Source organism: Balaenoptera acutorostrata, chromosome X (genome assembly GCF_949987535.1).
Source record: "Balaenoptera acutorostrata chromosome X, mBalAcu1.1, whole genome shotgun sequence".
Classification (NCBI taxonomy): domain Eukaryota; kingdom Metazoa; phylum Chordata; class Mammalia; order Artiodactyla; family Balaenopteridae; genus Balaenoptera; species Balaenoptera acutorostrata.
This window is the reverse complement of record NC_080085.1, coordinates 55,382,168-55,526,346: the sequence shown is the minus strand read 5'-3', so window position 1 is coordinate 55,526,346 and position 144,179 is coordinate 55,382,168. Positions and strand designations below refer to the sequence as shown.

General features: G+C 42.1%; 2 protein-coding genes across 9 annotated transcripts; one reads left to right on the top strand and one right to left on the bottom strand.

The window, feature by feature from the left end:
* The first annotated feature begins 69,177 nt into the window (after positions 1-69,177).
* Positions 69,178-88,740, top strand: LAS1L (LAS1 like ribosome biogenesis factor). Of its 8 annotated transcripts, none has more exons than XM_057538513.1 (15): positions 69,178-69,517; positions 70,293-70,418; positions 71,421-71,490; positions 72,320-72,401; positions 72,852-73,190; positions 73,474-73,520; positions 74,382-74,491; positions 76,230-76,315; positions 76,678-76,728; positions 77,058-77,264; positions 77,621-77,768; positions 82,874-83,412; positions 86,312-86,459; positions 86,942-87,144; positions 88,372-88,508. In XM_057538513.1, the coding sequence occupies exons 1-14, from the start codon at positions 69,327-69,329 to the stop codon at positions 87,129-87,131; spliced, it is 2,334 nt and encodes a 777-aa protein (XP_057394496.1). In that variant the 5' UTR covers positions 69,178-69,326; the 3' UTR covers positions 87,132-87,144; positions 88,372-88,508. The 8 variants fall into 8 exon arrangements, with proteins under 8 accessions (XP_057394496.1, XP_057394501.1, XP_057394495.1 ...); XM_057538512.1 differs by having other exon boundaries at positions 69,180-69,517; positions 86,309-86,459; XM_057538518.1 differs by lacking the exon at positions 70,293-70,418 and having other exon boundaries at positions 69,179-69,517; positions 86,309-86,459.
* Positions 88,741-97,479: 8,739 nt separating this feature from the next.
* ZC3H12B (zinc finger CCCH-type containing 12B) lies at positions 97,480-125,820 on the bottom strand. The gene is made up of 5 exons (XM_007186180.2): positions 125,101-125,820; positions 103,008-103,147; positions 101,336-101,570; positions 100,566-100,672; positions 97,480-99,380 (listed from the first exon to the last, which is right to left on the bottom strand). Exons 1-5 carry the CDS (start codon positions 125,706-125,708, stop codon positions 97,960-97,962), a joined length of 2,511 nt encoding a protein of 836 aa, XP_007186242.1. The 5' UTR covers positions 125,709-125,820; the 3' UTR covers positions 97,480-97,959.
* Positions 125,821-144,179: the final 18,359 nt, after the last annotated feature.

Genomic DNA, 144,179 nt, shown 5'->3' with positions numbered 1-144,179 from the left:
GATGAACAACACAATAAATGAAATTAAAAATTCTCCAGAGGGATCAATAGCAGAATACCTGGGGCAGAAGAACGGATAAGTGACCTGGAAGATAAAATAGTGGAAATAACTACTGCAGAGTAGAATAAAGAAAAAAGAATGAAAAGAATTGAGGAAAGTCTCAGAGACCTCTGGGACAACAATAAACGAACCAACATTCGGATTATAGGGGTCCCAGAAGAAGAAGAGAAAAAGAAAGGGACTGAGAAAATATTTGAAGAGATTACAGTTGAAAATTTCCCTAATATAGGAAAGGAAATAGCTAATCAAGTCCAGGAAGCACAGAGAGACCCATACAGGATAAATGCAAGGAGAAACATGCCAAGACACATATTAATCAAACTAACAAAAATTAAATACAAGGAAAACATATTAAAAGCAGCAAGGGAAAAACAACAAATAACACACAAGGGAATCCCCAGAAGGTTAACAGCTGATCTTTCTGCAGAAACTCTGCAACCCAGAAGGGAGGAACAGGACATATTTAAAGTGATGAAGGAGAAAAACCTACAACCAAGATTATTCTACCCAGCAAGGATCTCATTAAGATTTGACAGAGAAATTAAAAGCATTAAAGACTAGCAAAACCTAAGAGAATTCAGCACCACCAAACCAGCTTTACAACAAATGCTAAAGGAACTTCTCTGGGCAGGAAACACAAGAGAAGGAAAATACCTACAGTAACAAACCCAGAACAATTAAGAAAATGGGAATAGGAACATACATATAGATAATAATCTTAAATGTAAAGGGATTAAATGCTCCAATTAGAAGACATAGACTGGATGAATGGATACAACAACCGTACCCATATATATGCTGCTTACAAGGGACCCACTTCAGACCTAGGGACACATACAGACTGAAAGTGAGGGGTTGGAATAAGATATTCCATGCAAATGGAAATCAAAAGAAAGCTGGAGTAGCAATTCTCATATCAGAGAATATAGACTTGAAAACAAAGAGTATTACAAGAGACAAAGAAGGACACTACATAATGATCAAGGGGTCAATCCAAGAAGAAGATATAACAATTATAAATATATATGCACACAACATAGGAGGAACTCTATACATAAGGCAAATATTTACAGCCATAAAATGGGAAATGGACAGTAACACAATCATAGTAGGGGACTTTAACACCCCACTTTCACTAATAGAGCATCCAAAATGAAAATAAATAAGGAAACAAAAGCTTTAAATGATACATTAAACAAGATGAACTTAATTGATATTTATAGGACATTCCATCCAAAAAAACAGAATACACATTCTTCCCAAGTGCTCATAAAACATTGTCCAGTATACATCATATCTTGGATCACAAATCAAGCCTTGGAAAATTTAGGAAAATTGAAATACTATCAAGCATCTTTTCCGAAAACAATGCTATGAGACTAGATATCAATTACAGAAAAAAATTTGTAAAAAATACAAACACATGGAGGCTAAACAATACACTACTTAATAACCAAGAGATCACTGAAGAAATCAAAGAAGAAATCAAAAAATATCTAGAAACAAATGACAATGAAAACACGACGAGCCAAAACCTATGGGATGCAGCAAAAGCAGTTCTAAGAGGGAAGCATACAGCAATACAATCCTACCTCAAGAAACAAGAAACATCTCAAACTACCACACCTTACACCTAAAGCAATTAGGGGAAAAAGAAGAAAAAAAACCCCAAAGTTAGCAGAAGGAAATAAACCATAAAGATCAGATCAGAAATAAATGAAAAAGAAATGAAGGAAATGATAGCAAAGATCAATAAATCTAAAAGCTGGTTCTTTGAGAAGATAAACAAAATTGATAAACCATTAGCCAGACTCATCAAGAAAAAAAGGGAGAAGGCTGAAATTAATAGAATTTGAAATGAAAAAGGAGAAGTAACAACTGACACTGCAGAAATACTAAGTATCATGAAAGATTACTACAAGCAACTGTATGCCAATAAAATGGACAACCTGGAAGAAATGGGCAAATTCTGAGAAATGCACAACGTTCCGAGACTGAACCAGGAAGAAATAGAAAATATGAACAGACCAATCACAAGCGCTGAAATTGAAACTGTGATTAAAAATCTTCCAACAAGCAAAACCCCAGGACCAGATGGCTTCACAGGCAAATTCTATCAAACATTTAGAGAAGAGCTAACACCTATCCTTCTCAGACTCTTCCAAAATATAGCAGAGAGAGGAACACTCCCAAACTCATTCTATGAGGCCACCATCACCCTGATACCAAAACCAGACAAAGATGTCACAAAGAAAGAAAATTACAGGCCAATATCTCTGATGAACATAGATACAAAAATCCTCAACAAAAAACTAGCAAGCAGAATCCAACAGCACATTAAAAGGATCATACACCATGATCAAGTGGGGTTTATCCCAGGAATGCAAGGATTCTTCAACATATGCAAATCAATCAATGTGATACACCATATTAACAAATTGAAGGAGAAAAACCATATGATCATCTCAATAGATGCAGAGAAAGCTTTTGACAAAATTCAACACCAATTTATGATAAAACCCTCCGGAAAGTAAGCATAGAGGGAACTTTCCTCAACATAGTAAGGGCCATATATGACAAACCCACAGCAAATATCATTCTCAATGGTGAAAAACTGAAAGCATTTCCTCTAAGATCAGGAACAAGACAAGGATGTCCACTCTCACCACTATTATTCAACATAGTTTTGGAAGTCCTAGCCACAGCAATCAGAGAAGAAAAAGAATTAAAAGGAATACAAATTGGAAAACAAGGAGTAAAACTGTCACTGTTTACAGATGACATGATAATATACATAGAGAATCTGAAAGATATAACCAGAAAATTACTAGAGCTAAACAATGAATTTGGTAAAGTAGCAGTATACAAAGTAAATGCACAGTAATCTCTTGCATTCTTATACACTGACAATGAAAGATCAGAAAGAGAAATTAAGGAAACCATCCTATTCACCAATGCAACAAAAAGAATAAAATACCTAGCAATAAACCTACCTAAGGAGGTAAAAGACCTGTACTCAAAAAACCATAAGACACTGATGAAACAAATCAGAGATGATACAAACTGATGGAAAGGTATACCATGTTCTTGGATGGGAAGAATCAATATGGTGAAAATGACTATACTACCCAAAGCAATCTACAGATTCAATGCAATCTCTATCAAATTACCAATGGTATTTTTTACGGAACTAGAACAAATCATCTTAAAATGTGTATGGAGACACAAAAGACCCCGAATAGCCAAAGCAGTCTTGAGGGAAAAAAAACGGAGTTGGAGGAATCAGACTCCCTGACTTCAGACTATACTACAAAGCTACAGTAATCAAGACAATATGGTACTGGCACAAAAACAGAAACAGATCAATGGAACAAGATAGAAAGCCCAGAGATAAACCCACACACCTATGATCAACTAATCTATCACAAAGGAGGCAAAGATATACAATGGAGAAAAGACAGTCTCTTCAATAAGTGGTGCTGGGAAAACTGGACAGCTACATGTAAAAGAATGAAATTAGAACACTCCCTAACACCATACACAAAAATAAACTCAAAATGGATTTGAGACCTAAATGTAAGACTGGACACTATCAAACTCTTAGAGGAAAACATAGGAAGAACACTCTTTGACATAAATCACAACAAGATCTTTTTTGATCCACCTCCTAGAGTAATGGAAATAAAAACAAAAATAACAAATGGGACCTAATGAAACTTCAAAGCTTTTGCACAGCAAAGGAAACCATAAACAAGACGAAAAGACAACCCTCAGAATAGGAGAAAATATTTGCAAATGAATCAACTGACAAAGGATTAATCTCCAAAATATATAAACAGCTCATTCAGCTCAATATTAAAGAAACAAACAACCCATTCCAAAAATGGGCAGAAGACCTACATAAACATTTCTCCAAAGACATACAGATGGCCACAAAGCACATGAGAAGCTGCTCAACATCACTAATTATTAGAGAAATGCAAATCAAAACTACAATGAGGTATCACCTCACACCTGTTAGAATGGGCATCATCAGAAAAATCTACAAACAACGAATGCTGGAGAGGGTGTGGAGAAAAGGGAACCCTGTTGCACTGTTGGTGGGAATGTAAATTGATACAGCCACTATGGAGAACAGTATGGAGGTTCCTTACAAAACTAAAAATAGAATTACCATATGATCCAGCAATCCCACTACTGGGCGTATACCCAGAGAAAACCATAATTCAAAAAGACACATGCACCCCCAATGTTCATTGCAGCACTATTTACAATAGCCAGGTCATGGAAGCAACCTAAATGCCCATCGACAGATGAATGGATAAGGAAGTTGTGGTACATATATACAATGGAATATTACTCAGTCATAAAAAGGAATGAAACTGAGTTATTTGATGAGACGTGGATGGACCTAGAGACTGTCATACAGAGTGAAGTAAGTCAGAAAGAGAAAAACAAATATCGTATATTAACGCATGTATGTGGAACCTAGAAAAATGGTACAGATGAACCGGTTTGCAGGGCAGAAGTTGAGACACAGGTGTAGAGAACAAACGTATGGACACCAAGGGGGGAAAACCGCGGTGGGGTGGGGATGGTGGTGTGCTGAATTGGGCCATTGGGATTGACATGTATACACTGATGTGTATAAAATTGATGACTAATAAGAACCTGCAGTATAAAAAAACAAACAAACCAACAAAAAGAAACAACTAATACCAAACTTTCTTTGGGTTATTTGTATGGAAATATGTTAATATAAATGTTTCAGACATTACATGAAATTTCTAAAAATCTTATATGTTCTGGTATAATCTTATAAGTCATAATTCTAGTTATTACTTTAAAATGTATATCTCAGACATAACTAAATTTCCTTGCCAATTGCATTATTATGAACTTTCATCAAATCTTTAACCATGGTCATTTTTAAGACTTTTGTCATTTACAGACAGTTCTCGGTGTACTCTGATACTTTTGCAAAAATGTTCCTATAAACAGGTTTCTTCTTCAAGGAATTCATGGAAAAGACTCTGACAAGTATAGGTTTCTGGTAACTGACTATACTGTTGAACTGAATGAATAAGCATTTTCAGAACTCTAATGGAAAACGGATGAATTCATAAAAGTGCTAACAAAAGATCAAGATGAAAAAAAATTAATTACATGGGACTGAGTGAACAGATGAGGATGATTATAATTTTTGTGACATTCTGTTTGAATAAAAAAATCCCACAAGGACTCAGAGGCAAAAAATATACAAATCAATTTTCACTGCAAAGTAAAGGAGCTGTTACAGTGGAGGACTACTGGACTGAATGTCAATATTATGACATAGTATGAGTGTGTTTCGTGTTTGGTAATTGCAATCATTGTTGCTTTTGTTGTGGTCATCCATTTACAATGCTAGGTGTCAGTTTATTTATCTCTTGTAAAAATAAAATACAGTGTGTGTGTGTGTGTGTGAAAAAATAAATAAATTAATTAATTAATTTAAAAAACATTCTTCCAACAAACAAAACCTAGGACCCGATGGTTTCACAGGCGAATTCTATGAAATATTTAGAGAAGAGCTAATACCTATCCTTCTCAAACTCTTCCAAAATATAGCAGAGGGAGAAACACTCTCCAACTCATTTTATGAGGCCACCATAACCCTGATACCAACATCAGACAAAGATGTCACAAAGAATGAAAACTACAGGCCAATATCACTGATGAACATAGATGCAAAAATCCTCAACAGAATACTAGCAAACAGAATCCAACAGCACATTAAAAAGATCATACACCATGATCAAGTGGGGTTTATGCCAGGAATGCAAGAATTCTTCAATATATGCAAATCAATCTATGTGATAAACCATATTAAGAAATTGAAGGATAAAACCATATGATCATATCAGTAGATGCAGAAAAAGCTTTTGACAAAATTCAACACCTACTTATGATAAAAACCCACCAGAAAGTAGGCATAGAGGGAAGTTACCTCCAGAAGTAGGCATAGAGGAAACTTACTTCAACATAATAAAGGCCATATATGACAAACCCACAGCCAACATCGTTCTCAATGGTGAAAAATGGAAACCCTTTCTACTAAGATGAGGAACAAGATAAGGTTGCCCACTCTCACCACTATTATTCAACATAGTTTTGGAAGTTTTAGCCAGAGCAATCAGAGAAGAAAAAGAAATGAAAGGAATCCAAATCGGAAAAGAAGAAGTAAAGCTGTCACTGTTTGCAGATGACATGATACTATACATAGAGAATCCTAAAGATGCTACCAGAAAACTCCTAGAGCTAATCAATGAATTTGGTAAAGTAGCAGGATACAAAATTAATGCACAGAAATCTCTTGCATTCTTATACACTAATGATGAAAAATCTGAAAGAGAAATTAAGAAAAGACTCCCATTTACCATTGCAACAAAAAGAATAAAATATCTAGGAATAAAACTACCTAAGGAGGCAAAAGACCTGTATGCAGAAAACTATAAGACACTGATGAAAGAAATTAAAGAGGATACAAACAGATGGAGAGATATACCATGATCTTGGATTGGAAGAATCAACACTGTGTAAATGACTATACTACCCAAAGCAATCTACAGATTCAATGCAATCCCTATCAAACTAAAAATGGCATTTTTCACAGAACTACAACAAAAATTTTCACAATCTGTATGGAAACACAAAAGACCCCAAATAGCCAAAGCAATCTTGAGAAAGAAAAACGGAGCTGGAGGAATCAGGCTCCTGGACTTCAGACTATATTGCAAAGCTACAGCTATCAAGACAGTATGGTACTGGCACAAAAACAGAAACATAGATCAATGGAACAGGATAGAAAGCCCAGAGATAAACCCACGCACATATGGTCACCTTATTTTTGATAAAGGACGCAAGAATATGCAATGGAGAAAAGACAGCCTCTTTAATGAGTGGTGCTTGGAAAACTGCACAGCTACATGTAAAAGAATGAAATTAGAACACTCCCTAACACCGTACACACAAAAAAACTCAAAATGGATTAAAGATCTAAATGTAAGGCCAGACACTATCAAACTCTTAGAGGAAAACAAGCACTCCATGACATAAATTACAGCAAGATCCTTTTTGACCCACCTCCTAGAGAAATGGAAATAAAAACAAAAATAAGCAAATGGGACCTAATGAAACTTAAAAGCTTTTGCACAGCAAAGGAAACCATAAACAAGACCAAAAGACAACCCTCAGAATGGGAGAAAATATTTGCAAATGAAGCAACTGACAAAGGATTAATCTCCAAAATTTACAAGAAGTTCATGCAGATCAATATGAATAAAACAAATAACCAAATCAAAAAATGGGCAGAAGACCTAAATAGGCATTTCTCCAAAGAAGATATACAGATTTCCAACAAACACATGAAAGGATGCTCAACATCACTACTCATTAGAAAAATGCAAATCAAAACTACAATGAGATATCACCTCACACCAGTCAGAATGGCCATCATCAGAAATCTACAAACAATAAATGCTGGAGAGGGTGTGGAGAAAAGGGAACCCTCTTGCACTGTTGGTGGGAATATAAATTGATATAGCCACTATGGAGAACAGTATAGAGGTTCCTTAAAAAACTAAAAGTAGAACTACCATACGACCCAGCAATCCCGCTACTGGGCATATACTCTGAGAAAACCTTAATTCTAAAAGAGTCATGTACCACACTGTTCATTGCATCTCTTTTTACAATAGCCAGGACATGGAAGCAACCTAAGTGTCCATCAACAGATGAATGGATAAAGAAGAGGTGGCACATATATACAATGGAATATTACTCAGCCATACAAAGAAATGAAATTGAATTATTTGTAGTGAGGTGGATGGACCTAGAGACTGTCATACAGTGTGAAGTAAATCAGACAGTGTAAAACAAATACCATATGTTAACACATGTATATGGAATCTAAAAAATAAAATGGTTCTGAACAACCTAGGGCCAAGACAGGAATAAAGACGCAGACGTACAGTATGGACTTGACGACACTGGGCGGGAGAAGGGTAAGCTATGCCAAAGCGAGAGAGTAGCATGTACCAAATGTAAAATAGATAGCTAGTGGGAAGCAGCCGCATAGCACAGGGAGATCAGCTGGGTGTTTTGTGACCACCTAGAGGGGTGGGTTAGGGAGGATAGGAGGAAGATGCAAGAGGGAAGAGATATGGGATATATGTATATGTATAGCTGATTCACTTTGTTATAAAGCAGAAACTAACACACCATTGTAATGCAATTATAGTCCAATAAAGATGTTAACAAAAGAAAACAACATAAATGTATTATCTTTCAGTTCTGTAGATCAGCAGTGTGACACTAGTCTCACTGGACTAAAGTCAACGTGTTGGCAGGACTCCTTTGTTTTCTGGAGGTTCTAATGGAGAATCTGTTTCCTTGAATTTTCCAGTTTGTAGAGACCACGTACATTCTTGGCTCTAGCCCCCTCCCTCTATGTTCAAAGCCAGCAACAGCAAGTGGATTCCTTCTCAAATGTCATCATTCTGACCTCCTTTTCTTCCTCCTTCCTCCACTTATAAAGGCCCTGTGATGACATTGGGCCCATGTGGATATTCCAAGAAATATCTTCCTATTGTAGGATCATCTGATTAGCAGCCTTAATTCCATCTACAACTTTAATTTCCCTTTGCCCTGTAATATTCTCAGGTTCCAGGGGTTAGGACATGAAAATTTTGGGGGGGCCATTATTCTACCTACCATATCCATTTCAGCTATGAATCCCCCAAGGGCTAAGCCATGTCTGATTTATCTTTGCAACCCCCCACCCTGCACTCCTCCCTCCAGCCATGTGTCTGGCCCAGAGTGGGTGCTCATCAGTAATTGAGCAAACACATGTTATAACCTGTCATGTTTACCAGATCTCTCACTTCTCAGAGAACAGAAACTTCCATAAGTCTAACCTAAATTTTACGTGCTTTGCTACCCTAATTGGACTGATGCCAGGTCCTGTGGTGCCTCAACTCTTTTTCTATTTTTCCCTGGCTAGTCAGATCTAACTTGAAACAAACTGATAACTAGCCATGCCAATGCAGCCATAGCAAGGACAGGTAGCCACGTCTCCTAGAATGGTTGTCCCATTCTTGAGACAGGGCTTCTTCCTGTTCCTTGTAGGTTAGATCTTTAAAGCCTCTGCCATCTGTTGCTGCAGGGGAAAGTAGGAGAGTGAATACTCCCCACAGGAAGACCATCCTCCTTCAGGGTGCCCTCCCAGGCACCCCTCCTTTGATGTAGTCAGGCCTGCCTGCCCCATTCTCCTAACTGTTCTTCAGTAACCTTCTGTATGTGTGAGGGAGTGGGTCTTGGCTTCCCCAAGCTAGAGAACTAGTACCATATCCGTATCTTGGGAGTTTGTCCACTACATTCTGTTCAGAGCTGTGCATGTGAAAAGGGCTCTGGAAACCCAGAATCTGGCCCCAAACCATTTTTGCAAACTCTATTCCTCCTGTTACCTGAGACTACTCTCTATTTCACCAAAATGGCATAAATGAACCCATCACCTTGTCTTTCCCTATGCCATTCCTTCTGCCAAGAATGCCTGCCTTTCCCTCTCCATACTGCCCTCTCTTTCTTAAACTACACACACACCACCACTACCACCACCACATCTATTCATCTTTCAAAGCCCAGTTAAAACGGTTCCTTCTCTGTGAAATCTTCCTTACCATCTTGTCGAAATTTATTCCTCCTTCCTCTCCATCCTCCCAGCAGTTTGTAATTCTATTTAGCATGGACTCCATTCTCCCTTTTGTGCTGGTTGTTTGCTTACTCATCTACTTCCCCACTGGCTGGTAAATATCTTTGGGGTTTATTCACCTTGGTGTCTCACCCATCACCCACTCCACTTCCACTCACCACCCCAGCCTCAGCCTTACCTCCATCACATAATGCCTAGCACCAAATTTGTGGTCAGTCATTGTTTGCTCAGCAAATGAATGGCTGTCTCATCTTTTCCCTGGTACCATGGAAGGCTCAGGACAAGTCTCGGTCCATGTGTTGCAAAGTCCTCCTGCTTCCACGACCCCTGTCCTCCTCACTCCCAATTCCACACACATACTTTGGCCCTTGTGCTCTTTTCTATACTCATCCTCTCTGTAGCCCAAAAGCCCAAAATTGCATCACTCACATGACTATTGGACTATACTCATATACTTGCCAAATAATGAAGCTGGAAGAGATTTTAGGGAACCACCCCCCATCTGCTACCCAGTTCACAAAAGGAACTGAGGAACTGAGACTCACAGAGGGCAAAGGATTTGCCCAAGCACCTTCATCGTATTAACCAAGTTAGAACTAAATCCCTGAAAGGTTTTCAGATTTCTAAGTTCAGTTTGCTTTGCACACAGCTACTATCACTTAGCCGTGCATGGAAAAGTGGGTAAATGGTGCCACACAGTGGCTGAGAGGCTTAGCTTCATCTACCAGCCTTGTTCCTCGAAAGTGGAATTCCCAGCCACATCCCGCTCTTCCTTTCTCCCCTGAAGGATGAGGGAACAGGGAGGTCACCTTCCAAGGATAATCCACAGGATATCCACATAGCCCCACCCTCTGAAGGCAAGGAATAGGACACAAACATTATTCCACATCTTTACCAGGAAAGGTGGGGAAGTGGAGCCACAGGCATCTTGGGAGCTAGAGAGTCGGCCTTCCTGGAGGGACTTAGAAGAGGGAATTCAGGCCTTCCTTCCCTGATCCCAGGGCTTGTGCTGCTGGGCTGGCTATTAACCAAATGTTTCTTTGCCACATCTGGCCTGCTAAGGATTGGCTTAACATCCTGGCACAGGCCTCCTTATCCAGAACTTGCAGATTTGAAGACCTAGGGCTCAGGGCTGGAGAGGTGGACATTCCCAGATTCTTTCTTTCTTTTTCTTTCTTTCTTTCTTTCTTTCTTTCTTTCTTTCTTTCTTTCTTTCTTTCTTTCTTTCTTTCTTTCTTTCTTTCTTTCTTCTTTCTTTCTTTCTTTCTTTCTTTCTTCTCTTTCTTTCTTTCTTTCTTTCCTTCTTTCTTTCTTTCTTTCTTTCATTGAAGTATAATTGACTTACAACATTATATTATTTTCAGGTGTACAACATAGTGACTCAATACTTTTATTAACTTGATCAATACTTTTAATTATTGATCACCACAATAATTCTAGTTACCATCTGTCAGCATACAAAGATTTTACAATATTATTGACTATATTCCCAATCTTGATTTATGTATTTTATAACTGGAAGTTTGTACCTCTTAATCTCCCCCACCTATTTCACTCATCTCTCCACTCCCCTCCCCTCTGGCAACCACCAGATTGTTCTTTGTATCTATGAGTCTGCTTCTCGTTTGTTATGTTTGTTCATTTGTTTTGTATTTGAGATTCCACCTATAAGTGAAATCATGTGTTGTCTTTCTCTGCCTGATTTATTTCACTTAGCATCATACCCTCAAGGAACATTTATGTTGTCACAAATGGCAAGATTTCATTCTTTTTTAATGGCCAAGTAATATTCCATGACACACACACACACACACAACATCTTCTTTATCCATCTATCTATCATTGGACATTTAGGTTGCTTTCATATCTTGGCTATTATAAATAATGCTATGAACATAAGAGTGCATATATCTTTTGGAATTAGTGAATACCCAGAAGTTAAATTGGTGGATTAATTCTATTTTTATTTCATAGGGGAACCTCCATACCGTTTTCCACAGTGGCTGTACCAATTTACGATCCCTCCAACAGTGCACAAGGGCTCCCTTTTCTCCACATCCTTGCCAGTACTTGTTATTTGTTGTCTTTTTGATCATAGCCATTCTGACAGGTGAGATTTTCACTTGCATTTACCTGATGATTAGTGATGCTGAGCATCTTTTCATGTGTCTGTTGGCAATCTGTATGTCTTTTTTGGAAAAAATGTCTATTCAAGTCCTCTGCCTATTTTTAAATTAGGTTGTTTGTGTTTTTGATGTTGAGTTATATGAGTTATTTGTATATTTTGGATATTAACTTGTTTTCAGATATATTGTTTGCAAATATCTTCTCCTATTCATTGGGCTGCCTTTTTGCTTTGTTGATAGTTTCCTTCACTGTGCAAAAGCTTTCTAGCTTGATGTAGTCCCACTAGTTTATTTTTGCTTTTGTTTCCCTTGCCTGAGGACACATATGCAAAAAATATTGCTGAGACCAATGTCAAAGAGCATACTGCCTATATTTTCTTCTGGAGTTTTATGGTTTCGGGTCTTGCATTTAAGTCTTTAATTCATTTTGAGTTTATTTTTGTATATGGTGTGAGAAAGTAGTCCCAGATTCTTTCAATAGGGGTTTAAACAAGCTAGTTTGGAGGTTAAGAAACTAGTCCTTTCCCCCTTTGGACACAGAACTATACCCTAGTTAACCTCCCAAAGCCTTCTTGGTCCAGTTCCTAGCAGGAATCTTCTACATTATACGTCAGAGGAAAGGGAGGTTTAGTTTCAGGCAAAAGAGGGAAAGGGGGACAGGTTTTGTGTCATCTGCCAAGAACTGACAGCATGCCTCATCTGGGAATGGAGATTCTTGGAAGTTTAGGAAACAAGAAGCTCCCTAGGGCTGAACCTAGGCCAGGACCACCTGCTTGGCCCCTCCAATGAACCATCATCTTTGACCCTCAGCTGGTCTATGGCTGGATGCCAGGGTAGAAGGAAAGATGGGGTGGAGTTGGGCTGCCAGGAAAATGAGGCCTGGCCCTAGCCTAGTTCTAGAATAAAATTAGGGGCAGATGACTATAAATCAGGCAGGAGTTCTGGGATAAATGAATCTTTCTTCATTCCTCTCTCATCTGAGTTTCAGGTTCCAGGAATCTGTCCAAAGTATTGGGTCCTGAGTGAGCTGATTGCTGGCAGTCTGGGGAAGGGAAGGGATCCCTAGAAAGCTGGGTCAGGGGCAGAAACAGTAATAATTGATGGAAAATAGAGAACACTTTGTGGTGACAGGGACTTAGGCATGGGGTGAAGCATATTTTATGGGCGGGGGTGGAAGTTATGCAGCCAAATGATATTTAAATGCAATGATCTTGAAAATTGATATCTTGGTTGGCTTGAAACTCCTAGTAACAGAGCAAGACACCCTTCCCCAAGCCAAGGAATCAGATCACAATTTCCTCTTCCATCTACCTCCCTTCCTCAGGCCTGGAGCACAAGATACCATTGTCCCCTGGAGTTGTCCCTCCACCCCAGAGGGGTGCTGATTCTGGAGCTGGGATGATTCTAACACATTGTCTAAGCCTTTTATATCCATGGAGTATTCCATACACTTTAACTACCTTTCAACATCTAACACTCAATTAGAATACAGGGGTAATTTGACCATGACAAGTTACTACCTAGATGGCCATCCAATTAGCACCCCATAGCTCTGTGATGTTGGCAGGGCAGGGAGAGTTACCTCCATTTTACAGATGAGGAACTGAGATTCAAAGAGATGAAGCTAATTGCCTCAGGATCTCAGTGCTGGAGGGATCTAACATCACTCTAGTCAAAATCACCTTTTGATGCTTAAATCCCAACTCCACCCTCCACCCCCCACACCCAGCCAATGCCCATGTCCAATAACTGGGTAGCAGTACTTGAACACCTCTAGCAACTTGCAAATAACTCTGATCTGAGTTGAGGCAGGCTTTGTCAAAAGCCCACTATTAGTATGTGGCCAAGGTTTAGGCTGAGTTTAGAGAAGAGCTTGCACCTGAGGTTGACATACTGGCTATTTCCCAAGTTGGGGGGCTTTTATGCAGATTTAGCTGGTTTCCATCAGTCATCTTCTTATGTTGTAGCAAAATCAAGACTCAAGAGGGGAGAGGGGCAAACCCACCTGAGCAAAGAGAAGAAATAACAAACCATGGAGTGCTGAAAATAATCCTTTATTTTGAGGCAGGACGAGGATGGGAGGGGTGAGGTGAGGGAAAAGGGAAGGCTAGCCAACACCATGGAACCTAGAAGACTCGAAGGATATCCAGATAACCTGAGATTAGGAGTTTGGGTACTGGTCAGAAGTGGCAGCATGGGGGTTTGATTCCAATTTTGGGTGCTAAACTAGTTGGGCCACTTTGTAAAGACCACCTGGGTTAGTAGCTGCCGTGTTGCAGATAAACATCTCCTTACCCTTTGCCAGAATGTCAAAGATTGAAATAAAAAAGAAGACCCGTCTCCCTTCTACCTCTGAACTAGTTTTGGAGTTGGGCATAGGGATAGGGTCATCCAGAACCAGAGAAGCTAGCCCTAGAAATGATTTTGTTAGTGCTGTATTTATATAAGTAATAGTCACCATTCACAGAGCTACTATTAATAGGAAAACTGGGGTCCAGAGGGAAGTTATTGTCTACATTAACATTAAAACTAAGCAGACTATTTGGTCAGTTTTGGTCAGCTTGATTTACCTGATTAATTCAGTGGAAAAAAATCAGCTAGTAGAGCTTCTTGACATGAAGCTAACCAAATAAACAGCTTCTCTGACTTGACTTTTTGCTTTCCCACCCCTTATTTTTGATTTATGAAGACACTATGTCTGGGCTTGACTTGGTTTTCAGGTGTTCTCACTTCACCAGGTTGCTCAGAGCACAGAGGAAAGAGAAACTCTTATGCCCATTCCATGCCCATAGCTGTTCTCTCTGCCCATCCTATCTTTGCCAGGCCTGGACTCACCTCCAAGCAAGAACAGGAGCCTATGGAAAATAGCTTGGAGCTTCTCTCTCTCTCTCTCTCTCAACCCCCCTTCCTCCTTCCTTCTCTCCCTCCCTCTCTTCCTCCTTCCCTCCTTCCCTCTCTACTGTGGGCCTATGAAAGGCCCTGGACTCCTAACCCTGGGACCAGCCCTCTATATATTGCTTCCCCTCTGCTAGCAGGAGCTCTATCTTTTCCAGCTATCTTATCCACTCATCAACCACTCACTGGTTTTGGCAGTAATCATCTGTCCCTGAGGAGACCCAAGGAAGCAGTGGGAATGGAAATGATTTTCCTTTCCTTCTTTTGACTTAGGGAAACGCTGGGGGAAGGGAGAGCCATTTCCATGCTGTGGAAAGCAGCTTTTTAGTTCCTTAACACTGCTTGCCTCTTGGAAGGCACCCTCTGGTGAGGGAGATTTTGTTGAATTTAAAGGAAAGCAAGGGATTTTCTAAGGAGGAAGAACAGAGGAATGAAAGGGAAAGGAAAAGAAAGGGGGTGAGGTAGGTCAGTTTGATCCTTAGCTTCTCACTGGGACCTTGGTTGAGTTCTGGAGGCCCTGGGAACAGTGAATTATTCTACATCTGTATCCTCTCCTTTCTTGGTTTTCCCCCAGGAGTTAGAGAGCCAACTTTTGTACAGCTGATGTAATTTAATACATTTATGAGTACTCATTTTGGATGCTTAGGGCCAGGGAGTGATAGGCAGGAAGTTAATAATGAAAGAATGGTAGGAAGAGCCTTTGGGGAAGGAAAGGGGTAACAGTAAAGGGACAAAAGAAGTTAGGTGGGGGAAAGGAGAGAAGCTTGTGCAGAAGAAGCTAAAAGCATGGGTTTGAACTCACAACAGGTCACCCCCCTACCCCTTGTGGGGCTGGATCTAGTCTAACTAGAGGATGGCACCTCTACAACTAGATTGATAGGTCCTGCCTCCTCAGTGAGTAGGGGGCCAAAATGTGAAGACTCCTTTCAAATTTCCACGAAAATGCTATACCAAGAGGACACCTAATAAATACGGCCCTGCTAAAATAATAATTAATGCGATAGACTCTTATAGCTGGAAAAGGGATCTCAGTACCCATCTAGCCTATCACCCCTCTCCTCTCTACCACCACCACCTTGGAACTAAAGAAACCAAAAGAGAAGATACACCAATAATTAGCCACAGCTTTATTCCCCTAACTTGGGGGAAAGGGGGAGCCAGAGGCTACCAGTGGCTTTCTGTGACCATGAATCCTTAACACAAAGGAACACTTCCTGACAGTAGATTTTCAGGCCCTCCTCTGGTAAGCTAGTGGGGGATAAACTGGGGATGAAGAGATCGTTCAATATCCCTCTAGCCCCTTCAGATGATGCTGGAGTAGACTGTTTTAGGGAACAGAAGCCCAATTTTTAAAGGGGGCCCTGAAAAAGCAAGCCCCTTGGCCCTATCCCAGTAATCCAGATTACCCACTGCTCAGGATTTAACTCCAAACAGGAGGGCCATACCCTTTTTATCTAGAACCCTGGAAACAGCACAGGACAGCAAGTTGACAGTGTGTTCTGAAAAGAAAAAAATAAAAACAAGGAAGGAAAGTGTTTAGTCATTTTCCTCCAAGCCAGTGGTTTCCAGATGTTGCTTGAGCAACCAGATCCAGCCTCAAAAGCCCAAAATAATGCAGTAAAAATTTGAGAAGGGGCTTAGGGTTCAAACTAGGGATTTCTTTAAAAAGGCAATGTGCTGTGAGCAGAGCTGTGTGGAATATTTCAAAAATCAGCTCTGTTGCCAGCTCAAGACCAAAGCAGTCATTTGCATACTGCTCTGCAAGTACGTCCACCATCCAAATACATTGTTCGGGGCTTTGATTTTCACACTTTAATTTCTCCAGAAAATCAGGCCTATAGGTCATCTAGCTTATTTTGCATGCAGACATGCTGGTATTTAACCCTGAAAGATCCTCTCCTTCCAACTGCCTTGGGAAGAGGGCAGGACAAGTTACGAAAAATCAGTTTTATAGCTGGAGGAAACTGGGGCCAGAGTGGCAAAGAGATTTGTGTAAGGTGGCAGAATTGGGAAGAACCTAAAATTTTCAAACTCCCAAGCCAGTGCTCTATCCCCTATATTTTCACTCCTATCATAGAAGCTGGGGAATATGAGACCATCCAGAACTTGGATCCAACCCAAAGAATAGGAGAAGGAGGGTTGTGGGTCTCAGGGCCTGAAAGGTGGAAGTGGTGTCAAGGAGGAAGTCCTTCGGCCTATTTACCTATGTATGTATAAGGTTGCAGTTCTGTATAAATTCAGCTGCTTGCAATAGATATAGTTGATGGCCTGGGAGAGGAAAATATCCACTTTGCAGAACATGTTCTCTAACTATAGGAAGGAAACAAGATAAGCTTGGACTCAGGGTTAAAGCTCAGCTACCTTTGAGTCAATCTAGGGTGTCAGCTGCCATGCCATGGGTCCCTGGCATGGGCCCCAGGGAGCTAGAGAGGTGTAAGAGAATCCAAAGCTCAGGTTCTTACCCAAAGCCTTGTCTCAACCATTAAATTCACCCTTACAAAGTACTTGCAGACATTTTACAGAGACCACAGACCCATATCCCAGGCCATCTGGTGAAGGAGCTTCTGGAGTTCTGACCACTAGAGGAAGTTGGCACAGTGGAAGAAGGTGAGTTTGGCATTTGTACAGCAAGTAAATGGGGCCAAAGTGAGGGAGCTGGACAACTGTTGTGGCCTCAGGCTACGAGATCCCTCAAACAATCTCTCCCTAGACACACATGGACCTCCTTCCTCATTTTGTGGGAGGAAGGGGTAAGGTGTGCCTCTAGCCCAGGCTTAACCAGAGGAAGTGAGATGGGGAGAGAGGGAAAGGAGTAGGATGGGACAGGAGCCCTTTGGGTCTTGGAGGAGAAGAGTGGGTCTCAATCAGGTGGGCCTCAAACAACTCAGGTTTTCACCGAGGAATTTATCTAACCGACTGAGCCCCACGAGGAGGTGTGAGCTCTTCCTGAGCCTCCTCTCCACCCTCCACCAGCCTTCCCTGCTTGAAGAAACAGACTGCAGGCCACCACAGGAAACAAAGCATCCAGTGACTCTAGAGGCCAACTTGGGGCTTGCTGCTAATAGACACTGGGGGTATTGTAGGAGGAGAAAGGGTCAGAGAGAAGGGAGCATAGGGGAAACTAGTTGAGGGCTGTGAGCTCACCTTTACCATCTCCTATTCTTGTCCATGATGTGGAAAAGCAAGGGAATGAGGCTGTAGCAAACCTGATTGTGGAGGAAGGTAATGTTCTTCTTGTCCTCCCTGACTACCAACCAAGTTTCCAAACATAGTGATGGCTCTTGCACAGACATAGTCTCACCCCCATGAGAAGTAAGGGCTGTGTGTCCAGGAGCTTTGAGCGTCTCAGCCCCAGCACAGCCATTCTAGCCATTTCCATAGCACTCGACCTCTGCCCACCAGTCCAGAGAAACAGGACACAGTATCCTTAGGCTCACGGCCCTGAGTGACACCATTCTCCTGGCATGCACACACATTGAGTCATCCAAATTTACCACTACATACTCACATGTAACCTGCTCCTTGATCACACACATGCACCCCTCAGATGTGTGTGTAATATGAGAGTACATACACAGAATCATAAAATATCCACAATTGTACACCCCTGGACATACAAACACTCACACAACTGCATATGCATGTACTTACCTAAACCTGTACATGCACATCAACCACACTCACAGCGTTTACACTCATCCCCTTTAGGCATAAATATGACCACAGTCTGTCACACTTATACCTCCTTTGCATATGCACACAACCATATCACTCTATACACCCACGGGATGATCTACTTATGCAAAGACACACAACCCCTCCCATTCACACATGCTCTCACCCTCTGTGCTTACCTACATACATCCAGCAGTACCTTTACACATACCCAGCACACTGGTTTACGGATACTAGTCCTTTTTACATTGTTTCGTAAGCACTCCTAGGTCTTTTGCATAATATCCTTGTTTCCTGCTTCTTGCTGCTTGTCTTGTACATTTTTCTTGTTCTTTTTTTAAACTTTCCTATGTAGAAAATTTCAAAAGTACAAAAGTAATGAGAACAGTAAAATGAACCTTGTGAATTCATCACCCAGCTTCAACAATTACTTATATGTGCTTAAGTTCAACAATTCAACAGACATTTACCATGTGACAGTACTCTGCATGTGTATGCTATTGGGACATAGTAGGGGGCTAAAGACATAGTATGTGTTTAATAAACATTTGTTGAATTGACAATTTTCAGGCACTGGGCTGACCTTTGGGATTAAAAAATCATGAAGTCACTGTACCTGCCCATGGTCTGGTAGAAACAACAAATATGAGCACGAAATGCCTGTAATTTGTATGGCTCAATGTTACACTAGAACAGGAGTTGGCAAACTACAAACCAGGGGCCAAGTTCAGCTGGTCACCAGTTTTTGGAATTAAAGTTTTATTGGCACACAGCCATGCCCGTTCATTTACATATTGTCTGTGGCTGCTTTTGCTTTATAACAGCAGAGTTGAGCAGCTGCGGTAGAGATCATATAACCCACAAAGACTAAACTATTTACTATCTGGCCTTTTTCAGAAAATGTTTGACTACCCCTGCACTAGAGGACTGGGAAAAAGACTCTGAGAGCTAATTTAATTCTTCCCAGGACGGGGCAGAGGGTGGTAGTGGAGGGGGACAGATAAAGCCATATAGAGTGGCACAGGGACCTGTACCTCAGAGGCAGAGTGTGAGTCTCCACCTCTCCACTGTGGCCATGCTCTGCACATTTGGGCCTTTGGGCAAGTGCTGGCTCACTCACCTACAACTTCCATGGAATACTCACAGAGCTCCCTGTACCCCCATGTACACACACAGTCATAATTTTCCCACATCAGAGAAGGACCTTGGGGCTTCCCTGGTGTACAGTGGTTAAGAATCCGCCTGCCTATGCAGGGGACACGGGTTCGAGTCCTGGTCAGGGAAGATCCCACGTTCCGCGGAGCAACTAAGCCTGGGCACCACAACTACAGAGCCTGCGCTCTAGAGCCCGTGAGCCACAACTACTGAAGCCCGCGCACCTAGAGCCCGTGCTCCGCAACAAGAGAAACCATGGCAATGAGAAGCCTGAGCACCTCAATGAAGAGTAGTCCGCGCTCGCCACAACTAGAGAAAGCCCGCGCATAGCATCGAAAACCCAATGCAGCCATAAATAAATAAACTTATATATATATATAAAAAAAAGAAGGACCTTACTCAGAGAAGGATGTCAAGGACCAGGTGCCCATGCCATACTCGCCCCACTGGTAGAGCATGTCTGACAGGGCACTCATGCTGACCCAAATCACCTTCTCATTGGTCTCAAAGAGTGCATTCAGGAGGGCTGGCAGCTAGGCCTGAAGATTACACTGGGTCGCCACACACAGACACATTACATCAGGAAGTCCCCTCAGAGATCCGTGGGTCTAAATGCATCCATCTCCATTTACATATGGGAAAACTGAGGGCAAAAAAGAGGTAGAAATTTTCTCAAGTTCGCACAAATTGATGGCTGAACTGGGACCAGATCCTAAGTGTCCTGACTCTTGAAACAAAGTGCTAGGCATCTAGTGCAAACCCTTTACAGATGGGGAAAGTAAGTTCCAGGGAGGTGAAGAGACTTGCTCAGGCTCACACTGCATGTTAGGGACAGATCTGGGACAAAAATTCAGGGTGGCTAAATCCCAGACCAGTGTTCTTTCAAAACAAGGTTAGGCATCTAACCCAAGTGCTCAGAGAGAGGCCTATCTAAGATCCCCCAGGCCTTAATGAAAAAGTCAGGGGTCTCTCCATTAAGCCATACTGCCTATCATGGAGCACTCTAGTGCTCTCCCTCCAACAAGGAGAGGGGAGTGATAAGGAGCCTGGCTGTCCCAGCCTCCCCAGTCCCAGAGGATGGCCTATGCCAAGAGGGGACTGGGGTTGTGGTGCTAGAGCAGTCTTCCCTTCCTCCTTCTGCTATGCTCCCCACTCTACATTTGGGCCCTCTGTATTCACCTTCTCCAGGGTGGGAGAGATGTTGCTGAAGGCATGCAGGCTCACCACCCTTACCATCAGGCTCCTGTCAGACAAGCCTTTATGCAGGTAGCTCAACTCCAAGTCTCAAGGCAAGAGCTTGGACATCAGGAAGCTTTAAAAAAAAGCTGGAAGAGTCAGTCCCTGAGGTCTCTGGCCCCACTGCCACCTTTGCCAGGTTCCTTCACTCAGACCTCTGTTCTTGCCTTGATTTTTAACTTTTTTCCTAGGAGACATGGACCTCAACTTAGACTGTAAAAATCAGGTAGTGCAGTGTGGGAATGTGCAAATGTGCAGTGCAGGTCTCCTCTGAATAGAGAACCTTAGGAAAAGGAAAGAGAACTGGTTCGAGAGTCAGGGGACTTGAGTTCTAGTCCTGACTCTGCCACTGAGTCCCTCAGTGATCTGAGCAAGATCTGAATTCCCTATCTCTGGCGATAAGGATGCCTATCCTCCCAGCATAGCGAAGATACCTTCCCATGGGAAATTTGTTTCTTGCTTTCAGAGGAACAAAGGAAGGTCAGAGTATTTTTCTTTTACTGGCTGTTTCTCAAATAATTTTAATTCAAAATAATCAATAGGCCACCTTGGCATATTTGGGGGCAAGCCTGCCCCAAGCCTCATCGCCACCAAATTTTATTCCCCCAGGAGTTAGCCCCTTATGCCCAAGCAAAAGAGAGCATTGGCAGCAACCCAAAGCCAGAGACTTTGAGTAGGTTCTCTTGGCCTCCTAGATATCCTCCAGGGATAGCCTCTTCTCCAGTTTCTCCAGCAGAAGCTGGAGGATCTTGGGGCAGACTCAGGAGTTGGTATCCACTGCCTTTCTCAGCTCTGTCTACAGCACCGTCCAGTGAGTTTAGGCCAGGTCCAGTGAGTACCCAGGAACACACACAGGCTGTAGGACACTAGTTTATTTTCTCACTAATCCATTCCACAAACATTCCCAGAGGTCCTACTCTGAGCCAGACACTGTCCAGCATCAGGAACACAATGGAGACTAGGACCTAGTCTCTACCATGAGGAGTGCTGTAACACATGAAAAAATAATCATAATACCCTCCATATCATTGTCGCATGTCCTTTTGGGAATGTGGCAGTGTTTGAATTAATACATACTATATGTAATATGCATATGTAAATATGTGTTCTGTTAGAGGGATGCACAGAGTGCTAGCGAAGTTCAAAAGAGGGGAAACAGACCAGGACTCAGAGACAAGAGGACATTTGAACTGAGTCTTAAAGATGAGTAGTTTTCCAGGAAAGGGGGATGACGGAAAGTCCAACTGGAGGAACTGCCATGTGCAAAAGCAGACACAGAGGCATGAAAGGGGATGGTGGTTTCCAGAATAACAAGGGATTCCATGGAGCTAAAATATGAAAGAGTGGAGAGGTAGGAGGTAGGGGCCAAGGTTGAAAAGACTGGTAGAGGCTTGATTATGAAGGGCCTTGAATGCCGTGTTAAATTTGGATTTTTTTTTCTGATAGTAGCAAGGAACCAATAGAAAAAAATTTTATTTAGTTTGGTTTTTAGAGCAAAGCATCCTTAAGCAAAGGGATTCCAGTGTCTTTAATCAAGACTGAATTCTTAGGATTTCCCTGGTGGCCCAGTGGGTAAGACTACACCCTCCCAATGCAGGGGGCTTGGAATCAACCCCTGGTCAGGGAACTAGATCCCGCATGCATGCCACAACTAAGAGTTTTCATGCCGCAACTAAGAGCCCGCATGCTGCAACTAAAAGATCCTGTGTGCCACAACTAAGACCCAGTGCAGCCTAAATAAATAAATAAATAAATAAATAAATAAATAAATAAAAGACTGTATTCTTATGCCCTCCTGAGAGCAATGTTTCTCAAATTATGGTGAGTTCTGAAATAGATTTTTAAAAGGTCAGCCTTTTTAAAAAAATGAAATAGAAAAGAATAGATAACTTCAGAGTACATCACACATGGTGAGGGTAGCTACTGTTTCATGAAACTTTCGTTTAAGGTATGTATGTGTGCATGTGTGCACATGTGTGCATGTCCCCGCATCCATGAAGGGGGCTGGTATGTAAAATGTATTTCTTAGTGTGGGTCTCTGTCAAAAAGCTTGAAAACCATAGCCCTAGAAGCCTAGGCTCTGAGATATGAGGAATTCCAGCCCCATTCCCAGACATCTCTGATCTAACTCTTTCCAGGAAGCCTGCTCCCTCAGGCTGTGGTCAGTCAGACCCCAAGCCTAGTACCTGGTCATGGTGGCAGGAAACTCCAGAAAAGTAGGAGAAAATTCCTGCAGTGACACCAAGCTAGATGGGAGATGGCCTGGAGCGCAATCTCCTTCACTTTGGTGATGTGCATGAAGGAGAATTGTTGGTAAATCCGCTTGTCAGTGCCAGTCACTTGGAAGGGGAAACATCAACTGGACATGAGCTGGGTTTTAGGGAGACGCTCATCACTATCCACCCTCACTCTTGCAGTTCTCTGAGAAAAACCACATGAATTGGATTTTCAAGTGTACTTTGTGAGGGGGAGGGGGATGAATAAGCAGAGCACAGAGGGTTTTGGGGGCAGTGAAAATACTGTGTATGACACTATAATATAATGATTGGTACATGTCATTATACATTTGTCCAAACCTATGGAATGTGCAACACCAAGAGTGAACCCTAAGGTAAACTATGGACTTTGGGTGGTTGTGATGTGTCAATGTTATATCATTCCTGGTAAAAAAAAAAAAAATGTATCATTCTGGTGAGTGATGTTGATATGGGGGAGGCTATTCATGTGTGAGGACTGGGGAAATCTCTGTACCTTCCTCGCAATTTGCTGTGAACCAAAAATTGCTGTAAAAAAATAAATGAAGTCCTTTTAAAACAGTTCTTCCTGTGAAAAAAGTGAGGTATTTTTTTTTCTCCTAAAGAGAATTTTTTTTAATAAAAGCTTCTAGCATAAATTGAGAGTGGCAGAATTCTATGCTTATTGTCAGAAGCAACTTTTTGAGAGTGGCTAGTTCTGAAGAGAATTAATAAGGAAGACTTCATTTCTTACAAGACCTAACAAGGAAGTAAAAAAGTTAATTAAGGGAACAGTCTGACTCAAAGATAAGGTTTCAGGGAGAGGTTGGAAGAATCCTTAAGCTTAAGTGCTAATAGTTAAGGATTTGTGAGGAAGGTACTAGGGCTTGGTAATTTCCATGCACATTCCTTGTATATTCCTCACAAATTACTGATGTTAGTAAAAACATCAATTCATTATACTGTCTTTTTAAAATTATTTATTTATTTATTTATTTGTCTATTTTTTGGTTGCATCAGGTCTTAGTTGCGGCACATGGGATCTTTTGTTGCAGTGCGCAGGCCTCTCTCTAGTTGTGGCGTGTGGGCTCCAGAATGTGCGGGCTCAGTAGTTGCTGTGTACAGGCTCTCTAGTTGTGGTACATGGGCTCCAGAGCACATGGGCTCCAGAGAGCATGGGCTCTGTAGTTGTGGCACGTGGGCTCTCCAGTTGTGGCACGTGGGCTTAGCTGCCCTGCAGCATGTGGAATCTTGGTTCCCTAACCAGGGATCGAACCAGGGTCTCCTGCATTGCAAGAAGCATTCTGAACCACCAGACCACCAGGGAAGTCCCCCATTACACTGTCTTAAATTGACGTTTTATATTGGGGAAAGGTGAACACTGATATGCTATTTGATTATTATTTAACATGTGACAGTGTCATTGTGGATATATATGTGTGTGTGATATATATATATATATATATATATATATATATATATATATAAATGTGTTCTTTTCTTTTAGAAATACATACTGAAGTGTTTGTGGATGAAGAACTATGATGTCTAGGACAATCGAGCTGGGGGGTGTTACAGATTAAATCGTTAGTTGAGTTAGGACCTGTGCAGAAGAGGAGCAGCAGAACGTGGAAAGGAGGGCCTCTGGAGTGTGGAGTCCTGTAGTTTGGAGTTTAATTGGGTTTCAAAAAGACCTTGACAACATTTCCATGATATCCTTGTGAAGAAGCAGAAATATAGGCTGAGGAGACCTTCAAGATGGCAGAGCAGTAAGACATGGAGACCACCTTCCTCCTGCAAAATACATCAGAAATACATCTACATGTGGAACAATTGCTACAAAACACCTACTGAATGCTGGGAGAAGACCTAAGACTTTCCAAAAGGCAAGAAACTCCCCACGTACCTGGCCGTGTGCCTGACAAGGTCTTGGTGCTCCAGAGGGGTGTCAGGTCTGGGCCTTTGAGGTGGGAGAGCCGAGTTCAGGACATTGGTCCACCAGAGATCTCCTAGCTCCACGTAATATCAAATGATGAAAGATCTGCCAGAGAGCTCCATCTCAATGCTAAGACCCAGCTCCACTCAATGACTAGCAAGCTATAGTGTTGGACACCCTATGACAAACAACTAGCAAGACAGGAACACAACACAACCCATTAGCAGAGAGGCTGCCTAAAATCATAATAAGGTAACAGACACCCCAAAACACACCACTGGACATGGTATTGCCCACCAGAAAGACAAGATCCAGCCACATCCACCAGAACACAGGCAATAGTCCCCTCCACCAGGAAGCCTACACAACACACTGAACCAACCTTAGCCACTGGGGACAGACAAAACAAACAACAGGAACTATGAACCAGAAGCCTGTGAAAAGGAGACCCCAAACACAGTAAGTTAAGCAAAATGAGAAGATAGAGAAACACACAGCAGATGAAGGAACAAGGTAAAAACCCACCAAACCAAACAAACGAAGAGGAAATAGGCAGTCTACTGAAAAAGAATTCAGAGTAATAATAGTAAAGATGATCCAAAATCTTGGAAATAGAATGGAGAAAATACAAGAAAGGTTTAACAAGGACCTAGAAGAAGTAAACAGCAAACAAACAATGATGAACAACACAATAAATGAAATTAAAGATACTCTAGAAGGAATCAATAGCAGAATAACTATAGCAGAAGAACGGATAAGTGACCTGGAAAATAAAATAGTGGAAATAACTAGTGCAGAGCAGAATAAAGAAAAAAAGAATTAAAAGAATTGAGGACAGTCTCAGAGACCTCTGGGACAACATACAATATTAAACTCACCAACATTCAAATTATAGAGGTCCCAGAAGAAGAAGAGAACAAGAAGGGGATTGAGAAAGTATTTGAAGAGATTATAGTTGAAAATTTCCCTAATATGGGAAAGGAAATAGTCAAGTCAAGGAAGCACGGAGAGTCCCATACAGGATAAATCCAAGGAGAAACATGCCAAGACACATATTAATCAAACTGTCAAAAATTAATTACAAAGGAAAAATATTAAAAGCAGCAGAGGAAAAACAATAAAAAACATACAAGGGAATCCCAATAAGGTTAACAGCTGATCTTTCTGCATAAACTCTGCAAGCCAGAAGGGCGTGGCAAGACATATTTAAAGTGATGAAAGGGAAAAACCTACAACCAAGATTACTCTACCCAGAAAGGACCTCATTCAGATTCAACGGAGAAATTAAAAGCTTTACAGAAAAGCAAAAGCTAAGAGAATTCAGCACCACCAAACCAGCTTTCCAAGAAATGCTAAAGGAACTTCCCTACACAGGAAACACAAGAGAAGGAAAAGACCAACAATAATAAACCCAAAACAATTAAGAAAATGGTCATAGGAACATACATATCAATAATTACCTTAAATGTAAATGGATTAAATGCTCCAACCAGAAGACATAGATTGCCTGAATGGATACAAAAACAAGAGCCAAATATATGCTATCTACAAGAGACCCACTTCAGACCAAGGGACACATACAGACTGAAAGTGAGGGGATGGAAAAAGATATTACATGCAAATGGAAATCAAAAGAAAGCTGGAGTAGCAATTCTCATATCAGACAAAAGAGACTTTAAAATAAAGACTATTACAAGAGACAAAGAAGGACACTATATAATGATCAAGGGATCAATCCAAGAAGAAGATGTAACAATTGTAAATATTTATACACCCAACATAGGAGCACCTCAATATATAAGGCAAATACAAACAGCCATAAAAGGGGAAATTGACAGTACCACAATCGTAGTAGGGGACCTTAACACCCCACTTTCACCAATGGACAGATCATCTAATATGAAAATAAATAAGGAAACACAAGCTTTAAATGATACATTAAACAAGATGGACTTAATTGATATTTATAGGACATTCAACCCCAAACAACAGAATACACATTTTTTCTCCAGGATAGATCATATCTTGGGTCACAAATCAAGCCTTGGTAAATTTAAGAAAATTGAAATCATATCAAGTATCTTTTCCGGCCACAATGCTATGAGACTACATATCAATTACAGGAAAAGATCTGTAAAAAATACAAACACATGTAGGCTAAACAATACACTACTTAATAACGAAGTGATCACTGAAGAAATCAAAGGGGAAATCAAAAAATACCTAGAAACAAATGACAATGGAGACACGACGACCCAAAACCTATGGGATGCAGCAAAAGCAGTTCTAAGAGGGAAGTTTATAACAATACAATCCTACCTTAAGAAACAGGAAACATCTCAAATAAACAACCTAACCTTGCACCTAAAGCAATTAGAGAAAGAAGAACAAAAAAACCCTAAAGTTAGCAGAAGGAAAGAAATCATAAAGATCAGATCAGAAATAAAAGAAAAAGAAATGAAGAAAACGATAGCAAAGATCAATACAACTAAAAACTGGTTCTTTGAGAAGAAAACAAAATTGACAACCCAGTAGCCAGACTCATCAAGAAAAAAAGTGAGAAGATTCAAATCAATAGAATTAGAAATGAAAAAGGGGAAGTAACAACTGACATTGCAGAAATACAAAGGATCATGGGAGATTACTACAAGCAACTACAGGTCAATAAAATGGACAACCTGGAAGAAATGGGCAAATCTTAGAAAAGCACAACCGTCTGAGACTGAACGAGGAAGAAATAAAAACAGATGAATCACAAGCACTGAAATTGAGACTGTGATTAAAAATCATCCAACAAACAAAACCCCAGGACCAGATGGCTTCACAGGCAAATTCTATCAAACATTTAGAGAAGAGCTAACACCTATCCTTCTCAAACTCTTGAAAATATAGCAGAGGGAGAAACACTCCCCAACTAATTCGATGAGGCCACCATCACCCTGATATCAAAACCAGACAAAGATGTCACAAAGAAAGAAAACTAGAAGCCAATATCACTGATGAATATAGATGCAAAAATCTTCAATAAAATACTAGCAAACAGAATCCAACAGCACATTAAAAGGATCATACACCATGATCAAGTGGGGTTTATCCCAGGAATGCAAGGATTCTTCAATATACGCAAATCAATCAATGTGATAGACCATATTAAAAAATTGAAGGAGAAAAACCATGTGATCATCTCAATACATGCAGAGAAAGCTTTTGACAAAATTCAACACCCATTTATGATAAAAACCCTCCAGAAAGTAGGCATAGAGGGAACTTTCCTCAACATAGTAAAGGCCATATATGACAAACCCACAGCCAACATTGTCCTCAATGGTGAAAAACTGAAACCATTTCCACTAAGATCAGGAACAAGACAAGGTTGCCCACTCTCACCACTATTATTCAACATAGTTTTGGAAGTTTTAGCCACAGCAATCAGAGAAGAAAAAGAAATAAAAGAAATCCAAAACGGAAAAGAAGAAATAAAGCTGTCACTGTTTGCAGATGACATGATAGAGAATCCTAAAGATGCCAGCAGAAAACTATTAGAGCTCATCAATGAATTTGGTAAAGTAGCAGGATACAAAATTAATGCACAGAAATCTCTTGCATTCTTATACACTAATGATGAAAAATCTGAAAGAGAAATTAAGAAAAGACTCCCATTTACCATTGCAACAAAAAGAATACAATATCTAGGAATAAAACTACCTAAGGAGACAAAAGACCTGTATGCAGAAAACTATAAGACACTGATGAAAGAAATTAAAGAGGATACAAACAGATGGAGAGATATACCATGATCTTGGATTGGAAGAATCAACACTGTGTAAATGACTATACTACCCAAAGCAATCTACAGATTCAATGCAATCCCTATCAAACTAAAAATGGCATTTTTCACAGAACTACAACAAAAATTTTCACAATCTGTATGGAAACACAAAAGACCCCAAATAGCCAAAGCAATCTTGAGAAAGAAAAACGGAGCTGGAGGAATCAGGCTCCTGGACTTCAGATTATATTGCAAAGCTACAGCTATCAAGACAGTATGGTACTGGCACAAAAACAGAAACATAGATCAATGGAACAGGATAGAAAGCCCAGAGATAAACCCACGTACATATGGTCACCTTATTTTTGATAAAGGACACAAGAATATGCAATGGAGAAAAGACAGCCTCTTTAATGAGTGGTGCTTGGAAAACTGCACAGCTACATGTAAAAGAATGAAATTAGAACACTCCCTAACACCGTACACACAAAAAAACTCAAAATGGATTAAAGATCTAAATGTAAGGCCAGACAGTATCAAACTCTTAGAGGAAAACAAGCACTCCATGACATAAATTACAGCAAGATCCTTTTTGACCCACCTCCTAGAGAAATGGAAATAAAAACAAAAATAAGCAAATGGGACCTAATGAAACTTAAAAGCTTTTGCACAGCAAAGGAAACCATAAACAAGACAATATGACAACCCTCAGAATGGGAGAAAATATTTTCAAATGAAGCAACTGACAAAGGATTAATGTCCAAAACATACAAGCAACTCATGCAGCTCAATATCAAAAAAACAAACAACCCAATCCAAAAATGGGCAGAAGAGCTAAATAGACATTTCTCCAAAGAAGATTTACAGATTGCCAACAAACACATGAAAAGATGCTCAACATCTAGAGAAATGCAAATCAAAACTACAATAAGGTATCACCTCGCACCACTCAGAATGGCCATCATCAAAATATCTACAAACTATAAATGCTGGAGAGGGTGTGGAGGAAAGGGAACCCTCTTGCACTGTTGGCGGGAATGTAAATTGATACAGCCACTATGGAGAACAGTATGGCGGTTCCTTTAAAAACTAAAAATAGAACTCCCATAGGACCCTGCAATCCCACTACTGGGCATATACCCTGAGAAAACCATAATTCAAAAAGAGTCATGTACCACAATTTTCACTGAAGCTCTATTTACAATAGCCAGGACTTGGAAGCAACCTAAGTGTCCATCAACAGATGAATGGATAAAGAAGATGTGACACATGAATACAATGGAATATTAGTCAGCCATAAAGAGAAAGGAAATTGAGTTATTTGTAGTGAGGTGGATAGACCTAGAGACTGTCATACAGAGTGAAGCAAGTCAGAAAGAGAAAAATAAATACTGTATGCTAACACATATATATGGAGTCTAAAAAAAAAAGTTTCTGAAGAACCTAGGGGCAGGACAAGAATAAAGACGCAGACATAGAGAATGGACTTGAGGACATGGGGAGGGGGAAGGGTAAGCTGGGATGAAGTGAGAGTGTGGCATGGACATATATACACTACCAAATGTAAAATAGATAGCTAGTAGGAAGCAGCTGCATAGCACAGGGAGATCAGCTCGGTGCTTTGTGACCACCTAGAGGGGTGGGATAGGCATGGTGGGAGGGAGACGCAAGAGGGAGGAGATATGGGGATATATGTATATGTATAGCTGATTCATTTTGTTATAAAGCAGAAACTGACACACCATTGTAAAGCAATTATACTCCAATAAAGATATTACAAAAACAAAAGTCGTTAGTTGATCATTTTGAGCCTGGGTAATGGATATATGAAGTTCATTACATTATTCTCTTTATTTTTGTATACATTAAAAATTTTCTACAATAAAATTTTTAAATAAAAATTTTAAAAGAGGGGACATGCCTGGTGATCCAGTGGGTGAGACTTCGTGTTCCCATTGCAGGGGGCCTGGGTTCGAGCCCTGGTCAGGGAAGTAGATCCTGCATGCATGCCGCAACTAAGAAGCCCACATGCTGCAATGAAGAACCCGCATGCCACAACTAAGACCCAGCGCAGCCACAATAAATAAATAAATAAATAAATAAATAAATATTAAAAATTTTTTAAAGAGGTTTTTGTTAAAAAATATAATAAATGGGTAGAAAGATATGGCAGGCATAATCAAGGGTCACCCTCTTCTTTGAACCAGTCCCTTCTAACTCAATCCTTGTGCTGGATTTGATAATGTCCCCTCAAATTCATATACATCCCAGAATCTCTGAATGTCACCTTGTTTGGAAATAATGTCATTGCAGATGTAATTATTTAAGATAAGGTCATACTGGAGTAAGGGAGGCCCTTAATCCAATATGACTGGTGTCCTTAAGTAGCGAAGAAAAGAGTCACAGAGACACATAGGGAGAATGCCATATGTATATGAAGACAGAGACATCAAATGGATTTATGCCACCACAAACCAAGGAACGCCAAGGACTACCAGCAACCACCAGAAGCTAGGAGAGATGCATGGAACAGATTCTCCCTCTAAGCCCCCAAGAAGGAACCCCCACCTTGATTTCAGATTTCTAGCCTCCAGAACTGTGAGAGAATAAATTTCTATTGTTTTAAGCCACTCAGTTTGTGGTACTTGATTATGGCAACCCTAGCAAAATAACACAGACATCACTGGCTTCATATGCTCCCCTGATGGCGGTATACCCTGACTGCAGACCAACAGCCTGAGGCTTTGCTTCTCCAAAGTGTAGCCAACAAACCTCCCGGAGAACACAGCAGCACTGTGTGTGCATAGCAGGCTAGAGCAGGGCAATGAAATCACAGACTAAACATGGCACAATCCATCTTCTTGAGGCACTGATTTCACTCAGTGGATAAATAATTTAGATCTCTATTTTTATACTAAAGGAAACATGGATATAGCATGACATATAACGCAAAACTGGCATGGCTATTTACGATAAAACATGAGGCTTCAAAAAAATATTGACCCTCAGTTGGCACCAAATTTCCTCCCCAGATCCCCAGGGGCTCAAGGACATTTCCCTCTCCTCTGAGATGTTTTGTGGAAATGTTTGAAAAGTACTAGATTGAGGGAAATAAACAGATTTAGAGGTGTTAAGTTTGGAAAGTTAAATACAAAGTTAAGACATTTCCAGATTCTAAGATTTAAATGCTAAGAAAGAAAAAGAAAGAGACTTTAAAGTACAAGAAGAAAACCAGGCAAAATTTCTATAACCTCTAAGTGAAGAAACCTTTTCTAAACAAACACCATACAAAATTCAAAAGCCATAAAAGAAAAGATTAATACATTTTACTACATAACATTTACAACTTCTGTACCACACAAATACATAGGACATAAAATGAAAACACAAGCAGCAAACTAGGAATGTATATTTACATAAAACAGGGAAGGAAGGGACAACTTTCCTCAATAACAAAGAGATCTTATAAATCAATAAGAATAAGGTGAATAATAGTACAAAATGGGAAAAGAGCATGAAGACGGAGTGTACAGAAAGAGAAATATCAATGAATAATAAAAATGCTCATCTTTAATCATAATGAAAAATATTCAATTTAAAGTGAGATATTTTTCACCTATCAGACTGACAAAGATTAAGAAGTTTGATAATATTCAGTGTGGGTGACAGTATGAAGAAACAATCACTCTTGTACATAGCTAGTAGAAGTGTAAATTGGGCAATCTCTCTCGGGGGCAGTTTATCAATATCTATCAAAAATTCTGGTGTGTATACCCTTTGACCCAACTATTATATGCCTAGGGATTAGCCTGCAGATGTATCACACCTGTGCATGGACAAGTGTACAGAGATAATCAGTACAGTGTTGTTTCTAGTTTTCCCCTATAAATGGGGAAAATCCCTGAATATTCATCATTTGGGAGCTGGTCAATTAAATTAAGGTATAAACTCTACCTCCAACTATACTTTCATTAAAAACAATGAAGTAAATATGTTTGTACAGATATGGAAAGCTGTCCAAATACAGTTAAGTAAACAAAGCAAGGTATGGTATGAGTTCATTTGTGTAAAAATACTGTTGTTCTGTATAAACCATTAACATTTTCTGGAAGAAACAGAGGATAAACTGTTACCAGTAGGTTCCCCTGGGGAGTGAACATTGGCAGTCTGGCTGTTTGCACTGATTAAATGCTTTACTTTGTGAACATACTGCTTTTAAATTAAAAAAAAAGTTAATTTAAAAATAACTTTTACCTACTACAAAAAATTTTTAAGGTGAGTACAGTCATGCCAAAGTGTTTCAGTGATAGTTTTTGACACTTCCACTGGGAGATGGGTCGGGCTAAAGTCTAAGTGTGAACGTACCTTGGTCAAACGCAAACAGGAGATTTTCTTGCCAGGGTCAACCAGTGTAATTTAGCAGAGGCTAGAGGTAGAGCACTGCACCTAGTTTCCTTTATGAATACATCCTAAAAGGCAAGAAACTCCTGTTTTTCTGGACTCTCACCATTGGTGGCACAAATGCACAGAGCTAAAACCACCTCTGACTGGCTACCACTATGATGAGGCTTTTTCCTCTGTCTCTGTCTTTGTCTCTGTCTCTTTCTCTCTCCGTTTGGCCTCAGCTTTCCAGAAAAGTCCTGCTAAATAGCCCCAGGAGTGCTGAGATTCTGAAGCTGACTTCACCTTTCACTCAGGTCCTGCTAAACCCTGAGGCTTGGGATCAACAGCTTGCCCTGAAATCTCCCATTACCCTCTCTTGGCCTGAGTTCCCATTAAGGAGCCCCCACCCCAAGGAAAGGTTCTGCCTCCATCTCCCCTTGACCATACCACCCAGTCAGAGATTAGGTGAGACATGGGTCTGGAGATAAGGAGCTGTGGCCCTCAGTCAAGTAACAAGAGGCAGCCTGCTCTGGCTTCCTTGCCCAAAGATGAGTCACGTCTGGACCCGGAGAAAGAAAAGGAGGTGGGAAAGAACAGATCCCAGGGTCAAGATAGTCTGCTATGAGGGAGATGTATGTGTCCTCTAACTCAACAACTACTGTTCAAGTTCCTTTCTGCTTCCCAGCAAAGATTTTCACAGAACACTGAACTATCCAACTCCTTGTATGACAGAGGGCAGAGTGAAGCCCACCAAGGGTGAGAAGGTAGCTAAGCCCAGACTGGAATCTGACCCTTCTGCTGCACCATAATGGTGTAAACATAAAACACTCCTTCCAAGGCATATAGATGCGTGTCTTCCTCAGGATCCCCAGAGAGCATGCCCCAAGCAGCCACCAGGTACCTTACGTTGGTGAACACCATAGTATACTAAAGAGGGGAGAGGATCTCTTCAGTCTTAGGGTGGCAGGGTTTTTGAGACCCTACAATTGAGCCTTGTGGAATTTCCTTAGGGAAACCAAGTTGAGTGTTTAGGGAGGAGGTCAGGATTCCAGTGTGTGTGGAATTAGACTATGCATGTAGGCATTATATATTTGGGACTGATATTTGGGTGGTATGCACAGATAGAGCTGTACAGGTTGTTAAAATATTGAAAAACCTCTGTATTGATTGGTATCACCCTTCTCTCCCACCACTGCCACCCTGAACCCTCCCTTGGGACACCTCCTCCCTCAGACCTCCTGATACAATCCAGCAACCAAAGGGTTAATGCCTGGCCTAGCAAAGGGCCTCTAGGACTCTGCTGTGGTACTAAGGTCACTAAAGTTTGAGCATGGTCAGAGTCCCTGCCAGGTGTTAAATATTTTAAATATCATCTCTGATTATCTCCATTTGTTCTGGGGAAAAACTGAGGTTCAGAGGGTGAAATGACATGGCCAAGGTCACACAGCTAGTGTTATAGGCTGAATTGCGTTCCCCCAAAATTCATATGTGAAGCTTTAACCTCCAGTACCTAAGAATGTGATAGTATTTGAAGAGGTGATTAAGTTAAAATGAGGCCTTTAGGGTGGGCCCTAGTCTGATCTGGATGGTGTCCTTATAAGAGGAAATTTGGACACAGAGACACCTGGGATGCACATGCACAGAGAAAAGACCATGTGAGGACAGAAAGAGAATGTGGCCATCTGCAAGCCAAAGAGAGAGGTCTCAGAAGAAACTAAACCTGACCACACCTTGATCTTGGACTTGTAGCCTCCAGAACTGTGAGAAAACAAATGTCTGTTCTTTAAGCCACCCTGCCTGTGGTGTTTTGTTATGGCAACCCTAGCAAACTAATACAGCTAGGAAATAGCAGAGCCAGGAATTTACCACTCACCCCATCCCCCAGGCCCAAGTTCTGAGCAGCTCTTGCTTCCTCTGCTCATACAATGAAGAGAATAAACTCTTAAGAGAATCCAATGAGAGAAAGGGATTTGGGACAGTGTCAAGAGATATGACTCCTCAGAAGTTATTCTTATCTGCCAGGAGCTATAATATAAGAGCAGTGCCTTGTGCCACAGTAAGTATTCATGGAATGTGTATGAAGCTAAATGAGGGTACCCTTTGGCACAGGGCCTGAGGGAAGAAATAACAGTTTTCTTAAACCTAGAGTGCCCACATCCCAGAGACTGGTGCTGAAAGGAATTCAGTGGAAGGCTTTCACTGAGCAGTATGAACTAAGGGGTATAACTAGGGCTGCCCAAGTAACTTCCCACTAATTCACTCTCCATATCCACACACTCACACTTACCAACACATGTCCTCCCTTCACCCCATCTCTGCACATGCTCACCTTAAACTCTCACATGCACTCTCACTCACATACAGATATACTCAAAGCATGCGTGAGTATAGGCACATCTGGCTCACTCTTCAACACATATTCCACCATAGTCTTGCTCCCCACACTCCAATGCAAATGCTTTCTCCAAGACACCACACTCTCCATCCATTCACGTATATTCCACATACAAATATATCCACTACCAACTCTCATACTGTCACATGCTTTCCCTTTGTTCATATACACACACACACTCTCTCTCACATACCCACATATGGATATTTGTACATACATAGAAAATGGTCTGGAAGGCTGAATGTCAAACCATTTGCCATGGACACCCATGGGAAGTGGGTGTAGGGAGTGGGTGGGTGTTCTATATTTACTTTAATCTTTTCCCTATCATTTGATTTTTTTCCAATGAGCATGTATTTCTTTTACAAATAAAAATATATGAAATGTTCATCATGTCAATGGAATCATGAAGCAAACAGTGTTTTGTGTTGGATTTCTTTCACTTAGCATAACGTTTTTGAGATTTGTTATGTTATTTTTGTTGTTGCTGAGTAGTACCCCAAAGTAGGGGTATAATACAATTTGTTTATCCATTTACCAGTTAATGAACATTTAATGACATGTTTCCAGATTGGGGCCATTATGAAAAACTGTTACTATGAAAATTTGCATACAAATCTTTGTGTAGACCTATATGTTCATTTCTTGTGGTAAATACTTATAAGTAGAATTGCTGGGTCCTAATACAGATCCTGGCATGTATATGTTTATTGTCATAAGAAAGCACTAAACTACTTTCCAAAGTAGATGCACCATTTTGCATACCACCAGCAACATATGAAAGTTTCAGCTACTATTTAGTCTTTAAATATTTTTTGCCCCCTTATTGTTCTTCTCCTTCTGGGACTGCATTATATTATCTGTTTATTTTCTTTCTATTTTCTCTGTTCTTTACATTGGATAATAGATTCCTGACTCTACTAGACAAGAATTCTTTGTCTCTTTCCTCAGTCATTGCCATCATTTCATTTTTATGCTCATTCAGTGAATTTTTAATTTCAAATATAGTATTTATCCATTCTAAAAATATATATATGAAATGTTCAAAGTAACTCAAAATAATCTAAACTCCTAGTGTAGCATTTCAGGACCTCTAAGATCTGGTGCCCCCCTAGATTTAAAAATCTGTATACAAAAAAACCCAAGTCTATATCCCTCATATTTCTTATCTCACTTGATCCTAACAACACCCCCTGGAGACAGGCAGGGCAGGAATCATTGACCCCAAGATCAATTTCAAACTCCCTGATCCTATGACCCCAATTCTCTATCTACTTCTCCTGCTTCACCATGTTTTTCCACTACCTATTCTTCAATGGGTGGAATTTAAATCTCAATTCTACCCATTCTTTAAGGTCCACCTTAAATACCACTTCTTTCATGAAACCTTCTCTGACTTTCAGAGATGGAACTGATCTTTCCATTATTTGTGTTCCTTTGGCCTCTCTTACAGCACTTATATTCTGTCTTGAATTCTAGTTATGTATGAAGCAAGGCCCAGAAATGTTAAATGACTTTCCAAGAACACATTGCTGGTAAGAGGCAAAGACCTAGGTGGGAGAGGTACTTATCTCATTGAGGGCAGGGACTCCATCTGATCCATTTGTTTTCTTAATGCCCAGCACAAAATTTGGTGCATAGAAGGGTCTCAGCATATGCTTGTTGACTGAATGAAAAGGAAAGAGGGAGAGAAGAGGAGAAAAAGAGGAAAAGCATTCTTGTTTCTGGGTTTAGCTTGACATTAGGTGCTAGTTGTCTGACCTGTCTTCTTCTCTAACATTATGTGAAGCTCCAGGGAGAAAACTGGCAGACAGAAGGACACTTTGCAAAGGATCATGAACCAGACCACATCAAGGCATCCCCATCATAATAAAATTTAGCAAGTTAAGGAGAAGGAGGCAGTAAAGCAAAATGGAGGAGATTTTGAAAGAAGTAGGAGGGCCCAGAAGGGCCTGAGAATGATGAAAAAGCAGAAAGAAGCCTGAAATGCAAAGACAGACCTGTCCAGGGAGCCCAGAAACAGGCCAGGATAGGGAAAGGGAGATCAAAAGTAGGGAAGGGCAAAGGCTCAGCCAGATTCACATGATAGCTGAAGTGCTCCATGACAGGCTTGAAAAGGAGGGCACCAGCCCAGGCACCTGCTGGCACTCAGGGGAGTGCAGAACTCACCCAACATATCAGTTGCTCAAAGTGAGGGGAAAGAGAATCAGGGAGAGAACAAAGGCCTGAACTTCCCAGCATCTTAGGCCCTGGTCAGTCCAATGCAAGCAACTCAGGCCTGTCTGGTACCCTGCAGTAGCTGGAGCCAAGGGGTAGCTAGCAAGGGCTCAGAGGACGTTTAACCCAAATAATAAAAGGCTTGAGACAGGCTCAGAGGACGTGGTCAATTCTCAATTATCCTTGTGATAATAACCAGTGGATTATTCCAGAAGGCTTTTTGTTGTTTGTTTTTAATTCAAACCTAGTTTTAACCCTTCTACACACCACCTCTTTCCTCCTCCTGTCATCTCTGCTGGGCAGCCAACATCCCCTGGGAGTCTAACTGTGACTCCTCCTGGGTCAGGGAGTCCTTGCCAGGTCTGAACCTGCAGCAGGGTTCTCAGAGAAGAAGCCTTGGAGCGCCTGACCCAAGGCCTGCATCATCTAGTCATTGAGAATCTGACAGGGAAATAAGATGAATGAGTCAGGGAATGGCTGGGACCCCAGGATCCCAGCGGAATGACCCTAGGTGTGGGATGGGATGAGAGCACAGAAAGAAAAGGGAAGGGAATATTAAGTTATTGGGTCCCTGTCAGATTCCATACACACATTTTCCATTTTCAAGTTTTCCCCATAAACCACCCTAAGAGTCAGCGTGTATTAACCCCATTTTACAGAAAAAGAAACTGAGAACTTAGAAGGGAAAGTAATTTCAGCCAAGGTAATAGAGCACTTAAATGGGAAGTGAATTCTAAACCCAAGTTTCTCTGAGTTCCAAGTTCATTTTCTTGCCAGTATATTTGCTGTCTCTGAAAGGACTTTCAAATCACAGATAATCTCTTTAATCAGTTCACAAGCCAATGTATACTATTTCTTTCTTTTTCTTTTTTTCTCTTTATTTTTTCCAAACTTTCAATATTTCCATCTACTTTTTTTCTTCTTGCCCGCCTTCCATTCTTCCATCTGTCTTCCTTCCTCTCTTACTTTACATTTACATGCATTTCTTTTTAAGTTTTATTTATTTATTTTTATTGGAGTATAGTTGTTTTACGATGTTGTGTTAGTTTATATACATTCATTTCTTACTATGGCTGAGCCTGCTATAAGAATTCTGGAGATCAAGCAGCTCATAACCCCTGTTCTCCAGGAGTTCCCAGTGTAGTGCCCACAGATACATTTCCATGTGTTCAAAGAATCACATGAGATACAAATATATATACCCTGCTGCTTCTGGCATAGCATAGTGAAAAGAGAAATGTGAGATGGAAATCTGGAGATTTGGGTCTCTGTCCCTGCTTTGTTACTTACAGTATGACCTTGGGAAAAATCACATAACTTTCTTGAGCTTATCTAGAAATCCTTATCTAGAAAATGGAGACAATAAAACTTAGTCAGCTTGCTTCACAAGGGGGCTGTAGAATAACAGATGTCAAAGTCCTTTGTAATCTGTGAAGTTCTATCAAGTTGTAAGGCCTGGGTATTTATATATATATATATGAAAATATTTCTTTCTTGCTCTTCCTTTCTTCTTAACCTCCCTCAATCCAGAAAGGACTTGGGACAGCATTCACACAACATGTTATGTGGCTTCACTCAGGCTACATATATAATACATATACAGAAATATACACATTCAGACACTGTACACACAGTATTTACACACGTGTTAATACTCATATAAATATACACACCTACTTATATACTCACCACTCCTACTTACATGCTCCACCCCTCACAGTGTCAATAGATATTTGCATTTATTCTGCACATTTATTATTATTATCCTGCACTCCTACCTGACAAGTCACCTCCTTAGCAGAGAATCTGATAATTGGATCATTCTACCTCAGTCCTGAATGAAGTGTCTCCACCAAGTGTTAAACTAAGGCTACATGTTTCCCTGAATCTCTTGCTAGAATTCTAGCACCAGGTACTCCCCCTTATCCTCTCGCCCCTCCCTGACCCAGGCACAAAGGAGAAAAGTACCACACAGGGCTCATCAAACCTATACTTGAGCACAGAACTGAAGTGTGAAAGGATTTCAATCTAAAATGGAACCAGAGGATATGAAATGGAGAATCTCATGCATGTGCCCTGAGAAGAACAGAATTTAAGAATGGAGAGATTGATTTCCCATAAATGCATGATTTACAGAAAACTGAATCTAATCTACTGACCAATGAACATCTATCAAGAATTTCTCCCTATCCTCAAGCCAATGAACTTAACTGCTTTGATTCTGGCTGGACTTCTCTTTGCAATCCTTCCCGTAAATGCAGCCCAGCCCAAACCCTCAATGGACTCACCTGTAGCTTGCTACAGCATGCATTTCTCAGATTGCAGTTCCTCTGCTATTCCTGAATGAACTCAATTTCAGGTAATTTGAGCTTGCCTCTGTTTACCTCCTTATTTAGGTTGACAGAAGCATCCCTTAGAATCCTCTTCATTTCCTCTTCTACCTCACTCACCATCAGAAAAGACCTCAGGAACTTCCAAGGTTACATTTCCATGAAACTGGGCCTTGCAGAGCCTCAGTCATGGAGAATGGCAGAATCTGTCTCTATCTCTGTGAATGTATTACACAGGCAGCCAGGGCAAGGCCCAAACTCCAGAGGGGTCTGAGTCTTAGAAAGAGCTAGGCAGCCATTCACCCAATCAATCTTTCTGAACTCTGTCTCACTTCTTTAATTATACAGCAAGTTTTAACCAGTCATTCCTACCCGAGGTCAGGTCAGTCAGCTAATTAGAAAGTTGTTTTGTTTGGAGAGGTTGTTAAGTGGTTAGTCAACTAGCCAATGTTGATTTCTTGGTTTATGGGTGAATCAGGCCTAATGAGTCAGGCTTTAATAGGTCAGCACCAGTCAGTTAATTGAACACTACATTCCAATTCATTGAAGGGTAGCACTTTCAATACACCACCCCAAAATATGCCTCTTTGGCATAAGAATTATTTTGAGAAAGGGCAGATACAGGGGAAGCTCTAAAAACAGAGTAGAAGTTACCCTTTTGTAAGGGAACATTAGAAAGGGGGCCTGCACCAGGAAGAAAGCTGTTACCAGTGATAACTTTTTCATCTGAGAGACTTACATGGCAGGGCAACCTTTGTTTACCGTACATTTCCTCCTCTCATTTTCCTGTGAACTGCCTTCCTCCCCTTTGAAGCCCCAGGTCCCTCTCCCTTTCTTTATTTTTTTTTTATTTTTTTTTAAACATCTTTATTGGAGTATAATTGCTTTACAATGGTGTGTTAGTTTCTGCTTTATAACAAAGTGAATCAGTTATACACATACATATGTTCTCATATCTCTTCCCTCTTGTGTCTCCCTCCCTCCTACCCTCCCTACCCCACCCCTCTAGGTGGTCACAAAGCACAGAGCTGATCTCCCTGTGCTATGCGGCTGCTTCACACTAGCTAGCTATTTTACGTTTCGTAGTGTATATACGTCCATGCCACTCTCTCACTTTGTCACAGTTTACCCTTCCCCCTCCCCATATCCTCAAGTCCATTCTCTAGTAGGTCTGTGTCTTTATTCCCGTCTTGCTCCTAGGTTCCTCATGACATTTTTTGCCCTTAGATTCCATATATATGTGTTAGCATACAGTATTTGTTTTTCTCTTTCTGACTTACTTCACTTTGTATGACAGACTCTAGGTCCATCTACCTCACTACAAATAACTCAATTTCATTTCTTCTTATGGCTGAGTAATATTCCATTGTATATATGTCCCACATGTTCTTTATCCATTCATCTGTTGATGGACACTTAGGTTGCTTCCATGTCCTGGCTATTGCAAATTGAGCTGCAATGAACATTTTGGTACATGACTCTTTTTGAATTATGGTTTTCTCAGGGTATATGCCCAGTAGTGGGATTGCTGGGTCCTATGGGAGTTCTATTTTTAGCTTTTTAAGGAACCTCCATACTGTTCTCCATAGTGGCTGTATCAATTTACATTCCCACCAACAGTGCAAGAGTGTTCCCTTTTCTCCACACCCTCTCCAGCATTTACTGTTTCTAGATTTTTTAATGATGGCCATTCTGACCGGTGTGAGATGATATCTCATTGTAGTTTTGATTTGCATTTCTCTAATGATTAATGATGTTGAGCATTCTTTCATGTGTTTGTTGGCAATCTGTATATCTTCTTTGGAGAAATGTCTGTTTAGTTCTTCTGCCCATTTTTTGATTGGGTTGTTTGTTTTTTTGATATTGAGCTGCATGAGCTGCTTGTAAATTTTGGAGATTAATCCTTTGTCAGTTACTTCATTTGCAAATATTTTCTCCCATTCTGAGGGCTGTCTTTTGGTCTTGTTTATGGTTTCCTTTGCTGTGCAAAAGCTTTTAAGTTTCATTAGGTCCCATTTGTTTATTTTTGTTTTTATTTCCATTTCTCTAGGAGGTGGGTCAAAAAGGATCTTGCTGTGATTTATGTCATAGAGTGTTCTGCCTACGTTTTCCTCTAAGAGTTTGATAGTGTCTGGCCTTACATTTAGGTCTTTAATCCATTTTGAGTTTATTTTTGTGTATGGTGTTAGGGAGTATTCTAATTTCAATCTTTTACATGTACCTATCCAGTTTTCCCAGCACCACTTATTGAAGAGGCTGTCTTTTCTCCACTGCATATTCTTGCCTCCTTTATCAAAGCTTTTGACAAAATTCAACACCCATTTATGATAAAAACCCTGCAGAAAGTAGGCATAGAGGGAAACTTCCTCAACATGATAAAGGCCATATATGACAAACCCACAGCCAACATCGTCCTCAATGGTGAAAAAGTGAAACCATTTCCACTAAGATCAGTAACAAGACAAGGTTGCCCACTCTCACCACTATTATTCAACCTAGTTTTGGAAGTTTTAGCCACAGCAATCAGAGAAGAAAAAGAATTAAAAGGAATCCAAATTGGAAAAGAAGTAAAGCTGTCACTGTTTGCAGATGACATGATACTATACATAAAGAATCCTAAAGATGCTACCAGAAAACTACTAGAGCTAATCAACGAATTTTGTAAAGTAGCAGGATACAAAATTAATGCACAGAAATCTCTTGCATTCCTATACACAAATGACGAAAAATCTGAAAGTGAAATTAAGAAAGCAATCCCATTTACCATTGCAACAAAAAGAATAAAATATCTAGGAATAAACCTACCTAAGGAGATAAAAGACCTGTATGCAGAAAATTATAAGACACTGATGAGAGAAATTTAAGAGGATACAAATAGATGGAGAGATATACCATGTTCTTGGATTGGAAGAATCAACATTGTGAAAATGACTCTACTACCCAAAGCAATCTACAGATTCAATGCAATCCCTATCAAACTACCACTGGCATTTTTCACAGAACTAGAATAAAAAATTTCACAATTTGTATGGAAACACAAAAGACCCCGAATAGCCAAAGCAATCTTGAGAAAGAAAAACGGAGCTGGAGGAAACAGGCTCCCTGACTTCAGACTATACTACAAAGCTACAGTAATCAAGACAGTATGGTACTGGCACAAAAACAGAAATATAGATCAATGAAACAGGAAAAAAAGGCCAGAGATAAACCCACGCACTTATGGTCACCCTATCCCTTTCTTTAGCTCAGGATGGTAAATAAGCCTTAATTGCCTGACTACCTATGAATCCCATATTTTTGTGGGGCTTCCATGCATAAGTAGGAAATTAAATTTATTTTTCTTCTGTTAATCTGTCTTTTTATCACAGGGGGATTTTCAGCAGGAACCTAGAAAGATAGAAGGAAAATTATATTTCCTCCCATACAGAACAACTAAGTTTGTAGTATTTGCAAGCAGCAATAAGAAACTAATACATTGGTGGTTTCGTATATTTTGCTTTCTGAATACCTTTCTGATCTTTCCAACCTCTCCCCTCCACTCTGTCCCTACTGACAATGCACTGGGCCAGGCAGTTTTCACCTCCTAATCCATTTTTCTTCCTCCTCTCTCTTTCTAGTGCACCTTCCTTTACTGCTACCAGACTTCCTTTGGGGGAACCTTTTATTTGATCATGTAACAACTTTTACTTAAAAACTATCAATGGCTCCTCACTCAGAGGATGTCAAATTCACCCCAGCCTAGCCTAGAATTACCTGACTAACCTCAACTCCTACCACTCCTGTCCTCCGCTACCAGGCATGAGGCTTCAGGTGTAACAAGCCACTCTATATTCCCCAGGAACACATGCCACCCAGGCCTCGGAACCTTGGCACCAGTTTTTCTCTCAGACTTGATTGCCCCTCCTCACACTCTTATCCACTGGACCAACTTGTGCTCATCCTTCTAGATCCAGCTCAAATGTTATTTCTTCTGAGAAACCATTGTAATCAGCCTTTGTTCCACCCCCAATGAGTTATTGGTCCTTCCTGGTGCTTCCACAGGCCCCTGTATTTCCCATGATCACACCATTTAATCACATTGCAGTGAAGTTCCCTATTTGTCTACCTCACTATGACCGTGTGAACTCCCTGAAGTCAAGGATTGTGTGTGATTCATTCCTGAGTCCCCAGGGTCTGGCATAGCACTTAGCATTTGATAAGACTCAATAAATGTTTGTTGAACAATTTTTTAAATAAATGAATATTATTGCTTCAGTTTTGCAGTCCTGGTCTGGGACTATAAAACTTACTAAGAGGTACAGGGGACCTCTTCTCTGTAAACAACGCCAGTAGAAGGAATAGAGCTGCTGGTTCAGAGTGAGTCTAGGTTGGGGTGAATGCACATTAGACAGAAAATTGAGTCCTAGAGCAAGGAAACAGGTCAAAACCCAGGATTTCTGGCTCTTCAATCTCCTTCAAGCCAGAGGAATGGGAAGAGGTACAGTGGGGAAGGGAAAGGGGAAAAAGAACAAGGTACTCAGTGGCTGTTCTGAAAGTAAGACACAATACAGGAGATGAGGTGGTCAGCCAGTGCTGAGAGGATGTCCTGGGAGTGTGAAGCCATGTGGCCATAGCAGAGCAGCAGGGTGCAGCCCTTCTGGGGCTCTGTGGGGACAGGCCCTAGTGAAGGGAACAATGCCCACTCTTAGGCTCATGGCCGTAGGAGCTGGTATGCTGGATGGCAAGAGGGCCAATACTCCCTCTCCTACTGCCCCCTCTCTCAAATTTTTGCCATAAACCTGTCCAAGAGTGCTGCAGAGCTCACACCAAAAGGAAACTTGCGTCACAAGTAAGAGTTAGTAAGTGAGAGTTCAGTTTCTATGAGTTTTTAGAAGACATTTCCTCAGTCATGAAGAAGGTCAAGGGCCTCAGACCTACATGCCTGTCCCTAAAAGCAGGCAATTCACAGAGGCACAGAAACTGTGCAGCTCTTAAGCATGTCCCAGAACCCACTACCTGCTCAGCCACCTTCACCTTCTAAGTGAGAGCTATGGCTGCACAGCAAACTCTCTTTCCCTCATGAGCAGCAAGGAGACCATGGCAAAGACCCTCTTATTAGGATAGAACTAGATGGTAGGTAGGGAGAACTCAAGCCCTCCCCACCTCCAACTAACCTAATGGCAGCCCTCTTTGGGAATAGCTCCAGGACAGGCCTGAGTGAAGATGGGAGGTGGGGACTGGAAGAAGGACAGTGTCTTGTCCCCAGAGGTCAGTCATCCACAAACTCTCCTCTCCCTGGGAATAATGCACTGTGAATCCACTTAGGTCACCTAGTTTAGAATGTCGCTGCCAAATTCTTCTAGCAGAACATAGGTCAGATCCAGATATCAAGAAGCTGCCAATCCTACAGTGAGGACAATGACCTGGATGGCAGAGAGGGAAGGGAACCAAATGGGGGAATGGGCAAGAATTAACTTCTGGTTCCCTCTCCCTCCATGCCTCTCATGGTAGAACAAGAGGCAAGAGACAACCAGCTTGTGCTTGGGACCCACGTACACTCAATGGTTTGACTCTGGGCAAATCATTTTGACTAGGAGTCTCTGTTTCCTCAGCGATAAAATAGGAGAGAAGTTCCTCTGCCTAGGGTAGTTGTGAAGATAAAGAGGTATGTGAGAAAATACTTTGTAAACAGCTGAAGTAGTGTACACATATGAAAATTATGATTTGCTTATAAACCCATAGGTTTATTGTTATTGTACAAAGAGGGCAAGTGGAGCTGTCTGAAGACCTGGCTGTATCAAGTCTAGCACGGGGCTTTTCCATGGGAGTGAGGGACCCAGATAGGGGAGGCTTTCCTTGCTCTAGGGCCAGGCTGGGTCAAGTGGGGAGGAGAGGAAGGAAGCTTTGGTCAAACTGTGTTTCTGGGACTGAAGAGAGCTGGCTTGGGGACCCTCCACACTGCAATAGACAGGGACTAGACCCCCTGACACTCCTAGGCCCCTGTATCCTGTGGGGCTCCTTAGCCATGTCCCTTCCCCTCCCAGGTCCCAAGAGGGGGTCAGGACTGACTTTGCAGGAGACCTTTGCTCAGGAAGCAGTTCTTCTTCATTCCCTGGCCTCCTGGACTTAGCCACCTTCCCAAAGGCTCTTTCTTGGGCCTGCCACTGACCCACTGCCATTCTAGGTGACTTTGAACTGCATAGCACAGGAGTTAAGAGAGTAGGCTCTGGAGTCAGACTGCTTTGTTTGAAGCTCATCACTGACACCTGTTAACTCTGTCATCTTGGGAAAGTGGTCTATCTGCTTTGAGCCTCGTTTCTTCCATTTGTAAAATGGTTGTAAGTATAGTCCCTATCTCACAGGGTTGTTATGAGAAATAAATGGTGGTTTATATAATAATATGTAACTTCTTAAGTGCCAGGCACTGTGCTCAGCACTTCTTATTTTTCTCGAGTTACAAATGAAAGAAATTGAAGCACAGAGAGATTGAGTCACTTGCCCAAGGTCACACAACTAGCAAGTGGCAGAGCTGGATTCCAATCCAGACCATCTGGTTCCAGAGCCCAAGCTCTCATCTGCTCTGCTTGTTTGGTGAATGTCCAGTGTTCAATAAATGATATTATTATTGCTCTTAACAATCATAATCATTTCTGAAAGCACAAAATCCCAGAGGAGCTAAAATCAGAGACTAGAACAGTGACAAAATATTCATGCCCCTCAGGGATCTTGTGGGACGGTCCTTGCATTGTACAGAGGAGGAAATTGAGCCCCAGGAAGGCAGAGTGGCTTGCCCAAACACGTGCAGCAATTGAGGGCAGAGCTAGGGTCCATCCCTGTTCTGTTGACTCCCAAACCCATGTTCTTTGTACCCTCTCAGGCCTCTTTCCCCAAACCTCAAACCCAGAAACCATTGATAGAGTATAAAGTGGGGGTGCAGAGGTATTCCAGAAGGTGCAGCAGGCTGGGGTCCCCCAGCCCCTCCACCCCCAGTACTCACTTCCCACTGGCACGCCTACTGGGGACACATCTTCAGCAGGCTGCTGATGTGCTCCTATACTAGGTGGACGTTATCTGACACAGTCAGGACAATCCCATAGTATATGCAAAGTTTATCTTAAAAAGATACCAGAACATGAGCCTGGTGGGTGGGGGAGAAGGAGGGGGTGTGGGGGAGAAGGAGGAGGGAGGAGCAGGCTACCAACAGACAGAAAGGGATCTCAAGGCTCCCAGAAACTTGTAGAATGAGTCACTCTACAAACAAGTTCCCAGAACCAGCAAGATGCCAGCCCTCTTCAATTGCTCAGCCCACTACCACACACAAAGACACCGTGTGGACAGGCAGTACTCTGACTGAGGATGCACTGGATGCACAACCCTAGCCTAAAAGTCCTTAGAGGAGAAGCCCCAAAGATTTATGAGTCCAGTCACAGGTCCAATTCTGAGGGGCAATGGGGAGTACCATGGGAAACACATTGAACCTAGTTTCATAAGCCCTGGCTTTGCTTGTCCATCCCTGACCCCTGCACCATGGACACACATGGACTTAAGGCAAGCTATCTAACCCACCTGAGTCATGGATACCTTATCTGTAAAATAAGCTCATGATTATCTTCCTCCTAGGGCTAGAGGGAGGATTAAATAGGGCTAGAGGGAGGGTTAAACCAGATAATGCCTACAAAAGCCTTTAAAAATTGTAAAATGATCTATAAATCCAAAGACACAATGCTGCTGAAACATGCCAGGCTCAGGTTTAAAAAAAAATGCAGCGTCTGTTTCCTCAAGAAGTAATATCAACTCTGCCTGCAAGCTTGAACTTCCCAATGGGAAGCAGGGTGGTGAGAGGAAAGCAATAAGAGAACTAGGCTGACCAACTGTTCTGGTCTGCCCAAGACCAGGATTTTCAATGCTAAAACTGGGAAAATCCTGGGAATGCTAAAACTGGGAAAATCCTAGGGAAACCAGGACAAGTTGGTCACCCTAAAAAGAACCGTGGCCAGAAGGTCAGGAAGAAGAAAGGAGATGAACATTTGAGTCCCTACTGTGTGCTGGGTACTGTCTAGGCATTTTTCCTTGTATTCGAGTCCCAGCCACTTACCTTGGACAAGTCCCAGGGTCTCAGGTGGGATAAGACCTCTGAAGTCCATCCCAGTTTTAACATTCTGGGAATCCTTTCCTCAAACTCGGGTGGCATTTGAGGCCCAGGGAGGTAAAGCTTACCCAGCAGACTGGAGGCAGATGAGTATGGCCGTGCCTCCCCAACCCCTAACCCCAATCCATCCCATTCTCCCTGCTCCCCTGTATTACCCTTCTCCACTGTATTCAATTTGTTGAACCCCTGCTGGAGTTCTGTCATCTGGATTTTCTCCATGAGTATCTGCAAGGACATTTCATCAATCTGAGAAAACATGCTTAGATCTCAGGAATCAAGGCAGTCTAGAGAGGGCCTCACAGGTGTGTAGGCCAGCTTCCTGCTGTAGAGTGTAGGGATGGAACCTGGGGCTGATGTATGATGGGGAGGAGGCTTACTTGGAGTCCTAGCTTAGCTCACCTGGGAGCAGTTTCAAAAGCCCTCATTTTACAGTGGGGATTGAAATACCAGGAGTGGGTAGCTAAGGGCAGAGGCAGAGTAGAGTTTTGGTTGTCTCAGGAACATAGACCTGCCCCAGGCACAGGAGACGGAGATAAACTGAAGTGGCCCAGAATCCCTTCCCAATTTCCTGGACAGAGACTTCAGGGGGAGCTCTCTTTCTCCCAAAGTTTACTGGTCCAGGACAAGCTGAACCTTCTCTAAAGTGAATTCCTCTCCCCAGACTCTCAATGGAAATGGCCCCAGGCACCTCTGGGCATGCTTTTTCTCCCTCCACTCTCTCTGGGCTGGCAGATCCAATGCCCTCCCTGTCTCAGCTCCCTGTCCACCACCATCCCCACTCCCCAACCTAAGTCCCAAGGGCCAAGAGTAAAGAGGGGGCATAGCTGGGCAGTTTGCCTGGGAACATTACACGTTTAGGAGGAAAGATGGCAATTTAGGCTTTTTATAAACTGTTTTTTTATTTTTCTTTTCTATTTCTTTCTTTCTTTTTTTTTTGGCCATGCTACGCAGCTTGCTGGATCTTAGTTCCCCGAGCAGGGATTTAACCTGGGGCCATGGCAGGGAAAGAGCTGAGTCCTAACCACTGGACTGCCAGGGAACTCCCTCAATTTAGGCTTTCTAAGGGAGGACTGGGCTCAGGGAGTGAGGGGTAGACAGTGGAGTTAGAAACCCTGGACCAGAGGCCAGGTCCTGCCATTTACTCATTGGCTATGTAGACTTGGGCAAATCACTTGTACCTCTCTGAGTCTCAATTTCTTCCTCAGTAAAATGGGAGGAATGACAATCTATTAGCTTAAAAGTGTTGGCATGAGGGCTTCCCTGGTGGCACAGTGGTTGAGAATCTGCTTGCCAATGCAGGGGACACGGGTTCGAGCCCTGGTCTCGGAAGATCCCACATGCCGCAGAGCAACTAGGCCCGTGAGCCACAACTACTGAGCCTACACGTCTGGAGCCTGTGCTCCGCAACAAGAGAGGCCGCACACCACTATGAAGAGTGGCCCCCGCTCGCCGCAACTAGAGAAAGCCCTCACGCAGAAACAAAGACCCAACACACCCCAAAATAAATAAATTAATTAATTAATTAATTTTTTAAAAAAAGTATTGGTGTGAGAAACAAAGGTGTAATAGAAATGGATTTTGTAAACTGTCAAGATCTCTACATATGTTTGGCATTTATTTACTTCTCCCTTCTAAGTCAGTTGAATAGAACACATTGATTGAGTGTGCACTAAGTGCCAGGCACTGTAGGAACTACAAAGATGAATAAGGCAGGATCCCTGAAGATACCCAAAGGCCAAACATTATGTTAAGGTACTGGAACTATGGATATTTTTTTCTTTCTTTTCTCTATTTTCTACATTTTTTCTATAATATGGTTATTTTAATAAACAAATGATAAGCTAATATTGGTTGAATATCCACTATGTGCCAAGACTATGCTGGGCACATCCCACACATTATCTTTTTTTTTTTTTTTTTTTTTTTAAATTTTATTTATTTATTTATTTATTTTTGGGTGTGTTGGGTCTTCGTTTCTGTGTGAGAGCTTTCTCTAGTTGCGGCAAGTGGGGGCCACTCTTCATCGCAGTGCGCGGGCCTCTCACTATCGCAGCCTCTCTTGTTGCAGAGCGCAGGCTCCAGACGCGCAGGCTCAGTAATTGTGGCTCACGGGCCTAGTTGCTCCGCGGCATGTGGGATCTTCCCAGACCAGGGCTCAAACCCGTGTCCCCTGCATTGGCAGGCGGATTCCCAACCACTGCGCCACCAGGGAAGCCCCCACACATTATCTTATTTGACCCTTGTGACAACTCAAATCCCTGATAGGATTGTCACAAAGATTAAATAAGGTTTTTACAAACCTTTTACCTCATTTTACAAATAAAGATACTGGGCTCAAGAGGTTAAGCCACTTGTTGAAGGTCATACAGCCAATAAATGAGTGGTAGAGCCAGAGTTGCAATCCAGCCAGACCTGTCAGATTCCAAAGATGGTGCTCCAAAGCCAAACCCACCCTCCAGGAGTAACCACTCTTACGGGGTAAGTGAAATATACAACACACTGTACTCTAAGACTGACTATGTTAAGTTCCAGGGAAAAAAATGCAAATTTCTGTGTACACAAAGAGGAACAAGAAGTAAACTCAAATGAGATGACTGTGGCTAAAAAAAAAAAAAAGGAAAAAGAAAAGGAAAGGAAAAAAATCTCAAAACAGCTTGGAACCAACCCTTTTACTGGAAACAACTAAGACTCTTTGAGAATACTGATGGTAATCTAAGGAGAGAGGTAGGTCCTTAACAATCAGAAAGAGTTTGAGGGCTTAGTCCTTAGCATCTGGTGGCTCATTCAATTGCTAACATTTAAATACACCCTAAGCACGTGGTCTGCTGTGGGTTTAATGCTGTGGGGGAGATCAAAAAGGATTAAGACAGTTTCTGATCTTATTTAAAGTCTAGCTTGAGGAGGAGTGGCAAAGATGGCAGAGTAGGGAGACCCTGAGCTCACCTCCTCGCATGGGCACACCAAAATTACAACCATTTAGAGAGCAACTATTGATGAGAAAAACTGGAAGACTAGCAGAAAAGACCTCCTACAACTAAAGATATAAAGATAACTCTCAAAGACATAATGTAGTCAATAGCCATACCCAAGGGTGGGCAACTCACAAACGGGAGGATAATTACAATTGCAGAGTTTCTCCCCAAGGAGCAAAGGGTCAGAGCCCCACATCAGGCTCCCCAGCCTGGGGGTCCTGCACCAGGAAGACAAGCCCCCAGAACATTTGGCTTTGAACCCCAGAGAGACTTACTTTGGGGAGAGCCAGATGGCCATGGGAAATAGAGACTCCACTTCTTAAAGGGCACACAAAAAAATTTTACATGCTTCAGGTCTCAGGGCAGAAGCAGTAATTTGGAAGGAGCCTGGGTCAGACCTACTTGCTGATCTTGGAGAGCCTCTGAGTGAAGCAGGAGGCAACTGCAGCTCACCCTGGGGACATAGACAGTGGTGGTAGCCATTTGGGGGAGCACATTCCACCATGTGGGCACTGGTGCTGGCAAGTGCCATTTTGGAAACTTCCTTCTAGCTTATTAGCACAGGGACCCAACCCCGCTCACCAACCTTTCTGCACCAATACTGGGACACCTCAGGCCAAACAACTAGCCAGGCAGAGACACAGCCTCACCCACCACCAGGCTTTCTACGTTAAGACCCCCTGAGCCCAAAGCCACCCTAGGAGCTGGCCCTGTTCACCAGAGGACCCAGGACTTGGCCCTACACACCAGTGCACTGGTACTAGCACCAGGACCACCAGGAACCTGCAGACAGAGACCCTAGGATCCAGCTATGGCCAACAGTGGGCTGACAATAGCCCCAGGAGCCAGCCTTACCCACTGGTGGTAGGGCACCAGCCCCAGGGTCCCCAGGACCACCACAGCCCTGCAACCTGCCATACTAGGACCTAGCCTACCCACTAGCAGGCCAGCACCAGCCCCAGGACACTTGGGTCCCAGCACTGCTCACCAGCAGACCAACCCCAGCTCTGGGACACATTGGGCCCTCAGCAAGCAGCACCAGGATCCAGTCCCACCCAACAGTGAGCCAACAGCAACTTTGAGACACCATAGACCCTGCAGCCAGCCATGTCTGGAACTGATCCTGCCCACCAGTAAGCCAATACTAGATCTGGGAACCCCTGCCCTGAAAGTACCGACTTCAGAACCTGGCTCTGCCCACTAAAGAGCCAGCACTACCCCAGAGATACTCCCAGAGCCCCACAGCCAGCAGCCTCATTACCAGACCCTGCCCACCAGTGGCTGACAACCTCCACACAAGGCAGAGCCTGGCAACCAACAAGACTGGGGGCCAGCCATGCCTGTCAGACCACCCACAGTAGTCAGCCCACCACAACAGAAGGACCCACTCAGCCCAAGTTGAGAGCACCCCTAGAGCATATATCTCTGGTGACCAGGGGGCAGTGTGCTGCTGGGTTGCATAGGATGTCTCCTACAGAAGGCCACTTCTCCAAGATCAGGAAACATAACCAACTTACCAGATACATAGAAATAAAAAGAGCAAATTAAGCAAAATGAATTGACTGAGGAATATGTTCAAGATGAAGGAACAAGATAAAACCCCAGAAGAAGAATTAAGTGAAGTGGAGATAGGCAATCTACCCAAAAAGAGTTCAAGGTAATGATAGTAAAGATGTTCAAAGAACTCAGGAGAAGATTGGATGAACAGAGAGAGTAGTCAGAAAATTTTAACAAAGAGTTAGAAAATATAAAGAAGAACCAAACAAAGATGAAGAATACAATAATGGAAATGAAAAATACACTAGAAGGAATCAACAGTAAATTAAATAATACAGAGGAATGGATTAGCAAGCTGGAAGACAGAGTAGTGGAAATCACTGAAGCTGAACAGAAAAAAAGAAAAAGAATGAAATGAGGACAGTTTAAGAGACCTCTGGGACAATATCAATCATACTAATATTCCCAGTATAGGGGTGCCAGAAGGAGAAGAGAAAGAGAAATGGGCAGAGAACATATTTGAAGATATAATAGCTGAAAACTTACCCAATCTGGGAAAGGAAACACATCCAGGTCCAGGAAGAACAGAGAGTCCCAAACAGGATCAACCCAAAGAGGGCCACACCAAGACACATTGTAATTAAAATGGCAAAAATTAAAGACAGAATAGTAAAAGCAGCAAGGGAAAAGCAAAAAGTTATATACAAAGGAAATCCCATAAGGCTATCAGCTGACTTTTCAGCAGAAACTCTGCAGACCAGAAGGGAGTGGCATGATATATATATAAAAAGTGATCAAAGGGAAAAACCTACAGCCAAGAATACCCTACATGGCAAAGCTTTCATTCAGATTTGATGGAGAGGTCAAAGATCAAAGCAAAAGCTAAAAGAGTTAACCAAACCAGCTTTACAAGAAATGTTAAAGAGACTTCTCTAAGCAGAAAAGAAAAGGCCACAGCTAAAAACAGGAAAATTGGGGAATTCCCTAGTGGTCCAGTAGTTAGGACTTCATGCCTTCACTGCCAAGGACACAGGTTCAATCCCAGGTCAGGGAACTAAGATCCCACAAGCTGTGAGGTATGGCCAAAAAAAAAAAAAAAAAAAGAAAGAAAAGAAACAGAAAAATCACAAAAGGAAAAATCTCATTGGTAAAGGGAAATATACAGTAAAGGTAGTAAATCAGCCATGTATAAAGCTAGTAGGAAGTTTAAAAGACAAAAGTAGTAAAACCGTCTATATTGACAATAAGTAGTTAAGGGTTACACAAAACAAAAAGATGTAAAATATGATGTCAAAAACAGTAACCATGAGGTGGGGGGAGTAAAAATGCAGTCTTGTTAAATGTGTTTGAACTTGAAAGATCGGCAACTTAAAATATTCACATATATATTGTTATGAACAGTGTGGGGAATATAGTCAATAGCTATGCAATATTCTTGTATGGTGGCAGATGACAACTAGACTTATCTTGGTTGTCATTTTGAAGTATATAGAAATACCAAATCACTTTGTTGTGTAACAGGAAATAACAAAGTGGTATAGGTCAATTATACTTCAAAAACAAACAAACAAACTCATAGAAAAAGAGATCAGATTTGTGGTGACCGGAGGTGGGTAATGGGTGGGAGGGGGAATTGGATAAAGGAAGTCAAAAGGTATAAACTACCAGTTATAAGATTAAAAAGTACTAGGGCTGTAATATACAACATGATAAATATAATTAACACTACTTATGTTATATATGGAAGTTGTTAAGAGAGTAAATCCTAAGAGTTCTCATCACAAGAAAACATTTTTTTCTATTTCTTTAATTTTGTCTCTATAGGAGGTGATGGATGTTCACTAAACTTACTGTGATCATTTTTTCATGAAGTATGTAAGTCAAATCATTATGCTGTACATATTAAATTTACACAGTGCTATATGTCAATTATATCTCAATAAAACTGAAAGAAGAAAAAATGTAGCTGGACAGACACAGTGACATAAACAGATAATTATAAAACAATGCAAAAAGGCAGAGGTAAAGATATATACCCATGATATTAGCAAAGTACCCAGGCTAGTAGAGAGCAGGGGGAAATTCCCTTTAGCTTAGCCACACTCCAAAATTGGTTTTGGAGTACAGAAGAGGACAGGAGTGGGGTAGCTGGGTCGTGGCTTATGGGGATGGTTTACTGCTTCCCAGATGAGTGGCTACAACATACCTAGAGGTCCCAAGACTCTTAGAACATCATGGAACATAACAACAATGTTAATAGATCCTGTTGGCTGAGCACAAATTCAGTGTATGTGCCAGGCACTAAGCTAAGCACTTTACCCACATTATCTCATAATCATCCTACCAACAATCCACTGAAGTGAGTATGATAGCCTCAATTTGCAGCTAGAGTAATCAAAGCTCAGAAAGATTAAGCAACTCACCCCAGTTTATAGAGTTAATTCAAACTGGGGCTAGAACAGCAAAGGAAAACATAAACAAGATGAAAAGACAACCCTCGGAATGGGAGAAAATATTTGCAAATGAAGCAACTGACAAATGATTAATCTCCAAAACTTACAAGCAGCTGATGCAGCTCAATATCAAAAAAAACAAACAACCCAATCAAAAAATGGGCAGAAGACCTAAATATTTCTCCAAAGAAGATATACAGATTGCCAACAAACACATGAAAGAATGCTCAACATCACTAATCATTAGAGAAATGCAAATCAAAACTACAATGAGGTATCACCTCACACCACTCAGAATGGCCATCATCAAAAAATCTACAAACAATAAATGCTGGAGAGGGTGTGGAGGAAAGGGAAGCCTCTTGCACTGTTGGTGGGAATGTAAATTGATACAGCCACTATGGAGAACAGTATGGAGGTTCCTTAAAAAGCTAAAAATAGAACTCCCATAGGACCCAGCAATCCCACTACTGGGCATATACCCTGAGAAAACCATAATTCAAAAAGAGTCATGTACCAAAATGTTCATTGCAGCTCTATTTACAATAGCCAGGACATGGAAGCAACCTACGTGTCCTTCGACAGATGAAAGGATAAAGAAGATGTTGCACATATATACAATGGAATATTACTCAGCCATAAAAAGAAACGAAATTGAGTTATTTGTAGTAAGGTGGATGGACCTAGAGTCTGTCATACAGAGTGAAGTAAGTCAGAAAGAGAAAAACAAATACCGTATGCTAACACATATATATGGAATCTAAAAAAAAAAAGGTGATGAAGAACCTAGGGGCAAGACGGGAATAAAGACACAGACCTACTAGAGAATGGACTTGAGGATACGGGGAGGGGGAAGGGTAAGCTGTGACAAAGTGAGAGAGTGGCATGGACATATATACACTACCAAACGTAAAATAGATAGCTAGTGGGAAGCAGCCGCATAGCACAGGGAGATCAGCTCAGTGCTTTGTGACCACCTAGAGGGGTGGGATAGGGAGGGTGGGATGGAGACACAAGAGGGAGGAGATATGGGGATATATGTATATGTATAGCTGATTCACTTTGTTATAAAGCAGAAACCGACACACCATTGTAAAGCAATTATACTCCAATAAAGATGTTTTAAAAAAAAAACTGGGGCTAGAATTCTCATATGTTGGTCTCCAAAGTTCCTGCTCTTTACTTCATTCTTTCATGAAAACCACAAAAAAATTTGCCAACAGACAACATATAATACATATGTGTCTAAAATCACAACCCACAGCACACATGTCCAGGAAAAAGAAAACAAAACAAAATGAGAAAAGCTGCTCAGGTCTTTCATCTTAAACACATGTTGCTGACCTGTGGCAGTAGTTTAATAGAGATTCATGGAATTTTAAAAAACATAAAGAAAAGTCAATTATTTAACTTAATTATGCCAACCTAGGCAAATGAATTACATTCAAGATCACACCTGGCAGTGAAAACCACTGAGACATCGGTCATCTCACCAATCCCTCTGATGATCTGGCCTCCTCTGTCCCCACTCCAAAGCTGTCCTGCTGGGGCTGAGCACTTCAGTGAAGACACTGACCTTTCCAAGGAGCAAGGAATCAGCAGACTGGTCTTCAGCTCAAGGTATCACATAGCCAGACTCCTAGCTAGAACTTTCAATCCCTTTGTCTGCACCAGGGCTAGGGTAGTGTTCAGAAAGTAAAAAGTCTTCTGAATGATAATTTAGATTCCAGAAGCTGTGGATTCTAGTGCCAGGCTCAGTCCCCAACTTGCTGAGTGATTTTGTGCTAGGCCATTGACCTTTCTGGTCATCACTGCCTCCCCTTCTCTAAGCTTAGGGAGTTAAACTGGCTGATCTTCTGAAGGTCCTTCCAGTTCCAACAGTTCACGCTTCTAGGAGAGTTTGCCACAGAAGTTTTTAAGTATGAGAGTGAATCTATGTGAGCATGCTTCCTCATCCTTTTTGAAGTCTCTCTGGCTAGCCAGAGACCATAAAGTAGAGGTAGGAGGGGAAACATAATTCTATGGCAGCCTTGGACTTTAGAGAGGAATAAGTAAAACTGCGATAGAGTGGGCAGTTCCTATTAGGCAAACAGCAGCACTAATAAATCCTGGCCTTTGATCAAAAGATACTCATGGAAAGAAGTGAGCAGCTCAGATTCTACTGTGGGTACTAGGAGAAAATGCAAGTCTGTTTTCAAGTTGCTAAGGCTAGAGTGAGGATAGCTGTTTAGGACAACAAAATGCAGGCAGAAGAGACAGATAGCATATTTTCCAGCAATTAGCAGAGAAAGCCCCAGACTTCCCTAAAGAAAATTTCTCATCCCAGAAAAGAAAGCTTCCTTCCAAAAAGCCTGGCAAGAGCTTGTGATGCCAGACAACTAAGCAGACCTTTCCAGGGGCAAAAGTTTTTTGTTTTTTTTTTTCGGTAGGGGTTTGGGTAGAGTGTTGAGGATTCCTGGGAAATGATGGTGCACTGAGGAAATGTAAGCTCCAGAATGGCACGTTGGATTTACTATCTCTTTTCTGCCCCAAGTTACTCCACTCACCTCTCCTACCCCACCTCCTCCTATTCAAGGGTAATGCCCCCAAAGGAGCCCAGATAATCTTATAGATGCCTCTTCCTGGGGCTCCCCTATTCCTTATTACCATCTCTTTACGCTTGGAGATGATTTTGCTGATGTAGAGTATATTTTGAGGAGGCTCATTCCAGTCCACTTCATGCCGAAGGCTTTGGGCATGGTATGTTCAGAATCATATGTCCATACTCTCATTATCAAGTTACTGGCTGCATCTTGGCCAAGGACTTAGAGGGAAGAAGACCCCAGAGTGGGGTGGAATGGAATCTGGATCATCCCACTGGGTTTTTGGAAGGCCTGAAACCATTTCATTTCCCTTGAGTGAATTTGCCCAAATGCCTGTGTCTAGACCATCCTCCTGCACTGAGTCTTGGTTACCTATCCAAGAAAATAAAGATATTACTTTTGTAAAAAATATTGGGCTGGCCAAAAAGTTCGTTCGGGTTTTTCTATAACATCTTACAGAAAAATCTGAATGAATGTTTTGGCCAACCCTATATAATAAACAGAAACCTCAATTAAATGGAGTCAGGAGACCAGAACGGGGAGTTTTTACACCCTATGACATAGCAGAGCCCAACAGGAAGAAGAAAGACTCCCTTTTCTTGCCTGGGAAGATCTCAGCCAATGAGAGCCAGTCACAACTCAACCAATGAAAAGTCTTGGACTGTTCGTTTACTACAGCCCTCCCAATTTCCTTTCTCCCTCTGTAAAAGAGTTTTCCTCGTCATTTTTGCTGGAGACTTGCATGTGGCTCACCATGGCTGCAGACCCCAAATAGCAATTCTTTGCTGATCTGGAATAAGTTCCTTTTTTTTTTGCTGGAGAAATAACTAGCAGTCTATTTGTTTTGGATCAATACTTTTGTCACAGGACTGCTTGCCAGGACTGAGCAATATGTGTAAAATGTCCAACACTATGCCTGGCAATATAGTACAATACATACTGGCGGTGCCTTTTTAAACTAGAGTGACATCCTGGTTTGCCCAAGACTTTCCTGGTTTTAGCACTGAAAGTCTCACATTGTGGGAAACTCCCCGAGTTCTGGCAGACCAGGATCGTTGGTCACTCTATTTTCTTTTCTTTTTTTTTTAAACATCTTTATTGGAGTATAATTGCTTTACATTGTTAGTTGCTGCTGTATAACAAAGTGAATCAGCTATACATATACATATATCACCATATCCCCTCCCTGTTGCATATCCCTCCCACATTCCCTATCCCACCCCTCTAGGTGGTCACAAAGCACCGAGCTGATCTCCCTGTGCTATGAGGCTGCTTCACACTAGCTATCTATTTTGCATTTGGTAGTGTATATATGTCCATGCCACTCTCTCACTTCGTCCTAGCTTACCCTTCCCCTTCCCCTTGTCCTCAAGTCCATTCTCTACGTCTGCATCTTTATTCCTGTTCTGTCCCTAGGTTCTTCAGAACCATTTTTTCTTTAGATTCCATATATATGTGTTAGCAGTTCACGCTATTTTCAATCCTCTCTTCTCAACTCTCCAAATGAAGGCACAGTCTAACCATCCAACATTCTCATTTGTTTGACTCACAAACCAATCTACTTCTGTATTTCTCTAATCAAAATTCTAAAAATTTGTAAAAAAAATACATAGATTCAACAAATTGCAATGTGCTTCTAATGTCCACTCCTGCTAATAACTCTGTGTTCTAGGACAGTGCTTCTCAACTGAAGTGATTTTACCCACAGGGGATAGTTGGCATGTCTGCAGACATTTTTTGTTGTCACAACCTGAGGGGAGAAGAATGCTACTGGCATCTAGTGGGTAAGGGCCAGGGATGCTGCTAAACATCCCACAATGTACAAGGCAACTTCAACAATAAATTATTTGGGTCAAAATGTCAATAGCGCTAAGGTTGAGAAAGCCTGGTCTAGTGGATATATTATCTGTAGCTCAATAGTGCTACAAATGAAGACTCTGAGGCTGAGTGAAATAAGTAGCTCAAGGTCAAAATGCTGGAAATTGACAAATATAGGATTCAAACCCAGACTGGTCGACTCTGGATCCAGTTCTTATCTTACAATATTGCAATGCCCCTGAGAAAGGTTTTGTTTCTCACCTCATTTGGGTTTATTGTGTCCCTGGCATGATAAGACATAGCCTTTGTTAGAGATGGGAAGATGGAGCCTCCAAAACTCAGGTTGTTAGTTTCTCAATCAATTTTAGCTTGTACCCTACAGCCTACCCTTGCCACACACACACACACACACACACCACAAGGCACAGGATATGATGGCAGTGAGGATTTGGTCATTGACTGGAACCCCTGAGAGGCCTGGAGTTGAGTGACAGCTGGGGACCAGGGGGTGGTGCAGAGGGAAGAGTGAAAAGTCCACCCCTGCCACGATAGTCGTCAGTTATTGGGAAGCAGCAAGCCCATCCCTCCAGCCTCTTAGCATCCTCAAGAATGTCTCCAGCCCCTAATTCCAAAACCAGTTCCCAAGAAGGGCCACATCTTGCACTATAGAACTTATAGAGGTGGCCTATCTAGCCTAAAGCTCTCATTTTACAGATAGAAAAAAATGAAGTCCAGAGAAAGGTCTGGCTCACTGTTTTGAAGGGGAAGAGGGACAGGAATACTAAGGTGTCCTGCCACCTAGTGCAGAGCTCATGTCACTGCATTCTCTGGAATCTGAGGCTTGCAGGCCAAGGAGGCCCTTCTACATTAGTGTTGAATGCAGGCCAATACACCTCCTCACACCTCTGTATCCTTAATTCTCACCCAGCAGGCTCTCTTAATAAACTGGAATTTGAGGATCCTGAGGCAGATGTTAGGGTGTGGAGATGGAGAAATATTAGAAAGGAAGGGGGCTATAAACCCTTCCCCTGCCTCTTTTGACATTTCTTTTACATTGTGGTCCTGGACTGCTGACTCTCTCTCATTTCAATCCCATCTCCTGTCCTCACTGCCTAGCTCCCATTCCCCCAATGCCCTCAACCTTGGTCAATTTGTCCTTTCTAAAGCTCCTAAACCTCAAAGCAAAGAATTAACCTTAAATATAACATTTTCTACACCCCAGCTAGCCACTACACATACTTCTATTACCTGCAAGGCCCCAACAGACATCTGAATTTGGGACTCCACTCTACCCTGAGCCTTTATTACCTAAGGCAGGCAGTCGAATTGAGTATTCCAGCCATGTATTTCTTGCTCACAGAGAAAACACCTAGTTTACTCTAACCAGTAGTGCTTGAAAGTTGGTCTCTAAATCAACAATGGCACCACTATCTGGGAACTAGTTAGAAATGAAAAGTATTGTCCCCACCCCAGATCTACAGAGTCAGAGACTCTGAGGGTGAAGCCCAATAATCTTGTTTTTTTTTTTTTTTTAAATTAATAGCTACTCTATTTATTTATTTATTTATTTATTTATTTATTTATTTATTTATTTATTTTTAGCTGTGTTGGGTCTTCGTTTCGTGCGAGGGCTTTCTCTAGTTGCGGCAAGCGGGGGCCACTCTTCGTCGTGGTGCGGGGGCCACTCTTCATCGCGGTGCGCGGGCCTCTCACTATCACGGCCCCTCCCGTTGCAGGGCACAGGCTCCAGACGCGCAGGCTCAGCAGCTGTGGCTCACGGGCCCAGTTGCTCCGCGGCATGTGCGATCCCCCCAGACCAGGGCTCGAACCCGTGTCCCCCGCACCGGCAGGCGGACTCTCAACCACTGCGCCACCAGGGAAGCCCAATAATCTTGGTTTTAACCAGCAGCTCAGGTGATTCTGCTACATGCTGAACTTCGAGAAGTTCTGCCCTGTGCCCTTAGGCTAGCCTTACAAAGAAGTAGAGTGGTATCGTTTTAGGGGTACTAGGAAGTAGGGCCACTGAACTCAATTACGCTTTGCACAACTCCAGAGGCTACCCTTCATGTAGATGTGAGTGGTGCCATACAGACCTGTTAGTAAGGATGCTATTCCTCTTCCTGCCACTAAAAGAAGTTAACAAATTAAAAAACCAGGAACAGAACACCACATCTCCTATTAGTCGTCACGGTGATGTCTTAAAGCTGGTTCATACAGGTTAGAGCCAATTGTGTGCATCTCTTTCCAAGTCTGCGCTCAGTGATTTCACACTGGTAGCTTGAAATCGGCTATGATGACAGTATTTAAACCACAGAAATCAGCAAACAGTACAATTCAGGGTTTAAAAAAAATTTTAAGATCCTGTTTACTTTTCCTAGCAGGACTTCCAGGTATAGCTGTGTGAGTTATGTACTACAACACTGCCTCTCTAGCAAATCTATACAAGAATATTACTGTATCATATTTCTTAGCTGCAAATCTATACAAAAATGTTATTGTATTCTTAGCTGAAAATTATTGGTAACAAAATGAATGCCCAGCAATAGGTAATGGTTGAAGAAATTACAGTACATTCCTGACAGGGAATATTATGCAACCATTAAAAGACATAATTGTAGGTGTACCAGATGACTTGAGGGGGCTTTAATGAGGTATTGTTGAAGGCAATATGTAGAAAAGTCTTTACGATATAGTCCTATTTTGGAAAACAAATGATATGTGTATCTATGCATACGAATATTTGGTTATGTGAAGGGAAATACATATAATAGCATATCAACATGGATTATGGGAATGATAGGAAGGAGGAGTCCCACAAAAAAGACTGTTCCAAATATCCCCAATATTTATATGGTCAGATTTACATAGCTAATGACTATTTACATATTCTGTAAATGTAAACCTGTTTGGAAGAATATAATTAAAACAATATAAAATTGGAAGGTGGTGAGGTGATAGTAGGCATGGCATAGTATAAAGGAGCCATCTGGTGTCACATTCCCCCAAGTGGAGCAGTCACTTAACCCTGGTCAGTAGAGGATCAGGATTTAACAATTCTTAGCTGCTTGATGCCCAGCCCCCAACCTCTGGCTTTCCAACCTAATATATATTTCAACTGCTGAGCAAAATAGGGCACCAGTGGGTCATTTAATAGATGGAAAATAAGACACAGAAAGGTGATCAACCAGAAACCAGCAATTCAATTTTGACTCTAACAGCGCCAGCCCAGACAGGGAAAGCTGGGTGCTTCTTAATGGTACCTGAGCTTGTGCCACAACTAGACTCCTGAGCTCCAGTCCTTTAGAATTTAGCCCCCCACAAACCCTGTATTTATTCCCTTCTATTAGTAAGAGTAAAGGCAAGGGTTTTGACACACTTCACTTGAGCAATATCTCCCTTACCTTTAGCACTTTTCCTCCAATATCTGGTAAATAATATTCATTTCTAGTATTTAATCCCCTCCTCCTGTTCCTTCTCTTGTCTCCATTACCAATGTTTCATTCTAAATTCTAGATCAAACCCATTCTTCAGAGGCCTTATCTGAACTCCTTATTACATATATTTAAATTGTAAAATTTGATGAGTTTTGGTAAATGTATACACTCATGAAACCATCAATATAATGAACATGTTAATCACCCCAAAAGTTAGAACAGTGTTTTTTTAACTGCAGGTTGCAACCCAATAGACATTTGTGGAATCACTTCTGGGATGATTAATGAGAGACAATTCTGGATAGCCCTGGAGCCTCATTTCCTTCCCCTTATCAGTAGCTTAGCTGAGAGCTGGCTGTGCTGTACTGAGCCAGTTGCAGAAAGACAAGGCCTTTGGCTGATGTCAGCATTCCTGGCAGAGTAGGCTCTTCCAAGGAGGCCTTCAGTATGCTGACCTTGGCCCTGGGCATGCACACTCCCTAGCATTGTTCCCAATCTAGGAGATTGTTGATACATTTCTTGTTACTTAGAGAAACTAGGTGTCACCTTAGCCCTTTTTCCCAGTGTGGAGGCGGAGCTTGTGTTCATTTGGACTGCTCACAGTGGCACATTCAGCATGCAGTCCAAGCAGACCCCTCTTTGCTGGGACTTTGGCCTTGGTGCACACAGAACATCCGTGACTGGCCTACGCCATGGAACAAGGAGAGTTCGGGAGATCGTGTGTCCTACTACTTCTTGGCTTGCTTGTAAGTTTTCCCTCGATAAACCCCATGCTGATCTGTATCCTGCAGCATATCAAAAGCTGGTTCCGCAAATATTACCTACAAAGCCTATTGATAAGACCAAACTGAGTTTATTGCTTACAGGAGTGAAGGATGACTCCAGTTCTGCAAAGCTTCAGTGGAGGTGTCTCAGAGGGAGGGAAGGCAAGGTTAGAACTAAAGAATTGGAAGTTTAGTTTGACGTAAGTCTTTCAATGCAGGGATTTGATTAGACTTAGGTAAGGATTATAATATAATAATCTAGGATTCGTGGAAACAGCAAGACAAGGATTTTTGAGATGAGGGATTTAAAAATCTTACGGAAGTTCAAAACCTGCTGTTGTTTTCCACTGGGGAGTTAGTTGTTGGGATTTTCGGGATGTTCCTGTAATGAACCATTTGCTGAGGCAGAGGGGAGTCCTGGAAAAGTAAAGTCATGCTAATGAAGACAGTAGAATAAAAATAGTGTTAGTGTAGACAGTAAGGTGTGGTTTCAGTTCTCAATGTACAGGCTAAGTTTGGGAATAGAAGGTTTTGGTTCTCAGGTGTTAGTGGTGTATGTCCATGACCCCCTTACATGGCAGTGATGACCAGCATTTTTCAAAAAATGAAACTATATAAATTACAGTTGAATTGTATCTAGTAAGGATGAGAATCGCTTTGTGGAAATTTTGTTTCAGTTATACATGTGTATGTGTGAAATGAGTCATGAAGTGAAATGTGTCTCTTACAATAGGTCTGGATCCAGAAATATTAGAAAGCTAATGCCTAAAAAAATGCTGACAGACCCCTAAAAAGGATGATCCCCTCTCTCAGACAGTTTGCATTGCTCCAATCTAAACTTTCATGCTAATAGTAGAGGAGCATCTAGCTTTATTAAGGAGAAACACATAATCTAAGAATTGGAACAGAGGCCCTGTCCAGGTAGATTAAGGGTTGAGTGGGAACTTTGAATCTATAAGGCTGTCCGCCATTTTGGCAGAGAGCTGAAAGAAGCCGTCGTTACTGTTACTGCAGAACAAAAGATGGAGGCTAGACACAAATAACAACTCCCTACTGTGAGCATTGTTAGTGTCTAAAACCAATCCTTAAGCAGGTAAAGGTTCCCATTTGACTGAGATACAATCTATTTAGTCAGGGCACTGGATAAGATGAACTATGGGGTCCCCTTCATTGGGAAGTTTTTATGATTCTAGAGAGAATCTTACAATAGAAGCAGGCAGTTAACCTGAGATGTGTTCTCTGGCTATTACCTCCCAGAGCTGATTCTGAGTATTGTTGGATAGAACAATAAATGTGACACAGTGGCTTCCATTCTCAAGTGGATTATCTACTTCTCTGAGGAAATTCTGCTACTTTATGGCTTTAGAAGGCTGGTGATTTTGGAAGGGACATTAGCCCCCCCACAACCTGCCCTGCAATTCCTCAGAAGGTTCCATTCCTCTGGATAAGGCACTATCTTCTCCATTTAAAATGTAAATTCTCCTTTGTCTCAGAAGTTTAGCCTTTCAATTTGTTTTTCCTACTTATCAAAAAGAGGCCTGGATTAAAAACAAAGTTTGAGAAAAACTGCAATACTACCTTAGTAGGAGTTGATGTGGTTTATTCAGGAATTCATTCAGCAAGCAAGGATAAGGCTGATTGAAGCCCTGGATTTCCCCACTTTTGAAGCTTTCATGGTCTGAAGCAGATCTGTAAACAGGTAAATCATAGCCTATGTCTGAGGTTATAGAAAGCCTGGGCTTCAGAGCCATATATACCTGGGAGGGAATTGCATTTCCCTCCTTTCTTAATGGCACCATTTAAAGCCATGCAGCTGAGCTTTGGTTTTCTCATCTGTAAACTGATGAGAATAAAACCAACTTCATAGAATTGTGAGCACCACTGAAAGATAAAATGCACAGGGCAATTAAGGAGATGATTTTATTCAGGTTATAGCCATAGGGAGAAGGCTCAAAGAAAAGAAAGTAAATTTAGAGTTTTATAGAGGTAGGTAAACAAAAGAGTCATCACAAGTCTATGGGAGTCATGAGGAAGTATGGAGAGGGTCTGATCTCGGAATATGCCAGGGCAATGTGTTACTTTACACTTAGCATCTTTTTTAGAACAAGAAAGGGTGAGGGAGTTTTTCAACTGTGGCTGATTTCTTGGAGCCCAGGGCTCAGATAAAGTTTAATGTTATCAAGCACTTAGCATGGGGCCTGGCCCATGGTAGGCATTCAGCAAATGTTTCTTTCCTTCTCTTCCTCCAATAGAAGGGTGTGGATAGTGGTGTGGTGGTTCAGAGAAGGGCCTGACATTTACTCTGCTTGAGAGAACTAGATTTGACAAAGGATGTTGAATCTTAAAGGATGAATAATTGTTTGCCAAAAAGAGGGAGGAAAGAACATTATTGATAGTGCTAATGTAAGAGACAAAGGCATAGAGGCTTACAGGAGATTTGCATGTTCAGAGACCAGCTGTAACTTCAATGTGGTACAAGGAGTAACTAGACATAAGGTAGGTTAGAATCAAATTGTAAAAATGCTTCAAAAGCCATTTAATGCCTGCTGTTTCAGGAAAATAGTCCAGGAATTTATGATTCTGACAAGATTAGGTTCCAGTTTATGAGAAAACCCCTTCCCTGCTGTGTAAGGGATGGAGGCAGGGAGACCAGTTAGGAAAGTAGTACATGATCCAGAGAGGATCAAGGCCTGAACTAGAGCAATGGCCATGAGGATGTCAAGGAGAGGACTGAATTTAAAAAATAGTAAGTAGAATTTACTAGACAGATTATGTAGTTGTGGGGAAGGTCAGCATGGAGGTGAGGGAGGAAGTGGAATAGTGGACGATGATACTGTTAAAAGCAGTATAGGCTAATATTTCAAGTGCTTACAATGTGCTGAGCACAGTTCTAAGGGCTCTACACTTATCTCTTTTAATCCACATAAGAGTCCTATGAAGTAAGTGCTCTTTTTTCTCCATTTTTAAATGAAGAAAATGAGGCATATAGAAGTTAAATAACTTGCTCAAGTTTTTACAGATAGTAGGTGGTGAAGCTAGAATTCAAGCCCAAGCTGTCTGAGTGCAGAGATTGAACTTTGGATGACTGTGTGAATAGTGTTGCCATTTACTAGTATTGAAGGCTATTGGATGGGGGCAGACTTACGGGGAAAATATTTTAGTTTTGGACAGGTTGATATTGAGTGCAATGATTAAATGGGTCTGGAGCTCCAGAGAAAGATTAGGATCAGAGCTGGAGACTTGAAGGGCATCTGCTTATAGGTAGGTGCTCAGAAGGGGCCTTAGGACTGCCTTAGGTGAATGGGATGCACAAATTGGGGGTGGGTGGAGGGAGGGGAATGGTGAAACACATAAGGGGAAGCAATAGCTTGAAGACAAATTTGATCCACTTTAAGATTTTACAAGCAATGCCTTAGACTTGGAGAGTGCTCATTTAATTCAAGCCCACTGGTACAGCTAGAGGTGTCCTGCAGCATCAAATGTCTAGGGATTCCTAGGATTCTTGAGCATGTGCTAGGATAGATTCCATAGTGCCTGTGGTAGGCTGAATCACAACCCCCCCACACACACACCGGCAGAACATCCACATCCTAATCCCTGGTACCTGTGAACATTACTTTATATGGTAAAATAAATAAATAAAAGAATGCTATTTTATACAGTAAAATTAATTTAAAAAATAAATTTAATTGCAGATATAATTAAATTAAAGTTCTTAAAATGGGGAGATTACCCTGGATTATCCAGATGGGTCCTAAATACAATCACATGTAGTAGAGGAACACAGAGGGAGATCTTACACACACCAAGAAAAGGTGAAGTGAAGACAAAGCAGAGAGACATTTGAAGATGCTGGTTTTGAAGATTGAAGTGATGCGGCTATAAGCCAAGGAATGCCAGTAGCCTCCAGAAGCTGGAAAAGACAAGGAATGGATTTCCCCCTAGAGCAGCCAGAGGGACTCTGGCCCTGCCAGCACCTTGATTTCAGCCAAACAGTACTGATTTTAGACTTCTGACTTCCAGGACTGTGAGATAATTTCTGTTGTTTTAAGCCACCAAGTTTGTGGAAATTTGTTATAGCAGCCACAGGAAACTAATACAGTGCCTCCTCAAAGCTATCACTACTTAAAGACTTGATCCAGTAATTCCTAATTCTCAATAGGTGTCAGGCCTCATTTGCCACATATTAGACATGGTACTCTTGTTATGTGCTTTGTCAAGTTTTCTTGGAACACACGGAATAGGGAGACCCTCAAATTCATAGGGAAGGAATGGGGAAGGATAGGGTCCTTTACCTGAAAAGTACTATCCAAAAATAACCTCTAAACCAAAATGTTCATGAATGATTCCTGCAGACCTGGCAACTCCTCTGACTGGATTGAATCTCAAGGGGTCATATAAGCCATCTCCCTGTCTTTGCCTGCACACAGCTAAGAGCCTGAACATGGAGAGGGTATCTGGTTTCTGGAAGACACCTGGCCTACTGTTTGGCATGGCTACTGAGGACAGAGTAACTATCATTCAAGAACCATGGGCAGACTAGATCTTGGGAGAAGATGGCTGGAGAAAGAAGCACATATAGATAATGGATTGGAATTTATTGCTGTAAAGTGGAAAAGAGTTACTCCCAGCAATGCTGTTAGAGCGTTAGCAACAGTTCTCTCTAATGTGTTAGATTGGAAATAACTTCTGTGAGAAAGATTGGGACAGAGTCTTGAACATATTTTAGCCAACCCATAAAATCAGAAGGGTTTCATAATATTGCTTCCCCTCCAGAACTCCAGAATCCCAAGGCATTGTGCAGAAAAACTAAGTATACCTTTGTGGATGTTGAAACCAACATAGCAGTGGAATTGCTACAAAGCAGTGGAATCCTACAATTTTCAGCTATGGAAAAGAACCTAGAGATCACCCAGTCTAAGCTCCTCACTGTACAGATGTGAAACCCAGAAGATTTTTTTTAACCCAACTTTAGATATTTAGATACTAGATATTTGCTCTGCAGTCTTGCTTTAGAGTCCATAGTGTTTTACTGGATCAGGTATTGATTCATGGCAATGAAAACATAAGCGCATTTCCAGTACACTGGACGACCACAATCCCTCCCCCGCCCGCCAGGGAGCGCAAACTAAAATTCCTCCTGCAGTCCAGAAGTGTCCCTCCGGGTCTGGGACAGAATCCCGTTAGCAACCGGGAAATTAGCGGAACCTTGAGGCTGAACGCTTGCAGCTGGTACGGTTGCTTTGAGGAATGAACACGTCCGGTAGGAGAGGCCGTTCCCGCAACTTATGGTTTGGTCAGCCTCTAGCTCTCGCGTTTCGATTTGCCGCGCTAACGGGGGTAGGCGGGCTTGCGTCGGGGTCACACTCTCCCATTGGTTGCTGCGGCGGCGGCGGTTTGTAGTGAGGGTAGCACGTTGAGCTGGAGGCTGTTCGGATTGCGGCGGCCCAAAGCCTGGCAACGAGCCCGGTGTCTGGTGGGAATCCGGGGTTGAGCCAGGCCTGAGTCCCCGGGGGATGGATCGCGTGTGGAGTGCGTGGTGCGGGAAGTGCGTCAAAGAGAAAGGGTCGCCGCCACTCTGGGCCCAGCGCATCGTGGTCGCCTGGCTCAGTAGGGCCGAGTGGGATCAGGTGACGGTGTATCTGTTCTCTGACGACCATAAATTGCAGCGGTATGCGCTGAACCGCATCACCGTGTGGAGGAGCAGGTAAGGCGGCAGGCTTAGCCCTCCTGCTTGCGTGCTGGTGGCACTTCACCTCTTCCTTTGTAGAATTTCCGTAAGGCCTTATTTTCCAGTTTTCTCCTAAATGCCTAATGGCCCCCCTACGCGTGGTTTGGGCATTGCTTGTCTCCCAAGTGCCCGGGGGAAGGTCGCAGCCAAGCTCGGACACTAATCCCTTTTGCGGAAAGAAACGGGGTGTGCTTCAACAGCCCTTTTGTCAAGTCTGTGAGCTTTGACCCTTACCTTCTCTCATCTTGGGGTGGGTGCTGATGAGAGGGCACCGCTGTGGCTGAGCCAGCCTGGGCTTAAGGAGTAGCACTCTAGGGTGGATTTCTGATTCGAAATAGGAAGGGGGTGGGGGGAGCTTGCCTGCAAAAGCATGTTTGAATGGGGCGCTTCAGTCCAGTTGGTAAGATTTAGTTGGGAGCAGACAAGGGGCTAATGTCTCCAAGAATAAGGTCTTTTCTAGGTGAATGAGTTGAGGGTTTCAGGGTGAAAGAAAGGGGTGTGTCCACATTTAATTGTTGATTGGCTGTGTAGCAGTTAGATATCCTTTGTATGCCCTAAACCAGCCTCTCATAACCTGTGTACTATTGGATCCCAGGGACATTACCCTCCCTCTTCCCAGCTTCTTGATTTGTGTCTATCCACACACTCTTGAGCCAGTATATAATTGCAATAACCTACAACCTAGGTTCTGAGATGGAGGGTGGGCCCGTGTAAAGGACCTTTATGATGGTGCTGGACTGTGGCCCTTTAGGTTAGGCAACGAACTCCCCCTGGCAGTGGCTTCTACTGCTGACCTGGTACGCTGTAAGCTCATGGATGTAACTGGTGGCTTGGGCACTGATGAACTTAGACTGCTCTATGGCATGGCATTGGTCAGGTAAGATCTACATGGGTAGGGGTGTGGGGGGGTGTTTTTTTGGGGGGGGGCGTGGGCTTAGCACATGAAAAGCAAAGTTTGGCTTTTGGGTTCTACCTGAAGCAAAAAGCCTTGTGTGTCCCTGTGTATGGGTCACCTTGTGATTGCTTAATGTGACAGCTTTTGGTACCCCCTGTTAACACACATTCCTCTTTTTTCCTGAGAGCCTTCTCTCTTCCGTTTTTCTTCCCCTCTCTTTGGAATGTTGGGTGGGGGTGGTTCAGACCAAGTGGTCTCTATGGGTCTCTTCCAGCCTTGACAGTTTCCCCCTTTTACTCTTTCACCCAGAGGAACTTTTCTTCATGGTTCAATGTCCTTGGCCATGATTTAATGTGGATTTTCTAATCCTACCCCTAGCTACACCTTTTTTCCATTCTCTCCATGAACACTGAAAGGTTACTGAGTTGTGGAAATGGAGACATGGGCCGGGAGTTCCTGATTTACAAAGTGACTCAGAGTGGTTCTAGCTGTATCATGTACATCAGGAAAAAGGTTGCCTCTGAGTTTTCTCATCTGTCAGTCTTTGCTTAGCTCATACTGTTTGCCTTGTCTGCCTTGAGGTCCTCCCTAGCTCTTCTTACCTTCTCCATTGTTTAGCTGTGCTCCCCGTATCATTTGATGTAGTCCTTTGTTGTAGCATTTATAACATATTATGTTCTAACATAATATGTTATATTATGTCATGATTATTTATCCTAGACTGAACTCTTCAAGGCCAGAGCAGTGTTTTATTCATGTGTATGGCTTCAGTACAGGGCAGAGTCTCAGTAAATGTTAGACTGGATGGAACCATTCCTGCTCTGGCTGACACCAACCATAAGAACAGGACAGAACAGTCAGTCATTGGAAAGGTTGTGGAAATAAATGCAAGGTGTCAGTAACTCAGCAAGGTTTTTTAAAGCCCCACTGGTTTGAATAAAACAGTTACTTGGGCTATGCCACTTATTTCTCCCCCAAACTCAGGTTTGTGAACCTTATCTCGGAGAGGAAGACAAAGTTTGCCAAGCTCCCTCTCAAGTTCCTGGCTCAGGAGGTGTGTATGATAAAGTGGCCTTGCTAAATTCTCTCTTCTCAGGAGGGCTCACTAAATGGGGCGTGGGGTGATGTGGGTACAGTCAGACTAGCTCATCCCACCACTGTCAGCCAAGCCCAGCAAGAGCCCCAGAGCCTCAGCTTCCAGCTTGAAAGCAGACTTGCTCCCTTGCTTATGGCTGCTATCTTCAGTGGGCTTGGCCTGCCCAGCTTGCTGGGAGTGGCCCAGGTGAAGCTGAAGCACCCCAGTGCACCCCTGAGTGGGGACAGGAAAGAGGTGGCAGTTAAAGTGCCTGCCCTCTGGTTATTGACAGTCTGAAGGAGGAGACAAACTCAGCCAAGCAGGGTGAAAATGCGAGACATTCCTGCCTTGAGTGGGTATGGGAGGTGTGTAGAGACCCAGATGGCAGACAGGTTCTCAGCCATCAAGAGAAGCTTCCTGGAGGAGGTCTGGGAGAGAAGGAGGAAGGGAGGAAGAGAGGGGAGAGTAAAGGGTACCCTGGGAGAGCAACTGGTACAGACAAGGGCAGAGGGAGGCTGAAGAAGGTGATTGTTAATGCTCATTCACAGGAATCTCTTCATTGGAGGAGGGTAGTTGGTGGTTGGGGGAGGCGAGTGTCTTCTGATTTTCAACATCACTTCCACAGAGCATAAAGAGAATCAGGAGACCTGGTTTCTAATCTTGGCTCTGCCACTAAGAACGGAACCTCCTCTCAGGAGCTCAGTTTCTCTATCTGTAAAATGGGGAGAAGCCAGATTAATTCATCTCTGTGGCCCTTTCTGCTTTAATATTTTCTAATTTCTGCACTCACACCCTCCCCCACAATCAGGTGAACATTCCGGATTGGATTGTTGAACTTCGCCATGAGTTGACCCACAAGAAAATGCCCCATATAAATGACTGCCGCAGGGGTGAGTCCCCAGGGAGTATACCTATCACAGTTAAGCCCAGAGACCTGGGCTAGGTGGCACTGTGGGGGGAGAGAGAGGGAGGAGGGTCTTCACTTGGGGTCAGAGCTGAGACTAGGGTGAGGCAAGTGAGGCATTTGCCTTGGACACAAACTTTAAGGGGTCTCTGTTCTCCCACTTGCTAGCCCTGTGCCATTTTTGGCATCCCATCTTCAAGTCTGGTATAAGTTTTTTCTAGGAAATGTGCTGGTGAGTGGGAGGAAGCAAAGAACTGGGGGATAACCCAGAGCAAGAGGGGCTGCTTCTAGATATTTGAGATTTGTGCCTCCTTGGAGCCAAACCTCTTACCTAGGGCCTCCCCATAATGTTTGCAAGATGAGGCTGGAGGCCTGCTAGGAGCTGCTTGCCTGTGGCTGTTACTATGGCAATGCCTTCCTTCCTCCCCTCCTTTAGGCTGTTACTTTGTCCTGGATTGGCTCCAGAAGACCTACTGGTGCCGTCAACTGGAGAACAGCCTAAGAGAGACCTGGGAGTTGGAGGAGGACAGGGAAGAGACAGATGAAGAAGACCAAGAGGAAGATAAGAACATTGTCGTTGATGACATCACAGAACAGAAACCAGAGCCTAAGGATGAGGAGAAAGGTGCAGAGCCTAAGGATGAGGAGCAAGGTGCAGAGCCTAAGGATGAGGAGAAAGGTGCAGAGCTGGGTGTCAAGGCTGATGGAGACAGCGAAGGAAACAAAGAGGTTGATCCACATTGGCAAAAGGCTGTGAGACATAAAGAGTTGTATGGTAGGTGTCCTTGATACAGAAAGGGGCCCATGAGCTTGGAAGACTCGGGCTTATGGTTGACTCTGGTTATTTCCCTGGCTCAATATTTCCTCTGGGGTTGTGGTGAGGCTTAGCTTAAAAAAATTACGTCACAAATCATCTTCCTTGAGCCCCGTGAGGCAGGAGAGCCAAGAATTCTAGTTCACAATTTACAACTCAAGAAATGAGGTGAGAGGGCTCAAAATTCCATCAGAAGCAAGGCACAGGGCTGGCTGCTCTATCTGTTTCCCTATTCTGTTTTCAGAAAGAGCCCGAGAACTGCTGGTATCCTATGAAGAGGAGCAGTTTAAGGTAAGAAAGTGCCCTTGACTTGGCCTGTTCTCATCTGCCCCAGCCATTTCTTCCCTCTTGCCAGCTACCTGAGAGAAGTCTTGAGAATGAAATTGAAAGAAAAGTGACAAAGCTTGGAAAGCTCTTCCAAAGCTCTTCTTGGAAAGAGAGAGGGGGGAAGTAGGAAGGAGACAAGAGGAGCAGAGTCCAGTTGGCTGATCCTCCACATCACTGGAAGTTTGTGGATAATCGGTCCCACTGGGTGGTAGGGAACAACAGGGCTTAGGTGGTTGCATAGACCTGCGGTACTGCAGCTGATCAGCAGATGGCGTCCAGGAACCTTCCTAGATCAGGTGAGCTTGAGGGATGCTGTTTTAGCAGGAAGGGAGGTAAGCTTAGAAACCATTCACCTCAACCCTTCCTTTTCACAGATGAAGAAATTGAAGCCATGGATGAGTGAAACAACTGGCCCAAGGTCACATAGGCAGTTAGTGATAGAACCAGGACAAGAACCTGAGTCTCCTGATTCACTTTCTTCCATAACCCATTTCTTCCTTTCACCCCTTGGTCCAAGGGTCTCTGCCCAACTCCAACCAAATGCCCCCATTGGATATCTATGTATTGGATTATCAGATTATTGAGAGCCACAATAACAAGGGAATTTGGGGGGTGGGGAGGGAGGAAAAAGAAAAAGTCTGGAGTTTGAGGGTCAGGATATTTTTAGTTGCAGGGCCAATAGGGACATTGTGGGCTCACCTCTGCATACCCTGCCGTATCCCCTGAAGGGACGTGCTGAGAGGTCCTATGAGAAGGAATCTTGGAGGGATGGGGGGGTGTTACCTGGCTGAACCAGCCTTCTGATGGGACCCTCTTTGCTGGCAGGTGCTGGAGAAATTTAGGTATTTACCTCAGGCCATTAAGGCGTGGAATAACCTGTCCCCACCTGTAGAATGCATCCTGGCAGAGCTCAAGGGCATTACATGGGAGAACAGGTGTGTAACTAGGTAATCAGGGGCTGCCTACTCTCTAGGGTAGAGTGTAGCAGCCTCACTGAAATTGGTTTTCATATCCCAGCTTGCCAGCCTCTGCTGTAGGAAATCCCAGGGATAATCTTGACCCCCCACTGGTGACCCTGCATTTCACATGATCCTCTTCCCCAAACCCTGCCAGCTACCAGGTGGGGTTGCCTACTCTAAGTAACTGAAATGGCCAGAGGCAGGAATGTCTACTGTCATCCATCCCCTGGCCATCTTTGTTCCTCTTTGTCCAGTGGTATGTGGAGCTCTTGGCAACTAGGAAAAGCCCTTAATCTTTTGCTTTTTCACTGCCAATCTCTTGTCTGAGTTTGAGGTAAAAGATACATGGTAGGCACTGCTGGTCTCTTTTGAACTGCTATTAGAGAAGATCAGCATCCCCTGGATAATTGTGGTTGAGGGGACAGAGGAGGGGCCTTCCCAGGGCCTGGATCCTCCAAAGACTAAGTCCTCACTGACCCACCCAGTATGGCCATGAGCCTTATTTTCCCCTCAAAGCAGTACTCAGTTCAGTCAGAGCAGACAGTGTCTATCCAGTCCTTTCCTCCCTGGCTCTTTGGGGCTTGCTACCTACATTCAGCTGGAAAGGGCTTTGGGAAGAGGTTGGAAAGAATCTGGGATGGAGCGGAGAGTATAGGAAGGTGGTGTATGTGGCAGAGTGGGCCTGGGTGGGAGCCTGCAGTGCAGGTTAGGATTGTCCCTGGCGTCTTCTTTATTCCCGGGATACCAGTAGTTCCAAAGGTGTTTTATCAGTGTCTGCCCAGCCTAGGCTTCTTAGCTGTACCCTTCAGTAAAGGGGTGAGTGGTGGCCCCCTCAGTAGCTTGGAAAACTATCCTTGTGCTATACAGTAGTGTCTGCCTGGTCATGCTGAGCAGACAACTGGCTGACTGTTTTAAGTGCTCTTCCTGCATACTGACCTGAGGAGATGGGAGATGGACGGAAGGACAACTCTTTCCTCCTTGAGCCTGGTAGAGGGAGGGATCTGAGCATGACAACCCTCCAGACATTGAGACACCTTGGGAGCTCTTGTTCCCCCTCAGCCCAGTCAGCTAGGAGAGCCTCTCTTAGGGAACTGCTAGCTCTGGAGGAGACAGCTGGATGTTGCTGGTTTTGGTTTGAGCTAGATGGGGATGAGAGATTACCCCTATAGCTTATACTTTTAACCTCTGTATCTTAGTTCTGGGTTCTTGGGGTCCTTAGGAATGAGGATAATATAATATTTGGCCCAGCAATTGAGTCCCCAAAGTTTCTGCTTGTAAGATCTGAAAGAGGGTAACCAGGGAGAAGGGGAGGGGTAGGAGACTGGAGGACTGTCAAGGGAAACAAAGACTGAGCAGGAACTAAAGTCTAACAGCCCTTGACCCTGTAACCTCAGGCATTTAACTCCTTTGTGGGCCTGGGACTTCTTCATCTGTGCTTTCGGGCTTGTTCAGCCACTGCTGCCCTTGTTCTGGGCCTTAGATTTGCCTGTGCTTGGTAAATGCTTGTTCAAAACCCACAGATCCCAGTCTTTGGCTCAGCCCCTGACTCAGGGAGGCTGAGGCCTGAGAACCAACTGTCAGCTGCCTTCCTTTTCCCCCATGCTGGTTTGGCCATTTGAGTCAGAGGCATTAGCTGCCTTGGGAGTGGGTAGGGGAGTAGAAGAGGATCTTCTACCTGTTTCAGTTTACTTAATTTAGTGTCCTCTTGCTCCAGGGAGGCTCTGCTAGATGCTTTTCTGGATGACGGCTTTCTCATCCCCACATTTGAACAGTTGGCAGCTTTGCAGTTAGACTATGAAGGTAGGGTCCTGGAGGCTCGCTGCAGCCTTAGGGTACTGTGTATCCTGGGCAAGAACACCAGGGGTGGGCTGGGTGGCCCTGGACTGGGAGGTAAGGGCTGTTTACTGCTGTTCCATAGCTACTGGAAGCCCTCTTGGCTGAGCAGAACATGTAGCCCCACTGATAAGTAGTTGTTGGGCTATCCTTAGGTGGCCTGGAATTGGGTGGGGTGAGGTGGGCTGGGGTGGGCTGGGGTGGGGGTGGGGGTCTTAATGCCATTATTGTGCTATGTTAATTGTGATCTAGCCACTTGCTAGAGAGCTAGAACAGCAGAACTGGAAGGGCCTTGTGAGGTCATCTAGTCCAACATCCTCATGTTACAGATGGGCAGACTGAGGTCCAGAGAGGGGAAGGTACTGACCCAAAGTCACACAGTGAGTTATTAACAAAGCCGAAGCTAGAACCAGAGCTCTTTTTCTTTTATATTCTATTTTGAGTCAGTTGTTGTTTACCAGATACTAACTGGTTTCTCTCCCCACTGTTCTACTTTCCTCTTTCCTCCTGTTCTGCGGTGGCAACTCTGTTATTGTTGGTGGGGCCCCCTCTTCTTCTCCCTCTCTCTCCTCCTCTTCCTCCCTTCCTTCTCTCTCTCCCTCTTTCCCTTTCTCAACCTCTTCTCTCCTCTCCTCCTTCCCTCCCTCCCTCCTTCTCTCTCCCTCCCTGCCTCCCCTTTTCCTGTCAATGGGTGTTTCTCACAAACCAGAAAACGTGGACTTGAATGACGTCCTGGTGCCAAAGCCGTTCTCTCAATTCTGGCAGCCCCTGCTCAGGGGCCTGCACTCCCAGACCTTCACGCAGGCCCTGCTGGAAAGGATGCTCTCTGAGCTGCCAGCCTTGGGGGACACCGGGATCCGGCCCACCTACATCCTCAGATGGACCATTGAACTGATCGTGGCTAACACCAAAACTGGTGAGGGAGACTAGCCCTAGCCCCAGGGCCTAATGCAGCCCAGGCAAGAGCATCTGCCATTGTGCTCAGCTCTCGACTGAATAGCACCAGGAGGACACACCCCTTGTTAAAGGTTTAGGTCTGCCCAAGAGGGCCCCGCAGCAGCAGTGGACAAATCTCCTTTCACATTTTTCTTCTCAGAGCCAAGTAAACTGGACTGGGGCAAAGGGTCCTGAATACTTTGAGCAATTGGGAGGTATAGAATGGGGAGTCGGAGTCTGGGAGCACAGGGATGGGCAGAGCCAAGCTTTTCGAGGTGCAAGATTGTGTGGGGGGCTTTCTAGTGCCTTCTCCTCAGGCCCTCTCTTCTCTCTCAGGACGGAACGCCCGCCGGTTTTCTGCAAGCCAGTGGGAAGCGAGGAAGAACTGGAGGCTATTCAACTGCTCTGCCTCCCTTGACTGGCCCCAGGTGGTTGAGTCCTGCTTGGGCTCACCTTGCTGGGCCAGCCCCCAACTCCTTCAGCTGTAAGTCTCTTGAATTCCATCCAGTAAGAGGGCGAGACCCTGCAGGACTCAGGGCCACACAGCCCTAGAATGGCACAGTTGGACGAGCCCTTGCAAGGACACCTAGTCCTGTCCCCGTCCTACTAACAGATGAGAGAATTGAGTCCCAGAGAGGGGAGGGGTAAGGTATTCTTGCCTAAGATCACAGAGCTTAAGACGTGGCTGAACTGAGTCCAGTATGAAAATGGACAAGACAACCCGCCTAGAGTGTTTAGCACAGTGGCCTGTACAGAGTAAGTGCACAATAAATGGTAGCTGCTGTTTATTATTGAACCCATTCTTCTGACTTTACGCCCAGTGCTGTCTCTATTATCTTACCAAAATATACCTCTCATAGGTGCTTAACAACCTTCAATGGCTCCTTATTGTCTTCCTAATGAGGTCTAGGCTTCTTAGCCTGACATTCAAAGATCTTTCCGATTCTGCCCCAACCTATCATGATAACCATACCTCCTGTGATTCCCCTTTACCCAGTCTACTCTGGGCGCTGTGGTCAAACTGAATATTGCGCTGGTTCCTGTAAATACCTGTGGTTGTCTCCCTTTCTTTTTTTCTGTCATTTCCTGACCCTGAGCCACTTCCCTCATACTCATGGAAGGCTTTAGCACCCAGTTCTCTTCTGCTTTCTAGAATGATATCTGTTTCATTTGAGTGACCCATCTGACACTGCAGCTCCTCACCTCCAGTGACCTTCATTCTCCACTACACTCAGCAACCCATTTCCATCACTCAGAGCTATTCCACCTCTGAAAGCTTACATCCCAGCATCCCACTCGGTGACCACCACCTCTTGTCCTACCAGTTCTCACCCTCGCATCCCACAACATCTGCTCTTTGCCTGCCTCTAGACCTCCATCCCTCCATTTCTTACCTGCCTCAATTTTGCTTCCCCTCAGTCCTATCTGTGGTTGATCACTTCGGCCACCCATCATCAGCACCCTCAGCTCTGCCCATCCTTTGGCGTGTCTGACTTGCAAACCCCCGAGCTGGGAGTGATCCTCCCCACTCTGCTTCTCCCACTCCTCAGCCCGGGTAGCTGAGCTCTGCTGGAGAAAACCACATAGCCCTGCGGATTGCTGCCACTGCAGAGGTATGATTGTTAATCTCAAGCCAGGCCTCAGTTCTGCTTGTTTGAACTTTTACTTGTTTTCTGCCCACTTTCTCTCCTGTTTCCTGACTGTTCTGAAAACCCTTACCACTCATCTCAAGCCCCACCCCCCCCTCCCGTTTCACCCTAGCTTCCTCAAGCACATGGAGGCCTCCAGCAGGGCCCCCTCGACCTGAGGTCCAGCCCTCGTGAACTGATCTGCGGCTACACTCAACGTTGTCGCCAGTCTCAGGATGAGGTGGCCTTGCCCAGCCTCAAAGCCTCCTCCTCCACCTGTGCTCTGGAGCTACCTCTGCTAGCATCACTGGGGCCTCACCCCAGCTTCTCCCTTGCTCTGCTGGCTCTTACTCTTCAACCTGTGAACAGTGCCGGAGTTTTTCTTATCTTTAAACCAAACAACAATAACAGCAACACAAGCAAAATCTCCTTTGATCCTGCATCCTTCTGTTGGGTTATCACTAGCTTATCACTCCTTCCTCTCCTATCAAAACATCTCAAAAGAGTAGTCTGCACTCAGCAGTCTCAATTTCCTCACTACCTTCTTACTCCTCAAGCTGCTGCAATTTGGCATTCATCCCCAGAGCTGCTTTGACCTAATTACCAAATCCAGCGGGCCCTTGTCCATTGCCTGTCTGCCGCATTGATGCTGTTTACCACTCCCTCCTTCAAATGCCTGTGCTTTTTTACTAGTTCCAGTAAAGTACCAAAGCTCAAATCTCTTTATCTAGCTCAGGCCTTTCCCCTAAGATTCAACCTCCTGTATTTGACTGCATGCCAGATATCTCCCCTTAGATGGCCTCCAGGCACGTTACTGTGACTGAAAGAGCATGAATCATCTTACTCCCCACCCCAGCCCCAAAGTGAACTTCCTCCTCTGCTCCCTATCTCACTTGGTGGCAGCACTATCTACTGTGTCATGTTGATTCTCTCAAGTACTTCTCAAATCTGAGATTCTGTCTTTCCCCTAGTGTCTCCTTCCCTCTATCAGACTAAGCTTTTCAAGGACAAGGGTTCTGCATTAGCCATCTGTGCCCCAGCACGCCATGCAAGTCCAGGCCCCAAACAAACCTCAGTAAATGTTGTTGAACTGAACTGTACTCTGCTGTCTCATTGCCAGCAGTGCTGTCTTTGGTGGGAGCTGACTCCATGCTTGAGGAATAAATGAAGTGGGAGTCTGGATGCTAAGACCATCTTAGTCCCCTGATCTTTCCCATGGAGTCAGAAAGTCTTTCTTGAACCCTAATGACATTTAGGGCACAGTTGTATCTTATAAGTAACTTATAAGAGAAAAAAGTAGCCTTGTTGACAAAAGTCAGCCAGTGCAAGACCTCCAGGAGATGGGACTGAACCAAACAGCCAAATCTCCAGATGTGTATGCTCTAGACTGGAAGTGATATGGATGGGTGGGAAACTGGGAGGAGAACCAAAAAGTCCTAGAGGCATTTGAGCAATTCTAGCAAGAGAAAGAATAAAGGAAATTTCAAAATTCTGAAGGAACATGGCATGTGTATGTAAGGGGGGGAGGGAATGAAAAGAGCAGCATGGAGAGGTTGGATAGGTGGCCTTCTAGGTGCTTTCCAATCCTAAGTGCCTACAGAGTGGAAGCTGCTGGTCTTGGAGAAGTCTGGACCACAGAGATCTTCTCCCAACCCAGGCATACCAGAGGGATGTGACACATGCCAGCAGTAACAGCGGCTCACTTGGATACGATTTCTTGTGCACAGATCCTGCCTTTCGCAGATAATCAGTGAATCTAGTCCTAATCATCCTGTTACACAGATTGGGAAATGGGATTTCCCCAGGTATTAGGCTGCAAGTCAGTAACAAGTCTGCAAGTCAGAGCTGGGGCCAGAAACCAGAATCCAGATATACTGTCCTTACTCCTGTGCTCTTTCTACAGTGTTCCATTAGATTGCACATACAGAACATAACTTTTCTTTTCCCCACAGGAAAAGTAAAAGATACCACTGGCAATTAAGTGTCGGACATGGTGCTGTGTTTGTAGAAGCATTTTCATTTCACTTGACACAGCAGTCTTTGGAGGTGGAGATATTATATACTCTTATTTGACAGATAAGAAAGACACCAAGGTTCTGAATAGTGTGAAGTGACTTATCCAGAAGTCATGCAATTTGTTGATGGTGGGACAGGGATTTGGGCCCAGGTCCTGTGAGTCCAGGGTCCACCTTCTTTCTACCAGCCTGACCTGTGACCTTCTCAGTCCCTAGCTGTGACCAGGCAAACCCGAGGAAGGAGATGGATTTTAAGATTCATATCACCCCTGCACCTCAGTGGTCAGACTAGACAGCTTGAGAGAGCGGGTGGGTAATAATAAACAGTGGTAATATGGCATCTTGCCAATATAAAGTGCCTGGGAATATCTATTATTAATCATACAAATGGACCACAGTGAGAGGGAAGAGAGTTTCTCTCTGGCTTTTCCTCTTAGTAGTAAGGCTGGAAGCTTTTTGAGAGCTTCCCCCAGCCAGCCAATATCAATTCAGTTTGAGCCAGTGCCATCTTGGAATATGAAATTAGCCCTGCAGAGAGGGTCTCCCAGTGGAGTCACTAGCTCCCAGCCCTACCCCCAGCAGCCAGTGACCAGCAACCACACCTATGTGTCCGGTCTGCCTATGGGGCCCAGAGAGAAAACAGCCCGCTGAGCACACGGCCCTTCCTTCTGTGAACAACCCACAATTCAACCTCGATACACTTAGAAGGAAACTATCCATCTGTCCATCCTACCCATGCCTCCAGCAGTGACCAGGTGCCTGCTGGGTGCCCGGTTCTATGTGAGGCTCTGCAAGGGGTACTCACCCTCTTCCTCCCCAGGAGCTCTCCTTCCCAACCACTCTGTGTTTGTTGGTGGTTTTGCTGTTAGCGCCGTCCTTTGTGTGCACGATGTCATCATCTTTAACTCTCCTCTGCCTTCCCCCTACCATCTGACCACCAAGCCCTGCTCTCTGTCTGTCTGTCCTTCACAGCTTCTCTCCCTCCCATCTCTGCTGCCAGTGCCCTAGGTCAGCCCTCACCGACTCTCCCTGATCTCCCTGACTCTAGGCTGCCCCACCCAGGCCATCCTCCACATGGTCACCATGGTGATCTTCAGACATGCAGCCTTCACCTGTGCTCAAACACGTCAGATGACCCCCTCCACCCAACACACACACACTTAACCTTTGCAGGCTTCTCTTGCTCCCACAGCTCCTCAGCACAGTCCTTCCCCTCGAGCCAGGCTACTCTCACCGCATGCACACAGCCCGGTGTGCTCGCTCTTGTCTCTGCACAAAGCCTTCCCTTGATCTCTCCTGCCCTCCTTGTGCTCTCTGCCTCCCCCCAGCTCCTGTAGTGCCCAGGTCTGCAGTGCTCATCTGGCCTCCCTCCCACATTCTGCTTTGTCTTGTCAGCTGCTGCTTTTTTTTTTATCTTTTCCTCCATTCCAGGCTGGGCTGTAGTTGCCCCCCAAAAGGGATCACACTTTGTGTTCCATGCAGAAGGAGCACAGCACACTTCCAGGCATATCTTTGGAGCTCAGGATAGATTGCTCAGCTAAAGAAAGGGATCTATTCTCATGTCCAGCCCTGCAGGCCTGTTGGCTAGTTTGTGTATTTACATAGCATTTCAGTACAGATTAATAGCTATCATTTATTGCTTGCTCACTATGTGCCAGGCACTGTGCCAGGCATTCTGTGTGAGCTATCTTATTTACTCCTTTCAACAACCCTCTAAGTTAGGTGCCATTATTGTCCTCATTTTACTGAGAGTGGAAGTGAGCCACAGAGATGAATTATGGAGCTCGTTCAGGGTCCATGGTCCTCTTGTATCTGTGTTGTGTCTGCTCTACTGCACTGCCTTTCAGAGGCAGGTCTGGAAGCTCAGAGACCAAATTCAAACTGGATTTTTGGGATATAAAATGACTTGAGATTTTGAATCATTCTTACTCCATCCCTCTGCTCAGCATCTTCAAAGCCATGGGGCAGGTCCTGCCAGACGAGGAGCAGGAGAAGCTGCTGCGCATCTGTTCCATTTATACCCAGAGTGGAGAAAACAACCTGGCGCAGGAGGGCTCAGAGGCTTCCCCCATTGGGAAGTCTCCATACACACTGGACAGCCTCTACTGGAGCCTCAAACCAGCTGGCTCGAGCTCTGGACCTGAAGGAGAAGCCCAGCGACAGGAGGAACAGGGCAGCCTTAATGATGTCAAGGAAGATGAGAAGGAGAATCAAGAGGCCTTGGAAGACCAGGTGGAAGAGGATGATGAAGAGGAGGAGGAAGAGGAAAATGACCAGAAGTGGGAGGAGGAGGAGGAAGGTGATGATGATGACGACGACGACGATGACGACGATGATGCTGACGACTACGAAGATTATGAGGAGGAAGACAGGATGGAAGTGGGGCCTTTCTCTATGGAAGAAGAGTCCCCCACTGCTGAGAATGCCAGGCTCCTGGCCCAGAAAAGAGGAGCTTTGGAGGGCTCTGCATGGCAAGTTAGCTCAGGTAAGAAGCCTGATATCCACTTTCTCCCCACATCTATCTTCCCTCTCTGGCTGGCTCTTGAGGCTTCCATTCACCCTAGAGAAAGGATGGAAAGTAGCAGGAGGTAGCCAGCATGAGGCAAGCCTGGGAGGCAGCCTGGTGTGTGGATGACAGCTGGTTTCCCTCCCCCTTAAGATGGAGCATGTGAGCGCCAGGGACCTTAGCACTGTCATGCTGCCAACTGCCTCATGCAGAGAGCACATTCAGAGAGGTTGGTGTGGGTGTGGGCACTGGGCAGCAAAACACAGAAAACTAGAGGTAGGTGGTTGATATATATATGATTCTGCGTGTGTTTTTCATGTGCAGTGATCGGGGCAAGGAGCCAAAGAATAGTGCTTTCTGTGTATATGTGAATGTGTATGGACACCTGGAGGCTGGTTGGTGATAGGACAGGATTTTGCTGTGTGTATGAGAAAGAAGGAACCCAGGGGTATTCAGTCAGTGGAAGTGGAAATGAGATCAGAAGGGGGAGAATAAGGAGCTGTGCAGTTTTTTGGTGAGCGTACAAGTTAGTGAGACAAAGCCGGGAGGGAGCAGGAGGTTGAATGGTAGGTGGGGGAACATGAGTCAGCTCCTGAGGGTGGTATTTTGAATGCCCTCATTTGAGTTGGGGAGCAGGAACCTTAAGGCAGGGGGACTCCACAGGAATGAAAAGTCTGATGTGTGCACATGAGCATGTGTGTATGTGTACACGCTGGAGGCAGGGGTAGACGTGGGGCACAGCCCATGTGATGGAGCCTGGGGCTGGGACTGGGTATGGTGTGGGGTAGGCATGGTGGGGAACAATAGGGAGAGAGAGGGGAAGCAGTGAAGGAGCTTAGGGGGAAAGTGAAGTCTTTGCCCTTATATGGACGTGTGTGTGGAAGGGCTGGGACATAAAGGCCCTGAGTGCTACGGATGGGGGAACATGTGTGTGTGTGTGTGTGTGTGTGTGTGTGTGTGTGTGAATGGGTATGTGCTTGCATGTGCTGGACAAACCAAGGCACAGCAACAGAGAAATCTCTCAGAGCAGGGAGGGCTGTGTTTGTAAATATTCAAAGGGAGGGGCAGTGACTCAGGCAGAATTTTGTGTGTGTGTGTGTGTGAGAGAGAGAGAGAGTAAGGGTCGTGAAAAGAGAAAGTGTGAAGTGGGCTGTATGTGCATCTGTGCATACATGCCCACATGGTCATATATGTTTTTGGAAGAGGAGGCAGGGTTGCTAAGACCTATGGGGACCAGGAGGCATCTGTATGAGGGAGAGAAGTGGAAACAATAAGAGGTGGGGGGATATGGAAAGGCCTGAGAACAGGCAGTGAAACAGCCATCTTGAGATGGCCTGTGTGGTCTGTGCTATCACTGAGGGGACATGTACAAAGGTATCAGGCTAGAGAGCCAAGGGCAGTGATATAGACAGGGTTGGGAGTAGGGAGGATGGTCAGGTCAGTGACAGACATGGGGGAATGGTCCCTTGTACAAAGGTGTCTTTGTATGCATAGGGCAATTCAGGGTGTTAAGAGAGTCACAACTTCCTTCATGTAAGAGAGCCAGGGATGGGGAGATGGGAAGGCAGAGGTACAGCCCTTCCTGTGGGGGTTCTTTGAGTAAAATAAAACTCTAGTCCAGGGTTGATACTTTCCAGAATGCCAGGGGCATAATGACAGGGAGAATTCTTTGGGTACCAGGGAGATGCAGGAGGCCAGAAACTGGATCTACTTGGAGGAGCTCACCAGTGAAGGCTTCACTTGAAAACACTGGATACACTAGTGTAAGGATGGGGAAGGGATTTAATATAATACTGTGTGGAGGGTACTTAAGTGGATAGGACAGAGTGGGTGGGGAGTGCCTGACATGGTCCATTCCGAAGTGGAGTATGACGGGTGGGGAGGGGTTGTGAACGTGGAAAGGCTAGGGCATTGAAACCTTTCCCTCTCCCCCTTGTTGTTACTTCCTCTGTATGTGTATACACATATGTGGAGATGCAGGAATGTTAAGATTTCTGGTTTGTGTGCCTGTGCATGAGAAGTATGAGAGGCAGGGAGTAAAACTGGAAACATTTGTTGAGTGGAGGGTTTGGTCTGAGTGCTTATGTACGTATATTGAGGCATCTATAAGGGGTGGGATATGCAATGAGACAGCCCTTCCCTAGAGAAGGGATGTTCTTTGTGTGCACATCTGGGGCAACAAGACCTTGCAGGGGGCAGGGAGAGCATGATAACCGCTGAGAGAGTGTTCACCCTGAGGTGGTATGTGGGCCTGTATGTATATCTCTCAAGGCAAGGCTACTAAGAAATGATGTGGCACTCAGACACGTTGGGAGGGTGGTTGTGCATAGATGTGTAGGATATCTAGGTCATTCAGATATGCAGAGGTATCTTTCAGTTTGGGGAGGAGGTGCGGTGGGAATTCTGGGGCATCCAGACTCTCCAGGATATATATATATGCGTGTGTGAAAATAGGGGTGAGGGTGAGCGATTGAGGCAGTGATACAGCCAGGTCTGAAGAAGGTGTCATCTGTGTCTGTGTAGGGACATGTTTGGGGAAGTGGGAGAAGAAGAGTAGAGAGGAACAAAAATGTCTATAGTTGTGATAGTTGTGTGCATGGTATGCGGGGGTTGGGGGTGGCTGTGGTGGGGGTGCTGCATGTGAACACATAGAAGGACCATGAAGAGTGTATGGGGGAGTATGGAAGGGACGGGGAGTGCTAAGGTGGAGAGGAGAAATGATGAGAAGTGATGCAGAGAGGAGTGAGGATGAAGATACATAGCCTGTGCTGAGCAGGCTAAGTAAGGTGGGTGGATGGACAGAGTAGGTGGGCTTTTGCACCCATCTGAGAACTAGCTCCTCAGCCCTCTCTTGCCTCCTCCCTTTGCTCCACAGAAGATGTACGATGGGACACTTTCCCCTTAGGCCGAATGCCAGGTCAGACCGAGGACCCATCAGAGCTTATGCTGGAGAATTATGACACCATGTATCTTTTGGACCAGCCTGTACTAGACCAGCGGCTGGAACCCCCAGCATGCAAGACTGGGTGAGTGTCCATGGCAGCAGGATTTCTCACCCGTTTCTCTGCCTCCCGCAGGAGGGAGGGAGGAAGGGAAGAACATAGAGTGGGGTGGATGGGGGAGGTAACTGTCCCCAGTCAGGGCCTAAATGAGTGAAATATAAGCTCCAGTCCCTGGCTGGGCCCTTGCCAGGAGTCCCAGCCCCTAGTGTGGGGGACCAGTGAGGCAGCCACACAGAACTGGCTTGGCATCCCTCTCAGATTGCATCTGGTTTGTGCATGCGTGCATGTGTGTGTGTGTGTGTGTATGTGTGTGTGTGTGTATTGGGAAGGGAGAGGTCCATAGCTTTCAACAGATTCTCTAAAGGATCCACCACTCCTAAAAAGTCAAGAACGGGTGCTCTAATTAACTTCTTCATGTTCCTGAGGAGAAAACTGAGGCCCAGAAAGGGGAAAGGATTTGTCCAAAGGTGCACAGAGTAATCAGTAGGCCTCCCTGCACTGTCCAGGCATCTTGGTAGCAAGGCCTACGCAGGGCTCCATGCTGTCCCTCGAAACTCACCTCTGGATCACAGGCGTAGGAGCCCTTGGGTCATCAGGGAGCCAGGAACCAAGCAGCCCTTGCTGAGGGGCTCTGCTGGTAACACAGAGGAGCCTGTCCAGAGGGCCTGTACATTCCAGAATGCGGGGCCATTGTGACCAGGACAATACTGTGAGTACCAGAGAGAGACCTCTGTGGGCCCCTGAAACAGTCTGTCCCTGTGCTGCCTGCCCACTTCATGGGAGATGAGCCCCTCTCTTCTTCTAGACATTCAGAGAGAGGGCTATGGAACCCAGGGACCCCAGCAGCAGGCCAGGCCCAAGGCAGTGTCATGGACTCTCTGTTGTAAGCCGGGGCAGCAGGCCTCTTGGAGAGGAGAGGAGGCAGTGGGGGAAGCCAGGTGGTCTGTAGTTGGGAGTGGGGCCCACATGTCTGAGAGAGAGACCTCTTCTCCCTTGGGTAGGGCTGTCTTGATGAACATCAAGGTATCAAGGGTGAAGTTTGGGCAGGTAGAGCTGTTATATCCAGAAGGAGGCCCAGTCCCACACCCCCTGTAGTAGGGAGACTTCCTCAGCTGGAGCCAGCATGCCCGCCCCTGCTCCTTGTCTCAGCTCCACCCCGACTTGGCTGTGTGGCCTTGAGCAAGTCCCTTTTCATCTCTGAGCCTCAGTTCCCTTGTCTGTGAGATGGTGAGTGATGGGAGGGGATGGGGCTAGATCATCTGTAAGGGTTTTTTCAGCTGCATTAGTGTAACCGTGGATCTCCCTGAGAGGAAAGATGATGACTTTGCTTTCAGCTGTCACCCTCATCTACCTGGAAGAACTTTTGACCTGCAGGAAGCAGGGGAAGCAAGAGTGTTCTGAGCAGGGCCAGGGAAGAGGAGGGCAGTCTTCTCCCTAGGGCAGTTTTGCAATCCTGAGATGGGAGCTGGGCCTAGCCCTGCAGCCTAAGCCTGGCCTTGGGCCCCTTAACCTGCTGTTGGAGTGGGAGGGATCCAGCCCAGGGTCCTCTGGGCCCCCAAGATCTAAGGCCTTAGAAGAAAGCCTGTTAAGGCAGCCACTTTCAATACCTTCCTGGGGGTAGGGTGGTGCAGGTCTCCCTTTCCTACCTCAACCCAAATAGCTCTGCTTTAATCTGGTTTATGTACTGGGGTTCTATATAAAGTTTCATTTGAAAAGTTCCACTCCTTTTCTCCCTCCTCCCTCAACTGAGGGCAGGGCAGAGCCACCCTTGGGGCCCATCTTGAAGTGGTTTCTCAGATGTGTTCCAGTCTCTTTGTAAAGCCAGGCAAGAGCGTGGGCCCTTCCCAGAGACACACACATCAAGCACCCTTAGCCCCTCCAGAGCCTAAAGCTGCCTCCTTCCCTGGCTGACCTCCCCTCTCCCGTCTCTTTGCAGCACCCTGGGCCTGAGCTGCAGCATTGGCAGTGGCAACTGCAGCAGCAGCAGCAATGACAGTGGCAACTTGGACGGCCTTCTCTGGAGCCAGGGCCAACTGCACGGGCTCAAAAGTGGCCTACAGCTCTTCTGATGCCAGCCCTGGTGCAGGTGTTCATCCAGTGCTACTGGGGCAACAGCCCACTCCCCCCCACTCCCCCAGTGCACCTAGTGCTCCATAAAACAAGCTGGGAGACAGCCTGCATCAGCCATATCAGCTCAGCTTTCCATCACATAGGATTTTGAATATGCTTTGTTTTGTTTTGCTTTGTTTCATTTTGTTTTTTGTTTTGAAAAACAATAAACAGGCAACTGTTTTGGTGTTTGTGAGATGAGGGGTTGTGTGCTTCTTCCTTTATTCTGGGGGCTCCGGAAAAGGTGGGATCATAACAGAGCAGGATCTGGGTCCACTGCCCCTTTTATGCCTTTTTTCTGACTCAAACCATTTGCACTCCCCTCATTGGAATGTAGTGTGGGGCCAGCTCACTAGGAAGCATCAGGCCCCAGAAGAGGCATTGTTGGCCATAAAGCCCAGCCAGCATCAGGGGAATCTGCTCAGAACCTCCCTGACAGCTGGAAGACCCGGGTCTTCCTGTTGCCATTCAGCAGGCTTCTGACTCATTTACCTGCCTGCCCTCACTGGGCACCAAACAGCAGTTGAAAGTCAAAGAGAAACCTTTCTTTGTCACCTTTTTGCCTAGAAAAGATGAAGTGGACTTCCCTGTGGTATGCACTGGAGCAGAGAAATGTCTAAGGGGCTGAACCAGAGTTCTATGGTCACCCAACTCCTTCAGACACTCAGAGTGCCTTACCCTGTCAGCCCTGAGCTGCCAAGAGACAGGGATGAATAAAATACGTCTCACCCGTCAGAGCCCTCTGCCGGGTGAAAAAGGACAAAGTTCACCAATTATGATAACCTGATGCCTTTGCTAAGTGTCTTAAGAAAGCCCCAGTGTACACAAGTTCTTTGTTTTTCTCAGGGTGATATTTCCAGGGTGGTGGTTGACTGAGGTTAAGATTGGCTACAGTATCTCCCACCCCAACTTGGGAGAGTGATAGCTGGGTGAGAGAGTGGGCATCTGTGGGGCCCGTTTGGGCCCAGACAAGGAGAAACAAGGGACAGAACCAGGCCACATTCCAGCCAAGAAGCTGGCTCTAGAAGTGGCTGAGCCAAGGAATGATGAAAGGAAGGAGAGGGCATATGCTATAAAATGCCAAGGAGGAATTGAGTGGAAGTGTCCTGCCAGAGCCCAGTCAAGGGTTTAAACTAGTTAAGACTCTAGGGAGTCCCCAACACCTCTTAAAAGATATCCTGAATATCTTTGTGGGTATGTGTATGTAATCATTTTTCTAGAGCTAGTTCACAGGTTTAATCAGATTATCAAAGGGGTCCATGAGCCCAACAGCTGAAAAGGTTACAATTTCCTATCCTGTGTGGACCCAAGCACCAGGCATGGGCCGAGCAGTCTCCTGCACAGGTTAATGCAAAGTCAGTTTCCCTCCAACTCTTCCCTCTCCTGCCAAATGCTAAGTCTTAGCATCCAGGAATGTCAGATCTAACGGAGCCCTCAAGGAGTATCTAGGCCATATCTAAAGGGATTTGCAAATGTGTATTCTGAGACATAGCCTCAGCATCTGCCCTGTGGGGAGATGGGTGCTGCAAGCTCTTGGTTCCTGTCCAGCACTTCTCTAAAGCAGCCTGGATTTTTATCTATTGTGTATGTATTGGTATTGTATATAAGATTTTTTTTCAAAGTGGGCTTTGCTGCTAAAAAAATGTTTAGAAATCATAGTTCTAGTCTAGCCCCCTCATTTTATACATTGAGACACTAAGGCAGAGAAAAAGGGAAGGAATTTGCCTAAGGACACAGAACAAGTTAACAGCTTGGTGTAGAACGAGTTTCTTGTAGTATCAGCATCACCTGGGTACTTGTTAGACATGCAAATTATTGAACCCCACTCCTGGCCTGGATCAGAAAGGTTGAGGGTGGCCAGCAATCTGGTTTAACAAGCCCTTCAGATGATTCTGATGCACACTAAAGTTTGAGATGCTCTGGTATAGAGGAAAAAGCTACCCAAAGACCTAGATTCCAGGCAAGCTCCACCACTTAATGAGAACAGCCTTGGGCAAATCATGTCACAGTTTCTTCATACGTAGAAGGATATTTGCCTCATGGGCTTGTAAGGATCAAATAAGATAATAGATGTGCAATTGCTTTCTAAAGCTTTTCATGCTTTGTATGTGTGAGTGGTGTGGATTCATGCCAGGGTTCACAGGCCTTGAACTCAGGACTCAGGTCTCCATATAACCTAGGACAAAGAGCTCTCCCCTGGCCCTCAAAGACTGACCTAAAGATGAGAAGTAGGCTAGCAGAGCCATTTTTAGTCCAGGTCCAGGGAGAGTAAGAACCAAGCGTTATTGTTGGCTGGAGTCCTCCTGAAACCTGGGATTTGTGAAGCCAGGTCCCTGGGAAGGGCTGCTTTAGATGGCGGGGGCTGGGGGTAGGAAGTGAGGGAGGGGGGCGTAGGGGAGGACAGGCCAGGAAGCAACCTTAACCCAGTGCCCTTGCACCTTTTCCTTCTGACTAGAGGCCGGAGACCGATTAGAAAAAGTCTTTGAACTGCACACATCTAACCGAGGAGCAGGGTTCGGGGTCAAGGGAAGGGAGCACTGATTATATTGCTATTCAACAACAATAATGAGAGTCACTTGATAAATGGAATATAAGTGGAATGGAATATTTATAAATGGAATATTTCCTGCCTTATCAATAAACAAAGGATGTCACAGTCATCAACGATTGCAACCCTCCAACATGAGCTGGTGAACCCTGAGGAAACTCAGGATGTGAAAATACAGGATACTGGCCACAGATGGTTGAGGTGCATATCAAAGGAATGATTTCAGTGAGCCCAGACTCTTGCATCTTCCCATACACAGAAAAGCGCTAAATTCCTTAACTTGAGGTATCTGGTTTTCTTTAATTAACAGTAATCTTTTGATATTCCCGACTACCTGCCCTTTGTTGCAAAACTCCTCTATATCCTGGCTCCTCCCCTCGCCTCCTCGGAGCAGTTTCTCAGAGCTATCTGAAACGCTGTCTTCCCCGGGCTGCAGTCCTCATTTTGCCCCAGATAAGAGAGTGGCATGGACATATATACACTACCAAACGTAAAATAGATAGATAGCCAGTGGGAAGCAGCTGCATAGCACAGGGATATCAGCTCGGTGCTTTGTGACCACCTAGAGGGGTGGGATAGGGAGGGTGGGAGGGAGGGAGATGCAAGAGGGAAGAGATATGGGAACATATGTATATGTATAACTGATTCACTTTGGTATAAAGCAGAAACTAACACACCATTGTAAAGCAATTATACTCCAATAAAGATGTTAAAAAAAAAAAAGAAGACTTTTAACTCGTAACTCTCAGGTTGTGTATTTTTTTTAAGTCAACACACCCCTTCTAATAGGAGTTAATTTCATCAGTAATGAAGAACATGGTTCCTGCCCCTAAGGAACTTCATGTTTTGTATGGGCTCTGCATGCCAACATGACTGTAACAGAGTGGCAAGTGCTAAAATAGACGTATTGTTCAAGATGCCTGCAAGGCCCCCAGGGGGAAAGGACTAACAATGTCTGGACAAGGAGGTGGGACAGCTTAATAAGGAGGTGACTTTACTAGTCAAAACAAAGAGTAGAAGGAAGGTAAAAGTCTGGAGGGTTATAAGAAAGACCATGGCATGTTGGGGCACCAGTGAAGCGTACAGAATAATTGGAATATGGGTTAAGCGAAGAACATGGGAGGTCCTGAGGCCAGAGAGGTTAAGCTAGAGAGGGATATGGTCAGACTAATTGATTTTCTGCCTGTGATTAGGGAGAAGCATTGGACATTGAATTGTCCCTTCTTAGAATTCTAATTATTCTTATCACTTCCCCTATCCTCACACTGTTACTGCCCTCTAAGAAAGGGAATTCATTTATTTTCTAAGCATGCTTCATTCCCTCACTGCAGTGCAAGTTCCAGAAGACAGGAACTGTTTCCTCCTCTTCAGTCTCTCCCTAGCCCAGTATAGGCCAAGCTCCTATTTGGTACTCAGTAAGAATTTGATGTATGTATGTCTGAGAAATGTGAGAGGAGGCAGCAGGAGTAAACAGACAGAAGAGGAAAAGGATGGGGAGAGATGAGCACACTTAGTCCCAAGAAGGATGATAAAAGAAAAAAAGATTCACGAATACTAGCCCCTTCTGAAGTCTCCTAGCCTGGGGTCCCCTGCAGCCACTGTGTCCACCTCTGCCTTTAGAATGAGACTGGCCTGTTGTGTCGGGGAGGGGAGGAGGAGTGCAGGGGTGAGGATGAGGCTTCAGAGAAGCCTAAGGGAAGAGCAGACACCACTGTGATAAAGGGCTCACTGGCCTGAGAGCAATGAGGCCTGGGGTTCCAGTCCTGGCTTTGCCATTAACTCCCTGTTAAGCCTTGGTCGAATCTCTTCAGTTCTTGGCGCCTCAGTTCTCATACCTATAACTTGATTGAGTCCATGCAACTGAGCACTCCCCATGTGACTTCTCTGTGAACTGTAGGGTGCCAGGCTGCTTCTAGCTCTGATATTCTGGCTAAGGCTCGGCAGATGATGTCTCTGTGGCCCTGAGGCTATTCAGGGGGGAAACAGTAGGTTTTTTACAGAAATAAGCCTGAGCCCTGAGTCCTCTACCAGTTTCTGACCCACCAGTGGAGGCCTGGTCCAGCCCAGCCCTGGGGGAAACACCAATTGATTAGCACTTATAGATGTGTTAGTATACAAAAATTAGAGGGCATATGTCTACTGTGACGAAATTCAGATGAACTCATTTGTGGAGATCCCTCCCATTATAGCTTATCTCAAGATGCAAATCCCAAGGACAGAAATCTAATTTTTTAGGAGCTGAGTGTGTGTATTTATAGGTGTGGTATGGCTTTTGCTGGTGATATTCTTAAAGAAACAGAGCCCTTAGTGGTTAGTAAACAAAACATTTATGCAGTAATTAAGTGTCATTACAGTTCATTGTTGTCAGTGACACAGCATTTTCCATCATGATGATAGGTGAAACAAATTAAAACCTCATGAAGTAGTCGTAGCACATTCATGCTAGTGAGAACATATTGCAAAGCATTGCACATGCATTGGAGGGGCAGACAAAACTGGGGACACGATATATTTTCACTCACCTCAGGTTAGCTTTGTGTATTTTGTCGTTGAGACTTACATAATGTTTGGGTCAAACAAAAAACCCAAAGAGATTTTATAAAACTTTACAGCCATTATACAGTATCATTTAATCCCACAAATGGATAAAGCAAACTACTATAGCTCAGTTATACACAAACCAGGACTAAAATTAGTCAATCTGCCTATGTATATAGCTAGCTACACTATGATAGATATGGAATATGCTGAGTCTTTTGGCATCAGCTATTTAGATAAGCAGGTTCCCAAAATATACTGGTTTGGTTTCCAATGAGAACTAAGTGTAGTGCCTTTTCAGTTGAAGATTATGCACACCTCAGTGTCAGACCTGAGGAGAAGCAAACTAGGGGAAGGCAGAGAAGGTTTGGGAGGACACCTGAGCAGGGCTCTTTGGACAGCTTGACATTACTTTCCCTGTGCAGTTCCAGACCTGGTTCACAGAGTTAAACAAAGTGTATTGAAATTGTTGACCCTCAAAAAGGGTGTTTATACAAAGTCCCATACTTAAAGCATAGATAGAACAGTAACTGAGCGCCTCTCAAAATGAACTCTTCTATATTAGAAGAAAACCCAGTGCCAAAGGTTAATGGATATCAGTGTCTGAATTACTGTATAAAGATAATTTATTCTAAAATAGAAAAAATGGATTTAGAAGTATTCTCCTGGAAACTAGCAGAAAGAGAGAGAGACAGGATATATAGATATAGATATATATATTTCTTTCATTACATAGAAGAAAAGTTTTATATACCATTTCCATAAAGCATCTGTCATCCTCCCATTTCTTGCACCTCAAGAGAGAGTGCAATGGCTGTATGTTACCTTTGAAAAGGCTCACTTTCCTTTGAGCTGTTTTACAGAAATTGTGCCCTGGATTGACCATGCCACTCCAGAGTCACACTTCTTCAGGTCAAAATAAAAATAACAACGACAACAAAATCACAAAAAGAAAAAAAATTCACAAAATCTACAAAATCTAAGGCCTGAACAAGCACAGACTTGCTATGAGTTCAGAAACTCAGTGAAAGAATTAAAATTACAAAGCACCTCTTGCAAAATATACTTCTTGAAAACCACACAAAACACTGTGCAGTAACCCCTGCTTAGTGCTTGGAGGTAAGTATCCTGAGGGACACACACTTAGCCCTAGGAAGGAAGCTTGATTTTATTATCAAGGGAGCCAAAGGGGTTCCAGGGTTTCTTTGTACTTGCTATTTTATAATTGCAGACAAAATGGAAGTCAAGAAGTGTGCAGACCTCAATGCCTTCATAATTGTACAGCTCCATTTATATATATTTTTTAAAATATTTATTTATTTATTTATTTATTTGGGCTACACCAGGTCTTAGTTGCAGCATGCAGGATCTTCATTGTGGCATGTGGGATCTTTAGTTGCGGCACATGGACTTCTTAGTTGTGGCATGCAGACTCATTTGTGGCATGCGGACTTCTTACTTGTGGCATGTGAACTCTTAGTTGTGGCATGCATGTGGGATCTAGTTCCCTGACCAGGGATTGAACCCAGGCTCCCTGCATTGGGAGCGTGGAGTCTTACCCCCTGGACCACCAGGGGAGTCCCCAGCTTAATTTATAGATTCTTGCAGATGACCCACTAACACTGACACTTTTTTACACGAAGTCTCTTTTGCAAGGATATATTAAACTTAATAGGCTAAAGAGAAACTTATGCAATATAATGCTTGAAACTGTATGCACAATAGCTGTTGGACATAGTAATAAAGAGGCCTTGAAAAATTGTCTTTGTCTATAAACTGCTGCCCTTTGGAAATAAAAGCTCTCTCATGACCCCTGGGCTACTCCCTTGTGACACACAGTGCCACAAACATCATAGTGAAAAGTCAATACCAAACTTAGTTTAAGATGAGTTTTGTACATTTGCTTCTATACAATCAGGAAAAAAAGAGATACAATTTGTATCAACAGAAGGTCATTTCTGGTTATTTGAGGCATTGCTCCTAGCCGCTTTGATTCATACACATTTTATGAGAAGAATGACAATTGTTTTTGGAAGTAAGAAATACATACGCTGCCCTAAAAATATTTCCTGTATTGGGAGGAGCTTACAATTTTTTTGAGTACTAAACATGAACATGTTCCAGATGAATTTCAGCTGACAAGATTAATCTTGTGCTTCCCTGTACGTTGTGCAGCTAGTGGATACAGTGGTGCCATTGATGGTTTTGGTAGGAAGACGAACTAACTGGCACAAAGGCAGTAGAGTCATCTAAGATTGTCAAATACCCTGATTTAGACATGGGACAGAGTTAGAAGGTCCAAGAAGCTGAAGGTATAAAATGGTGTTTGTGTGAAATAGCAAGCACTTCACTCTCTATGGACCTACCTGACAGAAAATAATTTTACATCTCAGTATGCTGGGGGATAGAAAGATCAGAGGGTAGGAGATGAATGTGAACTGTGGTTAACTGAAGAGAAACACTGAGATGAAGTTTTGATCAACTAGGACAGAGACACAAAGCCAGAAAGCAGCATGCAAGCCATTATCAAACCACCAGAAACAACCCTGACTACAGTCTCACATTCGGAGTGTTTCACAGTAAGAAACATTTATAGGCAGTGTCACACCTTCTCATGAAGAAACAAAAGGCCAAGACCAGGCCTTCTCAACTTTCATGAAAAAACGACCATAGAAATTAGCAAGTTCCAGCTCAAGAAATACTGAGCTGGTCATGGTTCAAAATGTTGCAATATACAATGGATTCAAAAAGGGGTTCATTTAGTGTAGCTGTTAAAAACCCAAAAACAATAAACACCTCTTCTAGAGGCATTTAGCTACAAAGGTTCCCACCCTGAGCAAGATACAGGTTGCGCAAATAGTGCCATCAACACAAAGTCCTGCCTTCTTTAGTAATGCATTTAAGAATTACCTAAGGTCAAGTGCACACTCTTTGTGTGCATTTGAAGTGTGTAACTGAGCCAGCTATTAGCAAAGATGTAGCATCCCCTTTTGGAAGCTGCCTTTTTTCCACCCAGAAAATCCCCTAATTTTGTTTCCTAAAGAAATTCTGCTCCACCAATGATCAACCTTATTGCCCAAAGGGTGGATGGCAGGACAAAGTGGATTACATGGCTGTGCATTACATTTCATCCTGTAGTGTTGAATACTGCATAGGTCAGAAGTCCAAAGAGCATCCATTAGACCCTCCTTGAATGCAGCTTTTGTGTTCATCATTTAACACCAAATGAGTTTGGCCATCTCTCCTGGGATTAAGGGAAACAGATTCTGGTAGGAAATCCCTTGGTCCTGGTCAAACTCTTCTGTGCTTGTCTAGCACACGCATCTACTATGCTTGGAACTTGAGCTTATCCATCAGCTCCTCTGCAGAAGAAGGCTGCAATCTGATCCCTAATTTACTGAGGTGAAGAGACTTAAAAGCTAAGAACTGTCAATAAATGTTGACAAGTAAAAAGTGCAAAGGAAATAGAGCCAGTTTGCTCTGGTGCCTAAGAAAGCAATGTTCAAATATTAGGATGTAGTTTCACTTTCAAAACTAGTTGAAACTATGAAATGTGACATAAAATCAAGTCTGATTTGTGATCTACACAGCTGTAGACTAAGGGCTGTGCAGAGCCTATCTTTTTATGATCACTATATAAAAGGTTATATAGAGATATACACACACACCTCTCAAACAAATACATACATTCATACATGCAATATAATTGCTAACAATACGTTTGAAATATAGCTCTAGAAGCTTCGATGTGACCCTATAGCTCGGTTAATAAAGGTATTGAATGGTCAGATATCCATGCAATAAAGTATGCATTTACTTTTAAATAGCTTTAAATATTCCTATTAAAAATCCTAAAAGGTTAATTCAACATATGGATTGATCCTGATGCTCTTGCTCTCTAAATTAGATATTATCATCGATACTTTGTAATATAGAATGTGTGACTAAGAAAACAGTTGGTAATGGAATCCCTTGGGGTTTCTTGCATTTGGGCCTTTCCCCTGGGTTTTGTCCTCCATTACCTGCATGGTGCAGTGCAAAAGGGCATAGGACTTGGAGTCAGAGGACTTGGGTGTGAGTCTTGACTTGGTCACTTGCTAGCAGTGTGACCTCGGCAAGTCACCTAATCTCACTGAGCTTCAGTTTCCTTGTCTAGAAAGCAAGACATTAGTAAGACTTACCTCACAGGGTTGTTATGCACGTCAATGACATAAACACTCTGTAACTTGTGAAGTGTAACACAAAATTATTAGTTACTATTATCATAGTATTAGTGCATTATTGGTATTCATATTTATATTTGTATAATGAAATAAGTCCTATGTCATGTCAACGTGCAGCCCTAAGCTTAGAAACAATCAAGGCTGCTAGTTGCTGGGCATCTGCTGTGTGGGGATTCTTCTCCATCACTGCAAGGACGATGTTTGAAGGGAAAATATTGCAGAGGTTCTTGTAGGTCTGATACTGGTGCTCTGGGATCATATGCTCCCTGGAATCATTGCACATTCCAACCCAAGGATTCATCCAAAGCTGCTCCATCTTTTCAGGCACGCTCCGTACCATGACTGGCTCATAGCATGGTTGCATGAGGCTGTTACTCAAGGGATAGGAGTGGTAGCCATAGGAGTCAGTTGCACAGGGCAGTGGGTCCCAGCTGGCATGTTGTTCCCGGCACAGAGGTGGGCGTCTTTGCCTCATGGGGTTGCTCTCATACAGGCGGGAATCAGAAATGCTGTCCATCCGAGTCATCACCAGGGCACGTCCTGGCTGGGGAGTTGCCCCAGGATGGATATTGGGAGGCATGGGATAGTCTCCAGGACAGCTGGAGTGTGCTCCAGTTGTCGGGTGCTGGGCATGCAGAACTAAGTGGGGGACTGATTGCTTGTTGGGGGCTTGCTTAGAGTCCTCTGGGCCATAGCTCTGCACTCGCGTTAAGGCTTCATGGTAACCATGAGGAAAAGGCTGAAGATGGTTCTGAGATGCTGAGCGATGCAGCTTCAAACTACCTTCAGGATGAGTATCAGCTACAGCCAAATACAGGTTGTTGTAAGAGGAATAGCTGTCGTTCCTGCTATGGCTCATACGATTGTCAGGACAGAGGTTGGGATTCCGGGCATACAACCCCCGGTCTGTTTCAGCCATGTAGTACTCTCTATTATGCATGCTGTTGATGTTCAATTTGGAGAAGTCGCCTAACATTGAATAGTAGCCGTGGTCCCCCAAGGACTCAAACTTTGGGTATTGCTCAGCGTAGCTAATAGGGGTCCCATGGCTATTGGTAACCAGGATTGGGGGGTACTGCATGCTGGTCATGTGCTCCAGTGAGGACTTCTGGTGGGAGAAATGAGAGGATCCTGGCACCGGGCTGCTGGCTGAACGGGTGTTGAGTGCACCCACTGCATGGCTTTTGGGGGGTGGGATTGTGGGGACACTTAGAGCAGTCACAAGTGAGGGGACAGAGCTGGCCTCAGGCTTACGGGCAATGGACAGCCATTCCTCAGGCTCCACAGCCACGGAACGGATGCTGGGATCCGATTGGCGCTTGGGGGCCACACGTTTGACTTCTGAGGTTATGTCACCTTTGGTACTAGACAACCCTGTACCACACTTGGCCAGGGTGCCTTCACTCATGGTTTTCACTGTGGACAGTTTGGCACTGATGCGGAGCTCATCAGCCACCGAACGCTGCGGTTGGTTGGCCCGCTCCGGATGGTAGTATTTGCACTTGTGGCCGTAGGTGCATTTTTTGCCTGAAAAATAATGCCTTGTGGTAAGACTCTCTCTCAGAGTGGTGCAACTCTCTGTGCCAGAAGCTGTCGTAACAATCTGGTCACTCAGGTTAGAGTTTTACTGTTTGGGGTTAAGGCAGAAAATTAACTGTTCATAAAGATGGGAGACAGACAACACCATGGTGGCATCACACACTGTGAGGGGAGAGGGAAGAAGTGGAAACCTGGGGAGGAAACTGCAATGCAAAAGCTAAGAGTTGAGCCATTGAACAGCCTTCATTTTCCTGTAATTCACAACTTTGCCTAGGCATAACCCACATGCTAAGGCAGTGTAGGGCAGCAGCAGGCAGGGTGGTTCAGTGCAAAGAGCACCGGCTTGGAGGCCGGTCAGACCTGAGTTTGAATTCCAGCTATGTCACTTACTAGCCCCATGACCTTGGTAAGTGATTTTACTTTCTGTGCCTCATTTTCCTATTATGTAAACAAGGTTCATAATAATGCCTTTATTATAGGGTCATTGTGAGTATTAAATGAAAATAATGAACATGAAATACTCTATGATATGAATAAATGATAGTTGAGAACAAACACCTAGTCATCCTGTAAATAAATGACTATCAAAAAATAATGAACATTCAAAGTAGCCTCAGACCAGGCAGCCCATGTCATACTATTAGGCTCACAAACTTTGTATCCCAGGGACTTGGGTAAGATCATGAAAGCACTCTAGAAAACTATATTTAAAAAAGGAAATGAAAATAAAATTTGTAAGTAAACTGGAAAGTACAGATTGGAAGAAAAGGGTATTATTAGTTGACAGAGTGTGCAGTCACCTGCCTGAAAGACACGTCCTTCTTCAGGCCAAACCCAATTTGGCATTACCCTTTCTGATCCCATAGGCCAAGTGGGTTTCTGCACATCCTTACACCCAGCAACCCTGCTCAGTACAGAGGCAGCTAGAACACATGCATCATTTTAACTAGTGACAATTATTCTTTCCTTCGATTCTAGTTACCTTTTCCTCATGCAATTTCTAAGATGTTTCTTTAAATGCCTAACTGATAATACATGAAGACACAGACTTTAACTAAGAAAGTGGACAAGCCAGGATTTTCCCTTTGAAAGGGAAACCTTGAAGAGAAAAGTATTCACAGAGTTCTTATGTTTCTCTCAGTACAGAACTTGGTTCTGCACATAGGTACTCACCATAAGGGCATGGTTGCTTCTTGTGTTCGGGAACAACGGGTCTCTTTCTTAAGAAGTTTTCAAGGCTTGGGCCATGGCGTCCTAAAGGATCATCTGGAGGCATAAATCTGGAAGCAAGCAAGCAAGAGGTAAACGTCTTCCATTCTGTCCCCACTATCCCTTATCAGGAGTTCAGACCATCACTACCTCTTGCCTATACTGTTGTCACAGCCTTCTAATGGCCCTTCCTGCCTCAAGTCTATCTTCTGCTAAGCCAGCAGTTCTTCCCTCTGTTTCCACTTGAACACAAAAAAGGAATGATTTTTCCCGTGCGTCATTCTTCTGTGGATTATAAGTTCCAGACATACTGGCATGCCTGCTGGTTCCCCCAACATGCAACCCACTTTCACATCTTTGTAGCTTTATTCATGATGTCTTCTTTACCTGAAATGCCCAGCAGCCCTCTTTCCTCTGCAGTAAACTTCATCTCAAATGTTATCTCCTCTGTGAGGCTTTTTCCTATCATTTCACATAGACAAAGCAATTTAAAAAAAATTCTAACCATAGCACATATCACGACACATTGTGGGAATCTCTCTCTCTTCTCCAGTACACTTTGAGCCTCTTTAGGGTGAGTCCTGTTACTCATTCAGCCTTTTATCCCCATGGTGACCAGCATAATGCACTGTACACAGTAAGTGTCCAGCAAATGTTTATTGAAATGAAATGAAATCTATCCCTAGTAATAACTCGGATTTAGGCTATTCAGAGCCTACAGGAAAGAAACATACTTGTCATTCACAAAAGAATACATCAGCAACCGCTCCTCTATAAACTTCTTCCATTCTGGCTTTTCAATTTGAAGGTCTCGGTAGTTATCATTGGATACAATGATGCCATCAGAATCAAAAGCCAGTTTGACTATGAACCGGTCATCATAGCAAACAACTCTCCTGCCCTGGACCCTTCTGGATGGTGTGAAGACAAGAATCTTTTCCTTCTCCAGTTTACGTAGGATATCTTGATCTGTTGAAATACGGATTATACGCCAGAGGGTAGAAATAACCTTTGGAAATCAACAGCATTATCCCCATATTACAAATACAAAAGTTGGTACTAGATTAATATATTATTTGCCCTTAGAGAGAAAGTGGCCTCTATTCCTGGCTATGGCACCAATTTGGATTGTGACCTTAGGCAAGTTACCTTCCCCTTTGCATTCCAGTTTTCTTTCTGATAAAATGAAGGAAATAGATTCAATGGCATCTAAGTTTTTAAAACCTACCATGAACAGTGAGAAATAACACTGATACCCTAGCATTCTTGAGGCTTGTTTTGCCCTTTGGCTGAAGCACCAGCTTTTGGTTGCTGAAGAAACCAGGGCAGTGTGCTGAGGATATGTCAGCCAGAAGGAGAATAAAGCATCCCTCCTAGGGACAACATTTTTGCCTTCTGCCTGAGGGAAAGCCATGACTAAGGAAAAACTTAAGGGGTAGCATGTGAGTACTGACCCCTTTTCCTTTTAGCTTCTTAATTACTGAGGAAAGAAGCCAGGATCCACTCTCAGACTGAGGCTGAGAGCCTGTTCAGCAGCTGGCAGATAGCTCCATGACACAGTTCTGACAGCCATTCACTGAACCTTCTCATTTTGCACAACAGGCAAGAGCTGATACTCAGAGGACTGGGTCATTTATGCTCTCAAATGCTGTAAAGAGCTAGCTTCATATACTACTACAAGTGAATGTAGTGATCCTCCTGCCAATAGGGCCACATCATGACTTTTGTGGACTTTAGGCACTTTTGCCTTCATGGGTCCCTTCTTCCATTAAAGAAATATTAAAAATTATACTTTACAACTGGGTTGGTATAAAAACAAATAATCCAGTTAGGTACATTATTATACATCCATTGTTATATTCAATTTTCCCCTCTGATGTTAAAAAAATAATAAAATTAAAACTTTTACATGGGACCCTAAAAGTATCTATCGTGGGCCCTAGGCACTGGGCCTACTGTGCCTCATGGATAAGTTCGCTCTGAATGCCATGGGACTTTTCTCTTTTTCTATTCTACCCCTTAATTTGCAAATCCCACAGTCACTTATCTGGTACAGAATAAGATCCATTGTCTACCATGGTTTCTTTAGTATTTTGGAAAACTCAGATTCATCCCCCTTTAGTCTGAAGTCTATGGTCAAATAGAAAAAAACACTCCTTTTTTTCAACTGTGTGCTTTATTCTTTGCCTGAAATTGAAGTCTCTATTTAATTGCTGTATGCCACAGCACAATGGTTTATTTGGATCAGGAAAAATATGTTTTAAAATATACTTAATAAAAAACATTTTAAGTATACTTAATAAATTTAGAAAAGTAATTATCTAATTTGGGAGCATCAAAGTCTCCCCAAACTATCTTGACAGCTTTGCCTCTGGATGAGAAGAAATGACTTATTTGAAATGGTACCTGTAATTGGTGCATCAGGGCGGGATTGCTCCTTTCTCCACGCAGGCACAAATACAGTAATGTCTTTATGGCCTTTATCTAGAAACCATTCCACAGCAAGTTGTATTCCTCTGCAGGAGAACTCTTCTTTATTCCCATGGCTTTAGGAAGATAGAGAATGAGAGTAGAGAAGATTGACAACAGATAGCAAAGAAATACTCCAAACAGGCTTTTTCTTAGCACCAAGGCATTAATGACAGACATATTATTTCTTGAGGATGCCAAAAATGTATTTTTTAAAAAAACAAATTCTTTTTTATTCCATCATTACAAATATTGCTGTTATTATTACACATTCATTCAAAGCCACAGGTAACACCTCCCAACTTATAGCAGCTTTAGTGACAATTTCCTATCATTATTTCCATTTTCTCTCATCTCTTTCTGTTTCTATTACCACTTTCTTTTCAAAGATTCAGATATTTATCAGATGAAAAAAGAAGAGGTGTCACCAGAGGTTTAGATAAAGTTTATATTGAGGATTCATTGGAGATGAATTTTAAGCACATATAATAAGCTTAAAAAATAACTGATAGCAAAAAAGACACACATAAATGCTGACTGAAAATAGTTATCACATTTAATTAAATATGATGTGCCAACAAAAGTCACAGTCTTGAAAATTTTAAGATGTGGGAAATGCTCACAGTGTAATGCTAAAAGATAAAAGAAAGGATTTGGACTACATGTAATGTAATCCAAATTTTATAGAAGAAAGTCTATGTACAGTATCCTTTCCTTATCGCGGTTTCACTATGTGCAGTTCCACTTACCCACGGTCAACTGCAGTCCAAAAATATTAAATGGAAAACTCCAGAAATAAATAATTCATAAGTTTTAAATTGTGCAATTCTGAGTGATGAAATCTGGTGCCATCCCATTCCATCCCGCCCCAGGAGGTGAATCATCCCTTTGTCCAGCATATCCCATCTGTGAGTCACTTAGTAGCATCTCTGTTATCAGGTTGACTGTTGCAGTATCATAGTGCTTGTGTTCAAGTAACTCTTATTTTAGTTAATAATGGCTCCAAAGTGCAAGAGTAGTGGTGCTCGCAATTTGGATATACTGAAGAGAGGCCATAAAATGCTTCCTTTAAGTGAAAAAGTGAAAGTTCTTGACTTAAGGAATGAAAAAAAATCATATGCTGAGGTTGCTAAGGTCTACTGTAAGAACGAATCTTCTATCCATGAAATTGTGAAGAAAGAAAAAGAAATTCATGCTAGTTTTGCTGTCGCACCTCAAACTGCAAAAGTTAAGATAGAAAAGACACTGAATTTGTACAATAAGATATTTAAGAGGGAGACACACTCATACAACTTTATTACAATATACTGTTATAATTGTTCTATTTTATTATTAGTTATTGTTGTTAATCTCTTACTGTGCCTAATTCATAAATTAAACTTTATCATAGGTATGTACGTATAGGAAAAAGCAGGGTATATACCAAACAGGGTTTGGTATTATCCCTAGTGTCAGACAACCACTGGGGTTCTTGGAACGTAACCCCCGTGGATAACAGGGGACTACTGTAAAAAGTTAGAAAAAATATTGTAGCAAGGAAGAGCCAATTTTGACTCCATGTTGGATCTGTTTCTTCGACTTTAGCCTTTGCTTTTCGTTGCTTTTGTTATTATAATCATACATAACGGCCTGCCTCAGGGAACCCTACCCACCTGTGAATGGCTGCAAGAAAAAAGAAATTAACACATCCCCTCCCCAAGGCTGGCCATTCCAGATGTTTTTCAAAACTGATGGCCCTTTTTACTTTACTTCCTCCCCACTTCTCCTTTTCTATTCTGACTTTTTACTTTACTTCCCTCTCTGATTCTATAAAAGAAACTGGCATCCAGGCCCCGATAAGATGCGTTTTTTGGGGGACCCTAGTCTGCCATCTTCTCAGTCTGCCGGCTTTCCGAATACAGTCGCTATTCCTTGTCTCAACACCTCGTCTCCCAATTTATTGGCCTGTTGTGCGGCGAGCAGAGCGATCTTGGACTCGGTAACAAATTTAGCTTAGCCAGCCAGGAGCCTTGCTACTCATGGCTAGGCGGCGCCAGTCAGGGAATATTGGGGCAAGGCCCTAGCAGCTGCGGGGACCATTTGTCCTGAAGATCTTCCCTTCAAAATTCCCTGAAGCAGCACCGGCTACCCCAGCTCTTGGCAGTTGAAGCAAGGAACAGACAAACTTCTATGAGTCGACAGACTCGATTTTGGAGAGTAAGTCGCTCTGGCGTGCACATTAGAACATATTCCCCCCTCAATTTGGGCTTTTCCTTTATGGGACAAACCAGTTTTTTTGGTTGGGGTACCCTGTTGGAGAGGGGAATTGTTGTTGGACTCTACCTGATTTTGAGAACCGGTTTGTTGGGTTTGGTTTTAGTTTTGTGTGTGTTGATGTTGGAATTTGTGCTTTTTGTGTTGGAATATGTGTCTTTTGTGTTCTGGTGTTATCAAACTTATAAAAATGGGAAATACTCCATCTATCCCAAAGGAGAGCCCTTTGGGGCATATATTAGATAAACGGGCAAAACATAGCTGTGAGCCTATGACTAAGAAAGATATGATATACTATTGTAATAGGGTGCGGGTCCAGTATATGCTAGGATCAGAAGAACAATGGCCCCTGAATGGCTCACTCAATTATTATATGATATCGCAGTTAGAAATGTTTTGCAAAAGAGCAGGGAAAAGAGATGAGATTCCATATGTAGAAGCATTTATGCTATTGCATCAGGAGGAAAAGGAGTCAGAGGGCTGCCACCTTATGGTGCAGCGGTCTGAAAGAAAACCTAAGGGGGAACCTATTCTACAAGGGGAAGAGGGAGAAAATGAGAGTGGGGGTATGTTATTTCAAAACTTAAACCTCCCTCTAGCCTATCCAGCTCCCCCAATGGCCGAGCAAGCTGCACCGGCAGTTGTTCCAACTGCCCTCCGACCCACGCCGCCAACATATTCACCACCTCCTATTTCCCTTACCCATGGGGATCAAATAGTAGTTTCTATGTTAACCCCTGGAGCACAGGAACCTGGTTTAGTATCACCATCTAAGACCCGACAGAGCACCCAATTTGGACCGGGAGCCGTTTCCGCAGCAGGACAATTTCCCTTGCTCCGATATCCTCTAAGAGGCCCGGGGACTCCCTTGGACTTGAGGTGCCCAATTCTAATTTTCCCACAAGAGCCCCCAGGTAACATTGACAGTGAGGAATAAGTTGATTGACCTTCTAATAGATACGGTGTCACATATTCTGTGGTAAACACCAAAGTGGCACAGAAAACATCTCAGTCTATCCCGGTCACGGGAGTTTCTGGAGAAGTACAAAACCATTTGTTCTTACAACCTCTAGAATGCCAACTAGGGGACCTCACCATACAGGGCCATGGATCCCGAATGAACTTGGATCCCTCCTCCCCCAAGGTACAGGCCCTTCTGGCTATGCATTTCATGGCCCAGTCTGCCCCAGCCATCAGGCGCAAAATTCAGAAAGCAACTGCTGGTTTTCAGACTCCAAAGAACGATTTGCTCCAATTGGCTTATTTGGTTTTCAATAATAAGTATATGGCCAAAAATGCTGAACGCACGGAGAGAAATATGCAAAAGGTGCAAATGATTGCAGTGGTTTTGTCTGCTCAGAGACCACCAACTGCGAGGCCGGCTTTTCCTGGACCACTAGGCCCATGAATACCCAGACAGGACCAATGTGCCCTGTGTGGACAAAAGGGGCACTGGAAGGAGAGTTGCGATCGATGTGCTCTTTGCAAACAGCCAGGGCATTGGAAGAAGGAATGCCCCAGACACCAGAGAGTGATGGGGGCCCCTCGGCCATTGACAGGGTTTCACAATCAGAAGACTGAGGGAGCCCGAGACCAAAAGTGGCTCTGCCTAGAGATACCATCTACATAATAAATGTTGAGCCTTGGGTGGTCATTAATGTGGCAGGCCTCCTGATAGAATTTTGCTTATAGATACTGGTGCAACCTTTCCGGTCTTAACCCAAAGGATTGGAAAACTTAGTAACCATAAAGAGTATGTAATGGGGGTGTCAGGGAAAAGGCAGGGCCACACTTTCCTGGAACCCTTTTTGTGCAACATCAATGGCCAGCTGTTTTTACATTCCCTTCTGTTTGTGCCTGATTGTCCCATCCCTTTAATGGGAAGAGGTTTATTAACTAAGTTAGGGGCCACTATGTTTCTTGAGGGGCAAGGGAACCACCCTCACAAATTTCTTAAACCTAGGGAAGATCCTCAAAAATGTTTGTACATAGATTACCAAAATAGGAGGCCACTGGTCTGACTAAATTAACCATAGCTGATATTCAGAGCCTGATTGGAATTTTGGAAGAGGCCTTCTCCCCTAAGCTAAATGAGGAAAAGTAAAACTTTCCAACATAGGTAAATGGGTATGTTAGTCCTTCAGTATCATTGAGGTAGCCACACAATTCTTTGAAAAAAGAAAAACAAAACTGTCCTTGTTTTACAAATGTAGTCTTTACAAGACCAGGAGTGTGGCTCCAAAAATAATCCAAAACCCACCAATCCTTTTACCACTCCCAAACCTTCCCTATTTATCTTAAGAGGCTTGTAAGTATTAAACAAAGAGGAAACAAAGTCATCCTAAGAGAAATTTGCCTGTATCTTTGAGATGCCAATGTGCTATCTGGTCTTCTCAGGAACCCTTATCTATGCCATCGTTTTAAAATGCAAATTTTGAAAAAGAGGGTAAAGTAATTTAGAACTTGACTTGTTTTCCATAAATATTAGTAAAAAGGGTTTAGCCATCTAGACAAGCGAGCTTGATTTGTTCCATCTGCCAGAAACCCAACTTTAATCCAACTCTTAAAAGATAGGTTCCTTACCCAGAGAGGGAAAAGAGGAAAGAAAATAGGCAGGCCCAATTATTGGCAGCCCTACAGGGACAACCCCTATCCAGAGAAACCCTGACCCGTCCCAGCAGAAGCCAAGACTGATGCTGGGTCTGCAGAAAACCTGGCTACTGGGCGAGGGAATGCTTCCACAAGGGCAAGTCTCCTAAGATGCCTTGTCCAAAATGCCAAAAAAGTGGCCATTGGGGAGCCAACTGCCCCTTGGGCCAAAGGGCTCAGGGACCAGGGGCAGCCCCTCAGATGACCCTGGACTGACGGGACCCTCTGCTCCAAATGGCCCCCCCTGTTTAACACCAGTATTACTGGGTTGGAACCAAGGGCGAACCTGGATGTGGCAGGTAGGACCATATCTTTCTTATTGGATACAGGGGCCGCCTACTCTGTCCTAGTTTTCCTTCTCTGGACCCTTCTCCTCTGACTCCTGTGAGGTTACAGGAGTCTCAGGTAAACTTACTACTAGGCCCTTTACCGTCCCTTTGTGTTGTTACTGGGAAGGATATACTTTCTCTCATTCCTTCCTGGTCATACCTGAATGCCCCCACCCACTGTTAGGTAGGGACATCATGAACAAGCTGGGAACCAGACTGGTACTTGGGGGAACCACCCCAGTAACAACCCTCCAGTTCTTAGTCTTAGAGACACAGCCCCCTCTGAGAACTGGCACACCAGCCTTAGCTAAGTTGCCAGTAGACCCCCAGGTCTGGGCTGATAGAATCCCGGGGAGAGCTATAACCGCCTCCCCAGTGCTTATCACCTTAAAGGACCCAACCTCTTTCCCCAATCAGAAACAATATCCAATTTGCCCAGAAGCCCAAAGGGGACTGCAGCCTCTCATATCCAGATTTTTACTACAGGGGCTACTTATTCCTTACAGTTCTCCTTGCAACACCCCTATCTTACCTGTTAAGAAGCCAAACAGAGAATACAGACTAGTCCAAGACTTAAGAGCTATCAATGAGGCAGTTGTCCCACTCCATCCGGTAGTCCCCAACCCATACAACTTGTTGGGGACCATCCCAGGCACAGCCTCCTGGTTTACTGTGTTAGACTTAAAGGATGCTTTCTTTTCCATACCTCTGTACCCCCAGTCCTACTACCTCTTTGATTTTGAGTGGCATGAGGAAGGGAATAGAGGACAACAACTCACCTGGACAGTCCTACTTCAAGGGTTCTGAGACAGCCCTCACCTTTTTGTCCAGGCCCTGGCCAAGGACCTCCAAGATTCTCTGGCTGAGTTGGTTTTACAAAATAAGAGGGCCCTCAATGTTATAACACAGCGGTCCCCAACATTTTTGGCATCAGGGACTAGTTTCACGGAAGACAATTTTTCCACAGACTGGGTGGGGGGCAGGGATGGTTCAGGCAGTAATGTGAGTGATGGGGAGCAGCAGATGAAGCTCCAGTCGCTTGTCCGCCACTCACCTCCTGCTGTGTGGCGTGGTTCTTAACATGCCACAGACCGGTACCAATCCGCAGCTAGGGATTTGGGGACCCCTGTTATAACAGCTGAGGCCAGGGGTGTCTGTGCCCTGCTAAATGAAACATGCTGCTTCTATGTTAATACCTCCAGCCAGGTTGAAGAAAACCTTCTGGTTTTAAAGAAAAACATCAAAATAATAGAAGATCTGAAAGAGAGAGCAGGACAGGGCCCAAGCTGGCTTTCTACCCTCCTCTCCTCTATGGAGACCCAGATATGGACATGGCTGTTGCCCTTGTTGGGACCATTAGTCCTGACAGCCTTTGTTTTGTTATTAGGCCCTTGTATCATAAAGCTACTTGTTCGACTCATTTCAGAACGCATACAGGCTGTTCGATTCCAAATGGTTCTGCGAGGTAGCTACCAGCCCATTCAGCCTGACCCTGAGAGCAAGATCTACATGGGACCCCTTGATGGTCATCACTCCAGCCTACCTCCTAGCTGAAAGAGAGCAAGAGGAGGGACCCAATCAAGACTCCGCCCCTTAACAGCAGGAAGCAGCCAGAGCAGTCATCGCCCATGTCCCAAAGAATTGGGTCCCATACTCTTGAGGGGGGAATGTTAGGTAGTTAGTCAGACATTAACAGCAAGGAGGTGACAGTGGTGAAAAGACAAGAAGGAAACAATCAAGTCCCACCCCAACCCTCTGGGCACCCTGCCCTGGCATTAGGAGCAAGGAGGCAACAGTAGCAAAAAGACAAGAAGGGAGTAGTCGAGTCACACCTCAACCGTCTGAGGACCCTGCCATGACATTAGCAGCAAGGAGGTGACAGTGGTAAAAAGACAAGGGGGGAATAGTCAAGTTACACCCCACCCAGAATGGGTGAAACCATGGTCAGGTGATGGACAACATATCCTGATACAGATAAAGAGGGAACCCAATAACACGAGGGAACTTCTCTGGGCTGCACATGCCCAGACCAGACAGGCATATAACCTATAGTAAACCCAAACTCATTATACCATCATTATAATAAAATCTGTATGTGGTTTTGCTCCACCCCTACCCCCCTACTCTGGGTAGGCTTTTCTTAGTGAATTAAGGGTAAGGGCATGCAGATTAATGAACTTGTTACATAGTTCATGACTGTCAATCAAATAATGATCCCCTGTCACTCACCCATGATCACGACCCACCTCCTCACAGAACGCTCCTTACAAACACTCTTAAGCCTGTACAGGAGTGCTGGTTTCACTTCACAGAAATAGCTCACTCTCTCTCTGAGAGTGTAACTATGCTTTAATAAACTTTGCTTTGCACTTAAGCCCAAAGTGGTAGCCTGCAATTCTTTGCTTGCTATCACAAGGACAGAGATTGCTGGTCTGGGTCTTCCTTTGACCTCCTTGGTTGAAGCTATTTGACACAATGCACGCCAACCTAGTAACACTATATAAGGGCTCAGTATGCAAAATTTAGAGATCAATAAATATTTAAGGAATAAATGAATGAAAAAAATGGAAAATAAACAAATCCTGCAAGATGACCTGTTTTAGCCTGAACCTGCAAAATGTCCTTTTGCAAATTTAAAAAGCTAGGACCTAAAATCCTATCTTAAAAGCAATATAAAACCTAGGACTTGAAAGTTACAGAATGTTTTAGTGACACTACAACTCACTTTGTTCTGTCAAGTGGCTTAGATATGTCTCACGATCTAGGTTCCAAGCCAAATTCTGTCTAGCAGATGAGTCACTGGCCTCTCTCTCTGACTTTTTTTTGTAGGGTTCAAATATTTGGGCTTCTCCTAGACTTAAAAAAGAATATGGTGGGGCGGCTTCCCTGGTGGCCCAGTGGTTAAGAATCCACCTGCCAATGCAGGGGGCACAGGTTCAAGCCCTGGTCTGGGAAGATCCCGCATGCCACAGAGCAACTAAGCCCGTGCACCACAACTACTGAGCCTGAGTGCTACAACTACTGAAGGCTGCATGCTTAGAGCCCATGCTCTACAACAAGAGAAGCCACCACAATGAGAAGCCTGTGCACCACAATGAAGAGTAGCCCCCACTCGCCACAATTAGAGAAAGCCCATGCACAGCAATGAAGACCCAACTCAGCTAAGAAAAAAAAAAAAATGGTGGCATTTACATTTGAAAGCCTTAACTCCACTGAAATGGATCCCCCCCCCCAACACCCAAGGAAACAGCTCTCTGAATTAACAAACCCTTTAGGATTTTACCATACATCAGTATGTGAATTACAGGTACACCACTTTTGCAAATGTTAAACAAATGCTATTAATGACAAAGCATCATGATTTCAATGCAGTCTCATCCAACACACTGAGGAACAAGAGACATCAATATGTAGTTTGTCTAAGTACCAATCTCATGATAAAGTTATATGAGAATGGGGAAAACAAAATGAATTCAGATTAATGGCACTTAAAAAATCATGAGCAGACTATGGCACTGAACTTTTGACCATGTGAAATGTGATTGCAGAATAAATGGGACTCATCAGTAACTTTCCTAGTCAGACAAGGAGTAGATGCTAACAAGGACACAGTTGGCAATTAAAAAAAAAATCATGTTGTCCATTATGCACTATTTTTACATGCTCCTAAAAATAAGGTTGAGTGCTGATTTTTTTTGCTTTCTTTAAATTGTGTGAGGTATCTTTAATATAGTAAATCAACTACTATAAAAGACAAAAGTTTATCTTCCTATCAGCATGAGAGCTTACTATTGGCAAAGACTAGATATGTTGAAACTAATTACCTTGGTAATTAATCTCTTCATTATTCCTTACAAAGCAAAAGAACCAAAAAGTGTCCTTCATAATCAGCAATCCTTGAACAGAACTCCAAAGACAAGGAAGATCTTATATCACCATGAATTCAAAGTTCTCAAAGAAGTCCTGGGTTCTTATCACCACCTCCAAAACACAAAACACTTAAAGGAGAGTGGGTCTTGGGAAGTGGGTCCAATCTAAAGTGTTTTGGGTGGCCTGATCTGGTAAAAAATTGATTTTAGCAGATCCATACCTCTTCCCTTCAAGAATCACTCTAGTTTATGCCTATTAGGGAGGGGGGCAAAGTTACCTTTGGTCCTTTGGACACAGAAATCACTCTCTGCTTTTCACCACCCACTGCATTATTCTGATTCCTGGAATATTGTGTACAGGTCACTTAACTTTCTTGTTACTATGCTTCTAGTTTCTCCTCATTAAAACAGGGGAGATGTCTAGCCTCCTTTACACAGCCTATTATGATGCTGTGGTTTTTAAACACATTTTAAAAAGGGGGAATCAAGATGGCAGAGTAGGAGGACGTTTGTGGGAGCTCACCTTACCCCACAAACACATCAAAAATGCATCTACATGTGTAGCAACTCTCACTGAAAACTAACTGGAGGCTGGCAGAAAGGCTCTTCTACAACCAAGGCTATAAAGAAAGATCCGCAAGGAGTCAGGCAGAGAGGAGAAATGATCAGGTTGGGACCTGCGCTACTAGCGGGGGACATAGAAGAAGAGGGGTATATCATAGGCTTGGAGATACTCCCTAGGAAGCGAGTGGATGCCAAATATATGGTTCTAGTCACATATTTGGCATTCCAGCACTGGGGTCTCACACTGGGAAGATGAGTCCCCTTAGCTTGTTTGAAAACTGGTGGGACTTACTAGAGGTGCTGTGAGAAACTGAGACTCCATCATGAACAGTATGCACGCACACTTCCTTACTCCCAGGAACAAGGCAAAGAAAGCATATTGAAAACAGCCTGGGGCTCTGGCTGGTTTCTCACAACTGCCCCAGCGTCCACTCCAGCCCTCACTGGGCTACTGTTCCAACTCCACTTTCTCTGGCTCTGCTCTCCACTAGGGTGGAGGTGCTGTTGCTGGGGGAGAGTGCACACAGAGGGAATGGGACCAGCTTGGACCCAACCCTTAGGGCTTCTACTCCAGCATCTTGGACCCCAGCCCCATGCCCAATAGGGTGGTGACAACCATTGATCATAGGAAAAGCCCCAGCTCACATCTGTTTCTGGCTCTAGCTCCTCCATATCCAGCCCTACCATCAACTAGGGTGGTAGCTGTCAGCACACCCCAGGGGAAGATGTGACCTGTGCTCATTTCAGATCCAGCTCTCCCACCAAAGTCACTGGGCACACACAGACTGCATAAGGACACTCTCACAGAAGGACACCCCTTCAAGATCAGGAAAAGTAACTGTTTCACTTAATTCTATAGAGACAGAGAAAGTTAAACAAAATGAGAAGACAAAGGAATGTGTTTCAAATGAATGAAAAAGAACCTGCCTCTGAAAAAAAAACCCCTAATGAAACAGAGGTAAATAATTTACTAGATAAAGAGTACAAACCATTAGTAATAAGAAGGCTAACTGAACTTGGGAAAAGAATAGACAAGCAAAATGAGAATTTTAACAAGGAACTAGAAAATATAAAAAAGAACTGGTCAGAGCTGAAGGATACAATAACTGAAATGAAAAACACATTGGAGGGAATTAACAGCAGACTAAGTGATACAGAAGACGGCAAAAGTGATCTGGAAGATAGTCTACTGGAAACCACCCAATCAGAACAGTAAATAGAAAAGCAAAATTTAAAAAAAATGAGGATAGTTTAAGGGATCTATGGGACAACATCAAGCATAGTAACATTAACATAAGGGTCCCAGAAGGAGAGGAGAGAGAGTAAGAGGTAAAGAATGTAGTTGATGAAGTTATGGTTGAAAAATTCCAGAAGAAGAAGAGATTTCCACTCACAGGGAGCACAGAGAGTCCCAAACAACACGAACCCAAAGAGACACATACCAAGGCATATCATAATTAAAATGGCAAAAGTTAAAGACAAAGAAAGAATTTTAAAGGCAGCAATAGAAAATCAAGAGTCACATACAAGGGAACTCCCACAAAGCTATCAGCTGATGTTTCTGCAGAAACTTTGCAGGCCAGAATGGAGTGGCATGATATATTTAAAGTGCTGAAAGCGAAAAACCTACAACCTAGGATACTATACCCAGAAAAGATGTTCAGAATTGAAGGAGAGAAAAAGCACTTCTGAGACAAACAAAAACTAAAAGAGTTCATCAATATTAAACTGACCTTACAAGAAGTTTTAAAAGGTATTTTCTAAGTAGAAAATAAAAGGTTACAACAAGAAGTAGAATTTATAGGAAAGAAATAGTCCTGCTAGTAAAAGCAAATATATAGTAGATGTGGTGGATCAACAATTTACATAAGCAAGTATGAGATTAAAAGACAACAGTTGTAAAATAAACTATAATTACAATAGAGAGTTAAGAGGTAGACATGAAGATATAAAATATGACAAAAAAACACAAACTGTGGGGGAGGGGAGTATAAAATGTAGATTTTTTAGAATGTGTTTGAACTTAAATGACTATCAGTTTAAAACATGACCTATACATTTAGTTATAGGTCAACATATACTAACCCCATGGTAACCTCAAGTCAAAAACCTATGATAGGGACTACCCTGGTGGTAGAGTGGTTAAGAATCCACCTGCTAATGCAGGGGACATGGGTTTGAGCCCTGGTCCAGGAAGATCCCACATGCTGCGGAGTAGCTAAGCCCAGGTGCCACAACTACTGAGCCTGTGCTCTAAAGCCCATGAGCCACAACTACTGAGCCCGTGTGCCACAACTACTGAAGCCCACGTGCCTAGAGCCCATGCTCCACAACAAGAGAAACCACCACAATGAGAAGCCCGCACACCGCAACGAAGAGTAGCCCCCGCTCGCCACAACTAGAGAAAGCCCACGTGCAGCAACAAAGACCAAACACAGCCAAAAATAAATAAATAAATTTATAAACAACAACAACAAAAACCTATGATAGATACACAAAAACTAGAGAGAAAGAAACACAAGCATACCAACTAAAAAACCATCAAACCACAAGAGGAAGAAAAGAATAGAGAAGAACTACAGAAACCACCAGAAAACAAGTAACAAAATGGCAATAAGTACATACTTATCAATAATCACTTTAAAAGTCAATGGATTAATGCTCCAAATCAAAAGATACTATATATACAAAACCCTAAAATCTCCACAAAAAACTACTAGAATTAATAAATGAATTCAGTAAGGTTGCAGGATACAAAATTAATGTAAAGAAATCTGTTGCATTTCTATACACTAAAAATGAACTGTTGGAAAGAGAAATTCAGGAAACAATCCCGTCCACCATCACATCAAAAATAATAAAATAGCTAGAAATAAAGCTACTTATGGAGGTAAAAGGCATGTACTCAGAAAACTGTAAGACACTGATGAGAGAAATTGAGGAGGACACAAACAGATTGAAAGATATACCCTGTTTTTAAATTGGAAGAATTAATACTGTTAAAATGACTATATTACCCAAAGCAACCTACAGATTCAATGCAATCCCTAACAAAGTATCAAGGGCATTTTTCACAGAACTACAACAAATAACTTAAAAATTTATATGGAAACACAAAAGACCCCTAATAGCCAAAACAACTTGAGAAAGAAGAACAGAGCTGGAGAAATAACACTCCCTGAATTCAGACTATACTACAAAGCTACAGTAATCAGAACAGTATGGTACTGGCTCAAAAACAGACACATAACTCAATAGAAAAGAATAGAGAGCCTAGGAAAAAACACACACTTATGGTCAATTAATGTACAACAAAGGAGGCAAGAATATACAATGGAGAAAAGACAGTCTCTTCAATAAGTGGTGCTGGGAAAACTGGACAGCTACATATAAGAGAATGAAATTAGAACATTCTCTAACATCACATAAAAAATAAATTCAAAATGAATTAAAGACCTAAATGTAAGACCGTAAACCATGAAACTCCTAAAGGAAAACATGGGCAGAACACTCTTTGACATAAATCAGAGCGATATGTTTTTGGATCTGTTTCCCAAAGCAAAGGAAATAAAAGTAAAAATAAACAAATGGCACCTAATTAGACTTAAAAGCTACTGTACAGCAAAGGAGACCTTTGACAAAATGAAAAGGCAACCTACTGAATGGGAGAAAATATTTGTTAGTGATACAACTGATATGGGGTTAATGTCCAAAATATATAAACAGCACATACAACTCAACATAAAAAAGCCAAACAACTCAATTAAAAAATGGGCAGAAGACCTGAATAGACATTTTTCCAAAGAAGACATACAGATGGCCAACAGGCACATGAAAAGATGCTCAACATTGCTAATCATCTCTGAAATCCAAATAAAAACTAAAGTGAGACATCACCTCACACCTGTCAGAATGGCTATTGTTAAAAGGACCACAAAAAATAACAAGTGTTGGTGAGGATGTGGAGAAAAGGGAGCCCTACTGTACTGTTGGTGGGAATGTACACTGGTGTAGCCATTATAAAAATACTAAGGAGATTCTTCAAAAAACTAAAAATAGCACTACCATATGATCCAGCCATTCCATCCCTGTGTATATATCTGAAGAGAACAAAATCACTGATTTGGAAAAAATATATGCACCCCAATGTTCATAGCAGCATTATTTACAATAGTAAAGATATGGAAGCAACCTTAGTGTCCATAAACAGATGATTGGATACAGAAGCTGTGGTATATATACAATGAAATATTATTCAGCCTTAAAAAAGAATGAAATTTCGTCATTTGCAACAACTTGGATGGACCTAGAGCGTATTATGCTTAGTGAAAAAGTCAGATAGAGAAAAGCAGTTACTGTATGCTACCACTTATATGTGGAATCTAAAAAATAAAACAAATGAATGAATATAGCAAAACAGAAACAGACTCACAGATATAGAGAACACACTAGTGGTTATCACTGGGAAGAAGGATGGGGGAGGGACAATATAGGGGTAGGAGATTAAGAGGTACCAAGTACTATGTATAAAATAAATAAGATACAAGGATTTATTGTACAGCACAGAGAAGAGTCATCATAGAGAAACAGTCAATATTTTATAATAACTATAAATGTAGTAAAATATTGAATTTTACTATACTGATTCAATACTATACAATACTGAATCACTATGTTGTACACCTAAAACTAATATAGTATTGTAAATAACTGTACTTTACTAAAAAATAAAAATATAATATTTGAAAAAAGAATTCTGCAAATGTATTCCCTGCTACTAGAAACTATGTCAGATGGCTTTGAGAAGATGGCGGAAGAGTAAGACGCGGAGATCAACTTCCTCCCCACAGATACATCAGAAATACATCTACATGTGGAACTGCTCCTATAGAACACCCATTGAACACTGGAAAAAGACCTCAGACCTCCCAAAAGGCAAGAAACTCCCCACGTACCTGGGTAGGGCAAAAGAAAAAAGAAAAAACAGAGGAGACAAAAGAATAGGGACGAGACCTGCACCAGTGGGAGGGAGCTGTGAAGGAGGAAAGGTTTCCACACACTAGAAGCCCCTTTGTGGGCGGAGACTGTGGGTGGTGGAGGGGGGAAGCTTTGGAGCCATGGAGGAGAGCGCAGCCACAGGGGAGCGGAGGGCAAAGCGGAGAGACTCCCACATGGAGGATCAGTGCCAACCAGCACTCACCAGCCCGAGAGTCTTGCCTACTCACCCGTTGGGGCAGGCAGGGGGTGGAAGCTGAGACTCTGGCTTCGGTCGGATCGCAGGGAGAGGACTGGGGTTGGCGGCATGAACACAGCCTGAAGGGGGTTAGTGCACCACGGCTAGCCGGGAGGGAGTCCAGGAAAAAGTCTGGACCTGCCGAAGAGGCAAGAGACTTTTCTTCCCTCTTTGTTTCCTGGTGCGCGAGGAGAGGGGATTAAGAGCACTTCTTAAAGGAGCTCCAGAGACAGGAGCGAGTTGCGGCTATCAGCACGGACCCCAGAGACGGGCATGGGACGCTCAGGCTGCTGCTGCAGCCACCAAGAAGCCTGTGTGCAAGCACAGGTCACTACCCACACATCCCTCCCAGGACCCTGTGCAGCCCGCCACTGCCAGGGTCCCGTGATCCAGGGACAACTTCCCCGGGAGAACACATGGCACGCATCATGCTGGTGCAACGTCACACTGGCCTCTGCCGCGGCAGGCTCACCCTGCATCCGTACCCCTCCCTCTCCCCAGCCTGAGTGAGCCAGAGCCCCCAAATCAGCTGCTCCTTTAACCCCGTCCTGTCTGAGTGAAGAACAGACGCACTCAGGCGACCTACATGCAGAGGCAGGTCCAAATCCAAAGCTGAACCCCGGGAGCTGTGTGAACAGAGAAGAGAAAGGGAAATTTCTCCCAGCAGCCTCAGAAGCAGTGGATTAAAGCTCCACAATCAACTTGATGTACCCTGCATCTGTGGAATACCTGAATAGACAACGAATCATCCCAAATTCAGGAGGTGGACATGGGGAGCAAGATATATTATTTTTCCCCTTTTCCTGTATTTGTGAGTGTGTATGTGTATGCTTCTGTGTGAGATTTTGTCTGCATAACTTTGATTTCACCATTTATCCTAGGGTTCTGTCCGTCCGTTGTTTTTTTCCTTTTTTTCTCCTTTAAAATTTTTTTTCTTAATAATTATTTTTATTTTAATAACTTTATTTTATTTTATCTTTATTTTATTTTATTTTATCCTCTTTCTTTCTTTCTTTCTATTTTTTCTCCCTTTTATTTTGAGCTGTGTGGATAAAAGGCTCTTGGTCCTCCAGCCAGTAGTCAGTGCTGTGCCTCTGAGTTGGGAAAGCCAACTTCAGGACACTGGTCCAAAAGAGACCTCCCAGCTCCAAGTAATATCAAATGGCGAAAATCTCCCAGAGATCTCCATCTCAACATCAAGACCCAGCTTCATTCAACGACCAGCAAGCTACAGTGCTGGACACCCTATGCCAAACAGCAAGACAGGAACACAGCCCCATCCATTAGCAGAGAGGCTGCCTAAAATCATAATAAGGCCACAGACACCCCAAAACACACCACCAGACATGGACCTGCCCACCAGAAAGACAAGATCTAGCCTCCTCCACCAGAACACAGGCACTAGTCCCCTCCACCAGGAAGCCTACACAACACAATGAACCAACCTTAGTCACTGGGGACAGACACTAAAAACAACGGGAACTACGAACCTGCAGCCTGCAAAAAAGAGACCCCAAACACAGTAAGATAAGCAAAATGAGAAGACAGAAAAACACACAGCAGATGAAGGAGCAAGGTAAAAACACACCAGACCTAACAAATGAAGAGAAAATAGGCAGTCTACCTGAAAAATAATTCAGAATAATGATAGTAAAGATGATCCAATATCTTGGAAATAGAATAGAAAAAATGCAAGAAACATTTAACAAGGACCTAGGAGAACTAAAGAGGAAACAAGCAATGATGAAAAACACAATAAATGAAATTAAAAATACTCTAGAAGGGATGAATAGCAGAATAACTGTGGCAGAAGAACGAATAAGTGACCTGGAAGACAAAATAGTGGAAATAACTACTGCAGAGCAGAATAAAGAAAAAAGAATGAAAAGAACTGACGACAGTCTCAGAGACCTCTGGGACAATATTAAACACACCAACATTTGAATCATAGGGGTCTCAGAAGAAGAAGAGAAACAGAAAGGAATGAGAAAATATTTGAAGAGATTATAGTTGAAAACTTCCCTAATATGGGAAAGGAAATAATTCATCAAGTCCAGGAAGCACAGAGAGTCCCATACAGGATAAATCCAAGGAGAAACATGCCAAGACACATATTATGCAAACTATCAAAAATTAAATACAAAGAAAACATATTAAAAGCAAGAAGGGGAAAAACAACAAATAACACACAAGGGAATCCCCATAAGGTTAACAGCTGATCTTTCAGCAGAAACTCTGCAAGCCAGAAGGGAGTGGCAGGACATATTTAAAGTGATGAAGGAGAAAAACCTACAACCAAGATTACTCTACCCAGCAAGAATCTCATTCAGATTTGATGGAGAAATTAAAACCTTTACAGGCAAGCAAAAGCTGAGAGAGTTCAGCACCACTAAACCAGCTTTACAACAAATGCTAAAGGAACTTCTCTAGGCAAGAAACACAAGAGAAGGAAAACACCTACAATAACAAACCCAAAACATTAATGTAAATGAGAATAGGAACATACATATCATTAATTACTTTAAATATAAATGGATTAAATGCTCCCAACAAAAGACACAGACTGACTGAATGGATAGAAAAAGAAGACCCGTATATATGCGGTCTACAAGAGACCCACTTCAGACCTAGGGACACATAGAGACTGAAAGTGAGGGGATGGAAAAAGATATTCCATGCAAATGGAAATCAAAAGAAAGCTGGAGTAGCAATTCTCATATCAGACAAAATAGACTTTAAAATAAAGACTATTACAAGAGACAAAGAAGGACACTATATAATGATCAAGGGATCGATCCAAGAGGCAGGTATAACAATTGTAAATATTTATGCACCCAACATAGGAGCACCTCAATACATAAGGCAAATACTAACGGCCATAAAAGGGGAAATCGACAGTAACACAATCATAGTACGGGACTTTAACACCCCACTTTCACCAATGGACAGATCATCTAAAATGAAAATAAGTAAGGAAACACATGCTTTAAATGATACATTAAACAGGATGGACGTAATTGATATTTATAGGACATTCCATCCAAAAACAACAGAATACACATTTTCCTCAAGTGTCATGGAACATTCTCCAGGATAGATCATATCTTGGGTCACAAATCAAGCCTTGGTAAATTTAAGAAAATTGAAATCATATCAAATATCTTTTCCAACCACAATGCTATGAGACTAGATATCAATTACAGGAAAAGATCTGTAAAAAATACAAACACATGGAGGCTACACAATACACTACTTAATAACCAAGTGATCACTGAAGAAATCAAAGAGGAAATCAAAAAATACCTAAAGCAAATGACAATGGAGACACGACAACCCAAAACCTATGGGATGCAGCAGAAGAGTTCTAAGAGGGAAGTTTATAGCAATACAATCCTACCTTAAGAAACAGGAAACATCTCAAATAAACAACCTAAACTTTCACCTAAAGCAATTAGAGAAAGAAGAACAAAAAAACCCCAAAGTTAGCAGAAGGAAAGTAATCAAAAAGATCAGATCAGGAATAAATGAAAAAGTAATGAAGGAAACGATAGCAAAGATCAATAAAACTAAAAGCTGGTTCTTTGAGAAGATAAACAAAATTGATAGACCATTAGCCAGACTCATCAAGAAAAAAAGGGAGAAGACTGAAATCAATAGAAGTAGAAATGAAAAAGGAGAAGTAACAACTGACACTGCAGAAATACAAACGATCATGAGAGTTTACTACAAGCAACTCTTTGCCAATAAAATGGACAACCTGCAAGAAATGGACAAATTCTTAGAAATGCACAACCTGCTGAGATGGAACCAGGAAGAAATAGAAAATATGAACAGACCAATCACAAGCACTGAAATTGAAACTGTGATTAAAATCTTCCAACAAACAAAAACCCAGGACCAGATGGCTTCACAGGCGAATTCCATCAAACATTTAGAGAAAAGCTAACACCTGTCCTTCTCAAACTCTTCAAAAATATAGCAGAGGAAGGAACACCCCCAAACTCATTCTACGAAGCCACCATCACCCTGATACCAAAACCAGACAAAGATGTCACAATGAAAGAAAACTACAGGCCAATATCACTGATGAACATAGATGCAAAAATCCTCAACGAAATACTAGCAAGAAGAATCCAACAGCACATTAAAAGGATCATACATCATGATCAAGTGGTGTTTATTCCAGGAATGCAAGGATTCTTCAATATATGCAAATCAATCAATGATATACACCATATTAACAAATTGAAGAGGAAAAGCCATATGATCATCTCAATAGATGCAGAGAAAGCTTTTGACAAAATTCAACACCCATTTATGATAAAAACCCTGCAGAAAGTAGGCATTGAGGGAACTTTCCTCAACATAATAAAGGCCATATACGACAAACCCACAGCCAACATTGTCCTCAATGGTGAAACACTGAAACCATTTCCACTAAGATCAGGAACAAGACAAGGTTGCCCACTCTCACCACTATTATTCAACATAGTTTTGGAAGTTTTAGCCACAGCAATCAGAGAAGAAAAAGAAATAAAAGGAATCCAAATCAGAAAAGAAGAAGTAAAGCTGTCACTGTTTGCAGATGACATGATACTATACATGGAGAATACTAAAGATGTTACCAGAAAACTACTAGAACTAATCAATGAATTTGGTAAAGTAGCAGGATACAAAATTATTGCACAGAAATCTTTGGCATTCCTATACACTAATGATGAAAAATCTGAAAGAAAAATTAAGAAAACACTCCCATTTACCATTGCAACAAAAAGAATAAAATATCTAGGAATAAACCTACCTAAGGAGACAAAAAACCTGTATGCAGAAAATTATAAGACCCAGATGAAAGAAATTAAAGATGATACAAATAAATGGAGAGATATACCATGTTCTTGGATTGGAAGAATCAACATTGTGAAAATGACTGTACTACCTAAAGCAATCTACAGATTCAATGCAATCTCTGTCAAACTACCACCTGCATTTTTCACAGAACTAGAACAAAAAATTTCACAATTTGTATGGAAACACAAAAGACCCCGAATAGCCAATGCAATCTTGAGAACGAAAAATGGAGCTGGAGGAATCAGGCTCCCTGACTTCAGACTATACTACAAAGCTACAGTAATCAAGACAGTATGGGACTGGCACAAAAACAGAAATATAGATCAGTGGAACAGGATAGAAAGCCCACAGATAACCCTTGCACATATGGTCACCTTATCTTTGAAAAAGGAGGCAAGAATATACAGTGGAGAAAAGACAGCCTCTTCAATAAGTGGTGCTGGGAAAACTAGAGAGGTACATGTAAAAGTATGAAATTAGAACACTCCCTAACCCCATACACAAAAATAAACTCAAAATGGATTAAAGACCTAAATGTAAGGCCAGACACTATCAAACTCTTAGAGGAAAACATAGGCAGAACACTCTATGACATAAATCACAGCAAGATCTTTTTTGACACAGCTCCTAGAGAAATGGAAATAAAAACAAAAATAAACAAATGGGACCTAGTGAAACTTAAAAGCTTTTGCACAGCAAAGGAAACCATAAACAAGACGAAAAGACAATCCTCAGAATGGGAGAAAATATTTTCAAATGAAGCAACTGACAAAGGATTAATCTCCAAAATTTACAAGCAACTCATGAAGCTCTATAAAAAAAAAAATCTAATCCAAAAATAGGCAGAAGACCTAAAAAGACATTTCTCCAAAGAGGATATACAGATTGCCAACAAACACATGAAAGAATGCTCAACATCATTAATCATTAGAGAAATGCAAATCAAAACTACAATGAGATATCATCTCACACTGGTCAGAATGGCAATCATCAAAAAATATAGAAACAATAAATGCTGGAGAGGGTGTGGAGAAAAGCGAACACTCTTGCACTGTTGGTGGGAATGTAATTGATACAGCCACTATGGAGAACAGTATGGAGGTTCCTTGAAAAACTAAAAATAGAACTACCATACGACCCAGCAATCCCACTAGTAGGCATATACCCTGCGAAAACCATAATTCAAAAAGAGTCATGTACCAAAATATTCATTGCAGCTCTATTTACAATAGCCAGGACATGGAAGCAACCTAAGTGTCCATCAACAGATGAAAGGATAAAGAAGATGTGGCACATATATACAATGGAATATTACTCAGCCATAAAAAGAAACGAAATTGAGTTATTTGTAGTGACGTGGATGGAGTTAGAGTCTGTCATACAGAGTGAAGTAAGTCAGAAAGAGAAAAACAAATACCGTATGCTAACACATATACATGGAATCTAAAAAAAAAAGGTTATGAAGAACCTAGGGGCAAGACGGGAATAAAGACACAGACTTACTAGAGAATGGACTTGACGATATGGGGAGTGGGATGGGTAAGCTGTGACAAAGTGAGAGAGTGGCATGGACATATATACACTACCAAACGTAAAATAGATAGCTAGTGGGAAGAAGCCGCATAGCACAGGGAGATCAGCTCAGTGCTTTGTGACCACCTAGAGGGGTGGGATAGGGAGGGTGGGAGGGAGGGAGACACAAGAGGGAAGAGATATGGGAACATATGTATATGTATAACTGATTCACTTTGTTATAAAGCAGAAACTAACACACCATTGTAAAGCAATTATACTCCAATAAAGATGTTAAAAACAAATAGAAACTATGTCAAATATTCTTAATAACACTAATAGCCACATACTGTTGCATGATATTGCAGAAGGAGCATTGGAGTCAGATTCAGGTTTTAATACAAACTGCCATTTATTACTTGTGTAACCTTGGCTGTTACTCATCCTCTGAACTTGAGTTCACTCACCTGCAAGTTAAATCATATACACAAAGTATTTGGCACAAAATAGATTATAAATGTTAGTTTCATTTCATTCATCTGAAGCCGGAAAGCTTAAATTTAAATCCTCACTTTGCTACATATTACCTATATCAAGTGTTCTCAAGGAAGTCATTTAACCTTGCTGAGCTCTAGTTTTCTCATCTGTAAAATAAAGTTGCTATGAAGATTATATAGAACTATATATTAAAATGTGCCTCCAGATAGCCTGCTAAGCAATTCCTGCATACAGGGCAGTTTTAAAGAAAGAGAAAGAAAATATACCAGTCTTACCTCATTGCCACATTACTTCCATCTATGACAACTGGCCTCAAATTGTCACTGTTGTCTATTTCATCTTCAAGAGACAGTTCAGGGCTTGCAACTTCTCTGGAGCTGGGACCCCGAGGCACTAACAAACTCAAGTTGAGTTGCCCTTCCAAATCACCTTTGTTTCCAAGTCTGACAAGTTCTGCCAGTACATCATTAATAAGCGATTCTGGACCCAGCTTGTTCAGCACTAATTGAATCTGTTCCTCTGCATAGCCCAGCTTTAAAGCAAAATCCATCTTGGTTTGGTATTCTTTTTCCAAGTCAAGCTTCCCATCCTGTAGAATGCTACTCTGGGAGAAGCTTGGATGATCTAGGCAGGGTGATCTACAAAGCTGGCGGTGTGGCTTAGAGGGAATCTCCTTTTTCTTCAACTGAACATCTCCAGGTTGGCAGCTGTTGTCATTACTGCTGCTTTTAAGGCTCAACTGTTCAGGGTCACTCTCAGAGCTCAACAGCTCTTCAGAATCAGCATTACCCTGCTCTGTGTTCTCTTGCTTAGGCTGCTGCTTCTCTTCCTTGGAGGCATTCTTCTTCATTTTTGGTGTTTCCACTGCAGCGGTGGCCGTCATTCCGTTCAGTGGGCAATCTGAGGTCTAATCAGCTCTTTTTCTTTTTAGCCTTCTTGGAATCCATGTACATTGGCTTCCCTTTGTGTAAAATGGGGTGGTAGTGATGGCACAATGGTTTGCCTGTTTGGTTTGTTATGTTTAGATGTTACCAGGTCCTACAAATAAACACACATACCATAATCATGTTTAGTAAACTTACGAAAATGTATTTTAGAATACAGTGTTTTCTTCCTAAGAAACTACAGGTTGTCTGACATTATATTTTTCTGCTTAAAATGATTGGACTCTTGAAATAATACCAAGCATCTTTTCAGACCACAATGATATGAGACTATAAAATCAACTACAACATAAACAACTAAAAGAAAACACTCAAACACATGGAGTCTAAACAGCATGTTACTAAATGACCAATAAGTCATTGAAGAAATCAAACAGAAAATTAAAAATGTAAATACAATGATACAAATATCTACGGGACTGAAGCAAAGCAGTTCTAAGAGGGAAGTTTATAGTGATGCAAGCCTGCCTCAGGAAACAAGAAAAATCTCAAATAAATAATCTAACCTAAAGGAACTAGAAAAAGAAGAAGAAGAAACAAAACCCAGAGTTAGTAGAAAGAAATGAATAATAAAGATTAGAGCAGAAATAAATGAAATACAGACTAAAAAGCAATAGAAAAATCAATGAAAGTAAGAGCTGGTTCTTTGAAAAGATATACAAAATTGATAAAACTTTAGCCAGACTCATCAAACAAAAGAGACAGAGAGGGCCTAAATAAATAAAATCAGAAATGAAAAAGATGTTACAACTGACAGCACAGAAATACAAAGAATTATAAGAAATTACTACAAACAATTATATGCCCAAGAGTGGACAACCTAAAAGAAATGGATAAATTCCTAGAAACACAGTTTCTCAAGACTGAATCAGGAAGAAATAAAAATATGAACAGACCAATCGTCAGTAATGAAATTAAATCTGTAATTAAAAACCTCCCAACAAACAAAAGTCCAGCACAAGATTGCTTCACAGGTAAACTTCACAGGTAAACATTTTAAAAAGAGTTACTGCCTCTCCTTCTCAGACTATTCCAAAAAGTTGAAGAGGAGGGAATGCTTTCAATGCTGCTTCCAAGCCAGCATTACCCTGATAACAAAACTAGACAAAGACAAAAAAGAAAATTAAAGGCCAAAATCACTGATAAACATAAATGCAAAAACACTCAACAAAATATTAGCAAACTAAATTCAACAGTAAGTTAAAAGGTTCACACACCATGATCCAGTGGGATTTATCCCAGGGATGCAAGGAGTTTTCAATATCTGCAAATTAATCAATGTGATATACCACATTAACAAATTGAAGAATAAAAGTCATATGATCATTTCAATTGATGCAGAAAAAGCTTTTGACAAAATTTAACATCTGTTTATGTTAAAAACTCTCCAGAAAGTGGGTATAGAGTTAAGATACCTCAACATAATAAAGGCCATATATACCCCAACAACCAACATTATACTCAATTGTGAAAACCAGAAAGCATTTCCTCTAAGATCAGGAAGAAGACAAGTTGGCCCACTCTCACCACTTTTATTCAACACAGTATTGGAAGTTCTAGCCACAGCAATCATACAAGGAAAAGAAATAAAAGCAATCCAAATTGGAAAGAAAGAAGTAAAACCTCTTGCAGATGACATTATACTATATATAGAAACCCTGAAGACTCCACCAAAAAAGCTATTAGAACTGACAAATGAGTTCAATAAAGTTGCAGGATACAAAATTAATATACAGAAATCTCTAGTGTTTCTATACACTAAAAACCATCTATCAGAAAGAGAAATTAACAAAACAATCCCATTTACAATTGCATCAAAAAGAATCAAATACCTAGAAATAAATTTAACCAGGGCATTGAAAGACCTGTATTCTGAACAGGATAAGATACTGATGAAAGAAATTGAAAACAATACAAACAAATGAAAGATATACCTTTCTCATGGATTGGAAGAATTAATATTGTTAAAATGTCCATACTACACAAAGCAATCTACAGATTCAATGCAATCCCTATCAAAACATCAATGGCAGTTTTCACAGAACTACAACAAATAATTCTAAAATTTATATGGAACCAAAAAAGGCACTGAATAGCCAAAGAAATTTTGAGAAAAAAGAACAAAGCTGGATGTATTATGCTCCTTGACTTAAAACTTTACTACAAAGTTATAGTAATTAAAATAGTATGGTATTGGTACAAAAACAGACACATAGATCAATGGGAGAGAATAGAGAGCCCAAGAATAAACCGAAGTCTATTGGGTCAATTAATTTATGACAAAGGAGACAAGAATATACAATAGGGAAAAGACAGCCTCTTCAATAAATGGTGTTGGGAAAACTGAACAGCTGCATGTAAAAGAATCAAACTGGACTAATTTCTTACACCATATACAAAAATAAATTCAAAATGGATTAAAGATTTAAGTGTAAGACTTGAAACCATAAAACACCTAGAAGAAAACACAAGCAGTATGCTTTTTGACATCAGTCTTAGCAACATTTTTTTGGATCTGTGTCCTCAGACAAGGGCAACAAAAGAAAAAATAAACAAATGAGACTACATCAAACTAAAAAGTGCTTGCACACTATCAACAAAAGAAAAACAACCTACTGGATAGAAGAAGATATTTGCAAATGACATGTTAGATAAGGGCTTAATATTCAAAATATATAAAGGACTCATACAACTCAATAACAAAAGCCCCAAACTTTCTGATTAAAAACTTGTCAGAGATATGAAAAGATTCCTAACTTCATTAATCATCAACAAAATGCATCAAAACCACAATATCATCTCACACCTATCACCTCACACTTATCAGGATGGCTATCATCAAAAAAACAACAAATAACTAGTGCTGGTGAGGATGTGAAGAAAAGGGAATACTCCTGCACTGTTGGTGAGAATGTAAATTGTCACAGCCAATATGGAAAATAGCATGGAGGTTCCCAAAAAAATTAAAAATAGAACTACCAGCATTTCCACTTCTGGATATTTACACAAAGTAAGCAAAAACACCAATTCAAAAAGATATATGCACCCCTATGTTCATTGCAACATTATTTACAGTAACCAAGCTATGGAAGCAACTTAAGTGTCTATCAATAGATGAATGGATAAAAAAGCTGTGAGATATATTTGTGTACACACACACACAGAATATTATTCAGCTATAAAAAAGAATGAAATCTTGCCTTTTGAGACAACATGAATGGACCTAGAAGGTATTATTTTTGTTGTTGTTGTTTTTTATTTGTTTGTTTTTAGTTCCCTGACCAGGGATCAAACCTGGGTCCTTGGCAGTGAAAACATGGAGTCCTAACCACTGGAGCTCCAGGGAATTCCCTAGAAGGTATTATGTTAAGTGAAATAAGTCAGACAGAGAAAGACAAATACTGTAAATTTCACTTATATGTGGGATCTAAAAAACAAATCAAATGAATAAACATAACAAAACAGAAACAGGCTTATAGATAAAGAGAACCAGCTCGTGGTTGCCTGTTGGGGCTGGGTGGTGAGGGTGAGGGGTTGGATGAAAGAGGTGAAGAGGATTAAGAAGTACAAACTTCCAATAATAAAATAAATGTCACAGGGATCCAATACACAGCATAAGGAATATATAGTCAATAATATCGTAATAATTTTGTATGGTGACATATGGTTATTAGACTTTTGGGGTGATAATTTTGTAATGTATTTAAATGTCAAATCATTACGTTGTAAACCTGAAACTAACATAATATTGCACATCAACTCTAATTCAATAAAAAAATGATTGGACTCACATTACGTTAAAAAAAATAGAGTCTCGAGAAGTCCAATGTGCTATCCATTGCACTACAGAGCCACCTAAGGGTCTCGAATTCTCTACTAAATCTAGACACAAAATTTTCAGTGGTGGCCATAGTGCTTTAATCCCCCCCCACACACAAACGTCATATCTAAAGTTAACTGCTTATCACAAAAACGAAGGAAGAGAAACATGGCATTTCAACAGGGTGCAGAAACATATACACCTTTTAAGAACTCTTTTTTACTTTCTGCCAGGTAAATTCTCCGAATACCACACCATATTCTTCTAGCTAAAGCTGAACTCCACTCCTGAAGAGGACAACTTCTCCAGCATTACTTTTTGCAAAATATCAGGGTCCCCATCTACTGGGGAGACTGGTAAACCATTAAAATTGCTTTAAAACAATTGAAGCTGGCTATAAGGGTCACAAATAGAGATGTGTGCTCCAGATAAGAAAAAAAAGTGTATGCACACTCATGAATTGTATCTGCAGCCTCTTTTATCTATTGTAATTGTACTTATTATATTGTAAAAAGGAGAAAATCAACTCAATTTGCATAAGAAACTAGAATTTTTTTTTTTTAATTTTATGGCTGTGTTGGGTCTTCGTTTCTGTGCGAAGTCTTTCTCTAGTTGCGGCAAGCGGGGGCCACTCTTCATCGCAGTGCACGGGCCTCTCACTATCGCGGCCTCTCTTGTTGTGGAGCACAGGCTCCAGACGCGCAGGCTCAGTAATTGTGGCTCACGGGCCCAACTGCTCCGCAGCATGTGGGATCTTCCCAGACCAGGGCTCGAACCTGTGTCCCCTGCATTGGCAGGCAGATTCTCAACCACTGTGCCACCAGGGAAGCCCCTAGAATATTTTAAAAGAACATTAATTACAGAAGAGAAATAGGAGCGATTTTATTTCTAAACTCCTTTCACCTACATCATCTGTCCCCTCAGGTTTGAGTTCTAACCTGTCCAAGGTGTTTCCTTTACTTTGAGCCTCGGTTTCCTCATATATGAAATGAGGATATGGATAGTTACCTCACAGAACAAGGATTACATAAAATGAGTAAGGAAAGTGCTTAGAAAAGTGAACAGAACATAGTAGGTTCTCAATATATGTAAAGGGTACAACAGATACCACCAGGAGTTTGGTTTAAAAAAAGAGAAGACTGACAGTGAGGCAAGACTATAGACCTGTGAGCATTGATAAGCTCTTCAGGTAGCAGCTGTGCTCACTAATCTAAAACCAGACTATCTATGTAACTAGTGTACTAGGGTTTTCCAGTTACACTTTAATTCTATTCATTTAGACAAGAAGAAAATTCATCAATAGTTTTATCTAAGAATAATATAGATAACTGCATACTTATCTTAGGAGAGTCACGTTTGGAAACAACATATGCACACAGAATTGACATCTCAGACCTGACATTCAGGCAGCATATAGTGACTTCTCTAATGATTATATCACCACTTGTTACTTCAAATTTTTCCCTTAATGAATAGACACATAGACACCCATTTCACTGTCACTTCTCTATTAATCTTTGTTATATAAACTTTAAATCCTTTTTCCTTTATAAGTTCCATATTTACTACTGACTTACATTTTATTCTCTTGAAAATAATTTCTAGTGCACACAGGAAATTGAAAATTTTCCTCTTGCATTTATTCAAAGCTCCAAAGTCACTTAACAACAACTGTTTATAAGACTAAATGTATATTTTCCTGACAAATGACAGGTACCTGTAAAAGACAAGTTTGACTGCTCTTAGCTAGCAGATCAAATGTCTAGTTATTACTGTGAACGTTTCTTACTCAATAACCTAAGGTAGAAGAGAAATAAATGACTTGGCAGACATAAACTTTGATTTACTTTTTAAAGCCTTAAGCAAATTTTTAAGAGAAATGCTGGTTGTCTGTCCTAAAACCTACGTAGGTGTGTAAGTATCATGTGGGTTTTTTTGTGTTTGTTTTGTGCTGTTTACAATGCAAACTTCTTGAGGCAAAAATAGCAGGAAAGTCTTTTCATTCAAAAGAACAATCACTGAGTGCCAGAGACTGTGATAAGCCCTGGGTCTAGAAGGAGAGATCAGAACTGATACTGTCCTCAAAGAACTCTCAAACTAACTTTAAAAATGGCTAGAAATGGCCCTAGGGAATGCTGAAACACAATTCTATAGAAGATGATCATATCATTTTTAGTTCAAGTTGGGACAATTTTGAGAATGAAGGATCATTACTAATAATTACGTCAGAACAATAGGCATGAAGTGGGGAAGTCCCAGGCAAATATGGATGTATGGTTGGTCCTTCAAGTTACTTGAAAATTTCCGTTGACATACAGAAGAGGGAATGTTCGATTCTATCCACAGGGTGGGAGATGAGGGTGGTGGTTGAAGGGATTATGAAGAATTCAAGAAAGATATAATATTTGGAGTAATTTTCTGACTAATTAATTAACATCTATTTAGTGCTATGTACCAAGAGACATGTTAGCTGGTAGGGTGTAAAAACAGACAAGGATTCTGATCTCATAGTGCTTATAGTGGTGGTGGTGGGAGTGGAGATAGACAATAATCAAATACTTATATAATTCATAATTATAATCTGTGACAAGTGATTAACTGTTAAAAAGTATAGGGACATATGAGTTGAGTCTTAAAGGAAAGAGTAACAATTTACTGGGTAGGGAAGAATTTTTAAAGTTAAAGATATATGAAGATTAATATGATATTGTGCCTTAATTAATGCCTCATGCTTAATATTACTGGTGAAGATGGCTAAAGGAAAATAGTTACTTTTACTGAAAAAGGAAGGTGACTGGGGGGAAAATTTCAAAGATGATGTTTTAGCTGTTACTTATGACAGGTGTTGTAAAGAGTTTTTATATTTCATTGTTATTGATTTAAAAAATCACAAATACTGACATATTTTGGAAAATCACAATTGTCAGAAGAAATTATAGGATTGGATGTAATTTGTTTTAAGAAGTTGAGAGCTTTGTCATCAGATGGCCATGTGTTATAGGTACAGAGCTTGCCTATAATTTGCTTAAGAATATAATAAACAAATGATTGAAAACTTGCCTTTGGATCTAAAAAAAAACCAGAGAAACAAATGCAGGCAAAAGCTGTCAAGAGTGACAAGGAATTTCCACCAAGGGAAAAAGTCTTCACCTTACCATTTAGTCTGCTCAGTCCACTTTCTTCCTCCACCCCTCCCCCATCCTTTTATTACAAAATATGATTCGTTCATTTTGAATTTGCACAGAGTAATTTTCCAATATCACTCAGGTTCTACTACAAACCCCACTTCATCTTCTCCAAAATCTGCTAAACAACACCCTGTATGGAGACAGAAACATATGACCATGTCTACTGAGCCAAAATCATAGGAAATGTTCAAAAAAGTCCAATAACCATGTAGAACAGAGCCATCAAGTAGTAGCCAAATCAAGAACAGAATAGTTAATTCTCAATTATCTACATGTGACTAGGCCACTTTCTTATTTGTGGAGCAGTTAAATCTCAAGCTGTGATCTGGGAAGGCATGTTTCGAGAGAGACTTAGGGATACCTAATTAGACAGCTACCCATTCCTTTCCCTTCTAGCAGGTTTTTCATAATAGGTATCCTCAAAGAAAATACCTATATCAAATACAGAAATACCCACAGGAATACAAAGGATCATAAGAGATTACTATGAATAACTATATGCCAATAAAATGGACAACCTGGAAGAAATGGACAAATTCTTAGAAAGGTACAATCTCCCAAGACTGAACCAGGAAGAAATAGAAAATATGAACAGACCAATTGCCAGTAATGAAATTGAATCAATAATTTAAAAAACTCCCAACCAATAAAAGTCCATGACCAGATGGCTTCACAGGTGAATTCTACCAAACATTTAGAGAAGAGTTAACTCCTATCTTTCTCAAAGTATTCAAAAATTTACAGAAGAAAGAACACGTCTGACCTCATTCTAAGAGGTCAGCATCACTCTGATACCAAAACCAGACAAAGATATCACAAAAAAATAAAATTACAGATCAATATCACTGATGAACATAGATGCAAAAATCCTCAACAAAATATTAGCAAACCAAATCCAACAACACATTAAAAGTATCATACACCATGATCAAGTGGGATTTATATCAGGGATGCAAAGATTTTTCAATATCCAAAAATCAATCAATGTGATGCACCTCATTAACAATCTGAAGAATAAAAATCATATGATCATCTCAATAAATGCAGAAAATACTTTTGTTAAAATTCGATACCCATTTATGATAAAAACTCTTCAGAAAGTGGGAATAGATGGAACCTACCTCAACATAATAAAAGCCATATATGAAAAACCCACAGCTAATATCATACTCAACAGTGAAAAGCTGAAAGCATTTCCTTTAAGATCAGGAACAAGAAAAGGGTGCCTGCCTGCTCTCACCACTTTTATTCAACATATTATTGGAAGTCCTAGCCACAGCAATCAGACAAGAAAAATAAATAAAAGGAATCCAAATTGGAAAAGAAGAAGTAAAACTGTCACTATTTGGAGATGACCTGACACTATACAGAGAAAACCCTAAAACTGCCACCAGAAAACTACTAGAGCTCATAAACGAATTTAGTAAGGTTGCAGGATACAAAATTAATATAAAGAAATCTGTTGCATTTCTACACTAACAAACTATCAGAAAGAGAAATTAAGGAAACAATCCCATTTACCATCACATTAAAAAGAATAAAATACCTAGGAATAAATCTACCTAAAGAGGTTAATGTCTTGTACTCAGAAAACTATAAGACACTAATGAAAGAAACTGAAGAGGACACAGATGGAAAGATATACCTTGTTTTTGAATTGGAAGAATTAATATTGTTAAAATGACTATACTACCCAAGGCAATCTATAGATTCAATACAATCCCCAATGTAATCCCTATCAAAATACTAACGGCATTTTTCACAGAACTAGAACAAATAATTTAAAAATTTGTATGGAAACACCAAAGATCCTGAATGGCCCAAACAACTAGATAACAGAGCTGGAAGAATCATGCTCCCTGACTTCAGACTATACTACAAAGCTACAATAATCAAAACAGTATAGTACTGGCTCAGAAACAGACACATAGCTCAATGGAACAAAATGGCCCAGAAAAAAAAAAAAGCCCACACACTTATGATCAATTAATCTACAACAAAGCAAGAGTATACAATAGAGAAAAGACAGTCCCTTCAATAAGTGGTGCTGAGAAAACTGGACAGCTACATGTAAATGAATGAAATTACAACATTTTCTAGCACCACATACAAACATAAGCTCAAAATGAATTAAAGACCTAAATGTGGGACCAGAAACCATAAAACTTCTAGAGGAAAACATAGGCAGAACACTCTTTGACATAAATCATGGCAATATGTTTTTGGATTTGTCTCCTAAAGCAAAGGAAATAAAAAGCAAAAATAAATAAATGAGACCTAATTAAAGTTAAAAGCTTTTGTACAGCAAAGGAAACCTTGACCAAACAAAAAGACAACTTACTGAATGGGAGAAAATATTTGCAAATGATATGACTGATAAGGGTTGATATCCAACATATATAAACAGCTCATGTAACTCAAGATTAAAAAAACAAAAAAAGAGAAACCTGGTTTAAATATATGTATATATGATGGAATACTGCTCAGCCATAAAAAAAAATGCAATTTTGCCATTTGCAGCAACATGGATGGACTTGGAGATTATTATGCTAAGTGAAATAAGTCAGATAGAGAAAGACAAGCACTGTATGATATCACTTATATGTGCAATCTAAAAAATACAACAAACTAGTGAATATAACAAAAAAGAAGCAGACACACAGATATATTTAGAAAACAAACTAGTGGTTACCACTAGGAGAGGAAAGGGGATGGGGGCAATATAAGTGTAGGGGATAAAGAGGTAAAAACTATTATGTATAAAATGAACTACAAGGATATATTGTACAATATGGGGAATATAGCAAATATTTTATAATAACTATAACTGGAATATAACCTTTAAAAATTGTGAATCACTATATTGTACACCTGTAACTTATGTAATACTGTACATCAACTATACTTCAATAAAATAATTATCTACTGTGTAATAGTTTTTGTGAGGCCCAGATAACTGAGAAGTGATTACAGTTCAGTCATAATAAGAATACTAAGCTCTTTTCTTGGTTTCTACTGTTTGAACTGTACCACTGCTTTTAGAATTAACTTTAAAGAGAACAAATCCAAATCTGTATTGTATCAACCCATCATATTTTACTCTAAAAGTGGCAAAGAAAATAAAAGCTATTATGAAACTTTAGTAATAGTAATAAAATATGAACAATCATTTACATTTGCGTTTCATATTAGAGCTTGCCTAAGTGCTTTCACATACACGCTCTCAATCAACAAGGCCATTCCATTACCTATACAGCCCAGATTTGGGTTGTTATAACTTACATAGTCCATCTTTAATTCCCTGTGTCCAGCACATCAGCTAAAGAAGTTACAAAAATCCCAGGGAAAAACATGAAGTGTAAGCTTTCTCAATGCTTGGGAGGCAAAGGAGTTTGAAATACTTACTGATTCTCAAAATGAAAAAGTTCACATGAGAGTGATCTGAAAAAACCCAAAATCTGAATCTTATCATTTTCGTTTATATTAAATCAATTACATACAGCAATTATATCATAAAGGAGATAGACTTGCTTTATTGCTTCCTCAGCCTCCAACTGTATCCACTTGTCCATGTGCTCTTGAATGATGGTAACACTTAGCAAAGAAATAAGTATAAGAAATAGCTTATTTTCTGTGGTTTGTAAAAATGGGATTTCCCTCAGGCAAAGAGAGTGTGTTTGTCAGCCTGTCCTTACACTACCCTCTAAAACAAAATAGGCTTTTTCTTTCTTTCCTTTTTTACTTTTAATCTTCAATGCATTCTCAATAAGATGCATGTCACAGCAAAAATTGTCATGGCTGGAGCTAAACACAACTAAGTTATTCAAAATTAAGGATTTCATTTCAAATCTTTGCATGATTAAATGGCCTCAATTCTTGTCCCCTGTACCCATATCAAATGTTGAAATTTTAGACAAAGTGTTTATAGGAAAGTAACACTCCATTAACTTTTATTATCCATTCATTCTTCTAGGATTTCAAACGTAATAGACATACAATGATTTAATTTCAAGACCCATTATCTCTAGGTTTTAAACTGGGGCTCATTTTCCTGCTCCCTTTCACTGCACTCATCCCATTAGGAAAGTTTTATGTCAACAGAACAACTAAAACAAAGTACTACACACACTCTGCTGTCCAAACTAATTAAAACCACATTGGTAAATGTAACCTTAATTTATACTGGATTCAATCTCCCATACAAAAAGCATTTCTAGTGCTCAACCTTCCAGAAAAACAAGGAAGCTGTAGGTTACATACCTACTATTTTCTTCTTTCTGTATAAAGAAGGTCTAGTTAAAGATTGGTTGAAATTCATGTGGGGATGCTGCATCACACACTACAAGAGATGGTCTCTGTTAGAGTAACTGTGCAGTGCATGTATGTTCTCTGGCCACTAGTGAGAGCTGTCACTAGTGTGTTCCACATGTTCCAGAGAACATGCTCACTTCCAAGACTCATTGGTGAAGTTTCTTATTTCTCTCTCTTTTTTTTTTTTTTTTGCTTTCTTCTCCCCTCTCTCCTTTTCTGTACTTCACCATTCTCTTTTTTCTCTCTGTGCCATACACTCCCACCCCAAAAATTATTTTGGTCAAAGCTGTAGGGAAATGTGCCTGTGCCATCCTATGCTCACAGTAAATTGAAAAAAAAATAGTGCCTGTTTTATGACTTTAATAGCAATAAACATATCTTGAGCATCCCATTCAGTTAATAATACCAAGCTTGATCTTTCTTGATTCTCTCCAATTCAATTGCTTTGAAAAATAAGTAGAATAGAGTATATCCTATTTTCTTTCTTCATAATCAAATCATTAGACTAACATAAGAAATCACTCAATGATCAGGACAATTCTGAGGGGTAGCTTGCAGTGTTGCAGCCATGAGGTCATCAGCTTAATTCTGGTTAGCCCCAGTGATCTCCAAGAAGAAATTCAAAATGTATTTGGAGGAAAATGGGAGTAGGAGGGAAAGGTGGAGTGGAATGCTTGTAGAGGTTACTAGACTCTCATAAGTCTTAATTATCCTTATTTTAACCAACACACTATTTGTTTTCACTTCCTTTCTCAGACAGTTATATATTGTTTTCTTTTCAACAGCTGCTCTGTTCTATCTCAGCCTAAGATGCACTTCTGTGGCCATTCAGGTTCGTAAGAAAGAGTATTAAAAATATTTTAGAGGCTTTCAGAATAGGGGATACTTAATAATGCAATATATGTTATAGTGAATAATGTGTCAACCATGTTATGACATAGGCACTTTCCTGGCTGCTCCATGAGCATAGGGTGCTGTCGGTACTTGAACATCTGAAGCAGGAACAGCCTTCTACCATTTACTAGAGCTGTGTGACTTTAGGCAGTCATCTCACTTATTAGTCTGTTTTCTCACCTGGAAAATGGGGATATTTTTATCTTTCTGCTGAGAGGACCAGTGTGACGATCAAAGAAGAAAATGGGGAAAGTATATTATAAAATAATATAAATGTAAGATATTGTTACTGTTGGTTATAAGAGAGAGGTGTGAACCACTTAATAATAAGCAGCAACAACTGTAGTAGAATGAGAGTCAGGAGACTTACACGCTAGTCCTAACTCTGCCATGACTAATTGTGCGATCTTGGACAAATTATATTACCTCTCTGAGCCATAGTTTTCTCACCTGTGAAGTGAGAATGGTGATAGCACCTATTTCATAGGATTTTGTAAAGATTAAATGAAAAACAGATATGAAAGCTGTTTATAAACTGTAAATTTCTATACCAGTTGTCCATATAACATATTTTCATATCTCCAGACTTGGTAGGTTGCTTCACCATCAACTATACTGTTGAAACATAATGTCAAAGTAGTATTTATCTTGGGCTTACATTCCTCTGTTATCCATACATTGCCAGTAGGAGGATGTCCAAAAGCTGCCCTTCCACATCATAAAATCACTGTTCCAATTTGGATCTTTGAAGATAGGAAGTTCTAATTTATCTCTTTCTCTCCCTTTCTCTCTCTCTTTCTGCATACTATGTGCCCAGCACTACTCTAGGTACTGAGGGTTCTAAAACAAATATGACACAGTCCCTATAAGATGTTCACATCCTAGTAAGTAAGACAAACATATAAACTGTCACAGAATAATATACTCTCATAAGGTCGTTTATAAGTGCTAAGAGAATACGAAGGAGGGAATAAGTAATTCTGCTACCTGAGGCAAGGGAAGTGAAATTTGAGCTGGCTTTGAGGGTTCATCAGGGAAAAGGTAAGGGAATTGTGGAAGACATGCTGGGCAGATGGAGTAACATTGAAATGGCACGGAGGTATGAAAGACCACAGTGGAGTTAAGACTAATGAGTAATGCTCTTCACAGTCAGGATTCTCTCCTCTCTACTTCTTCCACTCCACTCCCTCCTTCTTTTGTTAGGAGTCTGTCTCTCTCCCCCACTAGACTATGAGTTCCACTAAAGGCAAGAACGATTCACATTCATGTTTGTAGTTCCTCTTTTCCCAGTCCCAACACTGCATATTGCTATGTACATGGTAATTTTTCAATAAATACTTTATTAAATGCTTCATTTTTGTACGTTGCAGCCTCTGACATACTCATAGCATCCTGCAGCCAAGTTCAGTTGATCAAAATTATAAAAAATATTTGACTTTATATCAGTTATATACAGCCCTGACTTTTACCTTAATAATGGTGAGTTGGGTTAAAATGATTTCTTGTGAGTCACTTATTATCTAGTGGCAATTTGCTTAAAAAGCTGCCTGTAATTGACTTTGTATTGCAGTAAACATTAATACTAATTGTTTGGAAAGCACATTTTTTCAGAGTAGAGATTAAAATAGTGAAAACAATGTACAGCATAACTCTCCAAATGTATAAAAGTCCATGTAATTACCTTTATGTCATGAGATTTTTTTTTTATTGGAGTATAGTTGCTTTAAAATATTGTGTTAGCTTAGTTATGGGTGATGTCAACAGGAATGGTAGAGACAGGAACTCCAAAAACTGCTTGCCTATAAAAGCAATGAGAACACAAACAAAAATTGTTAAAGTCAACATTTCCAGAATTCTGGAAATTAAACCAAGGCTTGCAGTAATCTAGGGAGTGTTTGTTCTAAACCAAAACACAACAACAACAAACAACTGGCTGAACCATGGTAAGAACAGAAATTGTGGCATTTTAATTTACCCTATTCCCATCTCCTCTCCCCAGATCCATAGTGGCCTTGAAAGCCAACAGCCTCACAATCACACTAGTCATGAAAGACAACAACTTAGAAGCCAATATAGGGATCAGAATGCATTTAGAGCTCCTCCAAAGTACCATCCCCTTAGAATCATCATTATCTGATACATCTAGCAGTTCCTTAGAATGCTTGACTCATAGAGCTTGTCTTTATTTGGCCTGACTTAGTGCTTGGGCATGGTGAAAAGATTTTTCCCCAGGGAGGTTTATCAAAAATAATTAGAGGCTATTGTTTAGCATTGCAGCTGTCTTCAGTTGTAATAACATTTGGGACAAACAAGAAGCTGACTAAAACTCTTAAATATAAAAACTGGAAACTAGATGTCCATAGGGGACAATGAAAAGCTCCCACATATCCCTGGGGATCTGGAAGGACACATGTGTGTGCAGGGCTGTGCATGTCCACAGGAAAGACTTGAAAAATCCCTTAGCTCTCACCTCTGGCTGACATTAAGGCTCTGTGCAGTAGGAAGTGTAGGCTAAGGCAAAGTTATCAAATGCCTCCTAGAGTGCTGAAAGTGTGTGCCAACATGCACACAAAGTCCCTCTGCAAAGGGAGGGACATTTATTGGTTCAAGGTATTTAAGAAGAGCTCTGTTGAACCATTAGCTGACAACTAAGCTATTTCAGGCAGAGACCGCAATGATCACACACAACAAAGAATTCTGTTGAAGAATTTAAAGAATTACTCCAGAAGTCACTAAATAACAACTACAATAACAAACCCTGGGAAGAGGATGAAATCTGATTTCCAAAGTTACCACATTATATTATTTAAAATGTCCAGTTTTCAACAAAAAAAAAAATGAGACATGCAAAGAAATAAGAAAGTGTGGCCCAAGTGATATCAGCAAGATGATGGAATAAGAAGTCCCCTGCTTGGATCCCTCCTCAGTGACAATAATTTGACAGCCATCCCTGAACAAAAGTGCCTTTGTGGGAGCTTTCGCGTCCAGATACAAGACAGTGAAAATTCAGTGGATGGAGAACCTTCAAGATGGTGGAGGAGTAAGACGTGGAGATCATCTTCCTCCCCACAAATACACAAAAAATACATCTAAATGTGGAACAACTCCTATAGAACACCTACTGAATGTTGGCAGAAGACCTCAGACTTCCCAAAAGGCAAGAAACTCTCCATGTACCTGGAGAGGTGTGGCTGACAGGGTATTGGTGCTCTGGCTGGGTGTCAGGCCTGAGCATCTTTGGTGGGAGAGCCGAGTTCAGGACATTGGACAAACAGAGACTTCCTGGCCCCTCGTAATATCAATCAGCGAGAGCTCTCCCAGAGATCTTCGTCTCAATGCTAAGACCCAGCTCCACCCAACGACCAGCAAGCTTCAGTGCTGGACACCCCATGCCAAACAACCAGCAAGATAGGAACACAACCTCACCCATTAGCAGAGAGGCTGCCTAAAATCATGGTAAGTTCACAGACACACCAAAACACAGCACTGGACGGAGCACTGCCCACCAGAAAGACAAGATCCAGCTTCATCCACCAGAACACAGGACCAGTCCATTCCACAAGGAAGCCTACACAACCGAATGAACAAACCTTACCCACTGGGGGCAGACACTAAAAACAACAGGAACTACGAACGTGCAGCCTGCGAAAAGGAGTCCCCAAACACAGTAGTTAAGAAAAATGAGAAGACAAAGAAATACACAGCAGATGACGGAGCAAGGCAAAAAACCACCAGACGAAACAAATGAAGAGGAAATAGGCAGTTTACCAGAAAAAGAATTCAGAGTAATGATAGTAAAGATGATCCAAACCTTGGAAATAGAATGGAGAAAATACAAGAAACTTTTAACAAGGACCTAGAAGAACTAAAGAGTGAACAAACAATGATGACAAAACACAATAAGTGAAATTAAAAATTCTCTAGAAGGAATCAATAGCAGAATAACTGAGGGAGAAGAACAGATAAGTGACCTGGAAGACAAAATAGTGGAAATAACTACCACAGAGCACAATAAAGAAAAAAGAATGAAAAGGATTGAAGACATTCTCAGAGACATCTGGGACAACATTAAACGCACCAAAATTCGAATTGTAGGGGTCCCAAAGAAGAAGAGAAAAAAAAAAAAAGGGACTGAGAAAATATTTGAAGAGATTATAGTTGAAAACTTCCCTAATATGGGAAAGGAAAGAGCCAATGAAGTCCAAGAAGCGCAGAGAGTCCCATACAGGATAAATCCCAGGAGAAACATGCCAAGACACATATTAATCAAACTATCAAAAATTAAATACAAAGAAAAAAATATTAATATCAGCAAGGGAAAAGTAACAAATAACATACAAGGGAATCCCCATAAGGTTAACAGTTGATCTTTCAGCAGAAACTGCAAGCCAGAAGGGAGGGACAGGACATATTTAAGTGACGAAAGGGAAAATCCTACAACCAAGATTACTCTACCCAGCAAGGATCTCACTGAGATTTGACAGAGAAAATAAAACCTTTACAGACAAGCAAAAGTAAAGACATTTCAGCACAACCAAACCAGCTTTACAACAAATGCTAAAGGAACTTCTCTAAGCAGGAAACACAAGAGAAGGAAAAGACTTACAATAACAAAACCAAAACAATTAAGAAAATGGTAATAGGAACATACATATCGATAATTACATTAAATGTAAATGGATTAAATGCTCCAAACAAAAGACATTGACTGGCTGAATGGATACAAAAACAAGACCCATATATATACTGTCTACAAGAGACCCACTACAGACCCAGGGACACATACAAACTGAAAGTGAGGGGATAGAAAAATATATTCCATGCAAACGGAAATCAAAAGAAAGCTGGAGTAGAAATTCTCATATCAGACAAAATAGACTTTAAAATAAAGACTATTACAAGAGACAAAGAAGGACACTACATAATGATCAGGAGATCAATCCAAAAAGAATATATAGCAATTGTAAATATTTATGCACCTAAGACAGGAGCACCTCAATACGTAAGGCAAATGCTAACAGCCATAAAAGGAGATATCGACAGTAACACAAACATATTAGGGGACTTTAACACCCCACTTTCATCAATGGGCAGATCACCCAAAATGAACATAAATAAGGAAACACAAGCGTTAAATGACACATTAAACAAGATGGATTTAACTGATATTTATAGGACATTCGGCCCAAAAACAAAATACACTTTCTTCTCAAGTGCTCATGGAATGTTCATCAGGATAGATCATATCTTGGGTCACAAATCAAGCCTTGGTAAATTTAAGAAAATTGAAATCACATCAAGAATCTTTTCCGTCCACAACACTAAGAGACTAGATATCAATTACAGGAAAAAACCTGTAAAAAATAAAAACACATGGAGGCTGAAAAATACACTACTAAATAACATAGAGATCACTGAAGAAATCAAAGAGGAAATTAAAAAAATACCTGGAAGCAAAAGACAATGAAAACAAGACAACTGAAAACCTATGGGATGCAGCAAAAGCAGTTCTAAGAGGGAAGTTTATATCAATACAATCCTACATCAAGAAACAAGAAAAATCTAAAGTAAACAACCTAACCTTATGCCTAAAGAAATTAGAGAAAGAACAAACCCCACCCCCAAAGTTAGCAGAAGGAAAGAAATCATAAAGATCAGATCAAAAATAAATGAAAAAGAAATGAAGGAAATGATAACACAGATCAATAAAACTAACAGCTGGTTCTTTGAGAAGATTAAAAAAATTGATAAATCATTAGCCAGATTCATCAAGAAGAAAAGGGAGATGACTCAAATCAATAAAATTAGAAATAAAAAAGGAGAAGTTACAACAGACACCACAGAAATACAAAGCATCCTAAGAGATTACCACAAGCAACTATATGCCAATAAAATGGACAACATGGAATTAATGGACAAATTCTTAGAAAGGTATCACCTTCCAAGACTGAAACAGGAAGAAATAGAAAATATGAAGAGACCAAACACAAGTACTGAAATCGAAACTTTGATTAAAAATCTTCCAGTAAACGAAAGTCCAGAAGCAGATGGCTTCACAGGAGAATTCTAATAAATATTTAGAGAAGAGCTAACACCCATCCTTCTCAAGCTCTTCCAAAAAACTGCAGAGGAAGGAACACTCGCAAACTCATTCTATGAGGCCACTATCACCTGATAACAAAACCAGACAAACATAC

Coding starts and splice junctions, on each gene's coding strand:
- ZC3H12B (XM_007186180.2), bottom strand. CDS start 125,708: ATGACGGCCACCGCTGCAGTGGAAACACCAAAAATGAAGAAGAATGCC. Junction 100,673..101,335: donor TATTCTTTTGTGAATGACAA/GTATGTTTCTTT, acceptor GCTTGCTTCCAG/ATTTATGCCTCCAGATGATC. Junction 99,381..100,565: donor GAAGCAACCATGCCCTTATG/GTGAGTACCTAT, acceptor ATTATTTTTCAG/GCAAAAAATGCACCTACGGC.
- LAS1L (XM_057538512.1), top strand. CDS start 69,327: ATGGATCGCGTGTGGAGTGCGTGGTGCGGGAAGTGCGTCAAAGAGAAA. Junction 76,316..76,677: donor TTTGCAGTTAGACTATGAAG/GTAGGGTCCTGG, acceptor CTCATGTTACAG/ATGGGCAGACTGAGGTCCAG. Junction 77,265..77,620: donor CGTGGCTAACACCAAAACTG/GTGAGGGAGACT, acceptor CTTCTCTCTCAG/GACGGAACGCCCGCCGGTTT.